Source organism: Myotis daubentonii, chromosome X (genome assembly GCF_963259705.1).
Source record: "Myotis daubentonii chromosome X, mMyoDau2.1, whole genome shotgun sequence".
Taxonomy (NCBI): Eukaryota; Metazoa; Chordata; class Mammalia; order Chiroptera; family Vespertilionidae; genus Myotis; species Myotis daubentonii.
In genome coordinates, this window is record NC_081861.1 from 2,677,261 (window position 1) to 2,821,439 (window position 144,179).

The 144,179-nt window shown below is 40.3% G+C and overlaps 2 protein-coding genes and 1 pseudogene across 2 annotated transcripts; 1 reads left to right on the plus strand and 2 right to left on the minus strand.

The window, feature by feature from the left end:
• Window positions 1-1,141: 1,141 nt before the first annotated feature.
• EFHC2 (EF-hand domain containing 2) lies at window positions 1,142-104,838 on the minus strand. The gene is made up of 12 exons (XM_059679823.1): window positions 104,720-104,838; window positions 85,980-86,131; window positions 53,483-53,633; window positions 40,667-40,890; window positions 36,740-36,991; window positions 34,448-34,561; window positions 33,710-33,848; window positions 29,602-29,773; window positions 15,750-15,892; window positions 12,976-13,172; window positions 9,539-9,669; window positions 1,142-1,178 (listed from the first exon to the last, which is right to left on the minus strand). The coding sequence occupies exons 1-12, from the start codon at window positions 104,763-104,765 to the stop codon at window positions 1,142-1,144; spliced, it is 1,758 nt and encodes a 585-aa protein (XP_059535806.1). The 5' UTR covers window positions 104,766-104,838.
• LOC132224127 (putative deoxyribonuclease TATDN2) lies at window positions 56,819-63,870 on the plus strand. The gene is made up of 4 exons (XM_059679228.1): window positions 56,819-56,830; window positions 61,305-61,462; window positions 61,789-61,940; window positions 62,018-63,870. Exons 1-4 carry the CDS (start codon window positions 56,819-56,821, stop codon window positions 63,868-63,870), a joined length of 2,175 nt encoding a protein of 724 aa, XP_059535211.1.
• LOC132224510 (SNW domain-containing protein 1-like) lies at window positions 68,174-76,472 on the minus strand (annotated as a pseudogene).
• Window positions 104,839-144,179: the final 39,341 nt, after the last annotated feature.

Below are 144,179 nucleotides of genomic sequence, written 5' to 3' on the forward strand. Positions count from 1 at the left end.
TATCTTTAAATTTTTTTATGCTATCTTTTGCTATAGAGAAATGCAAAATTTTCCTGTAGTCAATACAGTCAACTTTTTCTTCATGGTTTTTGGAAACTGTGCCCTACCACAACATAAAAATGTATTCAGTGTTTTCCAATCAATTGTCACTAAAACCTTTATTAATAATTCATTCTTTCTCCACTGATGAAAAGTTCTCTATATATCTTTCAATAAAGTCCATGAAATGGGTCTTTTATGGGCTTTATACTCTAGTCCACTGATACTTTGGTTTATTTCGCTATTAGTGCATTTTGATATTTTCAAATATCTATAAGCTATATTAAATTCTAGTACCTAAACTTCAATATTCTTCTTTTTCAACATTTCTCAAACTCTTTTTTTTTTCTTGAGGAACCGAAAGGGGACATATGTAATACTTTCAACAATAAAGATTTAAAAATATAATAACCAGCAAAAAACAAAAACTCAATGAGCCAATTTCTCTTCCCCTAAACCCACAAAACCAAATAAAATCTAACAGCAATAACAAAAACTCACACTGTAACTCTGATTGGAACTGCTTCAAATCTACAATAATTTGGGCAGATTAAAATTTTTGCAATAGCGTCTTCCCATTCAGAGATATGTATAATAAAGGTTTGAAATTGTATTCATTTTAGTCTTACACATTTCTTGTCCAATTTATTCCCAGGTATTTCATGATTTTTTATTGCTGCAGTGAATAGTATCCCCCATTACATAACGTTTCCTGACTGCTTACTATTGTTCTTTAGGTCGTTTTCTTGCATTTAGCTACTTTCCTAAATACTTTTTTTTAAATATATTTTATTGATTTTTTACGGAGAGGAAGGGAGAGAGACAGAGAGCTAGAAACATCGATGAGAGAGAAACATAGAACAGCTGCCTCCTGCACATCTCCCACTGGGGATGTGCCCGCAACCCAGGCACATGCCCCTGACCGGCATCGAACCTGGGACCCCTCAGTCCGCAGGCTGACACTCTATCCACTGAGCCAAATCGGCCTCAGCTACTTTTAATAGTTCTAATCATTTTTAAATGAAGTCTTTTGGATTTTTAGATACACAATCATATTCTGGTTCTAATTTAAAAAGCAGTCTTCAGTTCTATTTTGGGCTCTTTAATCAGTGATTCCTAAATGCCTATTTCCACTATACCTACGGGTAAGAAAATAATGGGATTTTACGGCTGGAAGGAACCTTATAATGATCTAATCCAAGGGTTACCTAGTTGAGTGCCTACTAGAGTCTGCAGGTAAAATAACTGGAGAAGGTATAAGACAATGAGGAATTGTAGAGACTGGGAAACATGCAGAGAACAGGCTCTGTCTGAGCTGGGCAGCTGCCACTCACCCCCAACCGGGTGCTGCCACGGGGAAATGTAGGCTCAGATTCTACTTTTCAAGAGGTGCCAGATATATAGGTTTTTACATTTAAACTCCTAATTTTAAAAACACCAAACAAAAGCCAAACAAAATACAACTGTCAGCTTTCAATCCAGGAACTTGAATCGAATCCAAAACTTTCATTTAGGCAATTTATATTCAGAAAGGTGTACCAGAGATTGCCAAAGGAACAGAGTGTAGGAGAGGACTTTGTATTTTAACTGCTTGGTGGATCAGACCAGTATCTGCAAATTGCTAAACTAGGTAAATATTTTATTTTATTTGGTTACAAACAAGGATTTTAGTCCTTAATGTCAACATTTTATATTCCCTGTTTGTCTCATCTTGGCTTAGATTTGCTATAGTGGCAAACAAAAAGGATACCTTTTTAAAAAATTTTTGTTTTATTGCTTAAAGTATTACAGAGTATTATATATGTCTCCTTTTTTTCCCCCCTTGACCTTCCCCCGGCCTCCCCTACCCCCCAGTGTCTTGTGTCCATTGGTTATGCTCGTATGCATGCATACAAGTCCTTTGGTTGATCTCTTACCCCCCTCCTGCCCCCCAACCCTCCCCGACTTTCCCGCTGTAGTTTGACAGTCTGTTCAATGCTGATCTGCCTCTGTGTCTATTTTTGTTCATCAGTTTATAATGGTCTTTATTATCCATAAATGAGTGAGATCATGTGGTATTTTTCTTTCATTGACTGGCTTTTAAATCATCCTTCTATATTTGGGGAAATTCTCACATCATGTTCCCCATTACTCCAACATGGAAGTCAGAGCTCAATTTCCCAGTCTTCTGTGCAGTTGAAAACATGCAGGTGACTCGGGCTCCACCAATGAGAAGTTTACATACATGAGACTTTAGCTTGGAATGGATTAACAGGCAAAACCAGCTAGGTATGGGCCATGTTTGGTGTCAGAATGTTCCAGCTTTCTGGAGTGGCAAAGGACTCAAGGTTGCCAAAAGCAGTGGTAGTAATGGCTGCAGTAAAACTGAGCCCTTGGCAGCAGTGCAAATGTAGCAATGAGTCGTGGGTGGTGCAATGCTAACAGAGGCCATTTTCTCATCAGACAAGTTCTACAGCCCAGTCTGGGCACTGTTCCTAGAATTTAGCCTCAAGCTTATTTCTCCAGCCCTTCCAAAGATACTATGAACTACCTAGGATCCTTTTAATAAATTTTTTTTCTGCTTAACTAGCCAGAGAGGATCCTGCTTTTTAAAACTAAGCTCTCACCAGTACAAACACCATCAGGAGAGACAGAATCAAATCTAAGATCTCGGTCTTTTTTATTCCCAGGCCAGCATTCTTTTTATGATATCATACTATTTATATTTAATGCTTTTAGGAAGGTTCAAAATGCTGGGGTTTTTTAAAAATGTATGCTGAAGCTCCCATCTCAAAGATATGCTATGAACTCTGTCAAAATGTCTATTTGCTTCTTGATGAGAGTAGATGTTTGAGTGCTTTTGGAATTTTTTTTATCTTTGTTTCTGCTTTTATTCATATAGATTAATAGACTTGTGGCTTCCTTAAAAGATTTTAGATATCTTACAATAAAAACACCAATAATAATGTACACAGAGTTGTTCAAATAAAGATAGAGCAAAGCCACATAAAAGAAGAGATAATTGTCCTAGATAAATCGGGATGAGATCATTACAATGTTCTAAGCAGTAAATTTACAATATTCTTCCTTGAAGCAAAGGACAGTAATAGGGTGGATTACAGTAATGTTTCCCAACCTTGGTCCACCAACAATGATGTTTATTTTCCACCTTCATGGCCTCCAAGTTTTTAAGGAGTTTCTTCCAACCTCACTTATTAAAGAATGTTTTCAATGACCTCATCATGGGTAAATACATAACTAATTGAAATACCAAAAACAGAACATAGATTCCTACTACTATTTTCAATGACACCAAATTGCAACTATTGATAAAGGGGTTTAATTTCTAGTGTCCACTATGCATTACAGTGTGCTAAAATAAGAACTTTGCAGACAGTATCAAATTTATTCATCATAACAGCTGTATGTCATCAGTATTATTACCCTCATTTTACAGGTGAAAACATTGTTGAGCAAGTTACTCAAGGCCAACAAGCTGACAAATGAAGAGCTGAGATTTGGATTCAGGTCTGCAAATCCAAAATCAGATGAATGTATGTCATGCTACCTCCCTCAGCATAAATTTTAGTTTTACAAGAGAGAAAATTTTCTCGAGGCTCTAAATCTTAGGAATTTATTACATAAATATTCAAAGGAAAACTCCTGACCCTGCCATTGATAATGGGGTTTGAGGAAGAACTGCATGATAACTCACTACATTCACTGAAGCCTGAAACACAATACTGAAGGTATCTGGGGAAAACACAAGACCAGGGTGAACTGGGCATGGACCCTGCCCTCTGAGAGCTCTACCCAGGTGGGGAAAGAGGTGAGCACCAGCAAACCAAAACACACACAAGCTACATGGGGTGGCTGTCATCTCCGATGGATAAATCAAGGCTCAGGGAGGTGGCCAGAGGGAGGGACTGGCCACATCGTCCCTGGCATGGGGCCCTCCCTGCTGCTGCTACTGTCTGTGGTTCAAAATCCAGGGCCCATAATGGGAAGCCTTGCCCTGTCAATGTTCCCAATTGCCCAGCCCTGGCAAGCCTAGTCCCTGCCTGGCCCCCTGCTGAAATCTGCCCATCAGGTAACCAAGGCTCTGAGGAAGATTCTGCACTTTTGGATAACAATCAGCAGCTCTAATATATGCTAATCTCAAAGACAGATCCAGAGACAGAGAAGCATCGATCAGACTGATCAGACCGTCAAACCTCAGAGGGAAGGTAGGGGAGGGTGGGGGTAAGGGGGAGAGATCAACCAAAGGACTTATATGCAAGCATATAGGCCTAACCAATGGACACAGACAAAAGGGGGGTGAGGGTATGAGTGGTGGGGGGGGGGGGTTATGTGGGGATAAGGACACATATGTAATAACTTAACCAATAAAGAAATTTTTAAAAAATGGTCTCAGATAAATAGGTACAGCCTAGCAGTGATGGCGAACCTATGACACACGTGTCAGAGGTGACACGAAAACTCATTTTTTTGGTTGATTTTTTTTTGTTAAATGGAAATTAAATATATAAAATAAATATCAAAAATATAAGTCTTTGTTTTACTATGGTTGCAAATATCAAAAAATTTCTATATGTGACACGGCACCAGAGTTAAGTTAGGGTTTTTCAAAATGCTGACACGCTGAGCTCAAAAGGTTCGCCATCACTGGCCTAGAGGCAGAACTAGTGACCTCCACAAAGCAGAAGAGAAACATTCCCTCCCCAAACTGCCTTCTTTTCCCTAGTCCCTGCATTCCCTCAAGTCAGTTTTGAGGCAAATATCTCAGGAAGGCCCATTCATTAATCCAATAATCCATTACCAACCCTGGCATCTTAGGCAGAGGAACTTTATGAGCTCCCACTCTCAAGATTTTCTTTAAGACAACATGAAAATCTCTGAGGAGAAAAGTGCCCAGGGCTTGAACCTCTGCCCAGAGCAGCAGGTCCCATCTCTGAGTCTCCAGGTGTATACTGAGAGTACCAGGCATGTCAGCAGGGGAGACTCACAGCCACAGAGATGGGGCCCAGAGGCCTATACCACAATCCTGCCTCTGTCTGCCTATGCTACTACTTTAATGCAAGGATTTGTAAAGGGAACATTTTACACGTGTATTTATGAATTTACACATTAAGAGTTTCAGATTGGCAATGCCTACAAGGGGTCTTAGACAAAAGAGTGAGGTGCAAGTAGGTAGTGAGTTGCCCATGTCACTTGGCTTGTGAGGCTGAGACCAAGCTCTCCCTGACTCCCCTACAGTCAGAGACAGATTGCCCTTCCCCAGTGCAAAGTAATCAATTATTTACTTGTTTGCTGCAAACTGTAGCCTGAATGCTCCTTGAGAAATAGGACCATTCATTAAATTATTCAACAAACATCTATTGTATTTGGCAGGAGCCAATTGTGGAGGCAGAGAAGTAAACAAATAACTCAGCAGAAGTAAACAAATAACTCAGCAGGGGCTACCAATGGATAGTAGATGAGAAGCACTTAGCATGATGTTTGGCCCAACGTCAATATTCACTGAATGGTGACTTCTACAAAAACACTCTTCTAGTGAGATGGAAATAAGGAGGAAGGTATAGGCAAAGGTCCACTTATGACCAAATTCACATGAAATACTGAAAGGGTTGGATTTGCCCTAAAGACAACAAGGCGCTGATGGGGGGTGTAGAGCAGAGGAACAACATGATGAGATTTTAGGAAGGTCACTCTAGCAAAACTTTGGAATATGAGAGTTAAGAAAAGAAAATCAGTTACAAAGCTCTCAAGAAAGTCTAAGTCAGTGGTTGGCAAACTCATTAGCCAACAGAGCCAAATATCAACAGCACAATAGTTGAAATGTCTTTTGAGAGTCAAATTTTTTAAACTTAAACTATACAGGTAGGTACATTGTTATTAACTTGATTAGGGTGCTCCTAAGGCTTAGGAAGAGCCACACTCAAGGGGCCAAAGAGCCGCATGTGGCGCGCGAGCCGCAGTTTGCCGACCATGGGAAGTGAACAGTGATGAAAAGCTGAACCGAATCAATGAGGTTGGGGATGGAGAGAAGTAGTTTAAGAAGTGCAACTTACAGAGGTAAACCCTGGCCCAGGTCCTGGGGAGAAGTATGGTGGCCTCTACCAAGATAGGGTCCCCAGCTGCAACTTTATGGGAGAAGAAAATGAGGGAAAAGTTATGTTTGGATACCTAAGGGACATCCAAGTGAGAGATATCCTAGAGGTATTTGTATTTCCAGGTCTCTAGCTTAGGTGAAAGGTCCAAGCTTGAGGAATTAATATAGAGAACTAGGCCTTCAGCTGACAGACAGAGCAATGAGGGCTGGATAAAATGTAGCCATTTAACAAATATTTATTAACACCCTACTATCAGCCAGGCATTATGAAAAGTGATAAGGCTAAAGCAGAAAACATTTTACATTATGGTGAGAAGAGCCATAATATTTATACACTAGAGGCCCGATGCATGAAATTCGTGCAAGAGTAGGCCTTCCTTTCCCTGGCTGCTGGCACCAGCTTCCCTCTGACACCCAGGACCCAGGCTTCCCTCTGGCTGCAGGCAGGCACCTGGGACCCAGGCTTCCCTCGCAGGCCCAGCTTTGTCTGGAAGGACATCTGGTCTAATTAGCATATTATGCTTTTATTATTATAGATAGATAGATAGATAGATAGATAGATAAACATATAAAAAAACTATTAGCTGGTAAAAGTGCCAAGCACAGAATTATAGGGTGTGGTGCGATAGCAACTCCCTAACTAGATCCTTTGCCTTTGCTCAGAGAAGAGTATGAAGAGCAAAAGAGAAGCCTGAAGACCATGCACTAGGGACCCACCGTTGTAGGCCAACCAATAAGGCACAGTGCCCAACAAGGAGCATGTCATATGGAGATGTCTTGGTCTACTCTCATCTGGAAATAATTCCACCACCTCCAAACTCAAACCCCTAAGAATAATTCTAGAAGTTTGTTATTCCATTCAGGAACTATGATATGTACTGAACCCAGTGCTAGGTGCTGGGAACAGGGCAGTGAACTGGGCTATCAAGGTCTCTGTGCCTCAGAAAGTTCATATTATAATCAGATAAGATGAACACAAGCATGCATACACCAAGTACAGATATCCAAGTAAAGTAACTGCAAGTTGCTGTAAGAAAAATATAAACAAAGGGCTAAGCATAAGTGAGTGATCTATGTTAGGTAGAATAGTCAGAAAGAAAGTCCATCTGAGAGAGTGACATTTAAGCTGAGTCCTAGAGTTTGTCATGAGGAGAATGTTGGTGTAGACATTGCAAGCAGAGGGAGCTAATGTGAGCATAGGCTTATTCAGCGGTTCTCAACCTGTGGGTCGCGACCCCTTTGGCAGTCGAACGACCCTATCACAGGGGTCGCCTAAGAACATCCTGCATATCAGATATTTACATGACGATTCATCACAGTAGCAACATGACAGTGATGAAGTAGCAACGAAAATAATTTTATGGTTGGGTCACAACATGAGGAGCTGTATTTAAAGGGCCAGAAGGTTGAGAACCACTGGCTTAGTACCTGGAAAGACCTTGATGTGTTTGAGAAAGTGAGTGACAGCCAACAAGGCCAGAGGACAGTGCTGGAGGAAAAGAAGCGATGACACCAAAAATGAAAACAAGAGAATCATATCACTCAAGACCCTGCCAGCTGCAATAAATGTCTGGATCTTATTATAGAGACAATGACAAGCCACTGAAGGGTTTTTCAAGCCAGGCACAACCTGATTGAATTTTCATCTTAAGGAATTTCTGGCCAGGAGAGGGCCTGAAGATCATGAGCTGGTTCTTTCTGAGCATACATACCTTGAAGCTATCCTCTAACCACAGTGTGGTGATCCTTTATTCCACCCTCAATTAGGGTCAGGCCTCCCATCTGTGGAGCAACTTTTCCTCCTTGCATCTCCTGCCGGGCCTAAGTGCTACCCCCAAAGCCCCATAAACTCACTAAAGTATTTCCAATAGACTTTGCTGGAGTGTTGGGAGAATGGACACTTTCGTAAAAGGATACAAAATAATAAAAGAAAACCATTCCCTCCTTTCTGATGGAAACTTTTCTCCTACACTGCTTGCCATTAGTCCATGGCCTGAGCAATTGTCTTTGTTCTTTATTCTGTCTCCGTTTATTTTGCAAAAGGCCATGAACATGTGTACTACTATGAACAGTAACAAAGAACTATAAATTCTTATTGATCCCAGAAGGTTGGGAATGCTAAACAATAAAAATATGTCCTCCGACTGCTTCTCTCAAAAGAACATTTTAGAAAAACAAAAGAGCTTTGTTCAAAGAACAAATGAGCTTTAGGGACACTTGGGGCCTCATGGTGGGCTCCGGTCACCCGCTTTTGATGCAAGAGGTGACTTCAGGCACAAAATTGGAAAGGCCTCCCTGCCACCCTCTCCTGGGCTCGCTTCCTCATTTCTCAGTTCACATCTTGACTGCATCAAGCCCAGTTTCCTATAGAGCTTTCAGCCACAATTGTTTTCAGGAGCCAGAATTCTCAGCCTAAAGAGAAAGTCCCCTTTGTCCTCTACCCATGATTTAATTTACATTCTCCTGAACGCTCCATTCACTTTGTTTTCAGACGAAGGGAAGTCTCACAATTGTACTAGACCCTGAATTTGAATTTCCCTGTGTTTCCACTGTTTGGAAATTTGCCTCGGTCAGCCACTGAACAGTCCCTTTAGCATTCAGCTTTACCTTAGAGCAGTGGTCGGCAAACTGCTGCTTGCGAGCTGCTTGCGGCTCTTTGGCCCCTTGAGTGTGGCTCTTCCTAAGCCTTAGGAGTACACTAATTAAGTTAATAACAATGTACCTACCTATATAATTTAAGTTTAAAAAATTTGGCTCTCAAAAATTTCAATTGTACTGTTGATATTTGGCTCTGTTGACTAATGAGTTTGCCGACCACTGCCTTAGAGAAATCTTTACTATTCATGATGTCTTCTAATAGTTCTATAATGACTGTCATATATTTCCCCTCAATTTCTATATTCTTTATTTCTTTCAAAATACACAGATGTGTGTGAACATACATACACACAGTGATCTGCATACGTGTAACTTTTTCTCTGGTAACCAGTGAAGGGTCCACTATCTTTTTCAACTGGATCACATTCCTAGGGAGATGGCCCTCCTTTGTTGCTCAGGTGGTGGAGCGTGCATTTAACTCCATTTATTTTGCCTTTCTCCCTGGGATGCACCCTTCCTGGCATTCCTCTGATCCTTCGACATCCTGAGTCACAAGACAATGTGACCAAATGACTTTCTATATTTTGTCTCTCTGTTCTCATCTATAAACTTCTTCAATATGTAAATGCATTAGAATTTACTAGAAATGAGCAAAACTTGATCACAAATAATATAAATGCAAAGAATTGTCAATTTCTAATAAAAGCGCATGCAGTGTTAATTAGGGAACACTAGGGAAGAAATTTTTCTTTCTGTTCTTTGAACAATCTTGAAGGAAACACAGATTATTGCTAGCAGAATATGGCTTACCTGAATGTATTATAATCCACCATCTTTGTGAAGTGACAATCAATAGCCCTAAATACCTGCTTGATCTCTCTGGATTTCGATTTTTCAGCTTTCAGCTTTTGTAGGGCACATTCAAGGTTGCTATAAGGAAACTGGAAGGGAGAAAAGAAAGGATAGATATTTAAATATGCCTGGGACATAGGCAGCCCAATCTTTCTGATGGCGAGAAAAAAGACGTCACACTGTGAACCTGAAGTTAGCTGGACATGTCTTTCCATAGAGATCAACACAGAGAAGACATGACTATATTTTTACCTCTTCAGTGAAGGCTTTAGGACTAAGAGTGACATTAGCCTAAGCCCAGATCTCAGAGAAATGAGCTGAAGGTATGGCAAGCCAGGGGAATCAGAAAACCAACAGCTACTTCCATCTCAGCCTCCTCCCTTTAGCCCTTAGACATTGGCCTAGTATGTTGGGAGACCCAAATGGAGAGAATAGGGATTCAAAATTGGATAAGAGGACCCCCATTTTCTCCAGATCTTCAGAGTGAGCCCTGAAGCTGCTGGCCAGCACACAATGCACTTAGCAGAACAAGGCTGGGTGTTAAAGGTCCACACACACTGAAATCCCCTTTCAGTCATTCTCCAGGTGTCCCCCAGTTTCTGCCTCCTACTCTGTGATTCAGTTTTGACTCTGTAAGAATACTCCTTAGTCAATGCAGTAAAGCATAAGGTTGTAAATTAATTACAGCTCAAAGCTAAAAAAAATCAGAAGACTAAATATACAAGTAATGTGGATGATAATTTAGTATAAAGTCCTCTCTCTTCCACCAGAGGTTTGGCACCTATTGCAGCCCCCCATTCCCTCCTTGCTTTACATTTCCTTTCATCTATTGCCATGATAGGATCTATGAGCTCTTTTGAAAAGACTCCTCAGACTGATATTAAAGAGTATATTAATCTTTCTCTGTTTAGAATGTCCTTGTTAAGGGCAGTTTTAAAATGAAGTTTTCACTTGGGATGCTGATACCAGATGTCCAACCCTGCTTTTATCTTTTTGAAAGGAGAAAAGCCCTTTATATCTTAAAATAATATATATATTCATTATTTCTTATATATATATGCATTTTTACCAACTGTAATTAAAAATAAATTTCAAAAACATATATATATACACATATATATTCATGATATATATATACAGTTGGCCCTTGAACAACACGGGTTTGAATTGCATGGGTCTACTCTACCTGGATTTTTAAAGATAAATGCTGTAAATGTATTTTCTCGTCCTTATGATTTTCTCAATACCATTTTCTTTTCTCTAGATTACTTATTATAATAAAATACTATATAATACATATAACATACAATATATGTTTAAGGACTGTTTATGTTATTGATTGGTAAAGCTTCCAGTCAATATTAGGCTATTAGTTGTGTGTATTGTTAACTGTGTGTGGGAGGATCAGAGCCCCTAACCCCTGTGTGGTTCAAGGGTCAACTGTATTTTATAGAAAGGTGTAGGCTTACCCTGTGTTTGAATATCGAACCCTAATTTATAGTAGATATTGTAAATTATACATTGATTGAGCTCGCTATGGGCCAGAAAGTGTTAAGCACTTCACACACGTTACCGCATCTAACCTTCATAGGAAGTCTATAAAAGAGACCCTGACCTTAGCCTGTTTGGCTCAATGGATAGAGCATCAGCCCATGGACTGAAGGGTCCCAGGTTCCATTCCAGTCAAGGACACATACCTCGGTTGCAGGCTTGATACCTGACTCTGGTCGGGGCCCAGTGCAAGAGGTAACCAATCTATGTGTCTCTTTCACCCTGATGTTTCTCTCTCTACCCCTCTCCCCCTCCTTCCACTCTCTCTAAAAATCGATGGAAAAATATCCTCAGGTGAGGATTAACAACAACAACCAAAACAGAGAGAGAGAGAGAGAGAGAGAGAGAGAGAGAGAGAGAGAGAGAGAGAGACATTTTGCTACTCCCATTTCAAAGATGAGGAAATTGAAGCTCATGAAAGTTACATGTCTAAAGCCCCTCAACTATTAAGTGTAGAGTCAGGTTTCCAGGACAAGCCTACTGGTCTCAAAAACTCTAACTGCCCTATTACTGAGCCTCTCACATGAATTCGGTGCTTTTGAAGAGATACTGGTTCGCAGTTTAACAATAACCTGAATTCTTAACACTGCAAATGGAAAGATGGTGTGAGAGCCCCGGAGCATGTTACCTGGGCTTACCTTGAGACTGGATAGAGAAGAGCACTGTTAGGTCATAGCCCTCAGCTGCTGTACCTTCAAGATTGGTGCAGTGCTCCTACCGAGGCCACACTCTTCCCAGGCTGTTCCCACCAATGACTGAGCAGGCGGGGGCACCAGAGCTGGGCCATCCTGCCTGACACGAGACTGGATTCCCATTTGCCTGGCCAAGGAGTTCTCAGAGAATTACTAAATTTGAGACTCTTCCTGACCCATCCTCCTTCCTTCCTTCCTTCTCCTTTCTCGGGATTCAGACCTCTGAAGGCTCTCCCTGCCTACTCTTGTTTCCTCTACCTTTATCCTTTATACAAATTTCTTCCAGTATATCTCTTACACGTCTAAATCTGCCTTGGCATCTGCTTCTCAGAGGACCCAAACTGATATGCATGATATGATATACACTGAGAAACTGGTCTTAGCAACCTGCCCCTGAGCATTTTATATACAAGTGAAACAAAATGGGCAGACTTTTCAAATAAATTGTTTCTAGATAGATTTTTCAACATTAGTTAATGATTCTTAAATATATGTTTGTTTTGCATACCAAACTAGTGCACACTTAAAATTAAGATTTTGTCAACCTGTTATTTTTACTGAAGCGCACTGCCTAATAGTATTTTTAATAACAGTATCCATCTGCCATCTTATCTCAAATGAAAAAACTCTTTGAGCTCACTGTTGCCAATTTGTTCTTGAACTCTAATTTAGGCCTCAGGTGGCTCCTGTTTTGGGAAGTTGCAGCCCCAGCAACTATTGGATTCCCCAGGGGATTCTGTTTGTTCAGGTCTGAGCCTTCCCTCTAGGCCGGTGCCAATTAACTGGGACAGCACAGTGTGTGGCACCAGATTTTCTTCCTTTCCTATAGTTGCCGGATTTCTTTCTGAAAACATTGTTGGCGTCAGCAGAAAACTCAGGAAACTTGATTCAACCCTGGGCCTGCCTCCTGCCTGTGCCTGGCATTTGTGATGCTGGGCAGCAAAGGACCCAGCATGTAAACAGAGTAGACCGGGACCTGGCCTCTGTGACAGGACCTGTGGCCAAGTCACGCTGATCCATTATTCATGCCCACATGTGTGAATGCACAATATCAAACGGGTGGCAAGATGGAGAAGAAAAGGCCTAGAGAAAGAAAAACACAGATTGCAGAGTGCTGACAGACAAGTCAAGAATTATACAAAGTAAATTCACCTTATCTGAATTCTCCTCCATGAATTTTAAGGTGTACTCATCAGCATTGAGCAACGTAAACAGGTAGCCATTCATGTTTATTGTGGCTCCGATATACAGCTCCTCGGGCTGGATATATTCTGATAGTTCACTTTTAAAAAATTCTTGTCCAGGCCTCTTAACGCGTATTCTTTTCAAGAACAATCCACCAGTATATCCTACAGAAAAGGAGAAAAGTTAGAGTAGGCTTTATTCATGAAAGAACCATACAACATGCCTTTAGAGTTTCTTCGTGCCCAAACACAGACCATACAACTTAGCTGTGAACTCATAGTGCCTATTATTCTCAGACTGAGGGGAAGAATGGGAAAGTGGGTGAAAAAATGAGGCTCCCTAGGCAAGTGTATAAAGAAACAAGTGGCATGGCATTCCAGCCCTTTCTTTCCTCTCTTTCCTTCCCAATCCAAACATTTAAATAAACACTTACCAGTAGCAAGTTCCTGCTATAGGCCAGCAGCATACTGAGAATGGGGACATTGGAAAGATACTCATTTTTAGTGCATGTTTGAATAATACCAGGTAGAAAATTCCTTTCTTGAGCTTATTTCCATTCATTTGACCCAGATGATGTCTTATACCTATTCTGACATACAGATTAACTTTTTTTCTTGGGCCAAATATCTTTGCTTCTTTTAGCAATGTCTCCTATTTCTTGCTTTCCAGAATTCTCCCCATTTCATCTGCTCCCTTCTGCCATGATTTGATTTTTGACTTCTTGAATAGCAGTGAACAGTTAGTTGAACATGAAACTCCAGTATCTTCTGATAGTGAACTGAAATCTCTGGACCTATGAATAAAATCTGAGAACAGATGAGCTTTTGGGGTCACCTTTACCATATTCCTCCTACCATATTCAGAAACCATAGGTGGTGGAAAGACCAGGCTTTGGAGCCAAACAGAGCTGGAGTCCGTCCTGGCTTTGTCACTTGCTTGATGATCTCTGAACTTCTCTGAATTCTCATTCATAAAATGGGAATAACATTTCTGAGGGCACCTCTCAGATCGCCTACTATGGGGAACATCACTGATGGAGAGCCCCAGTTGCTATTTCCAAACTCTATCCCTATATTTGTGCTGAGTTCTTGCTTCCAACAGGCAGCCGTCAACAAATGACTAAGCAAGGCAAAGATACAAGGCAGGCGCATTTCTCTAAGAGAGAGGTGCCTCCAACTAGTGACTTTGACTGTAAGACTCTCAGTCAGCCTTACTGAATAAGACTTTCTTAGAATTACACTGCAATCTAAGATCTCTCCCTTTCTTCCTTCCCTGTGTCCTTCTCAAGAGACAGACATGCACTGCAGTGCGATGGCTCACCCAGCCTCTTCTGGCTCCTTCCACATTTCCCTCATCAGCATTTCCCCTAATAAATCTCCTGCACATTTAATCCACCTTGGGGTTTGCCTCTTAGAGGATAATAGTGGATACTCAATCATGGCTGCTATTATTACTAGTAAGCTTACAGTTGACAATCAGCACCCTTTCTGTTTTACGTATGCTGCAATTTGCTTGACCATATCTTCCCCATTTTAAATGTATAAAGTTTGTTTTTTGACCTTTAAGAACATGATTAATATTCACCCGTATTTGATTTCGTATTTTAAGATTTTATCCATTATTCAAATCACTGTGGAGCCTGACTTAATTATACAAATTATTCGTTATCCATTGGTGTGCTGAGTGGCTCAAACCAGCTCATAAGGGCTGACTTTTCAACTACCAGAGATTTTGCAAGCCAGTTGTTAAACTGGTGATTTCTTGACATTGAAATTGGCCACAGTTGGGGTATTTATACCAGGGAAACTGGAAAATGATACAAATTAGATCCTTTAACATTTTTTCAGAGTGCCTATTAACTAGTGCACCACTGATCATTCTACCCAAACATGTGTCTTCAGCACAGATAAAAGTTTTAAACATGTTAGGAAAAAGAACAGAGCCATGCAGCTCCATGATTTGGTCAGCCAAAATCAATGGCTCCCCTCATTAATGGCCACAGTATAAGCACAATGTGTAGAGGCATTCCATGGTCCTGAGCGCTAGAACCTTGGCGACAGCCTCACCAGACAGAAAAGCCAAAAGAAGATGGACTCTGAAGATTATACTGTATTTGTTAATCTGGGACTCTTGTCTTATAATTAAGCAAAAATTCTGTAAGCAGTGCTATCAAGAATACAGATTTCCTTTTTTCTTGCTGGCTGTCAGTGAAATTGGTGGCAGCCAGTTCATGATTTTAAAGCCCTTGGATTCCACAGAGGGGTCTCCGAAGCCACAGAAGAAGTGTGGGTAGTGTCCCAAGTCCCCCAGACCAGTGGTCGGCAAACCGTGGCTTGCAAGCCACATGCGGCTCTTTGGCCCCTTGAATGTGGCTCTTCCACAAAATACCACGTGCGGGCGTGCACGTACAGTGCGATTGAAACTTCGTGGCCCATGTGCAGAAGTCGGTATTTTGTGGAAGAGCCACACTCAAGGGGCCAAAGAGCTGCATGTGGCTCTCGTGCCGCAGTTTGCCGACCACTACCCCAGACCCAAGCCAACCAAAACTGTTCCTCTTTTACCATTTTATATGTCTGGGTTACCATCTCTAGATCTTTGTAAAATAAACATTATTGGTCCAAAAAAGTGAAAATTGCCATCTTAGATCATCTAGTATATAAAATCAGATCACATTCCCTAATTTTCAAAGTGAAGAGACAGTTAGTTGTTCTAAGGAAATTGCTATGAAAGGTGTCTCTTACCTGAATTCTTCTCTATGGGTTCAAACACTGACATTGTGTTATTGCCAAGAAAATATGAAATAACAAACAGCCTATCCACATTGGCCCTTTTGTCCTTAGTCATTTTTGCAAAGAACCGGAGTGTATTGCTTTCATTGCCAAAGCTAAATGGAAGAGAAATGAAGGTTATAGCATTGTACAAGTAATCTTGCATACATTATGTATATAAAATAAAACCTGCTGCCCTAGCTGGTTTGGCTCAATGGATAGAGTGTCGACCCATGGACTGAAGGGCCCCGGGTTCAATTCTGGTTAAGGGTGTGTACCTCAGCTGCAGACTATATCCCCAGCCCTGATTAGAGCACGTGTGGGAGGCAACCAATCAATGCATTTCTCTCATATCAATGTTTCTCTCTGTCTCTCCCCCTCCCTTCCATTCTCTCTAAAAATCAATGGAAAAGTATCTTCAGGTGAAGATTAACAACAAATAATAATAATAAAATAAAACCTTTAAAAGGTGTACTATAAATTTTTTCATTGAGTTATAATTGACATATAACATTATATTCATTTCAGATGTATAACATAATAATTTGATATTAGTATATACTGCACAATGATCACCATAGTAAATCTAGTTAACATCTATGACCATGCATAGTTATATGTTTTTGTCTTGTTATGAGAACTTTTAAGATCTACTCTCTTAGCAACTTTCTAAAATGTAATGCAGTATTAACTACTCGAGGCCTGGTGCACAAAATTCGTGATGGGTGCGGTCCCAAGGTGTGGCTAGCAATCAAAGCATGAGTGTCTGGCGTGGAAGGGCAGGTCCCAGCTGACCTCTGGGCCCTGAGCAGCACCTGGGCCTCCAGACCCAGGTGTGCCCCCCTCCGCCTGAGTCACGGCGCCCGAGTCCCCACACAGAGATGCAGTGAGCATGACCGGACATGGCAGGCTGGGGCACAGTGTGGGCCTCTGGGCAGCCCAGCGGTGCCACATGGAAGTGGGTGGCCCAGCACCTGGGTGCCCGGCACCTGAGCATGAGGGCTTTCCCAGTGTGCGAGCCCAGGCATCCCATGGCAGGGTAGCAGGGTGAGTGAGAGCAAGCTCAGCAGACACCCTGCATTCTCATCGCACCTCCATCCCCGTCTCCCCCGCCCACAGGTAGCCAGCAAGAGGTCATAGCCCCCCACTCGGGTGCTGTGGGTGGTTGGTTGCCACCACACACCCCCAGTTCCCCATCCCAGCCCGGGCTGCCCCAATTGGGCAATCAGGGCCTGCTGGCCACTGGTCACTATCTGTGGAGCGATTGGTTGGGGCCAGTCCCCCCACCCCCCCAACCCACCCCAGCCTGGCTCCCTCAGCACTTGGTAGCTGGGTGGCAGCACTGCCCCCTGCCACCGCTGCTGGTCATCATCTGCAGGGCAATTGGTGGGGTAATTGGGCCCCCACTCACACCCGCCTTGGCCTGGCACTGCCCGCTCACCTGCTCCACCATCCCACCATGGTCCTGCTCTCATCTGGGCCCATTGGGGCCGGCAGCACCTCCACTGCCGCCTGCTGCCAGCACCACATCGCCAACACCCACGATATTCCGCGCTGCCCCCTATGGTCAGCGCATGTCATAGTGTGCTTTCGAACTCCTGGTCAAACTTCCAATCAAAGGGTCAATTTGCATATTAGGCTTTTATTATATAGGATAGTCAGCATGCTATACATTAGATCTCCATGACTTATTTAGTTTGTAACTGGGAGTTTGCACCTTTTGACTCCTTCACCCTATGGTTTTAAGATAGTAGGATAACTTCTCTGAAGTTGAAAAAGTTCATCTTCTTACTAAGGTTCTAAATTTATATGCAGAGGAATTTCTCCATTTATTAAAATATGACTTATTCTTTAGATGTCCAGGGTAACACATTGGGAAAACATACCCAAAACAAATGCCATAAACACATTACTCAAACAAGCTGCATTAAACAGTTGTTCCCTACTCACGCAGCTAGTCAGAAATTACAACAATCATGTCAGCAAGAAGAACAGCACGCAGCCCTCATTGCTTGAGCATGAGCATGGGAGCAGGGGTGCTCCATGGCGTCCTGGAGCCACATCCTCATTTCATTTCCCACTTTCTCATGCCCATTTCTTTTCTTTCTTCTAGCCTCACACCCTCTCCTCCCTGAGTCATTCCCCCATTTCCTCAGCACCTCCCCAAATCCCTTTCAGAGAAAAATTACCTTTTCCCTTTCAAATGCTATATTAAATATTATTTCACTTATCACCCATATTGTAAGTAGCCATTACAAATCTGTTTTGGGGCTGCATCTTATGAACCATTGTCTAATATAACGATTTTACATTGTTTGTATAAAGTTGCTATACGACCCATATAGATTGGAATTTGCACTTAGAATTCTATGCATGAATAGAATAATCTAGTAGACTGACGATGGAATCAAAGTCTAGAATCAAAGTTCCCGAAGCTAATTGCCTTGTCATTGAGGAAATTAATTTATGATCTTTCAGCAGAAGCATGTCTATGGATATCAGCTAGTGAAATGTGGAATATGTAACAAATCCTAAACCCTTGGGGAGGTCTTTGATAATCAATATCATAACCCAAGGAAGCATAGAGTAAAATAAACCAGGTACTTCGTCACTTCCATGTCACAACTCTAAGCAGGGAGGTTTCATGTTTTCCTATGTTGAAACTCATTCTTTCCTTGTGGTCACAGTGATTTACAAAAGAGAAAGAAGAGAAAAAAAAGAAAAAAATCCTAATTCGCAGAGCAGAAAGTGCCCTTTATCAGATTATCCAAGGAAGCAGGAGTGCAAAAGCATGGCTTCAAGATTTCCAGTTTGAGGCCTCATGTGAGATGGAAAGTAGCAGTTTGGAAGGCTAGTCCCAGGGCAGCCCAGATCTCCATTGCTGTTTTCTTGGTCCCTAGTGTCCCAGGCTTCAGATAGACCTCATCTAGTACATAATTGGATTTATAAGTAACAAACAGATTTGGTAACCCTCTCTTATGCTATATGGTTATGAAGAGCACAAGTTTGGGATAATAACCATCCTGATGGGAAGTCCATCTGTCTCTTCTATCCATCATTAAGAATTGGAAGGTTGAATATTGATTTTATTGAATCACTTATGCATCATTCCTTCTCTTACTGGACAAATATTTATTGAGTCCCTAATATGTAGTCCCCACTGTTTGAACTCTGAGGGAAGCAGTAAAGCCAGTCTCTGCTCTCAAGGGGCTCTTGTTCTAAGGGGAGAGCACAATTACATTATCAAGCAATTGCCACACACTGCAATAGTACAGGTTCTGTGGCAAAAACAAAAACAAAAAAACACAAATCAGGTAAACTATAGAAGTCACAGTTCTTCTGGATTCAAAACCTACTTCAATTAAAAATTAGCTGTGTGACCCTGGGCAAATTATATAGCCTCTCTGAGCCTCCGTTTCCTCATGTAAAGCATGGGTACCTTATGAGGCTGTTCTGAGGATTAAATAAGATCAAGTATTGTAAAGTAAGTTAGCACATCATAACTACAAATGGCTTTTGCTTTTTATTAGTAGTGATATTATTATTATTATTATTATTATTATTATTATTATTATTGGTGTGATCAGCAAAGCATTGTGGACAAACTGAGAACAAAGTAACTAATTCAACCTGGGGTAGTAAGAAACACATTGTTCTGGTTATTCCAAGTCAGGCTAGACAATCAGAGGCCAGCCACCATAGTGAATTTTTACCTAGACAATCCCATCAAAAACATCATATCCTTTAATTCAAAACTATTTCCTCCAATGACTCAAACCAAATCACCATTAACCTCATACAACAATTAATACCCAGTAATTTTTTACTAGCAATACATATAATCAATATATGTTATGTACAATTGTATGTCACAATTCAGTTTATTTATTTGCGTTAAGAAACTGGTCTTTGTATGCTTTGTGAGATCATCTTCCTTAGGTTCTCATAGTTTTAAACCTTGGATTATTCAAACTCATGTATAAGTCTCCAGCCGAATGTGCCAGTTACTATGGAAACAAGGTCAGTGTGTAGGAGGAGCTTGAGGGCAGTGTATTCCTGGCACAGATGGGTAGTGGACAGAAAGAAACAAAATTAGAGACATTTGTGCTTGTACCACCATCCTCTAGCCACAACAACATGACAAGAACACGGAATGCTGTCTATAGTCAATGTTCTGTGGGCAAGTTGACATGGTGTAGACAGGAGAGACTAAGGCAACTACCCACAAAGAACTGTTTTTCCCTGGATTCCAAAGAAACACCCTGGATCATGTTTCATCTTGTTTACTTATAAGAAAATGTCCCTCTTTTATAATAGGGACATTCTTTCTTCCTGCCTCCTTCGGGTAGCTGCCCTTAAAAAACAGCAGTTAGTGAAAAGTATCCATCAAAAACCCTGCCCTGCAATCTCACTATAAACACTGCTGTCTATAAGGTAGGCTGATGGTGTCCCTCTCATGTCATCAAAATCAGAATTCTCAAACCATGGTACCCATCAGAACCCCTGGAGGGCTGGTTAAACACAATACCAGTCCCACCCCAGGGTTTCTGCCTCAGTAGGTTTTGGGTATGGCACAAGAACTAACATTTCTAACAAGTATGGGTGCCATTTTTTGAGTAGCATAGATTCTAATACTGAAAACAAAACTCTAAAGTCCTCAAAAATAAAAGATTATTTCCTGAAAGGCAAAGGATATCGTAGGCAGCCTTTTAGACATGCTACATAGCTCTTAATAATATATTTCCACCATTTTTACAGTTATAGCAAAACTATTGTTCTCTCTACTTCAAAATGTTCTACAGATCCTGGGAAGATGGCGGCGATATAGGCAGATGCGTCCCAGGTCGTGTCCTGGAGCAAATGGAGTGAGCAGCTGAAACTAATAACACCCACCCCGAATTGGCGAAATTGCTCAGCTGGTGAGATGGTTTGCAGCCAGGAAGAGCAGAACTCCCCTGGAAAGATAAAAAAAAGAAAACAGGGATTTGGGCAGGAAAGTTTGCCAGACCTCTGAGCCCAGAGAGTCGGAGGGAGACCGAGTGGCAGACAGCCACGTCCCTTGGGACAGGCACAGCCCCTGACGGTGGAAAGGAGAACCGTGGGATTCCTGGTGCTGCCAGGGGAATTGAGAGCTGGGTTCTGTGATCACGGAGGACTGAGCCTAAAGGGGACAGCCTGAAGAGCTGACCAGACCATGCAGTCCCGGTAAGAGAAGAAGCTTACAGAAACCAAGCCTTCCCCGTTTCCGCGGCCGGCGTTTGTTTGTTTGTTTTCACTGAATCCTGTTCATGGGACATTTCGGATAAAGACACTCACCTGTGCTGAAGAGAGGGAGAGTGTGCGGAGGTGTGGAATCTGGGGAGAGACTGAGGAGAGAGGGGGCGCCGGGAGAGGTGGCAGTGAATTGAGTGCTGAGACACCCCTGAGCCCAGGACTGGGACAGCCATTCTCTCCGGAGAGTGAGACTCCTCCCCCCAGCCCCCAGGCAAGGAGCACAGCCACACCCAGATTCCACCCTGAACGAGATCAAGGATTAAAATAACCTGATCAGTCCCTGGGAGTTAACAGGGTCTGGCCTATAGAGGGATTTTCAATCCCAGCAACAACACAGGGCCGGTAACTATTACACAGCCAGCTCTGGGCAGTGAACTTCCACTGGACAGAGAGGCCCTATAGCCTCAGAGGCCAACCCCAGAACACTGCTACCCAGAGGCTGACCCACAAACTGACTCTTTGCTAAACACAAAATAAGGTAGTCTGGGAAACAAATACGGCATGCTTTAAAATAAGGACTGTGGTTTACAACACAGAGGAACAGTGTATCGCAGGGAAACTCAACACTCTGCTGAATACCTGGAAGGTCTAAGGCGAGCCACACTGAAGAATAGAAGAACCGAAGGACCTTCACTACTGCAATTTTTTTTTCTTTTTTCACCTTTTAACTAAGAAACCAATTTTATTTTCTCTTTTTTTTTCTTCTTTTTTCTTTTTTTTTCTTCTTTTTCCATCTTCTTTTTCCTGATTTTACCCTTTTAATTACTACCTTCTTATTTTTAACCAGTATTATTACTGCTACCATTTTACCATTTTTTAAAGTGCCATTTTATTTTCTCTTTATTTTATTTTGGGATTAGTGTTCTCCATTCTATTTTCATCCTTATATTATTGGTTGTTTCTAGTTTGCATTCATCTCCAGGGAGCTGTTGCTGGAATTTGTTGGGATTAGTGGCAGTTCTATAGGAGTATTCTCCTCATATAAAAAGTCTCTTCCCCTCTTCCACTTCATTCTCTCTTTTTGCTCTTTTTTTTTCTTTTCTTTTCTTTTCTCACTTTTATTTTCCCCCCTCCTTTTTCCCAATTTCACGTTTGCACTCCTTTTTTTGGTCCCTAATTTTCTTTTCTTTTTTCTCTTTTATCTTTTTCTCTTCCTTCTTCCTTATTCCCTAATTCTCTTAATTCGGGTGGTCACCTTTATTTGGGGTTATTAATATCGTGAATATATTTGTGTATAGTGCCTGGTACGTGGTGCCTTGTTGTGTTGTATTTTGTGCTTTTAAATCAACGCAGCAGATCCAAGCAACAGCAACCTCCTGAGCACCACACCCTCTGCTGAGGAACAGCAGCTGTACGTGAAACCTCGCCCCACCAGCCAGAAGAGCCACCACAGCTGTGAACAGCACCCACCAGAGGAGCTGCTGCCAACTGAAGAGCAGCTGCTACCGCAACCGCACGAAGAGCAACCACAGACCAAGGAGTCACTGCCACCAAGGGAGCAACCACTGAACGACTCAATGTCTAGATATGTCAGTGAGATCAAACATGGGTAGACAAAGAAAACCCCAAAGGAAAGAGAAGGAGGACTCTCCAGAAAAGCAGCTAAATAATACAAAGGCATGCAACATGGCAGAAAAAGAATTCAGAATAAGGGTCCTAGAGTGCATAAACCGGATGGAGGAAAAAATCGACAACCTCTGCAAGAAGCAAGAAGAAACAGATGAAAAAATCGATAACATATGGAAGAAGCTAGAAGAAACAGATGAAAAAATCAACAACTTAAGTAAGACCCAAGATGAAATGAAGAGTGATATAGCTGCAATGAAGAACACCATTGAAAGTATCAACAGTAGACTAGGAGAAGCGGAGGATCGAATTAGTGAATTAGAAGACAAGGAAGCAAAACACACCCAAAATGTACTGCAATTGGAGAAAAAAATTAAAAGACAGGAGGAGAGCCTAAGGGAGCTTTGGGACAACATGAAACGAAACAACATACGAATAATAGGGGTACCAGAACAACAGAAAGATGAACAAGGATTAGAAAACCTATTAGAAGAAATAATATCAGAAAACTTCCCTGAGGTGGGGAAGAAAAAAGTCACACAAGCCCAGAGAGTCCCAAACAAGGTGAACCCGAAAAGACCCACACCAAGACACATCATAATTACCATGGCAAATGTTCAGGACAAAGAGAGAATCTTACAGGCTGCAAGAGAGAGACAGAAAGTTACATACAAGGGATCTCCCATTAGACTGTCAAATGATTTCTCAACAGAAACACATCAGGCCAGAAAAGAATGGACAGAAATTTACAAAGTGATGCAAAGCAAAGGACTGAATCCAAGAATACTCTATCCAGCAAGGCTATCATTCAAACTTGAAGGGGAAATAAGAAGCTTCACAGACCAAAAAAAAAGGCTAAGGGAGTTTATCACCACCAAGCCAGCAATGCAAGGAATGCTAAAGGGACTGGTATAAAAATAAGAAATAAAAAGCTCAGAAAGAAAACAGCCACACAAAAAAAGAAATGGCTACAAACAAATACCTTTCAATAATAACTTTAAACGTAAATGGACTAAATGCTCCAACCAAAAGACATCGAGTGGCTGAATGGCTAAAAAAACATGACCCATACATATGCCGCCTACAAGAAACCCACCTCATTAGAAGGGACTCACAGAGACTGAAAGTGAAAGGATGGAAAAATATCTTTCAGGCAAATGGAAAGGAAAAGAAAGCTGGGGTAGCAATACTTATATCGGACAAAATAGACCTCAAAGTGAAGGGCATAACAAGAGATAAGGAAGGCCACTTCATAATACTAAAGGGATCAATACAACAAGAAGATATAACCCTGGTAAACATATATGCACCCAATGCAGGAGCACCCAAATTCATAAAAAAAACTCCTGGAAGATATCAAAGGAGAGATCGACAACAATACAATCATAGTAGGGGACTTTAATACACCACTGACAGCACTGGATAAGTCCTCTAGACAAACAATCAGCAAAGATACAGCAATCCTAAATGACTCACTAGATCAGATGGACTTAATAGACATCTTCAGAACACTTCACCCCAATGCCACGGAATATACATTCTACTCAAGTGCTCATAACACATACTCAAAAATAGACCATATATTGGGTCACAAGCAAAGTATCCCCAAATTCAAGAAGATTGAAATCATAAAAAGCATCTTCGCAGACCACGATGGCATAATATTAGAAATAAACTACAATAAAAACAACCCAAAATACTCAAACACCTGGAAGCTGATTGGGTTACCAATGAGATCAAAGAAGAAATTAAAAACATCCCGGAAACTAATGACAATGAAAACACAACAATCCAAAACCTATGGGACACAATGAAAGCAGTCCTGAGAGGGAAGTTTATAGCTCTACAGGCCTATCTCAAAAAAAAACAAGAAAAAATGGTAGTAAATCATCTAACTCTACAACTCAAAGAATTAGAAAGAGAGCAACAGGAAAACCCCAGAGTGAGCAGAAGGAAGGAGATAATAAAGATTAGAGCAGAAATAAATGACATAGAGACCAAAAAAACAATACAGAAAATCAATGAAACCAAGAGCTGGTTCTTTGAAAGGATAAACAAGATTGACAAACCTCTAGCCAGACTCACCAAGAAGCAAAGAGAGAGGACCCAAATAAACAAAATCAGAAACGATAGAGGCAAAATAACAACAGACCCCACAGAAATACAAACAGCTTAAAATATGGGTTCCACTAGACTTAAGGCTACTAGATTATTAAAAAATACTATGCACAGCTCTACTCCAACAAACTAGACAACCTGGAGGAAATGGACAAATTCCTAGAAAAATACAACATTCCAAAACTCAATCAGGAAGAATCCAAAAATCTCAAGAGGCCAATAACTATGGAAGAAATTGAAGCAGTCATCAAAAAGCTTCCATCAAACAAAAGCCCAGGACCAGACGGCTTCACAGGGGAGTTTTACCAAACATTCAAGGAAGAACTAAAACCTATCCTCCTCAGACTACTACAAAAAATTCAAGAGGAAGGAACACTTCCAAGCTCATTCTATGAAGCCAGCATCACCCTAATACCAAAACCAGGTAAAGACAACACAATGAAAGAGAATTACAGGCCAATATCCCTCATGAACATAGATGCCAAAATCCTCAACAAAATCTTAGCAAATCGGATCCAGCAGTACATCAGAAAGATCATACACCATGACCAAGTAGGATTTATCCCAGGGATGCAAGGATGGTACAATACCTGCAAATCAATAAACATGATACATCACATAAACAAATTGAAAGAAAAAAAACCACATGGTCATATCAATTGATGCAGAAAAAGCATTTGACAAAATTCAACACCCATTTTTGATAAAAACTCTCAGTAAGGCGGGAGTAGAAGGATCATACCTCAACATAATAAAATCCATATATGACAGGCCCACAGCCAGCATCATACTCAATGGACAAAAACTAACACCATTTCCCCTAAGAACAGGAACAAGACAGGGATGCCCCCTCTCACCACTCTTGTTCAACATAGTACTGGAAGTGTTAGCCATTGCAATTCGGCAAGAAGAAGGAATAAAAGGCATCCAAACTGGAAAAGAGGAAGTAAAACTGTCCTTATTTGCAGACGACATGATATTATACATACAAAACCCTAGAGACTCCATCAAAAAGCTACTAGACTTAATACATGAATTTGGCAATGTAGCAGGATACAAAATTAACCCCAAGAAATCTGAGTCATTTCTATACACCAATAGTGAACTTTCAGAAAGAGAGATTATAAAAACAATCCCGTTTACCATCACACCAAAAAAATTAAGCTACCTAGGAATAAACTTAACTAAAGAGGTAAAAGACCTCTACTCAGAAAACTACAGGACATTGAAAAAAGATATAGATGGAAGAACATACCGTGTTCATGGATTGGTAGAATCAACATCATTAAAATGTCCATACTACCCAAAGCAATCCATAAATTCAACGCACTTCCCATTAAAATACCAACGGCATAATTCAGAGATCTAGAACGAACTCTCCAAAAATTCATCTGGAATAAAAAAAAGACCCCGAATAGCTGCAGCAATCCTGAAAAAGAACAAAGTAGGTGGGATCTCAATACCAAATATCAAGTTGTATTACAAAGCCACTGTTCTCAAAACTGCCTGGTACTGGCACAAGAATAGGCATATAGATCAATGGAATAGAATAGAGAGCCCAGAAATCGGCCCAAACCAATATGCTCAATTAATATTTGACAAAGGAGGCAAGAACATACAATGGAGCCAAGATAGTCTCTTCAATAAATGGTGTTGGGAAAATTGGACAGATATATGCAAGAAAATGAAACTAGACCACCAACTTACACCATACACAAAAATAAACTCAAAATGGATAAAGGACTTAAATGTACGACAGGAAACCATAAAAATTCTAGAAGAATCCAAAGGCAACAAAATCTCAGACATATGCCGAAGCAATTTCTTCACTGATACAGCTCCTGGGGTACTTGTAACTAAAGAAAAAAATGAACAAATGGGACTACATCAAAATAAAAAGCTTCTGCACAGCAAAAGAAACCATCAACAAAACAACGAGAAAACCCAGTGTGTGGGAAAACATATTTGCCAATGTCATATCTGATAAGGGCCTAATCTCCAAAATTTATAGGGAACTCATACAACTTAACAAAAGGAAGATAAACAATCCAATCAAAAAATGGGCAAAGGACCTAAATAGACGCCTTTCAAAAGAGGACATTCAGAAAGCCAAGAGACATATGAAAACATGCTCAAAGTCACTAATCATCCGAGAGATGCAAATCAAAACAGCAATGAGGTACCATCTCACACCGGTCAGACTGGCTACCATCAACAAATCAACAAACGACAAGTGCTGGAGAGGATGTGGAGAAAAAGGAACACTTGTGCACTGCTGGTGGGAATGCAGACTGGTGCAGCCACTATGGAAGACAGTATGGAGTTTCCTCAAAAAACTGAAAATGGAACTCCCATTTGACCCTGTGATCCCACTTCTAGGAATATATCCCAAGAAACCAGAAACACCAATCAGAAAGGATATATGCACCCCTATGTTCATAGCAGCACAATTCACCATAGCTAGAATCTGGAAACAGCCTAAGTGCCCATCAGTAGATGAATGGATCAGAAAACTGGTACATCTACACGATGGAATACTATGCTGCTGTAAAAAAGAAGGAACTCTTACCATTTGCAACATCATGGATGGGACTGGAGAGCATTATGCTAAGTGAAATAAGCCAGTCAATGAAGGAAAAATACCACATGATCTCACTCATTCATGGATAATAGAGACCATTATAAACTTTTGAACAATAATAGATACAGAGGCAGAGCTGCCTCAAACAGATTGTCAAACTACAGCGGGAAGGCCGGGGAGGGTTGGGGGGCAGGAGGTAGGGGGGTAAGAGATCAACCAAAGGACTTGTATGCATGCATATAAGCATGACCAATGGACATAAGACACTGGGGGATAGAGGGGGATAGGGGACTGTCTAGGGCGGGGGGAAAAAATGGACACATATGTAATACCCTTTGTAATACTTTAAGCAATAAATAAACAAAAACAAAAAATAATGTTCTATAACAGCATCTGACTCCATAAATGTTATCAAATTCAGGGTGCTGTCTCTTCCTTTTCCTTCTCCTGGTCTAATTACATGTTCCCTTCATCATTTTTTCTCCACAGGTTCTCCTGACCCTTTATTTCTCTTAAACAGGACTTCAATGTTTAGCCTACATCCTTTTCAAATATCTGCAACATTTTCCTACCACTTTCCTCCCAGCTTCTTTCTCCAGGTCCTGCTGTCCCTGAGAAAGCAAAAGGTAGCTAAGGGAAGTACCTACCTTCTATATGTATGACTCAGGGGCAGATTTTTCCTCATATATATTAGGAGAACTTTAAAAAATCCATCTTTTGAAATTATAGCCAGCCATGTGAACAATCTATGGTTACTGAACTCAACTAAACCTCTCAAACTAAAGCCACATTAATTGCAAAGGAAACAGACTCATAGATACGGAAGCATTTTGATGGTTGCCAGATGGGAGGGAGGAGGAGGGATGAAAAGAGGAAGAGATTAAGAAGTACAAATTGCCAGTTATAAAAATAGTCAGGGGGTATAAAGCACAGGATAGGGACTATAAGTCAAGAATATTGTAATAATTATGTATGATGTCAGATGGGTACTAGACTTATCAGGTAATCACTTTGTAAATTATATAAATGTATAATCACTATGCTGTATACCTGAAACTAATATAATATTACATGTCAACTGTAACTGAAAAAGAACAACCACATTAATTTCCAAATAACATTCTCAAAAACACATAAATCATGGAAGCTTCTATGCCAGGGGTAGGCAAACTACAGCTTATGAGCCAAGTACAACCTGCCACCTGTTTTTATATAGCCTGTGAGCTAAGAATGGTTTTTACATTTTTAAATGGTTGAAAAAATCAAAAGAGTAATATTTGAATAGGTAAAAATTATATGAGATTCAAATGTCAGTGTCCATACACAAAGTTTTATTGGAAGATAGTCACACATTTGTTCATGGACTCTGTGGCTGCTTTCACCTACAACTGCAGAGTTAAGTGGTTATGACAGAGGCCATATGGCCAGCAAAGCCAAAAATATTTACTATCTGACCCTTTAAGAAAAACTTTGCTGACCTCTACTCTACACCATTTCCTAGGGACCATTATGAGGAAATATATACAGAAAGATAGATAGAGATAGAGATAGAGAAATAGAGATAGAGATAGAGATAAAGATAGAGATAAGAGATAGAGATAGAGAGATATTGAGATATAATTAAGGCAGGTTGGCCATTCCTCTCACTATATGATTTCAGGTGCTTCCAGGTGACACTTATTAAAATAACCACTCATGCCGAAACCGGTTTGGCTCAGTGTATAGAGCGTCAGCCTGCGGACTGAAAGGTCCCAGGTTCGATTCCGGTCAAGGGCATGTGCCTGGATTGCAGGCACATCCCCAGGAGGGGGTGTGCAGGAGGCAGCTGATTGATGTTTCTCTCTCATCGATGTTTCTGACTCTCTATCCTTCTCCCTCCTCTCTGTAAAAAATCAATAATATATATTTTTTTAAAAAAAGTTGTGAGAGTAAATCGTAAAAGTTTTCATCACAAGGAAAAAAACTAGAATTGTGTAAAGTGTTGAATGTTAACTCATTTCATTATGATAATCATTTTTCAGTAAATACATATAGCAAATCATTATATTATACAATGTTATATGTCAAATTATATCTCAGTAAAACCAGGAAAAATATAATAACCATTCAAGTAAGAAGTTGTTAATACTTGCATGTTAATCGACTTCATTAAAAAGCTATAACTTGTCCCTGGACTTGACATTAGATGAGCTGAGTAACATCTGTATCATCTTGGAGACTATAGTATATATTTTGAACACATTTGGGAAAAAGATCAAACCAAAATATCACGGTTCCGTCAGGTACCTGTCTTTTTCTATGCCCTTCTTAAAGGCCTCCACATTAGGACGAATTACGGGCACGAGGTTTATGCAGGAGCGGAGAGAATCCTCTTCAGAACCAAAACCGGTGTAAGGTGGAAATTTCCTTTCTATTTTTGGAGGAGATGGAGGCTTGCATGGAATTGAGTTAAAGTTCTCTAGAACAAAGCAAAGGCAAATGAAACATCAATATTATTTTTGCTCTGATTACGGCTGTTTTGAAAGGTTTGTTATGTTTTCAAGATGAACATGAAGATCTTTGTAGACTATTTTAAACTCTTTCAAACAAAACACAGCAAAATCCTGTGAGGGTAGGTTTCAATCATGTTTACAAAAACCACAGAACTCACTCAATAATCGTCATTGGTTCAAAAGAAAAAAAAGAAACTATGTCAAATAAGTAAACATTTCTCTTTTGTTATCACATCCCGTTTCTGAATATTTTTGTTCATCCTGATTTTTCCAGTGATATGAAAATTCAGACTTAGAAATTTATTCCACCCATTCCATATTTTAAGCTGCAGTTTAGCTCTCTCATATCTTTAGTCAACACTCACTAATCGAATTCCTTTCCAAACAGGTTGACTCCTGACTATTCTGCCTTTACCTTTCCCATCCACTGTCCCCTCCTGCTGTATGAACTTTTTAAACCTTCTCCCTTTTCCTCAACTCAACTCCAGGCCACTGCCCTTCACTATCTAGTTAAACAAAAACTAAACTTTTTGTTACCAACCACTGCTCCAGGTTGCTCTTGCTACTGCCCACAAAAGGACTACAATTGTATTAAAAAGTGTCATTTGTAATTGAAAGAAATTCATGTAAGCAATGATTTCCTTTTCCATTGTCAAAGTTCTAATAGCTGGAAGAATCCAGATTTAGTGCACACCTCTGTAATTGAAAATGTGTATCAATTTGTCATCCAGGGCAAACTAACTCTTTAAAGGACATGTCTTACACTGATTAAAAGGTTAAGGGTTTGAGGTTATTTCTCATTCTAATTTGAAAAGTTTACATTTCCTTAGACTTCCTCACAGCCTTTGTGTGAACTCCTCTCAAGCATACTCCCCCATATTAATCTGAGAAATCTAACCAAAAGAGGACACATATTGAATAGCAAAGTAACTAAGAATGCATTCTATACTTTCCTGTATAATTGCAGATTTCATAACACAGTGTTGTTTTCTCAACTACATAATTTTTGCAACAGATTTAAGTAACAAAAGAACCAATTTAGTGTTCCTCTGCACCCACAGTGCCATCTAGTGTGTAAAAGTTGAGAACTGTTCCACTCCTTCATGCCTGACTGTTCTAACACCACATACATCTTTTTGGATATTCCAACTCAAAATATCATTTCTCTGGGTAATTGCTTACAATGTTTTGTCCTTGCACCTGAATAAGTTTCCTATCTTTGGTTTTCCATTATCCTGCATTTTTCAGGTATTAAAAACATTTGGTGAACAAATGAAAAAGTATACATTTTTGTACAAAGCATCTTCCCAATTATCTTCTTAAACTGACACTCTGATGGATCTTTGAGACACATCTGTTTTTCAAGTAGTCTCATTCCTCTAGTTCCAAGTGACTTGTAAAAATATGTATATTGAATGTCTATTGACAAATAACTAGATTCCAATAAATTTACAGAGATGTGATATATTTTTCAAAGGAATCTTAATGTTCATTCACAGTGATTTACTATTTGCCATCTCAGTTGGAAACAACACGAGGAAAAGCCTTCAATTACCTCAAAGTAGTTTTGTATGTTCTAGTGACACAGATACAGGCCCAGGTTTAAGGAGGCCTAAAGCTTAAATAATTTGGAGAAGCTCTTTAAGACAAAGAATGACAAATTATTAAGACAAAATTAGGCCCAGGGTTTTTGACTGGAGCCCCTGCAAAGGAAGAAGCCTAAAACTTCATATGCATGGACTTTAGTAACATCAAGGAAAATCTACCTCTACTTGTACGCAATGCCTAGGTCAAATGATTTTGATGGGTTGTTCATTTTGAAGTCAAATGATTATCAAATCCCACAGCTTCCTAGCTCTAGCTAAAAAATGCTTGGAAACCATCTAACCCTCAATCCTCTTCCCTTCATAAGGAGAGGAAAAGAGGTAAAAAACTGTTAACTCGCCCTAACTGGTTTGGCTCAGTGGATAGAGCGTCAGCCTGTGGATTGAAAGGTCCCAGGTTCGATTCCAGTCAAGGGCATGTACCTTGTTGCGGGCACATCCCCAGTAGGGAGTGTGCAGGAGGCAGCTGATCAATGTTTCTCTCTCATGGATGTTTTTAACTCTATCCCTCTCCCCTCCTGTCTGTAAAATTCAATAAAATATATTTTAAAAAACTGTTAACTCCATTGAGGCCATATGGTGAGACTAGAATTTCATCCCTGTCACCGTATCTTGGGATGGCTAATTTGCTCAAATGATCATTAAACTCTCATCTAGGATGTCCTGCTGTTTCTAGCACCAGGAGTTCAGAGATGGCTAGAAGTGACTCCACATCAAAGTTGCTTTAAGTTTTTTGCTCATCCTTAATGTCAGCAAGACCTATTCAGTGTTGATGGGCAATGGGAATGAATGGTCTTGTTACTAGTTGGGGTATCCCAGCCGCTAAGGATTAATAATAAGAAAGTCTTCTTATAGACACAAAAAAAAAACAAGGAAAGAATTCTAAGCACAGTTTACATTCAAATCCCTGTCCCTTCAGTGAAAGAAACACTTGCTGGAGCCTCTGGAGCCTTTTCCAACCTTCATGCTACAGGAAAGTCCGACAGGTCTCCATCTGCCAGTCCGTGTTCATCCACATGAAATAATGAGGGAGTAATATGTTATAGCCCACAGGCAAGTCCGGGCCAGTGGGATGACCAAGCTGCCTTGGGGGGGAGGGGGGCTAGAGGGGTCACACTAGACTATTTTGTGGAAGAATTCTATGGAATCACCTTCTCCTTAGAAACCTTAAATGCATGAAAAATCTTATCTTTTTAATAATCAGATTGGGTTTTGTATGGGGGTACAGAGATCTCTTGGATTTCTATCAAGCCCTCTGCTTCTATGTAAATAGAAAGCTTACTCAAGTACCTTTCTTGAGACTGTGGCCAACTCTTTCTCTTAGTCTGTTTGCCATTTTTTTCCCCCAAGTATGTTGTGGGATCATTAGTTAAGAGAAAGTGCTAAGCACCAAGGTTTCACAATGCATTTGAAATCTCTCCCTGGCTTCCTCTTCAGGAGGCCCCTATCTCTGTTGTTGGCACTTGTCAGGAACTTCCTGTGGCACTATAGAGTGGAGACACCAGGTATTCCACTGATCACAATTACGGACAAGGAGGAAATGTAACTACAATTATTGATGGGACTTTGTCCTGGTTTGGGCATCAAGAACACCAAAATATACTGTATAGAATTTAGAACCAGATTAATTATAAACAAAATTAAATTGTCAAAGGTAACTAAGTCACATTAAGTATATTCATTTAACCTTACCAAAAAGTCAGGAAAAGCAAATGTAAAGATTATAAGAGATTATTTATTCATTGCCCACCTACCCCGCATCACGGATATAATTTCTAGTCATTAGTTACATTAAGCACACTGTTGTTACTCAAGAAATGTTGTGTAATAATAGTGTCTTCTAAATGGGAGATTTTAACATATGTTATGAGAAATATAAAAAGTCAGCGTGCCGAAACCGGTTTGGCTCAGTGGATAGAGCGTCAGCCTGCGGACTGAGAGGTCCCGGGTTCGATTCCGGTCAAGGGCATGTGCCTGGGTTGCGGGCACATCCCCGGTGGGGGATGTGCAGGAGGCAGCTGATCGATGTTTCTCTCTCATCGATGTTTCTAACTCTATCTCTCTCCCTTCTTCTCTGTGAAAAATCAATAAAATATATTTTTTAAAAAAAGCGTGACTATAAAATGCATCACAATTTGCATTTGCATAATTTTCTGTTCAAATGCATAATGCTCATATTATATTAGCCTTAAAGGCATAAACTACTTTTTATATGAGTTTATATACTGAAATCTTAGCTAGAGAACAAAGGCTCTAAGTTTTCAATATTATTTTCTAGTTGACAGATGTATCACTTACCAATTCCATATTTAGCCTTATAATAAGTCTTCGTAAATTCATCACAGTCACAAAGGAGCACTTTTCTTCCCCACACATTGATGGTGGCTCCTATTTTCAGGTCAGTATCTTTGTAAAACTCTTGTTCTAATTTTGCCACCTAATGAAAACAAAGGAACACAACACTGGCAGCACAAACCCTCCAAAAATCTAACCCTTCCCAAAAGAAAAAAAAAATTGAAAAACTCAATTATATCATTTACAGCCAAATTTTTAAAATCAAACCAAAAGACTAGTCGAGACTAACTTTAAAAAAAAATTATTTTAGCCAAAACCGGTTTGGCTCAGTGGATAGAGCGTCGGCCTGTGGACTGAAAGGTCCCAGGTTCGATTCCGGTCAAGGGCATGTACCTGGGTTGCGGGCACATCCCCAGTAGGAGATGTGCAGGAGGCAGCTGATCGATGTTTCTCTCTCATCGATGTTTCTAACTCTCTATCTCTCTCCCTTCCTCTCTGTAAAAAATCAATAAAATATATTTAAAAAATTATTTTAGCAATGCAGTGCTACCCAACAGCAATGCAAAGCATATATTTACATATGCACTTAAGCATGTTTATTATTGAAAAACAGCAATGCAATGTATACTTATTAATTTCACTCACAATCAAGCTCACCAGAGAAGAATATGTAACTCCCCCCACATTTCAGGTTCCAGGGACGTCACGTTGGAAACAGTAATAAAACATAAGGTTCCTCACCTTGAATTTATCCAACAGGTAGCCATGCACTCGGCTTACTTTATAGCCATGATACACATTGAGAACTATTTTATCTGTTACGTCTCCTGGTTGATGGGCTCCAGGTGGGCCATACTGGAAGACAAAAACCAAAGCAAGCTGTGGTAGATGGTCTCTAAATACAAAAAGGGGCTCAAGTGGGAAATATGCATTACATGGTTCTTCGCTGCCATCCGCACGAAGACAAGACATTGGGGACAAACTTTATCTACCTGTCCCTGTGCTTCCTCACCCCCTGCAGGCTGGACTATCCTCCGCCCATCCACCAAAGCCCTGAGAAGCCTCCTATTTCCCCATCACCTCTCCCATCCAACTGGCCTGTCCCTAATTCAATGCTCCATAGCGCCTACCGCAGGATGAAACCACTTTTTGTGTTTCTCTAGTTGCCTCATCTTTTCCCTTCACTGAACTACAAACCATGCCTTGCCTTCTTTTCTTTACTCTGCTTAGCACCCTGCCGGATCCTGAACCCAAGAGGCATTTGCTGGCTGAGACAGTGTGGTGAGAGAGCAAGAGCAACAGAGAGTGGTCGGCTTCGAACAGAAACCATGGCCTGGAGAGAGCCAGAACACTCCTCAGTTCTACATGCACTGGAGGTGGTCCAAGCAGTTGAATAAATCGCAGGAAATACCTTTATTAACTTACAGATTCACAGTGATCAGTTTATCATATACAGATGAGAAATCTGAATCATCTCTGATACATATGACATAATATGTAAGTGCAAATGTGTGAATGTATTATGTATGGGGTATAAGTAAGCCACATAACATAGGAAAACAGTACATTTGGACACAAACTCTCTCTTCACCGCTTACTAGCTACAGGACTTGGGGCCAGGTTTTTATCTTCAGTTTCATGTAACTACAACAATAGTACTTATTTCTTGCTTTCTCAAAAGATGTTGAAAGTGCCAGGGGAACTCCTACCACTACTATATCTTTCCCCCATGAGAATGTATGCTCCATGAAGCAGGACTTAATCCATTTTCTTTCTCACTGTAACCCCAGAGCTGACATACAGTTGACAATAAATATGTGTTAAATGAATGAATGAAGCAATTGATGTCCAGACACACTGCAAATGTCAGATATGTCATTATTATTTTATAGTCAGCCTATATTTCAAAGCCATTCTAAAAACAGGCTTCCCAGGTATCTCGTGGCCACCTGCTGTCCATACTCCAGAGCTCCCTCTGAGACAAATCCTGCCACTACCACCACCACCACCCCTCCCAGCAATACTGCAGGGCTTCTGGCTATGGGCTCAAAGAATCTGAAAGAGCCTCCTGTTTAGACCACATAACCAGTGATTGTTTGCATCAGAAATGGGTGTTACAATAAACTCTTCAGTAGCATTAAGAATTAAGTTAAAAAAATATTTTATGCAAATAAGAAATACAATGTAATATAGAGCTATGAAAAAAGCCTGTATGTTTTTGTGTCCTCATAGGTGTTTAGAGGTCCTTAGTGTTTTTTACTATGTTACCTCATTCTATCTTTACAGTTATCTCAGGATGGAGGCCTCGTTAACTATATTTTAGAGATAAGGTAATACACTCAAAGAGCTTAAGTGACTTGCCCAAGATCACACAGTCATAAATGTAGAACCATAATTCTAACCCAGGTCTTCTATATTTATGTCATTTCTGGCTGTACCCAAGTTATGTTAGCTCTCAACTAGCCATACATATGTGTAGAAATAAGTCTGATAACTTTTTAATAGCAAATAAAATGCAAAGCTGTCATTACTGCTAGCCATTGGCTAGTTGGTGATTGGTGGTTACTCTCAGAAGTCACTCCAGTGTGTGTGTGTGTGTGTGTGTGTGTGTGTGTGTGTGTGTGTGTGTACACATTCACAACATACACCAATACCATGGGACCTCCTCAGTAGGATACAGAAGCCAAAGATCAATGTCCCATTCAAGGCCATAAGCCATTTTTTGACTAGAGAGTCATTTGCCTTCATAAGACTGTGAACTCAATATTGAATAGGTAATTTCTCAGGCATTTGACATTTTCCCTTGATTTGCCTTATACCCAGAATATTCCAACTCCAATCTGTCATATCCTCTGCATTACTTTCCAAGATGTATATTAATATAGGGCACAAAAAAATGAAAGTTTTCTAAACTCTTGCAATAATGTATGGTAACTGTCATCACATAGTCATAACACATGACATTCCAGTGACTGACTAGAGTCTCTCAGCCCACAAGCAAACTCGGAAAGTGGTTCTGTGTCCACCGCTCACCTTGGGCAGCTTTCCCCTCACGAGGAAAAATGCCATAGGATCCCGGCCTGAGTTATGGGGCAGAAATTCTTTGATTTCAATAGTACCATCAGTCAAGAAGTAATGCAAGATGAGTTGTCTATAGTCCCCAAAAACTGAGCCGGAGTCATCCCACATGCAGTAGAAGCGCAAAACCTTCCCATCATAGTTAAGGAAGTTTTTCAGGGTGTCGGAGTAATCATAGTGACGTAAAGGCTGCACGTAGTCTAGTATCTGAAAATAAAAAAAAGTTTCATAATAGTTGTGATTTGGGCATAAGCACCTCTGAGATACAAGCAATCAAAGAACATAAAGATATATTTTCCATAGACTAGTCTATAATTTATTTTTTTATTTCAACTAATATTGATGTATAACCAATTATATATATATATGTACATATATATATGAGTATTATATATATTATAACCAGTACATATAACCAGTTTCAACATTAAAAATATAATCAAGTATTAGGAAGCTTTCATATTAAACATTATTTTAATGCACTAAAATTTATTCCTATCATATTTTTAAAAACTCATTTTTCTCAGACTTCAAATATTTAAGAAATGACAAAACTGCCCTAACCGATTTGGCTCAGTGGCTAGAGCGTCGGACTGCGGACTCAAGGGTCCCAGGTTTGATTCCGGTCAAGGGCATGTACCTTGGTTGCGGACACATACCCAGTAGGGAGTGTGCAGGAGGCAGCTGAATAGATGTTTCTCTCTCATCGATGTTTCTAACTCTCTATCCCTCTCCCTTCCATTCTGTAAAACATTAATAAAATATATTTTTTTAAAAAAGAAATGACAAAACTAATACATAGTGACAGAAATTAGAACAGCAATTGCCCCTTGGTAGTGGATTGACTGGAAATGGGAACTAGGGAACTTTCAGGGGTGAAAGAAATATTTTACATCTTGATTTTCATGTTAGTTACTAAGTTGTACACATTTTTTGAAACTTGTTGATCTGCATGCTTAACATCTATACATCTATGTTAATTATATCTCAATTTAAAATTATCTTTTTAATGAAAATTCATATCTCTATATTCTCTTACTCGTCCAAAGGTTTTTGTGAAGGTAAAAGGGAAGAAATATATTCATGGTTTTATTTTGCTCAAAAGCTTTAGATATTGAGGATCTTAAAGTACCATGGAAACAGAAGCAGAACAAATGGAAAACTTCCCAATCGGCACAGAACCACTGCCTGGGTTCTGTCCCCCAACCCAGGAACCACTAGCTCTGCAGTCCCCCAACCCAGGAACCACTAGCTCTGCAGTCTTCTTGGTGTAACTCTTTTCCATTTGTACGTTCCCAGCCCAGTCTTGGAGCAAAACTGCTCCGCTCTATCTAATGTAGCCAAATAGAATTGGAAGTGTTCAATGGCAAGGGAGATGTAGTTTCACATCAACTTACATAATCTGCTGTGTCAATTCTCAAACTGTTGAACCTGTCCAGGGCAGTCTACATGCAGATTTATCCCAAGAAATGGAGGCAGACATAATGGCCTTTCAGAGGCTCTCTAGTATTATCCCTGATAATTAAATGAAATTATGGGACCTCTACCTTCATTGATTGGAAAAATGTTTTTTCAGCATTATTAGCCCTCTAAGACATGTATTATTGATTATATGATATTGGGGCTCTTTTCAGTTTAGGTTAAATTATTTTGTTTTGTTTTTAATTCTCACCCGAGGATACTTTTCCACTGACTTTTAGAGAGAGTGGAAGAAAGAGGGAAAGACAGAGAAAAATATTGATGTGAGAAAAACACATTGATTGGCTGCCTCCTGTACGTGCCCTGACCAGGGCCTGAGCCTGGGAGGAGCCTGCAACCTAGGTAAGTGCCCTTGACCGGAATCGAACTCAGGACTCTTCGGGCCACAGGCCAATGCTCTATCCACTGAGCAAAACCAGCTAGGACAAGTTAAATTGTTTAAATTTAACTTTATGTTTCAATGCAGCAAACACTGGAGAAGTAAAAGCATTACAGTCAATATAAAAGGCTCTTATTAAACTCCTAATTTTCCACAGATTTCTGTATCTATTAAAGAACTTTCTCCCCGAGGGAATAAATGCTAAAATGATTCCCCCAATCTGAAAGGAAATTACTTAAAAAATTTCTAGGATGCGCTTGGTATTTATTCTCGATTCCTGGCACAAAAGAATTTTTTCTTTATAAACCTATGAAATTGCACAGTGCTCTATGCATTTCATATAATGCATCATCATTCACAATCATTATCATATAATCACTACCAACTGTTAACTGTTAGTGAATGAATGCAGCCATATGTAAAGGGTGATAATTCATATGGATCCATTTCTTTTAGGTTCTTACTGTTGGTTCTAACAACATATTTATCTAGAGTCTTTCATCTAGGACATTTAGAAAAAATAAAAATGAACCAAAACCACAAATCTCCTTGCATGCCAATATACACGGGTATAATGCCACAAAGATTTCACCTTGGATACTCCAGGATCAACAATATATATTTTTCAGGAGGGTGGTATGCCTACAACATTAAAGAATAATTCTGCTGGGGCTAGAAGGCAAGAACAGAGGAATGATTCTGCATGCAGCTTTTAACAAGAGATCAAAGCAGAATCAAAAGAGAATTTTATTCTAACTTTGATATTATCTTTCTTCAAGGAAATGCATTACAATTTTTGAAAACAATAAAAATGAGATTAATCTATAGAGGTAGAATAGTGGTTAACCCTGGGGAAGAGAACGACTGATTAGAAAAAGGCATGAGGGTACTTTCAGGGGAAGGGGGGGAAAATGTTCTATATCTTAATTTGGGTATAGATTACATGGGTGTATGTAGTTTTTAAGACTCATCCAACTATATACTTAATTTCTGTGAATTTTATTGTGTATAACCATAGTTCAATAAAAAGAAAAAAGGAATCCCTAGCTGGTTTGGCTCAGTGGATAGATCATCAGCCTTCAGACTGAAGGGTCCCAGGTTTGATTCCGGTCAAGGGCACATGCCAGGTTGTGGGCTCGATCCCCAGAGGGGTGTGCAGGAGGCAGCTGATCAATGATTCTCTCTCATCATTGATGTTTCTGTCTCTCTCTTCCTCTCCCTTCGTCCCTGAAATCAAATATATATATGAATAAATGGCAATCATGAAAATCGAGTAAGAAGCAAAAAATTTGAGTTCAAATCCTAGAAAGAACATTGGCTAGGTATGTGACCTTCTACATGACACTTGCCCTTTTGGGTGTTCAGATTGTTTTATAAAGCATAACATTTGGACCATGGGGTCATTAAAAAAAAAAAACTTTAGAAAGAAAACAATGATACAACCAACACTTATTCTTTCCTCCCTACACTAACTGGGGTCATACTTTTCTTTCCTAATGGGAGTACATCAGAATCATGGCCCTTCTCACTCCTCCAGAACATCTCTGTGTCTGATACCACCACAAGGGGAGCTGGGAGCCCCAAGGAAGAAGGAAAAAAGTAAAAGTAAAAGATGTGCCCAAGGCTTGATTCAGTAAATCAGTAGAAAAGCAGCAAAAATTTTTCCCAGAGTCAGGGGACTAAAATGGGAAACGACAAGCCAGGTAAGTGTGGATTCACTGCGAGTGACAACAAAACCAATTGCGGGCTCTTAGAAAATGTCCCATGTGCGTGGCTCACTGAAGACTCCTACTGCCTAAAAGGGAGTCTCCATGGAGAGAAGGGTGGCCAGGGCCAGTGAGTGAGACTTTCTAGCACTGAGGCTGACAGCCAGCATTCCCTCCAGCCCAAAGGACAAGAGGACAACGCCAGCAACTCTTGCCCCAAAAGTTCTTTCACATCTGCCTCAGAAGTACCATTACCCTCTATTGACTGAAGGGATTCTCATTCTGAAGAAAAGGACTCACAATGTATCCACTTCTTACCTCTCTCCGCATCTTTGTGTACGGATCATCTGGACACTTTCCCGGGGGGTTTAATCTGACTCCTATTTTCTTCAAGAAGTTTTTTGTGAATGGATTACAGTCATAAATCTTGAAAGTCCGGGCATAAAAGACAACATCTATGTTGATATTGAAATCAAATACAGTATAAAACTTTTCAACATTAGGAGGTGGGAGAGGAATCCGGTGACGCCGGATAAAAGTCCCTGTGGTGTGAAATAAAATACAATTGTTTCATCATACAGCTAACAAACAAGGAAGAGGTCACAGCACATATCAGTAACAGCCCCAAATGCTTTCCTACAACACTGATCTGGGCAAAGGGCTGTTTCTTGGAGGCAGCATTAGTATGTTCAAACTCTGAGGAAGCCAGAAGAAGCTGAGACTTCTGAGGTCCAGAGTTATTTAACCAGTCTTACCTATTATTAGAATTGCCTAAGTGGTACTAGGGAAGTTCTTTAATAAACCATGAAGACTAGGGTAGGAGGGAAGAAGCAGGCATTAAAAGTGAACTAATACACCAGACACTGCCACCATGTCTTTTCCCAGAACAAGCATGGTCACTTTCACCCAATGTGAGCACACTAAAAAAGGCACTGAGTCGCCATGGCAACAGCTTGCGATGATGCCTTTTTCTTCCCAGTTTCTGGGTGTCCCTTCAGGTCTTGTGTTCTAAGCTGTGAGAAAGGGAGGGTGTGGGAGGTTTCTGATATGACACTGTGGAGGAAGGAAGAGACAACAACTTTGACGGTGTGGGCACCGACCACCTTAAAATGGCAGTTACTGGAAGAAATCCACTTGAACTGAGTTGGAGGGTGCTGCATGGGCCTCCCATGCTGGGTGTAGGGTTCACGTCCTCACCAACTGAGGGCCTGCATCTGTGTGTACCCTGCCATTCAGTGCTGAAGTCACTGAAGTTGATGTGACATCAGCAGTGTAATTAATGACAGATTTCTTAACTCTAAGATTGCTATACAAATTATCTAATACCTCTTATGGTTGTTGCCAGGATTGAGTAAAATGCATGTAAACCACTTAGCATTAGTTTATAATAAGCATTCAGTGAAAGTTAGCTGCTGCTATTGCTATTGTTCTGTTCACTTATTCACTATAGTATCTTAAACACTTAGCACAATGCTTTGAACACAATAGGCATTCAAAAGTATGTGTTGATATACTCTGGTTTCTTTTCAGACCATATAAATCTTCCACCTTTTACAAAACTATGTGTTGAATAATTCTGTCATCATTTCAAAAACCAAAGCAATAAGACCCCAAAGCAGATTGCTTACACAAAATGCATACTCTTGGCTCAAAAATATAAGCTAATAAGCTGCATTATAGTAGGTGACAACACTATGATTAACAGCTCCTGTAGCATAAATGACTTTATGCTGCTTTGAAGCTTTGTAGAATCTTCTTTCCTCTACCACCCTCTTTTCTCTTCTTCTTTCTCTATAGCAGTGGTTGGCAAACTGCGGCTCGCGAGCCACGTGCGGCTCTTTGGCCCCTCGAGTGTGGCTCTTCCACAAAATACCACGTGCAGGCGCGCACGTACAGTGTGATTGAAACTTCATGGCCCATGCGCAGAAGTCGGTATTTTGTGGAAGAGCCACACTCAAGGGGACAAAGAGCCACATGTGGCTTGGGAGACACAGTTTGCCGACCACTGCTCTATAGCCTCTATCCACCTCCACCCAACGATACTGACAAAATGGGCATTATCATAAGCTCCATAGTTTTAGACAGTGCTCTGGGACAAAGGTTCTGATCTCATCCCATATTTTACTTCCAACCCTATAATGCCCATTCACTTCTTCTCTTGAGAATATGGACCCCAAACACTCAAAATGGTGGTTTGCCACTGGATTCCCTTCCTAGATTAGGGCACCAACACCACCACATCATACCAGGAAACTTACCCAAACACTGCTGAAACCTGTTGTCAAGAACTGTTTACAGTTTGCAATTTTATCCTACTTGCAAGCTAATGAGTTAGCCTGCCAAACATTCATAAATGTGGGCAGAAGACACAAGATGCTTTAGTTATAAACAAAGAGCAGTTTATTAACAGCAACACTAGTAGTAAAAACATCAGCACTTTTTGCACCAGTTTCCTGAGCTTCAATTCCCACAAGTGATATCAGGTCCTGGTAACTCCTGAACCCACAGTGGGTTACAGGAGAGGAACCCTGAGCTGAGGGATCCCAAATCTATACTTATAATAGGGTAATATGCAAATTGGTTGGGATGCTGTCATGTAATGACCCAACAGCAGGAGGGCGGGGCAGCGAGCTACATGTGGTGGAGAGTACGAGCGGCCAGCTGAGGCAAGCGGCAGTGAGCTACTCGGATTCGTGCACAGGGTCACTAGTCTTTTATAATGGGAAACAATCATTCCTGCCTTTTGTCTCAGAGGGAGACATTACTTTGATTAGAATGGACAGTAAGCATGTCTGTGCTTCATTATGGAATGAAACACCACCTCTATTTCCCAAGGCTATGAGCAAATCTGTAACTTACTCCAGAGGGAGATACTATCTTTGTCTTCCAAAGCTGTTTGCTATATAAACATCCTTGAACAGAGAGTAGTTGGTGCCTCTGCTTGCAAGATCTACAGGATTGCAAGATACCCATGAAGAATTATCTTTCAACATCGCTAACTTAGGCTTGACCATCTACTTTAAGAGCAAAGAGGCCTGACTGGTATGGCTCAGCAGTTGAGCGTTGACCCAGGAAGCAAGAGGTCACCAGTACAATTCCTGTTATGGCAAGGGCACATGCCAGGATTTTAGGCTCGATTCCCAGTTGCGGGGGGGCAGGGGGACATGCAGGAAGCAGCTGATTGATGATATTTCTCTGTCATTGATGTTTCTATCTCTTTATCCCTCTCCCTTCCTCTCTCTCTAATAAATCAATAAAAACATATTTTTACAAAAAGAGTAAAGCAAAAAGACAAGCATAGCAAACTGAGGCTCCAATGGCTCAAGAAAAATTGGCTTGTGTGGTTTCAGTACAACAATGTCAAGCAATCTTCTTCATTTGATATAGCACTGAGAATGGCACCTTTACCCAATTCTAGAAATACTCATTAATTATTCATTACAATTTGTTAGGGAGCAATTAATGAATATCTTTATGTGCCAGGTACTGTGTTAAGCTCTCTTTCATTATTCTACTAATCATCTTTTCACTCTGTTGAAAGAAAATTTACTGAAATCATTTTCATCTTCTTTTCTTTGTAGCAATTTTTAATTACTTGGTACATTAAATTAAAATAGTAAAACTATAAAATTAGAACTGGCCTTCAATATTTTTAAATGTACTACATAAAAGATTAAATAATTTCACTGCAAAAAAATTACATTTCAATTAGCCTTTAATTCATGCCACTGAAAACAGTATGCGAATTAATCATTCAAGATTAGACATTTAAAACAAATTGCATACTTACACATCTATGAAAGCATGGACATTTCAGGTATTTTCAGGAACCATTAGATACCTCTTTGAAAATACATTGTGACAGTTTTTAAAAATACGTAAGATTTATTCAGTAGCCAGGAGCTTCTTCAGAAATTCCATCTATCTTGCATTTGTACTTCATTATAAAAATTCAAATAAGCAATTTCTGTTCAGTAAGATTTTTAAATAGGAATCCTATATTTTCCTAGGTGGGAAGAACTGGCCCACCTACTGAGCTTTCAAATAATCATCATCATCATCATCATAATTATCATAGCCCTAAAATATGCTTTCACATACATTTTCTCATTTAATTGTCAATAATCCCATGAGGCAGATAATGCATGAAATATAAATATTCAGCTTATGGATAAGACAACCAAAGCTGAACTGGCTAAGTGACGTGCCTAAGGTCACGCCCTAACAAATGGCATAAAAAGATCTTCAACCTGGGTTTTCAAGCTCAAAGTAAATACCATTACTTTCCACAGTTTGCACTGAACTATATCTCACTGTACTGAAGCCACAAATTAATTAAGTGAAGGAAGGCCGGAGTTTTAGAGGCAAAACAGGATAGAAATCGGGAGAACTGGCAGCAACCATGAAAAGGAAAGAGAGATGATAAAACTGTTCTTCCCTTAGGAGTCTGCAAAACCCAGGCCCTCACACTCTTTCTTATCTTAGCTCCCATATACTTCTTTCACTAGATGGTTTTCAGAAGTTTTTCGTGGTAACGGAAACAGATCTGACCATCCAAGGGTTGGAAAGAGAAGGCAGGTCTAACACTAAATAAGAAAACTTTAATAACAAGAAATCCCAAGTCACAATTCCATGTTAATCAGAAACTAATATGGGCCATTTGAAATGTATAGATGCACATGAGAGCCTTCAATAATATATTCAAGGGTTCTCTCAACTGGGTCCTTTGGGAATTTAAATTTCTATTTATTGGTAATGTGTGTGTTTATAGTCTTTCACGATAAATGAGAGAAACCCCATCAGCAGGAATTTGTTCTGGAATATCAAAGAAATGGGCAGGATGCCATGTCTTTGGCACACACTGGAAAACATTCAAGATCATCAGGGTATAAAATAAAAATAATGCTACAAAATGGAAAAACAACAACAGATGTACTATATTTGCCCTTTAAATCTTTAGATGTTTACCTTCTACACTGTCCCAAGTTGGACAGATGTCCAGGCATCAGATATCTGCTTTTAAGCTCTTCCTTATCTTGATATTTTACAACCCTCTTCCAATTTTTAAAGGCTCTGCTATCTGATTACACTCTGCAAGCTTTAACTTTCTAACATCTCCCTGTGGTTTAGATCAAAATGATGATAGATCCCTTTATGTTTAATGTGTTTTCATTTCACGCAGTTGGGATTTGCTTTAGATCTTTGCTCATACCACTAAATTTAGTTTTTAGGAATTTACCTCCCAGAATTAAGTATGTTGAGTTCATTTTAGTAACATTGTAGACCTAGGATACATCCAACGAAAACAAGAGCTGGTTCTTTGAAAAGATAAACAAAATTCACAAACCTTTAACCAGACTCATCAAGAAAAAAAAAGAGACAGGACCTCAATAAATGAAATTAAAAATGAAAGAGAAATAACAACTGACACCACATAGATACAATGGATTGTAAGAAAATACTATGATAAACTATATGCCAACAAAATGGACAACCTGAGTGAAATGAGTAAATTTCTAGAAAAATACAATCTTCCAAAACAATCAGGAAGAATCAGAAAATCTTAAAAGACCAATTACAACTAAAGAAATTGAAGCAGTAATAAAAAAAATAATAATAATAATACTCCCAGCAAACCAAAGTCCTGGACCCAACAGCTTCACAAGCAAATTTTACCAAGCATTCAAAGAAGCTAATAACTATCCTTCTCAAACTATTCCAACATATTTAAGAGGAGGGAACACTCCCAAGCTCATTTTATGAGGCTAGCATTATCCTAATTCCAACCCCAGGTAAAGATAATACAAAGAAAGAAAATTATAGGCCAATATCCCTGATGAATATAGATGCTAAAATCTTCAAGAAAATATTAGCAAACTGGATCCAGCAATACACTGAAAAGATCATACACCAGTGATGGTGAACCTGTGACACGCGTGTCAGAGGTGACACGTGAACTCATTTTTTTGGTTGATTTTTCTTGGTTAAATGGCATTTCAATATATAAAATAAATATCAAAAATATAAATCTTTGTTTTACTATGGCTGCAAATATCAAAAAATTTCTATACGTGACACGGCACCAGAGTTAAGTTAGGGTTTTTCAAAATGCTGACATGCCGAGCTCAAAAGGTTCGCCAGCACTGTCATACACCATGATGAAGTGGGATTCATTCCGGAGAGGCAAGATTGGTACAATATCCGCACATCAATAAACATGATACATGATACATCACATAAACAAAAAGAAGGGTAAAAACTACATGATCATATCAATAGATGCAGAAAAGGCACTTGATAAAATCCATACCCATTTATGATAAAAGTGCTAATTGAACTGGGAATACAGGGATCATACCTAAGCATAATAAAGGCCTATATGATGTTACATATCATGATAACATCATACTCAGTAGACAAAAACTAAAAGCATTTCCCTTAAGAACAGGAACAAGACAGGGATGTCCGCTTTTACCTCTCTTATTCAACACTAGAGGCCCAATGCACAAAATCTGTGCAAGGGGCTCAGCCCCTGCCACCACCGTGGTCACCTCTGCCTCAGCCCCTGCCACTGAGGCTTTGTCCAGAAGATCGTCCAGAAGGACACTTTTATTATTATAGATAGTACTGCACATCCTAGATCAGTGTTCTTAACCAGGGATACACTAAGAACCAAGTTCTAGACCCCAGGCCTACAGAATCAGAAATTCTGGTGGTAGGTCAGAAGATTCTAATTATCTCTCTCAACTGAAAACTGGTATAGACATTATCAGAATATCCATGGCACATTTCTAATCATTATCATTTACTTAGCATAGATTAGTTTGGACTTGGTAGTATTTAACAAAGGATTTTTCTGTTAGACAATTGGAGGTAAAACTATTGGGGTTAACCTCTGACATTCATGGCTTAGTATAAATTATTTCAACTACATTGCAACAAAATCTACAAATACAACACATCTAACCAAAAAGAGAATAATGTCATGGCAAGAAATGAAAGCAAGCCTTGAAGTGTAAAGTGATTTGACTTATAATACACATATATCTCTCTGACAGCCAGGATTCTGGAACATTAAAAATATGTTCTGATTAGAAGCTGCATATAACTGAATGCCCATTATGGCCCCTTGCTAAGGGATACTTCTTTGTTTTTGGCTTATTCTAAACTCCCCCCTCCCTAAAAACTTTACATGATAGGAGAGGCAACTAAAAGGGAGGCTAAATCCAGGTGCACTAATTTCTAAACAGTCTGCTCTACAAAAAAATAAACAAACAAACAAGTGCATCTGACCTCCTAGTTCATTTGGAAAATATTGAAACCCTATGAAAGTGACAGGAACACCATCCGTGCCCAGCACCTAAGTGTGACGCCTAGCCCCTTCCCAGGGCCCACAGGCACATGAAAAGCAGTCCCAGACCACTGAAGACACAACTGAAAGAAATACTACCTACCCCATCCCAGGTTTGAGCCACTGATTCATTAAGCTTGTGTTCTTTTCCCGTTTTTTTTTTTTTAAATTTAGAAAAGCCTAAAGAAGGAATTTAAATTATTTTGCAGGGTATCCTCTGTTCAAACAGACTTTCCTTCACAAAAATCATCATACTGAATTTCAAGAGAGACTGGTTTCTCACTAAACAAAGCTTGCTTATTCGTGTTTTCTTTCCACCGACCTGCTAGAGCCCATCAGGTACCTTCCCTCTGCTGACAAATTCGGTCTTGTTACATATCATGATTACCATGTGTCCTATACAAACCCCTTGAGCTGTGTCTTCACTCAGGGAAATGACCTGCTCAGAATGAGCCAATCAGAAATTCTGGCATTTTCACAGGATCCTTTAGAATTGTCTTTTACTCAAGGTTTTTTTTTTTCTGGGTGTTTATGAATAACATGCCCTATTACTTACCTAAAAATTATTTTCAAATAAATCATTATGACTATCTTCAATTTGCCTTTGGAGTCTGCCTATGTGACATTTCAAATCAAGAGGGTGAAAAATTGAAAACTCCTAATAAAGGCCTTTCCAAGGTCCTCAGAGAAGATCTTGCAATTCATTTCTTTTCTTGGATAGTTTAATAAAACCAAGACTCACTGGACAGGTGCCAGTGAGCCACAGGAATGTGAGTTTTCACTTAAAAATAATAATAAAATTCAATGCAAGTCACTAATGCAGGTTCAGGATGTCCTAGACTTCCTGTCCATCACTTGTGTAAATTTGGTGTCATGCAGGGAAGGTAATCAAAAATAAGGAAGGCTTATGTAGAGAATATCAGAGTAAAGCGTTTAAGTGTAAACTTACAAGAAAATATTTTTTTATTAAAACAATACATCACTTACCTAATATACACACTTACGTAAAATACATGCTCATGGAAATTAAAAGTTATAAATGTTCTTTCTTTTCTGAAATAATTCTTCAAGCATTTTCTAATACATTATTGTAAATCTTTAAAAACTGCCTTATACATGTTAAAAAATGACTCTAAAGAGTCAGAGACCTCTTGTCCATTTACAAAATAAAATGTCACACTTTCAACGTTACAAAGTTGTGAAAACCTTTTTTTTAAATATCAAGGCCGCTTTCGCTGGTTTGGCTCAGTGGACAGAGTGTCGGTCTGCGGACCAAAGGGTCCTACATTTGATTCTGGTTAAGGGTACATACCTCGGTTGCAGGCTCCTCCCAGGCCCAGGCCCTGGTCAGGATGTGTGGAAGAGGCAACCCATCAATGTGTTTCTCTCACATTGATATTTCTCTCTGTCTTTCCCTTTCTCTTCCACTCTCTATGGAAATCAATGGGAAAATATCCTCGGGTGTGCAGGAGGCAGCTGATCAATGATTCTCATCATTGATGTTTCTGTCTCTCTCTCCCTCTCCCTTCCTCTCTGAAATATATATATCAAGGCATTTCCATATTTCCTAAAAGATTTACCATTAAATCATAAGTTATTCAAATGAAAAGACCAGGAAGTAGAGAGTATATCGGTTAAAACACAATGAATAATGAGGACAGCTCATATTGCCTCCTCAAACCAATTCTCCCTCCTCCCTCCACTAGTAAAATCAAGCACAGACACCAAATCAAATCTTCTTCCTCTTTCCACCACCTCAACAGCAGCTCTATTCCAACATGGTGGAATAAGCCTAATTGTATTCATAATCTGGACACCCCTAGTTCCCAGTCCACATCTCTAGTCTTGACGTTTTCCCTGAAAATAAATGTCAAGGTTCCACCTGCCCGGCAGGCATCACCATACAGATGTCCCAACACACCTTCAAAGTCCTCATGACCTAAACAAACATACCTCAGCTCCAAACCCAATGCTGCTCCTTGCTCCATGTGCCTGGGCTTTGTTAATGCATCAGTCACACAGTGAGCTCTGAGGCAATCATTTAAGACTCAGATGGAGCAAATTATCTCTCTAAGCCTGTTTCCTTTCCTGTAAAAGCCGACAATGACCTACTTTAGATGGTTGTTAGGGGATTAAATAACATAATGATAAAGTAGATACTTTATCATTAGATATTCCCCTTCCTCATACTGTGTATTTAAGCACTTCTCAAGGCCTATCAACTCTGCCAACCAAGTGTCTCTAAAATCTTTCCCCTATTTTCTATTTCCTCCATCAAAGTTCTGGTCTGACCACTCAGCATTTCTAACCTAAACAATTGCAAAACTCTTGGACTAGTCACCTGTTCCCTTCTCTCTCTAAACCTGCTTGCCTATAAGCTTCACAAGATAGGAATATAACAGGTCTTATTCCTTTTCCATTTCCCCCAAATAAGCACATTGCCTGGCAGAAAATAGGTTGGCAATGCTGACTGGCTCCCAATTCATCATCCAGACACAATGAAGCCATGCTCTAAGAAAAAGTTCAATTACACAGCTGGTGTGGCTCAGTGGTTGAGCATTGGCCTATGAACCAGAAGGTCACGGTTCAATTCCCAGTCAGGGCACATGCCCTGTATGGGGGGAAGCACAAGAGGCAGTTGAGCAATGATTCTCTCTCATCATTGATGTTTCTATCTCTCTTTCCCTCTCCCTTCTCTGAAATCAACAAAAATACATTTTTTAAAAATTAAAACCTCAATCCCTTCAGCATTGAAGGAAGTCTTTTGCATACTGACTCATCACCAACTTATTCTCAAGGTCCCCAAATTCCTCTATTTCTCCTCCTAGAATCCAATATAGTATATAAATATGGCGGCACTAAGCCAAATAAGTAGCAAACAAAAAGTTTATTCGGCATAGGCAGAAAATCATAAAATCTGTTAATAACAATAAGTAAATAGTAAGTAGAGCAGTGATGGTGAACCTTTTGAGCTCGGCATGTCAGCATTTTGAAAAACCCTAACTTAACTCTGGTGCCGTGTCACATATAGAAATTTTTTGATATTTGCAACCATAGTAAAACAAAGATTTATATTTTTGATATTTATTTTATATATTTAAATGCCATTTAACAAAGAAAAATCAACCCAAAAAATGAGTTCGTGTGTCACAGGTTCGCCATCACTGAAGTAGAGCATGTATATTTTAAACATAGAAAGAAAGGTATGGAAGAACCAAGAGATAACTAATTTTCAGTATATATTAAGTATACATGAGGCACCTGGGTTCTAAATATTCATCATGCACTAATCTACAAGATATAGTAAATATTCATGAGTACTCAATATTCATGAGGCTTTAATTTGGCCACTCATCCACTGGTGACACACATTCTGGCCCCATGTGTCCTTTGCCCAAGAAACACAAAGTCTCTACTATTCAGCAGGTGTATTGGTGAGCTGCAGCTATGGCCAGGCCCACTGTCCTTGCATCTCTCTGATACAGTATGTGCCATTACCCCAACGTCCCTTCTGTATTTGGTTCTTCTTGAACTTCCACTCTGGTCTCCCAACCACACTAATTTGCAGGAAGGGCTGATGCAACAGAAGGAGACACATAGGACCATTGCTTACCCCCAGATTCAGTCAAGGTGGTCATTCCACACACTTTTACCCTGTCCTAAGTGTGTGAACCTACCTCATCTCTTTCCCCTTGCTTCTTGCGATGTATTTGAAAGCATTTTAATGCATCATGTGATTGATGCATTTTAATCTGGCCCAAGAGGCTTCTGTTCTGTGGTCTCTGGAAAGCCCATATGCATGCTTCTTGGAGGCCACCATTGCACCAAGGTAATATCCCACACTATACTCTGGCTGCTTTGTAGGAGGAGCAGAAATGGAATCAGAGAGATCTATTAGGCACCTATTCCATTATTCTAATCAAGAAATAAGATTATCCAGGGTTATAATGGTAGCAAAGGGGACAGAGAAACATGAACAGATTCAAGAAATGTTTTGCTATGAGAATAAAGAACAAAGATGGTGGAGTAAACAACAGGAAAAGTAAATGAAGCAGAGACCATAGTCAGAGACGGCAATTTCAGAGCCTAAGCTATTAGAGATGGCGATGCTCAGAAAGACAAAGAGATAATAATAGACCCAAGAATCACAGTTTGTCAGAGATCAAAGGGGCCCTGGAAGGTCATCGACACCAAACACCAAACAAACATGTGACTCCCTTCCTACACCTCTACTAACTGTCAGTGAAAAATAACCCCTAACTTGCTCCCAGGACCATCCATCTAGACCCGTGGTTGGCAAACTGCGGCTCGCGAGCCACATGCGGCTCTTTGGCCCCTTGAGTGTGGCTCTTCATAGGCCTTAGGAGTACCCTAATTAAGTTAATAACAATGCACCTACCTACATAGTTTAAGTTTAAAAAATTTGGCTCTCAAAAGAAATTTCAATCGTTGTACTGTTGATATTTGGCTCTGTTGACTAATGAGTTTGCCGACCACTGATCTATACCAATGACCAAAACAAATATGTGACTCCCTTCTCCTCCACCCAACCCTGACTCTGCTCATCCAGAACCATCCAATACAACTTCTGGCAGGTCTCTTTCAGAAAATTATTCCTCTTACTGAACTGGATTCTGACCTATTAGGTCCTGTACTTGAGGATACAGAAAATTAGGTCACCCCTCTTCCACATGATATCCCTTTAGATTTCTGAAGACATTTATCAGGCACACCTAAGTATTCCCTTTACAGATTTTCCATTTCCATAATTTGCCTTACATATGACAATTTTCAGTTCTTGTACCATCACGGTTGCTATACACTGAAGGCATAAAGCACTCAGCATTGTCCCGCATGATTGACTAATAGCATAAACAGAAGAAATCAGTCACTTCCCTTGATCTCTGCCATGCTTCTAATAATGCCACCCAGAATTAGTTTCTCAGGTGGCCACATCACAGAGTTAATGCTTGTCTGGTAGAAGTAGAGTATGCATAAAGATGACTGCCTTACATGGGGTGAAAGAACAATAACCCTCTGTCGAAGTATCATCAAAGTCTGTAGTGAACGGGTATGAGGATGAAAGGGTGGTTGAAGCAAATGGCGATAAATTCAAGAAAAGAGTGAAGACCGATCTGGAAGTGGCAGTAGAAAACCATCTTCTCTCTTCCCTTGAGAGTGTTGTGAAGGAAGTAATATGATCATAGCAAAAAGACCAAAATATCTGAAGAAAAAAAGTCAGACATGGGAGAGTTTGCTCATACTAGAACATCACCTGAAAGGATACAAGTATGTCACAGAAGAGTGAGAGAAATGGCCAATGTTGAGGTAGGGGGCAAGAAATCTGATAAGTCACTACTAGTAAATACAAGCTAATAGCATGTGTATATTCACCGTGGCCAACAAGTTAGACACATGAAAAGTAGCATGGGGTCTTTTTTTTTTTTTTTTTTTTTTTGTTAATCCTCACCCAAGGACATTTTTCCATTGATTTTTAGAGAGAGTGGAAGGGAGAGGGAGAAGACAGAAACAAAGAAACATTGATGTGAGAGAGATACATCAATTGGTTGCTTCCTGCACTCACCCTGACCAGGACTGGAGAGCAAGCCTGCAACCAAGGTACTTGCCCTGGAGGGGAATTGAACCGGGGATCCTTTAACACTCTATCCACTGAGCCAAACCAGCTAGGGCAGCATGAGGTCTTTTTAAAAAGCTAGAGAAAGATAGTATATAAAAGCAGAAGTTACAAAATAAAGAACTATAACACTGCTTTAAATAGATACCTTGAGGCAGTCCGCTATTTTCTACAAATGGTTCAATTACTTCAATTGTGTCATCTTCAGGGTAGAAGTAGATTTTATACCGTCTTATTCTATAGGCTTCTTGCCTTTTATCATCCATTTCAGCTTCTTCATATGCATCAAAAGCTAATACCTGTTAGAATCATAAATTAGAAACTAAGAAATAAAAAAACAGCAAATTTAAAATCAATAAAGCTACTTACTGTCCATATCCTTTTTGTTACTGTAAAGAAAAAAAGTTGAGGCTATTTTGCAAAAAGATATTCTACACATGAGCTATGATAATGAATATATAATCCAGATTTCAGTATATAAAGATTATTTTATATTTTCATCACCATCTGGTTTGAATGAGGAAATGATATTAAAGAAATAAGTCCATCATTCATCTCTACCATAAATTGAACTGTCTGTCTTTGTAATTTCACAGTGGGATTCTATATGTATGTGTTATAGACAAAATAATATTCTTTCTCACAAGATGAATATGTTTTGTCATTTTTTCCCATTAAAAATAACATAAAACTACCTTGGATCTAGGGTAAAATTACCCTGACTTCTGGTCCTACTGATTTCTTGCCTTGAGATCAATGAAAACAGGCATATCTGAAATTCTAGTGTACCAGAGACCCCCGCCTTACACTTCTTCAGGAACCTCAAAGAACCCAGCTCAATGCCAGAACCCAGCTCAATGCCAGACCCTGTCTCATCTCACATTCAGTTATGTGTTTGGGTGGATGGGACACTCAGCTAGGAAAGGTAGATTATAAAGTAGTTAGTACAAATCAGAGATAATAAAAAATACCCTTGAATATCCTTAACCACTGAAAATTGTGCCTCATTCAGTAATACAACACAGCCCAATTTTCTCCCATGTTGAATGAAGCAAAGGCCTCTTCTTGAAGAGCAGTTGAAATAGCTTCCTTAGGCTTAGGTGCCATGTTGTATGAGGGGAGGGGAGGATCTTTAATGATTGGAATAATTGTCAACATGGTGAGATGCTCACATGCTGAGAAAAACATGGTAATTGAGGATAACGAAGAGAACAGTAGATTTAGGCTACCATTTACTCTTTACCTGGGGCACAGGCTACTTGAAAGCTCCATTTTAATATTCCCTTTGCTCCCATTTTTGACCAATTTTTATCATTAAAGTTGCAAAATTTAAATATGCATATGGTGTAACATCAGGGTAATTCAACATGGACAATATAATAGATATGAGTGCGTCTGTTTGGGTGGTCAGTTATCCTAATTAGGAAGATATGCTTTGGGAGTGTTCAGCAAATTTCTATCAGAAGCCTACACTTTAGAAGGAGCTGATAAAATGTGTCAGTAGTTTATCTCTGATCAACACAGGAAGCTTGGTTAATTACCATAATGGATTATAGAAGTGAGTTTTAGTTAGTGAAATAATTATATTCAAAATGAAAAAAAAAAATAAGTTACCAATATTGACTAGGCACTGTCTTTACCAGTTCAGGTTCTAAAAATCTAGTAAGCCCAGAGATCTATATCCTTCAAATGGCACCTTTGGCTTTATTCCAAAATGGCCCCATGTTCAGCTGCTTTCTTGGGGAATTCATCTGGCATGATCCCATTTAGAAGTTAGCTAAACTCACGACTAGAATATTATCATATTTATGCTGAGTGAATATTTCTGGTAAGATGCTATTGGATGGATACAGGGTTTCCTTCTGGGGTGATTAAAATGTCTTGGAACTATGTCCTACCCAGTTTTGCTCAGTGGTAGAGCATTGGCCTGTGGACTGAAGGGTCCCAGGTTCGATTCCAGGTCAGTGCACATGCCCAGGTTGCCAGCTCGATCCCCAGGAGGAGACATGCAGGAGGCAGCCAATCAATGATTCTCTCTCATCATTGATGTTTCTATCTTTCCTTCTCCCTTCCTCTCTGAAATCAATAAAAATATATTTTTAAAAAATAAAATATCTTGAAACTAGAAAGATGTGATAGTTGTACAACACTGTGGATATACTAGATGCCACTGAATTGTACACTTTAAAAGACTTGCCAAACCAGTTTGGCTCAGTGTATAGAGCGTCGGCCTGCGGACTGAAGGGTCCCAGGTTCGATTCCGGTCAAGGGCATGTACCTGGGTTGCGGGCACATCCCCAGTAGGAGGTGTGCAGGAGGCAGCTGGTCGATGTTTCTCTCTCATTGATGTTTCTAGCTCTCTATCCCTCTCCCTTCTTCTCTGTAAAAAATCAATAAAATATATTAAAAAATAAAAATAAAAGACTAATGATTTACTTATGTTATATAAATTTTACCTCAATTTTGGGGCAAGTGGGCAGGGGTTTGCTATAAGGAGTCAATGGGAGAGAAAAGGGAACATATGTAGTACTTTCAAATATAAAAATTTTAAATAAATAAATAAAAATTAAAAATTATATTGGACACCAAGCTGTGTTGAACATGTTAAAATGGTAAATTTTATGTTGCAGGAATTATATCTCAGTAAGAAAAAGTAAGGGGTGATAAGATGTTGCTGGAACACCTAAAAGGACAACAGAGCTGGGGTTTTATTAAGTTTTCAGTAAAGGTAGTAAGGGAGAACAGAAAATGTGCTTCCTCCCCCGCCCCTCCCCGCCCCCCCAAATGTGCCACTTCGGCAAGTGGGTTATTTCAAGCTGAAGACAATAGGGGCCCAACAGACTCAGGAAGAACTTGTACTTCCCACTTAACTACCTAAAAGAATTTAGATAAGGGCCCTGTGCCAGGAAGAGAGCTATTATCAGAGAAAACTTTTTAAATCAGAAAGATTTATCTGCATGGCATGGCAAACATTTGTTTACCAAACATTTGCTCTGCCCAACTTCCTGTGAATTGTTCTACTCTCCTTTGAAGCCCAGAGCCGTAACCTCTTCTCCTTAGTTCAAGGTGGATGTAAGCCTCAATTTCCTGACTACCAGGAAGTCTCATATTTTTATGGGGCTACCATATATACAAAATTTGTTTTCCTCCTGTTAGTCTGTCTTAAGTCAGTTTAACTACTAGACTAGCCAAAGAACCTAGAAAGGAAGAAGGGAAAAGTTTTCCATCCCTATAGTAGTATTCAATCTGAAACTTATCTTTTGGTAATTGGGTCGGAAAGTGTAGAGAAAATATTCATAGCTCTCACCTACTTTTATGTATTGAATATACATTTATTAACGACCTGAAATGTAGTTATCCTATATAATAAAAGGCTAATATGCAAATAGACCGAACTGTGGAACAACTGAAAAACTGGTCGCTATGATGTGCACTGACCACCAGAGGGCACACGCAGAACATAGCCGGCATCAGCTGCATCGGGATGGTGGAGCAGGTGAGCAGGGGCGCCAGACCAAGGCAGGGTGCCAGTCGTTATCATCGGGGCGAGCCTCTGGTGGTTACTGAAAATTCTTTGTTCCTGTGCACCGCAGTACCGCCTGGCACCCACACCTGCTGCCAGCACTGGCCCCACTCACACCCGCTGCTGGCACGCAGCGCCAGCTCCAATCTGTCAGCACTGTCAGTGAGTGCGAGCAGCGACTGCCTGCCTGATCGCTCCTCAGGGCTTCTCCACCTCCCCCTGCTCCTGAGGGGCAATCGGGGCCAGCAGCCACCTCTCGCACCCGCTGCCAGCGCTGGATCTGCTTGCACCTGTTTGCACCCGCTGACGGCGCTGGCCCCAATCGCTCTGCAACATCAGCAGGTGCGAGCGGCACCGTCAGTGTGTGGGAGTGGCAGCGGCAGACAGGGGACCGGGGCCGTGGCAGGGTAGGGCAGGGGCAAGGAGGATGGGCCGAGACCCACCCCTGTGCCCACCACAGCCTCGCAGCCCACAGTCCCTTTCAAGGTGCACAAATTCATGCACTGGGCCCCTAGTGAATATATATTTATGAAGGATATACTGATATATATTTATTATATATATTTATGAATGACCAAACTGATATATATTGATGAATGACCAAACTGGCATAGAGCAATTGACAACACTGTCATGTATGTAATCACTAAGTATTCAGCAATCTAATGCTGAATTAAAAGTGAGTAAAGGATGCCAAATGGAAATAAAGAGGAAAAAAATTCATCATTTTAGACCGGGCTTCAATATTTCTAGAAGAGGGATAAACTGATAGTTCATGCTCTGGTCCCTTGAGAATACAGGGCTGCAGAACTCCACCATGAAAGTGAAGGGGAACACACTCTGTCACCTCAAAATATGCCTACTTGGCATGAGGATTATTTTGGCTGGTTATTTTTAAGAAACTGCAGACACAGGGGAAGCTCTGAAAACTGAGTAAAAGTTACCCTTTTGTAAGAAACATTTACATGTATAAGGAAAATCTCCATGTGCAAGGATGTTCCCACTGTACCAGTTAGAGAATGACTCAAAGTCTTTAGAAACTTTTAGCAATGCAGAGGCAAGGACTTAAATCTGCCTAACAACCTTACCCTTGTTGACTGTGCCTTTCCAGATAACCTGCTATCACTGGCCTTCCCCTTCCCACCACACCTTATGTTCTTAGCTAGAGATGATATTGAAGGTGTTGGTTTGCACCATTACTGGGAGTTGTGTGGTTTTCCTGGGGTCTCTGCCATGTATACAGGTGGCGGCCATTGCTGACAGAGGCCTCGGGTGCACTCTGCATTTCAGGAAAAGACACAGACTGAGATTTCAACCTCCTGTACTATTTATTTCCTTGCATGCTTACACCCTCTGAGTCAACCACTGCAAGGATGTTCCTGGTTCTATCTTTTCACCAATGAACTGACACCTGCCCCAACCTGCATAAAACGGACGGAATTGGGAACTTGGGCAGAACCTTTCTCTCTGAAAGGCAGCAACACTCTCTATAAAAGGTGGCCTCCCTTTTGTCTCAGTGGAACACAAATTAGGTTGCTACCTGAATCTGTGTCTCCCAGGCTACAGCTCTTTTTGTTCCAATAAGTGCTTTCTTTTATTTGTTACACTATAAAATTAATTCTGGTTTACATAATTATTGTGCTGAGAATAAATTGAAAAATACAAGTATTGATTCTAATAAAAAAATTTAAATATATTCTTATTGATTTCAGAGAGAAAGGGAGAGGGGGGGGAGAGAGAGAGAGAGAGAGAGAGAGAGAGAGAGAGAGAGAGAGAGAGAACCACCCACGATGAGAGAGAATCATTGATCCGCTGCCTCCTCCACATCCCACACTGGGGATCAAGCCCACAACTACTAAGCCACGCAGGCTGGGCTAAAATGTTTTAAACGTACCAACCTACAAAATACAGGCAAATCTATAAATCTTGGGTAAATTATTTTATTTAGATTATTACATAAGAGAACTTAGAGTTAAAGATAGTTAACTTAGCTCAGCCAGCATGGCGCAGTGGTTGAGCATTGACCTATGAACCAGGAGTTCACTGTTCAAATCCCGGTCAGGCACATGCCAGGGTTGTGGGCTCAATCCCCAGTGATTCTTTCTCATCATTGATGTTTCTATCCCTCTCTGCATCTCCCTTCCTCTCTGAAATTTATATATATATATATATATATATATATATATATATATATATATATATATATATGATAGTTAACTTTGTTAAATGTGCTAACAGCAATTCTCGGCCTTGACTTCACATTAGGAACTTAAAAATAAAAACTAAAGCAGAGCCAAGCCTAAATATATTATATCAGAATCTTGGGGTGGGTGAGAGTGGCATTAGTATTTTTTAAAGTTCCCCAAGTAATTCTGAAATTCAGTCAGAGTTTTGAACCAGTGAGCAATGAACAGAACAAAAATTTTTGAAAGTGCAAAAATGTGTCATAAGGAAAACAAGCAGAAAGCAAAAAGGATAAAAGCACAAATAGATGAATTTGAAAGAAGAAAAACAACTGCAACAAATAAATCCAAGTTTTTTAAATAAATGAAATAGATCAGATTCTAACAAAGATGATCAAGAAAGAATATAAACAATGAAATAATGAAATAGTACATGACATATAGACGCAACAAAATAAATAAATTATCTTATGATAAATTATACAAGCCTTTATGAAAGATAAATTTAAAGCCACAATTAAAGAGATGATATTTCTGTAAGAATTGTGAACTATCAAAACACATGAATAAACTAATAACCAAATAAAATGTGAAAAAAATTACCCAAATAGTTGCCCCAACAAAGGCTCCAACCAATATGATTCACTAATGGATTCTTTCAAACTTTCAAGAAAAAGAAAATTTCCACAACATTATGTAACTCCCCCAGGATACCAAAAATGATAAGATAGCATGAAGGTGAACTGCAGTGCCTGATAGTCTTACCATTAAAAAGGGGGGGGGGGAGAGACTGTGGAGCAAGCCAAGGTTGAGAACTACTGCTTCAGAGCAATTTCACTAAGTATGATTTATAGAGCAAAGATTCTAACTAAAATATAAGCAAACAGAATTCAAGTCCATCACAGTTATAAGCCACCCACACACAAAAAGCATTTTCCTCACAGATTTAAAAATGTGTACAAATTAATAAAATAAGGGCAAATATAGTAGTGTGTCAATAAATAAAAGTATTCACTGTAAGAAATTATCAGGTAAGGCAAATTAAAAGAACAGTGAGTCACTGGTTTTGTTTGTTTCTCCTATTAAGTGTACCTGGTAGGATTACTGGATGGGATGTTAAATTATTACAATTCTTCTGGCGCCATGTGGTGCTCTGAGGAGACATTTTAAAATTCCTATACTTCTCAGGAACTTTATTTCTGGGTATAAAGCCCAAAGAAGAAAAGAAAAATATGGAAAAACATTTGCAAAGATGTTCTTTGCAGCATTTACTTTTGTTAGAGAGAAAAAACTAGAGTGAGGGAACTTAAAGGGTTAACCAAAATGAAGTGTCTGGTGAATTATGGCATATCTACGTACTCTTGGATTATGAGTAAAGCACTAGAATGATTTTTTTAAACTATGCAGAAATAGAATCCCCCCCCCCAAAAAAAGAAAGAAAACTATGCAGCAATACAAAAAATATTTAGGTTATGTAGAAATGTTGATTGAGTGGGAAAAAAACGGGATTGAAAGTGGTAGCATACTACAAAGACTATGGTTTTGAAAGCACGTATATTTAAAATGTTTTTAAAACTGTAACTATGGTTTTTGAAAAGAATATGGGGGGAAAGGAAACGAAAGGCAAACAATGGCAGCTCCAGGGTTAGACTGACCTGAGGGAAGTCGGAAGGGTTCCTTGCAAACCTCTCCCTGCCATACTCTCCCCTCCCCCACCCCACTCCTGCACTGACTTCCTTCACTTCCGCCCCGACTCCCCCCATTTTTCCCCACCCCGGCCACCGTCCCCTTGGTTGAGGGGAGTGCTTCCGGCCACCACCACCACCCTCCCTTGGTTGATGGGAGTGCTTCCGGCCACCGCCACTCCCCCCCTCGGTTGACTCGAGTGCTTCCGGCCACCGCCACCATCCCCCCTCGGTTGACTCGAGTGCTTCCGGCCACCGCCACTCCCACCCTTGGTTGATGGGAGTGCTTCCGGCCACCGCCACCCTCCCCCTTGGTTGACGGGAGTGCTTCCTGTGGAAAGGACTGGTGGGTGGGACTAGCTGCACTCTACTCCCTCACCCCTCCCTTCGGGAACTAGATTCGGCAGTGTTGTCCTTCACAACATTGATGGCGTGAACCTCTAAGCCCAGTTCAAGAGTGCCCTGTGTGTGGTCTATAAGGCACCTTGCAGTCTTTTCAAGGGCTTCAACATTTCAGAAAGGCCTTCTATTTCAAACCACATGGAGCTTTAGACCCACCCCTCCCTTCCCCACCCCCAGCTCATCCCCACCCCCATCCCCAACCGGAAGTGCCTTAATGTCCCGGAAGTGCTTGGAAGTGCTATGACATACCGGAAGAAGAAAGTTCTTAGTCATCGCGGAGGCGCATGGAGGGCACGGAGGCGCATCGAGGGCTTGGACGCCATACTGAGCCTTCGGTAAATCCGCCTTGAGACTTCTCCTGAGCACTAAATCACAAATTCAGTGCGAGGCCTTTGACATTTCTAGAACACTGAGAACTGTGATGGGCAGGTGAAAGAAAGCGGACCGCCGTTGCCTCAGACGGGTGCAAAGTCAAGTACCACAGGAACGGCACAGAGGTAGGGTCCCCAAGCAAACGCAAATGACTCTGGGAGCCCAGCGACGTGGCCCCCTCCAGCTGGCCACCTCATAGCTCTGCCTCACAGTCAGGAGAGGCTAGCAGCCCTGAGTGTCTGAAAGCCCAAAGGAGGACCTTGTGACCTTCAAGCCGAGGTTTTTCCAGGGGCTTATCCTGCCAGGAAAATTCCTCCTATTCCTCAGGCCCAGACGTGGGGGGAGCGGCCTCCAAAGACTGCCTAATTCAGAGCACTTTGGGTTCCTTCTGTCTGGAACCCCCTCTGTGCCCCCCACCCACCCACCCCTTACGCTCTATCCGCTACGGGCTCTGCCCTGCCGGTGCCTTTCTAGGAGCGCTATCCGCTACGGGCTCTGCCCTGCCGGCGCCTTTCTAGGAAAAATGGCTTCTCAAGACGATGCCTACAGCTTTAAAGCTAATTCCAAATGCAGTTCCTCTAAGTCTGTGAACTCTGAATTAGCAGCCAAAGCTGAGAGTCAAAATGGCGACAGTGAGCAACCAAACAAGGCTTGGAGAAAGCACGGTAGACGGCAATACCATGGCTCTTTGCTGACCTATGGGTTAGCTATTCAGAGCACCTTGGTAAAATCAGTACCAAAAGGAAAGGAAGAGGCTGCCACTAGTACCAAACCGAGCACTAGAGAGCATCCCAATCCTGGTGAAAGACCAGCTAGTGCTGTCACCTCTGTTCTTCAGAAAAAGAAAATGTCAGGGCCAGAGGTCAAGGAAAAGATGGCGATCAATGCCAGCAGCTCTCATGACAGCAAAATGTTTCTATATCCTCAGGAGAAGTCCAGTGAGAAGCCACTTGGTGACTCCAGAGTAGTCACTTTTGAAAAAGGCTCTACAGCCTTAAAATTTATGGGCAAAAGTGACTCCCATTCAGAAATCCAAACGCAGAATGAAAGGGGTGTAGTGATTAAGCACCCCTCTTCAGAAAGAGGCTGCTCTAATGGGAATGGCATTTCTATAGTCCAATTCTCTCAGGAGGGGCAAGGCTCACTGAGTCTCTCAAAAATTTCAGAGCCTTCATCCTTCCCCACTGACGATGCCATGTCCCAGTCTCCTTGGTACAGTGGTCCTTTACATAACTATGCCAGCTACTGGCCCAGCAGTCCAGAGCCTTCTCACTATCCCTCCCTGGGCAGCAGCAGCAATAATACATCCCGGGCTGGGCAGAGCAGCTGGAGCTTCTTAGGAAATCCTGCCTCCAGCCCTACAGTGTGCTTCCCAAACTGGTCCAGCAACCTGATGGAAGCAGGGGAAGATTACCCCCATGATTCTTACTCATTTCATTACTCCAGAAGTTCAGAAGCCATGGTGAGGGAGAAAGGAATATTCCAAGAGCAGGCACTATGTTCTGGGGAAAGATACGTATCTAGTTCCCTGGCAAGAAGTTACTGGGAGCAGAGCCTAATGGACGGTTTCATTGATACCCATTGTCACTTGGATATGCTGTATTCCAAGTTGTCTTTCAAAGGGACCTTTGCCAAGTTCCGAAAAATATATAGCCATTCCTTCCCTAAGGGATTCCAGGGCTGCATCTCTAATTTCTGTGATCCTCGCACCATCAAGGATGGCCCATGGGAGATGCTGTTGAATGAGGATCTGGTTTGGGGAGCCTTTGGCTGTCACCCCCATTTTGCACGTTACTACAATGATTATCTAGAGAGAAATATTTTGCAAAGCTTACGGCATCCCAAGGCTGTAGCTTTTGGGGAAATGGGCTTGGACTACTCTTACAAGTGCACAACACCTATCCCGCAGCAGCACAGGGTCTTCGAGAGGCAGCTGCAGCTGGCTGTGTCTCTCAGAAAGCCTCTGGTGATCCACTGCCGAGATGCTGACCACGATCTGCTGACCATCATGAAAAAGTGCGTGCCTCGGGACTACAAGGTCCATAGGCACTGCTTCACTAGCAGCTACTCAGTCATCGAGCCCCTGTTGGAATACTTCCCCAACATGTCTGTGGGCTTCACAGCAGTCCTGACTTACCCTTCTGCCTGGCAAGCCCGGGATGCTCTGAAAAGGATCCCCTTGCACAGAATTGTCGTGGAAACAGATGCACCCTACTTCCTTCCTCGTGGGGTTCCCAAAGGCCTTTGCCACTGCTCCCATCCAGGCATGGCCCTGCGTACAATTCAAGAGATGGCCAAAATCAAAGAGGAGCCACTCTACTACACCTTAGCCACCTTGCGGCAGAATACCGCTCGCCTCTACAGTCTGTAAGCAAAGAGGGCGCCGTCAGGAGTCTTCTGAAAAGGAGACCAACGAACTGACAACCTAGACTTGACTTGAACTCTGCCTGTAGCCCAGCTCAAGGATGTGTTCAGCAAGCCCACCGGCACAGAAAACAACAGGACATGATGGCTGCCTCAAAACCTCTTCTGAAGACTTCTGCTTCTGGCTGGTAGGATGCAGTACAATGGGACGGGAGGAGGGTTAAGAGGATCCCCCCTTGATTTTATCAAGGTTTTTGCTCCCAGCCAGATTGTGCCAGCAGAATCATTAAGGAAGAAGGACTTCTACTGGGTCTGAGTTCGCTAAGCCAAATTTCTGTTCTCTGCAGCCAGGGTTTTTGAGCAGTTGGTGAATAAAATCACCTTCTTACTTGTCTTTACAACATAAAAAAAGAAAGTGAGGAATGTCGAAGTTTGAAAGTGAGCTGGGTGATTTGTTCTGTTTATTCTGTAAATTTAGTTTTATAGGAGTTCTATAATCCATATGGTTTGTTGTTAAATTCATAAGTTCAGTGACTGTTCAACTTTCAATTTCTTATTTCTAAAGATAAACCAGCACTAGCATTTCATCTAAAAGGAAATTGATTTAGATGAAAATTGGTCAGTTAATAGTCATAATGTGCCAAGGGGAGCTGTGGAGGAGCTTGGAATGATGGAGGCCAAACTGGTTTTGAATCTGAACCGAATTCCCAAAAGTTGTATTAATTCCAAGTCTCTGCTAATAACCAGTATATAATAGCAACTGTTCACTCAAATTGCTCTGATTCTTAATGAGGCCCAAATATATATCATTTGGTTCTCAGCTCAAAAGCCTCCTCCACCGAGAAGCCCTCCCTGATTACCAATCTATAGTGTTCCTCTCACCTGAGAGGAAAAAAAAAATCCTTGGCTTATGGTTTTGATTTAATTACAGCACTTAACACTGAGATTGTCTTGTTAGTTTATTCATGTGTTCATTTGTTATTTTCCCCACTAGGTTGTAAGTTTATAAGCTTGTCAGTCTTGCACACACTGTACATATATACCTGATGTAAGAATAGTGCCTGGAACAGAGCAGGCAGTGAGCAAAGATTTCTTGAATTAACATGTGAATGACAGACTTCATTAACACTTGGGAGTTAATGACAATATTTGGATGAGGGGGCCGATATTACGAAGAGTAAACCATCATATTTCTAGCACCCTTCTTTAATTCAAAAGGCAAGGTGATGATTAAAGGCCACCTATATTCTCACTACATAAGATCCATGGAGGACTAAATGTCATTTATCTGGTCCTAACAAAGTGACATTACCAAGTGGGCATTTAAAAAATGGATGTGAATACATGGCTGCATGCATAAGAACACATTCAACAATATAAGGAGTATGTATACATAAGGTATTTTTCATTTCCAAAACTAAGACATTTTGGTATGGAGAAAGCACTTTGTACAGCACTTGGTGTGTCCACTCTCCCATTCGGGAGGTATCGGAGAGCATGAAGGCAGCCGGTGATTTAGAAATTCAATTTGCTGTTAGTGGTCCCTGGGCCATCAGTCAGCCTGGAGTCACAAGGCATCTCAGGCCCATTAACAGGCTCTCTGAACCTTGGCAGTCCTTTCGCTGCCGGTCAATATTTTGCTTGACTTGAATTTCAGAAAGGCAGCTGTTTCTACCTTTAAAGCTAAAAAGGAAGAAACTGCCCACTTTGTCTTGAGAGATGGGAGATGGAGGATTCTGTTGTTTCTTTTTTTTTTTCAGTTGGTGTTTATTCATATCTGACTTTAAAATTAGTACTTGTTTATTATAGATTTTTGAGACTACTAAAGAGCACAAAGTGGAAGAAAAAACCAGTCCATGCTCCTCCTACTTAGAGACAATCACTTTAACAACAGGAGTAGCACTTTGGTGGTTTCTCTGATATGATTGACTAATTCCAGCATTGTTTTTGAGTCAATTTTGCTAGTTAATACTCACTATAATATTCACTTCGCATCATAATTAGCATAGGTTGTACATCTTAGTGTATCTAAATTTGTGATTTAAATGGACTGCTTTGTGTATTTTTGTTTGCTTTCCTGAGCAAACAAGCTAGGAGTCTAATTCTGTTTGTTTTAAAGAATCAAGTCTTAGACTTCTTGTTCAAATCTATTCCTTTTACTGTTTTATACTATTTTGCCTTTAAGTTTGAGATTTTTTTCCCTTCAATTCCCAGATGTCTGGGTTTTTTGTGCTTTTTCTAATGGCTTAAATCAAATGCTTACTTTAATTTTCATTGGGAGAGAGAGGGAAAGAATAAAGCATTTAATGCCATAAATTTGCCTGTAACTGTAACTCTGCTGTAGCTATAGAAATTGTTATTGTAATGAAGTTTACTTTCCCACTGTAAAAATAATGCATATGCTTTACAAAGATATGAAAATAGGCACAGAAAGAAGTGCAGGATATTTCTACAACCCAGAACCCACTGTTTTGTTAATATCTTTCCCATTGTGATTGTGGTTAGATTTGGAAAAGTACCAAATTATCTGTACTTTTTAAAAATGCATATGCTTCACGCCCATACTTACTAAAGATTAACATCCTACAAAATCCCACCACCAATTTACATACAATGTTCATATTCTGGTGTAACTTTACTTATAGTCATTTTTAAAAATATAGTTAAAAGTACAAAGTGTATCTGTTTATTAAGTAGAGTTAAAGGAACATTCCCAAATCCTAGACAAAGATACTATAAAGATAAACTTTTCTCTTGTTACTTTTCACTTTTAAAAGATTTGTCAATTCAAGTATTAATTCTAAAAGTCAATATATGTCAAAACTTACCTAAATACTTCTCCTTTTTATATCCCTATCTTGCATTTGGAATTGATTGTATTAGTATTAGTCTTTAACCATTTATAGTGTTTACATTCTGTTTTGAACTTTAAATAAAATTTATTTGAAAGTTACTTATAAGTTTTCTTCTTTTATTCACCACTAATCCTTTTATTTCATGACTTCCCATGGCTGAACTGTTTAATTTGCTTTATAATTGGCTGGAGTACATCTTTAAACAACTTTCTCAGAAAAAAATATGTAGATGGCATGTTTGTGAGAAATTATGTATCTGAAAATATATTCCTGTTGCTGAGTCTAGAATTTCCGGGTCACAAACATTTTCCCCTAAAAGTAATAGATATGGCTTCATTTGTGCTTCATTGTCTTCTGGCATTTAATATTGCAAAGAATCTGATGTCAACTTCTCATTCTTTGGGGTTACACTACTTTTTGTGTCAGAATGCTTGATAATTTCTTTGCCAGGATAAGTCTAATTATTGGTCTTTTCTTTTGTTATTTTCTCTAGTACATACTAAGCATTCCATCTGCAGGTCTATGTGTTTTTATAGTTGAGAAAGTTAGGGTTTTTTTATTATTTTCTTGTGGTACGTTTACTTGACTCCATTGCTTTTAATCTAGTTTCTAATTCTTTAGGTTAGAATTCTATCCTCTGTCCAACCTTTCAGTATCTCATTGCTCTTATATCTGACCTTTTCCACTGCATTTTGGGAGAATATCTAGTTTGCCTTTTAACCTAAAGCCTCATTCGGTAATATTTTATTATTTTATTTTATTTTATTGTTAATCTTCACCCAAGGATATTATATATATATATACTCTTAATTTCATCTGTGTGGCAACATGTTCTATATATTTTATATATATATATATATAGAAGGGATGGAGAGAGACATAGAGAAAGAAACATCGATGTGAGAGAAACACATCCATTAGTTGCCTCCTGTATGTGTCCTGACGGGCTGGTATCTAGTCTGTAACAGAGGTATGTGCCCTTGACCCGAATCAAACTCATGACCCTTCAGTCTGCAGCCAAAGCTCTAACCACTGAGAAAAACTGGCTAAATGTCTGCCTAAATGTTTTTATTTGAAACAAGCAAGCACTTATTTTCTCCATTCAAAATTAAAACAGAGCACAACAGCGACAAACATCATTTGGCAGGACAGTTGCCATATGTGAACATCCTTCTACTCATTGTGCTTGGGGTAAGTTTACACACAAGCAACCATTCTTACACAAATGCTTAACCTCAAAGTGCTAACATCAAACAAAAGGAAGTGGTTTTAATTTCATCTGTGGGACAACATGTTCTATAAATTCCAAAAGGTGAGAGAAGCACAAACACAACCCACTTAAAAAAAAAAAACCAACTTAATAGTTCAGAGTAGAATTTTCCATCCCCCCCTCTCTCCCATAATAAAAAGTCATGCTGGGGTTTGAAACCCAGATTTGGTTTTTAGCTGGTCCATTTAGAAAGTGTTCCCCCATATGAATTGCATCATTAGGGTTATGGATAATAATCCATTCGCTTTGAAGAGAGGTGTATCTACTCCCCCTCTTCTTGCCTCATGCTCATATTTCTTGGGGCAGCTGCTAAGGATCTTTTAAAGCCACAGTGTTGTTTGGCTTCTTCCAAAAACTTGTCCAACCCAAAAGGATCTTCCTCAAACTGAACTGTCCCTTTTCGACCTCTTTGACTAAGACCCAAACCAGAAAACTTATTGGGAACAAATCTGTTGGTTTTATTCTGGCTTCTAGGTCAACACCACATGTGTCCTTATCCAGATTTTTACTGGGCCTGCAACTATTCTGAGGCATATATTTACCACCTCCCCAGACTTGACCATAAACATTGTAAATTTTGTCTTCTCCATTTGTAAAATCACTGCCCATACCCTTGGATTAGTTGAACAGCCTTTGGTCATACTGAACTTCATTGGAAGTCCGAGGACTGGACACACCAGGAGCAATGAGATAACCTCACTGATACCTTGATTTTTATTTCTCTGCAGTATCGACTTCTTATCAGGAGCTGCCCTGGAAAGATTCCAGTCATGCTGTCTCTCTTTTTGCCTATTGTGCCAGATTTCATCCCTCTCACATGCCTCCCTATCCTCTTTTTCCACATGGGTTTTATCCCTGCTCTTCTCTCCCTGGCTTTCTGGGCCATTTCTCTTCATGTTTCTTTTCTTTTCTTTTCTTTTCTTTTCTTTTCTTTTCTTTTCTTTTCTTTTCTTTTCTTTTTTCTTTTCTTTTCTACTTGAGCATGCATTTCCCCAGTTTCACAAGCCTTACTATCGAAATGTAGATGGCCTCAGGTAGTTTGGCAAAATTTTTATTTGTATGAACTGTGTGCAGTCCTCTTCCATCAGCCGCCGGATGTTTGCCTAATGGAATTGTATAGCCCTTTGCATTTTTCCAATTTGAACTAGAAGGAGAAATCTTCCACTCTTATTCCTTCACAGTCATCTTTCAGGTAACAGTGGTCAGCAAACTGTGGCTCGTGAGCCACATGCAGCTCTTTGGCCCAAAGACTGTGGCTCTTCCATAAAATACCACGTGCGGGTATGCACATACAGTGCAATTGAAACTTTGTGGCCCATGCACAGAAGTCGGTATTTTGTCGAAGAGCCACACTCAAGGGGCCAAAGAGCCGCGTGTGGCTCGTGAGCCACAGTTTGCCAACCACTGGGGTAGGAGAATGCATGACAGGTGCTGGAGGAGAAGGTGGTCCCCGGGGAATTTTCTTATTACTCTTGAACGTTGGCGGGGCCATTGGAGCTCTCTGCATTTCCACCATCCGAATAACCCTCTGTCTTGCTCCAGAGTTGAAAGGCACTCCGTGTTGAAATGGTGTTTATCGGTTAAACTGAGCAGGAGCCAGTTTATCAGCTGCTCAAACAGGCATGGACACAGCAACCTTCTGTGACACAGACTTCTCTAAGCCCACCCTTGTCTTTTCTGTTATCTCTTTAGCAGCTTCTTTACAGGTCAGGATCATCTGCATTCATGACTTCCTTGTGAACCAGGTCAGTGTACTCGCTGTAAATGATCTTGTCTTTTGGCTGTCCTTGTCAAGCAATTGCATCATTATTTTTTCTTTTAAAATACATTTTTATTGTTAATAGTATTATAGATACCTCCCTTCCCCCCCCACCCCCTTCCTTCCAGCCCCTACCCACTCCCCTCAGGTCTTGATTATCCTATTGCCCGTGTCCACGGGCTTATTTGCATCATACTTAATTTTTCCTTCAGCAGCCATCTGAATAGCCAGTTCATTTGACTTTTACTTTTCTTTCAGCATGTATGCAATGGATATTGGGCCACACGATCTCTAGAAAAGCACCTCCATCTCCAAAATCCTTTCATAACCAAGGTCTCCAGCTTTTCCAGTGCCTGTATGAGGGAGGTTTTCTTCAGGAGACCCGTGGGTCTGTAATGATCTCTGGGATCTTTCGTTTTCTTCAGCCTCAAGCTGGTCCTGAGATAGCTGAGTAGGTGCAGGAAAAAGCTGGTGAGTGCCATCCTCTTCCACTTGCTTCCAGCACAAGCGACCTCAGCAGTCTTCTGAATGTATTCTCTTGTTCTGTTTTCTCCCGCCAGCCTTCACGTCAGAGTCTGCTTTAACTGCTTACTTTGTTTTGTTACTTCCTTACACTCAATAGAAAACACAAAGCAAATTTATCAAACATATTCATTTTCCTGTAGGAAACATACTCTTGAAATATTTTTTCTTCCTCTGCCTCTTAAATACTATTTTAGGTTATTGAACAAAGAGCAGTCGATTCAAGCTGGTATTTCCCCCAAAATAGGGCAGGTAATTTCTCTTCCCTTCCTTCACCATCTATTGTGCTTGATAGAAATTCACAGACAGCATGTCAAGAGAAGTAGGGAGGAAGCTGAGGCCGTGGATAGTCCCCTGCAGGAAAAACTTCAAAATTTTCCATAGAAATTGACCTGACCGCCACTCCAGGAACAGAACGCATGTAGCCAGTCCTTCATATGCATGCTTGACACCTCAGAGAAAGGCCTTAACGCAGGGCCTGCTTTTCCCTCAGTAGGACTTATCCCAGTAACACTTTTAATCCATCAATAGCTGTGAAACTAATCCAAGCGGAAGCCCCTACAGGTTATCCTAACCCCCAACTCAATTCTTGTCACCTTATTAAAAAAATGAAATTGAAAATTGGTTTTGGTATATTTCTCCAATACGATTCCATCTGCACTCTATCTGGTGGAAATTCTTCAATGTTTGCAGCATGAAAACAGCACCCCTGGCCTCCAACACTAACTAATATGGTTTTTTCATATTTTAAATTTTTGCAGTCATTTTAATTGGGATTGTGAAGGTGGAGAGGCTCATCTAAATATCAATGCTTTAAGTTATAATCTCATTCTAAATTCTCCTTTTTTTCTCTCACTTCTTTTTTTTCTTTGATAAATTTGTGTTCCTATGGATACTGTCTTTAAATAGGCATATCTTATTTTAAGAAAATTCAGTTTTTACAAATCTGAATCTCATTTAGCTTACTGAACATAAGAAATGGTCAGTAAGGTAAGTTGAATAAATGAATGACAAAAAATACAAATTATAGAAAGATGACTTCCAAATAGTTTTTTGCTTTACAAACTATTATCATCCTTAATCTATAATTCATGCTCAAATTTTCATGACTAACCCTCAGGTTCAGGATGAAATGCACTTATATGGACAGTATAAGCATTGAATGAATTTATTTTTACTTGTCTACTTCTTAAGATTTGATTTTATAATGCATAAAAGGGGAAAAGATGTAGCTAAAATGCTAGAATAGTCTTCTTTTAGTTTTATCACTAATTAACCATATAACTGGTACAAAACACTTAAACTCTTTGTCTACTGGTTAACCTTTCAGCCAAAATTAGAAAATCAGTACTTGCTAACCACAGGACAGGACAGTACCATTTAAAGGATTAAGAAAATTATATATACATATATAACAGAGCTTTGGAGAGAAAATGAACGTATAACACTACTGAATAACATATAAATCAGTATAGGATACAAAGCTGGAAGCTTAAAAATATTGTCAAAACTACAATATAGTCTTTTTACATCCTTATAGAATCTATTGAGCAATGCCATTGAAAAAACAGTTGATATTACTGAGAGAAGAAATTCAGACCCACTGCTTAAATCAGACTTCCTGGAAAATTAATTAGGACTAGAAAAGGGAAGTTATTCTACCCAAGAGAAATCACATTGCCAATCATAGAGTTTCATAAACTGAATAGAGAAAACTGAATATTCAAACATTAAAGATACAACAGATAAAACGCCTATAATATAAAATATAAAGGAAAATATTTGGTAATATATGTGAAATTTACCAAATATTTATACATTAGGAGGGTGCTGCAGGAGGACCATGTTTCCAAGGTATACCCCAACCACTGTACACATAGTTCAACACTATATTTGGGGAAACACCCAACACTATGGGCAAAGGGAAGGGAAAAACCTTGGTAATCCTATACAATAAAGAGCTAATATGCAAATGGTCATCACACCCTCGCGTGGGGGCGGGGGGGACCTGAGGCCAGGCTGGGGGATCTGAGGTCGGGCCAAGGACCTAAGGCCATGCCCCCCACCCTGGCACCAGGGCCGGGGGCCCAAGGCCAGGCCAGGGACCTGAGGCCACATCCCCCACCTGGCGCCGGGCCAGGGGACCTGAGGCTGCGCCCCCGACCCAGCGCTGGGCCGGGGGACCTAAGGCTGTCCCCCCCTCCCTGCGGGGCTTGATGGGGGTAGGGCCAGCCGGGTCTGGGTCTCATGCAATTTTGAGTTGCATGCAGGTGGACAGGGACTTGACTCTGGGTTCCGCGGTGCGCCCCAGACTCTGACAGGAGGGAGATTTTCATATACATTTTACTAATTTCCTTTCATCTCTGACACTTCTATTATAGAGAAAGAGCAAATAGCAATATTAAAATATTTCCTCTAATTAATTCCCTTTTAATATGCACAAATTTTGTGCACCAGGCCACGAGTAATAACAATAATGATAATGATGATGGTTATACTCTTCAAACAGTTGAAGTCAGCAATTGCCAGGCCTGAACCAGAGGAAGAAAAAGTAGAGAAAGTAAAGATAATGAAGATGAAGAGACAGACAAGCCCAGTAAAAGAGAAAAAATAAAAAGAGAAGAGAACAAAAGAATGTAAGGGAAGCCCTAGCAGATTTGGCTCAATAGATAGAGCATCGGCCTGTGGACTGAAGGGTCCCGGGTTCAATTCCAGTCAAAGCACATACTTCAGTTGCAGGCCTGGCCCTGGTCAGGGGCATGCCGGAGGCAACCAATTTAAGTGTCTCTCTCACACCAGTATTTCTCTCTGTCTCTCCCTCTCCCCTCCATTCTCTCTAAAAATCAATGGAAAAAAATATCCTCAGATGAGGATTTAAAACAAAAAAAAGAATGGAAGGGGAATGGGGGAATGGAATAAGGAGGGTGAGAGATCGAGGAGGAAAGGGTGGAAAACTTTGAAAAAAGAATGGCGATAAGCATGTCTGCCTCCCTTTGAATACTGTCGCATTCATGCCCGCCCTGCCGCCCCCCATTTCTGATGTCCTGGAATAAACAAGCATGCTCCCTCCATTACTTATACCTCTGATGAATGGTTTGTGATGATGACATGTGTCCCTAGAGAATCCTATTACACACTAAACAGCACAATGAATTTCATAGTCAAAACAGGTATTCAAGTGGAAGGTCATAATTAAAATAAGTAGAAGAATATGGACAATTCTAACATCTTTAAAAGTTTAAAAATCTCTGAAGGGGTTTAGGAGAGTAATTTATTTGAAAAAATAAAACCAGCATGTTTAAAAATAAAGGGATATGAATCAGAGGATGAAAAATAATTATACAAATACCCAGAAATCCGCTATGGTGTATTATTACCGGACTTGGCTGCACTTTGCATATATACATACATGTTATAAAAGCTGTGCCTCAAATCTTAAATCCAAAATAGTGAGCTAGATGCAAGAGAATATAGACTGTAAGATTTCATTTATATGAAGTTCAAAACAGGCAAACTAATCTATGATGATCAAAGTCACAGCAATGGCAGAGGGCTGAAGGAAAGGGGGCATGAGGGAACTTTCTGGATGGTAGAGGTATATTCTATATGGTGTCTGGGGTGGTGATGGACACGTTTGTTAGAACTCATGAAACCGTATGCTTAAAATGGGCACATTCATCATGCATAAATTACACCTCAGTAAAGTTGATTTGAAAAATTAAAATAAGGCTTACCACAATAAAGTTGATTAAAATAAAGACTCAAATAATAAAATCCTAAAGGAATACAATTATTCTGTAACCTGACTGTGGTGGTTGTCACACAAGTCTATACATACAATAAAATTTCATAGAACTATAGCCTTGGCCAGATGGCTCAGTTGGTTGGAGCATCATCCTGTATATTAAAAGATTATGGGTTTCATTCCAAGTCAGGGTACATACCTAAGTTGCAGGTTCAGTTCCCAGTCAGGGAGCATATGAGAGGCAACCGATACGTGTATTTCTCTCACATCAGTCTCTCTCTCTCTCTCTCTCTCTCTCTCTCTCTCTCTCTCTCTCTCTCTCTCCTCTCTTTCTAAAATCAATAAACATATCCTTAGTTGATGATAAAAAAAATTCATAGAACTATAAACTAAGGAGAAAATTAGTACATCTAAACATTGGTGAAATTCAAATAATGTCTGCAAGTTTAGTATTATACCAATATAGATTTCCTGGCTTTGATAATGCACTATGGTTATATACTATGTTATCATTGGGGAAAGCTGGAAAAAGAGTACATAGGAACTCTGACCCACCATCAAAGGAGTAAGATTACTATAGAGCAGAATCCTGCAAATACAAAATTGAGGAAGGCAAATAATTTTTTAATGTTTCCAATAAACTTGCATCTGATCTGAATTTAGAAGGGGAAAGTACATAAATAAACATTACTCTATAGATTAAAAATTCAAAACATAATATAAATCATCTAACCTATAAGTCACAAATCAAATAGCAACGATTAGTTCCAACTTGTGAACTAAAATGTTGCAAATAACAAATATTTTATGCTCAAAAACTAGTCAGGGTGCACAAAGGACAACCATGTGAAGAGGCAGCAAGAGGACAGCCATCTGCAAGCCAAGGAGAGAGGCCTTACGAGAAACCAACCTGCCAGCACCTTGATCTTAGACTCCCAACCTCCAGAACTGTAAGCAAATAAATTTCTGTGGTTTAAGGCACCCAGTCTATGGCGGCAGTCCTAGTAAACTAATATATTAAACTACAATTAATATAGCATAAGATTTACCTCTTGTAAGTATACAGTTCAACTGTTCAAAATTTATACAGTCACAATCCAATTTAGGCCATTTCCATCACCTCCTAAAATTTCCCTCTCCCGCTGCCAGCCCTAGGCAACTACGGATCTGCTTTTTCTGATGTATTTGCCTTTTCTAGGATTTCAGATAGATGGAATCATACAATACAAAGTCTTCTTTATCTGCTTTCTTTCACTTGATATGTTTTTGAGGCCTGCCCATATTGTAATATATACCATAGTTGCTTTTCATTGCTGAATAATTTCCATTACGTGGCTATAACACATTTTGTTGATCCATTCATCAGTTGATGGACAGTGGGTTGTTCCCTGTTTGGGACTATTATGAATAATGATGCCATGAAGTTTTATGTGAATATATATTTTAATTTCTCTTAGAAAGATATGTAGGAGTGGAACTACTGAGTCATGTTGTAAACATTACATTTTTAACTATTTAAAAAACTGCCAAAATATCAGTATCATTTTACATTCCTATCAGGAATGTATGAAAGTTCCAGTTTTTCCACATTCTTGCCAACACAGTATTTGACAGTCTTTTAAAATTATATACATCCTAATGGGTATATAGTGGTATCTACTCAAGTTTAAGCTCAAAAAGACAATTTTAACTTTGGGCTAATGTTTGGCCTGAGGGCAAGGTCTTAAAATTTTGTCTAATTACTGAACTCCAGGTTTTTTTGTTTTTTTTTTTTCTTTTAATGTTTTTATTGATTCTTAGAGAGAGAGGAAGGGAGAGGGACAGATAGAAACATTGATGAGAGAGAAACATCATTGATCATCTACCTCCTGCACTGGGATTGAGCCCACAATATGGGCATGTGCCCTGACCTGGAATCAAACCAGGAATCAACCACTGAGCCACAGGGACCAGGCTTAGGTTTTCTTTTGTAGAGAAAAATTTCAAAGGACTGGAATACACCAAAAATATTACTAAATGTTTCCAGTGGGAAACTAGGCATTGGGCAGCATACTGAACTCCAGGTTTTAAAGAGAGGGAAGAACTCTATCTTCTTTAATAATCTGATTATCCTATATAATAAAAGACCAGCCACATTAAGCAGAACGACCAGAGACCAGAACCACCAAGGACCCTCACCAGGCTGGCTCCGACCCCAAGCAAGCAGTTAGGGGTGATCAGGCAGGCAGACAGAGTGATTAGGGGTGATCAGGCAGACAGACCAGTGGTTAGGGGTGATCAGGCAGTCAGGCAAGTGGTTAGGGGCAATAAGGTAGGCAGGCCAGCGGTTAGAGGCACCGGGTAGGCAGACAGCCCTGCACCAGGCTGGCCCTGCCCCCAAGCAAGTGGTTAGGGGTGATCAGGTAGGCAGACCAGTGGTTAGGGGTGATCAGGTAGGTAGGACAGTGGTTAGGGACATCAGATAGGCAGACAGACCCTCACTGGGCTGGCCCCACCCCCAAGCAAGTAGTTAGAGGTGATCAGGTAGGTAGAGTGGTTAGCAGTGATCAGGCAGGCAGAGTGGTTAAGGGTGATCAGGTAGGGAGACCAGCGGTTAGGGGAGATCAGGTACTCAGGCCAGCGGTTAGGGGAGATCAGGAAGGCAGATGGCCCCTTGTTGGGCTGGCTCCGCCCCCAAGCAAGCGGTTAGGGGTAATCAGGCAGGCAGGCAGAGTGGTTAGGGGTGATCAGGCATGCAGACCAGCGATTAGGGGTGATCAGGTAGGCAGGCGAGGGTTAGGGGCAATCAGGTAGGCAGACGGCCCCTCACCAGGCTTGCTGCGTCCCCAAGCAAGCAGTTAGGGGTGATCAGGCAGGCAGGCAGAGTGGTTAGGGGTGATTAGGTAGGCAGATGGCCCCTTACTGGGCTGGCCCTGCCCCCAAGCAAGTAGTTAGAGGTGATCAGGGAGGCAGAGTGATTAGGGGAGATCAGGTAGGCAGACGGCCCCTCGCCAAACTGGCTCTGCCTCCAAGCAAGTGATTAGGGGCAATCAGGCAGGCAGGCAGAGTGGTTAGGGGTGATCAGGCAGGCAGACCAGAGGTTAGGGGTGATCAGGTAAGCAGGAAAGTGGTTAGGGGCGATCAGGTAGGCAGTTGGCCCTTCACTGAGCTGGCTTCGCCCCCAAGGAAGCAGTTAGAGGCGATTAGGCAGGCAGGCAGAGTGATTATGGGTGATTAGGCAGGCAGAGTGGTTAGGGGTGATCAGGTAGTCAGGCCAGCGGTTAGGGGAGATCAGGTAGGCAGACGGCCCCTCGCCAGGCTGGCTCCGCCCCCAAGCAAGCAGTTAGGGGCAATCAGGCAGGCAGGCAGAGTGGTTAGGGGCAATCAGGCAGGCAGGCAGAGTGGTTAGGGGCAATCAGGCAGGCAGGCAGAGTGGTTAGGGGTGACAGGCAGGCAGACCAGCGGTTAGGGGTGATCAGGTAGGCAGGCGAGCAGTTAGGGGCAATTAGGTAGGCAGATGGCCCCTCACTGGGCTGGCTCCGGCCCCAAGCAAGCAGTTAGGGGCGATCAGGCGGGCAGGCAGAGTGGTTAGGGGTAATCAGGCAGGCAGACCAGCGGTTAAGGGTGATCAGGTAGGCAGGCACATGGTTAGGGGTGATCAGGTAGGCAGGCCAGCAGTTAGGGGCAATCAGGTAGGCAGATGGCCTCTTGCAGGGTTGACCCCACCCCCCAGCAAAGAAAGAGGGAGGCCCAAGCCACCGGCAGCGACTCTGTGGCAGCTGTGTGGCCAGACAGCGATCACCGCCAGAGAGAGGCCCAGGCCAGCCAAGCCATTGCACCCCACACCTGTCGCCTGCAGAGGGAGGCCACTGGTGACAGGGGAGGTGGGGCAGCGCTGCACAGGTGGTAAGCAGTGGCAGTGGTGGAGGTGGGGCCAGCTGCCTGCAGAAGGGGGAAGGAAAGCCCCGATAGGCCCTGATCTCAGGCCAGGCCTACGGACCCTACCCGAGAGATCCCAGATTGTGAGAGGGTGCAGGCCGGGCTGAGGGACTCCCCTGAATACATGAATTTTTGTGCACCGGGTCTCTTGTATTTTATAACATTCCTAATTGGCTTCAGGCAAAACTTCAGGAATCCATACTCATGTATTTTTCTTTGCTAATCATATGTAATTCTAATGTACTTGATTGCTCCTTGATCCCCCTGTAGAAAAATTTAAAATTTTGGCTGGTTTGGGGTGAGAAAGAGAAGAGTAGCCCCTGACATTCAGGAGCCCACTTGGCACTATCAGCTGGCCTTGGTGTTGCTACATGTTGGGCTGGCAGCTACAGAAAAGCTCTGGTATTCTCCTGTTGCATATGAATACTTTCAGAGAACGCCAACCTCCGACAAGGCCAGTCTGTGACCACGATGGATCAAAACAAAAACAAGGCCACTCCGTAACCACATCTGAACACAGACTGAACATGAACACTGTCTAAGCCATAAAATGTCAAACATCCCCCTCTCCTAGCTCAGAGGAGTGACAGCTGCTTCTTTCCCAACTATAGCTGTAGTTTTACTCTAGTCCAGTGGTCAGCAACCAGTGGTCCATGAGGTCCGAAAGGTTGGCGACTGCTGCTCTAGTCTATATATATATATAAGCCTAAGTGACTGTTACGACTGGAATGACCAGAACGACCAGTCGGCCAGTCGGTATGACATGCACTGACCACCAGGGGGCAGATGCTCAATGCAGGAACTGTACGCTGGTGGTCAGTGCGCTCCCACAGTCAACCTCCTGCGGCCCATTCCCTTGGCCTGCCAGCCAAACTCCCATGGTCCTTCCCCATTGCCAGCCGCCCCCTGCAATAGGCCCCGATTGGGGGGCCAGCAGGCCAACCTCCTGGGGTTCCTCCCCCCACCCAGCTGGCCCCGATAGGCCTCAATCACCAGCCAGGTCGAGGGACCCCACTGTGCATGAATTCATGCACCAGGCCTCTAGTATATATATAAAAGCCATGACCAACGGAACAAAAGCAGCGGAACAACCAAAACAACTGGTGGCTATGACATGCACTGTGGTAGCAAATCAGCCTGATCCAGTCCCCGATCGCCCCCCCCCCCCAGCCAGCCCAGCCCCTGATCGGTCCCCCAACCCCAATCGGGAGTGGGGCCCACTAGCCAACTGCCCACAGCCCCTCCCCCCAGCTGGCCAACCACCCTCGGCCCTCCTCCCAGCTGGCCCTGCCCCCAATCAGCCCCCAACATTCCAATTGGGGGCGGGGCCAGCCAGCCAACCACACATAACCCCTACCCACCCCCCGCCAGCCCAGCCCAATGGGTTCCCATTGGGGCGGGCAGGCCAGACCTCACCCATGCACGAATTTGTGCACCAGGCCTCTAGTCTATATTATAAGTGAGTTTTATTGATACACAATCAGAGAAGTACCCCTGTTTCTTAATAGCAACCAATCCAGAGCAAGGCCCCCCTTCCTTAAGCCCTCCCCAAAATTACATGACACAAGCCCCAATCCTATAGGTAAACCTTTTCTAATACCTGCTCACTTAGACATCCTGTGGTTACTAAGGGTGTGTGTTTTCCCTCATTGCAATGAGTAATAAACCAACTTATTCAATTAAAAAAAAATCAAGGTGACCTAAGAGATCAAATTATACTTTAAATTTTATCTTTATATTGTTCAAAGCATAGAGATTCATACAGTACTACATAAATAATCAGCTCACCATAAGCCCAATACCAATGAATACAAAGTTATTAAAAGTCTATTTCTGTGGTCAGTAGGTTTGATTATAATTATGTTCATAATAGATGGAAAAATAAAATATCATTCTTAAATGCATTCATATCCCATAGGGTCAACCTTTATCCTGCCACTTTACTATAATAGAGTCATTTGCAAAATAGCAAACAAATTAGGCTAAATAGGACCGATTGAAAAATGAAAAGAAATGAGAGCATAATTGTAGAGTCGATGTAAATGCTACTTAACATGTAGATAAAAGTCACATAAAAACATCGTCATTTGAAAATTTCTAACTAGTCTGACTTTTTACAACAGCATCTAATGATAGATCATATACAATAGCAAGAACGGCATATCATAAACTATGAAATGCCAAATTTAAATTAATAATGAAGCAATACGTGCCTGGTGTGATTAGAAAGAGCCCCAGGCCAGAAGATCCAGGGTCTGGGCTCAGTTCTAGGATGAAATGAATTTGCTTTTAGTCATAGGCATAGGCTGCTAGTGGTAAAATGTCGTTCGTAATCAGCTAGCCAAACTTCACATTACAGTCAAGAAAAATGCGGCTCAGAGAGATAAAGTGACTAAGCCACAATTACCGTTAGTTAGCTATGGGAAAATAAAGAAAACCTCCTTTAAAATCATCAGAGTTGGGAAGCCCTGAAGCAGTGTTTCTCAACCTTCCCAATGCTGCGACCCTTTAATACAGTTCCTCATGTTGTGACCCAACCATAAAATTATTTTCGTTGCTACTTCATAACTGTAATGTTGCTACTATTATGAATTGTCATGTAAATATCTGATATGCAGGATGTATGTTCATTGATACAAATTGAACATAATTAAAGCATAGTGAATCATCACAAAAACAATATGGAATGATATATGTGTTTTCCGATGGTCTTAGGCGACCCCTGTGAAAGGGTCATTCCACCCCCAAAGGGGTCGCGACCCACAGGTTGAGAACCACTCCCCTGGTGGGAGACCTCTCACACATGGTCACACACTGCCTTCTGCAGACTCCAGCCTGACGAAGCATACTTTGTACTCCCCAACAGGAAGAGGCTTACTTTATTACTCCAGCAGGAAAAAGGAAGATTTTTCTCCTTGCCCAGCAACAACCCAGCCAATGAGAAATGCCACAATTCAGCCAAGAAGAAGCCATCTCCCCCCTGAAGTCTCACTCTCCTCCAGTGGACTTTTGCTTATAACCTCCCCTCCCAACTCCCTTCTCTGTCTCTATAAGGCAACACTCCCCTCCTTTGATCTCTGGACTTGCCTATGGTTTCCCATAGTTTGCACGTCCCAAATTGCAATTGCTCTGCCATTTCTGAACAAACTCATTTTTACTGGTAAACTAACTGGCTAATGTATTTTTAAGGTTAACATTACCTGACAGCTCCAGGGCCTTCAGCACACAACCTCAGGACCCTGGCACCTGGCCCACTTTTTGTAAACAATTCCTCATTTATAGAATAAGAACAAATCCAGATTTGCTCCTTCCTTGTGGAGGTGCTGGGATGATGACTGCAACTAATTGGTGTGAGTGAATAGGTGCTTATTTATATTTAAATGAAATTAATAAAATAATTAGTCTTTGGAAGGTGGGTGTGTTATCAGGCAAACTTATGTTTGGGTGTTTGCATAATTCTGCCAATGCCAGGAGTTTTAATCAAGTAAAACTGTGTTTCTCAGGGACAGACCCAAAGACTGAGAAACAGCGATCAGGCTATCAATCCCCAGAAGGAAAGTAGGGGAGGGCGGGGGTAAGGGGAAGAGAGCAACCAAAGGACTTGTATACATGTATATAAGCCAAACCAATGGACATGGACAACAGGGGGATGGGAGCATGAGTGTGCGGGGTGGGGGGGGGGAGAGATTGGGGGTTAATGGGGGGGATGAGGACACATTTGTAATACCTTAACTAATAATAAAAGAAAAAGAATATTAAAGTCTAAAAAAAAAAACTGTGTTTCTCAATTGGCATTTTAGGTAGAACATTCTCTCCAGTTCCAGTTGCCCTTCCCACATTGCAGGATGTAAAATCCTAGTTGGCCCCCAGCAACCTAATAGCAGCAGCACCTCCCACTTAGGGCTGGCCCTAGAGCAAGGTGATTTAAAACATCAAAATTAATGCAAAAATATCCATTATGCCAAATGTTAAATAAAGATGGAATCAGTATTACTTATTTTTTTTCCTTTTGCCTCAGGCTCTAATATAGCTAAGCATAGCACTGATCCTGTCTTTAAAATGTTGGCATTTTTCCCAGCGGCATGGCTCAATGGTTGAGCATCGACCTATGAACCACAGTTTGATTCCCAGTCAGGGCACATGCATGGGTTGCAAGCTTGATCCCCAGTGTGGGGCGTGCAGGAGGCAGCTGATCCATGATTCTCTCTCATCACTGATGTTTCTAGCTTCCTCTCCCTCTCCCTTCCTCTCTGAAATCAATAAAAGCATATTGAAGTTGGCATTTTGTTCATGAATTTTTTGCATTAATTTTGATTTTTATATTTCATTAAAATATTATCTGGCTTGAGTACTGAGTTTTGGGGTGCCCTTTAAATTTTATACCCAAGGCAAGTGCCTCATTCACCTCACCTAGTCCAGTGCTGCTCCTAGTCATTGTAACAACCCAGAACACCTTCCCACATTTCTAAAGGCCTCCTTGGGCTGAGAATCTCTGAAATAGGGATTGATTTTTTTCTCATATAACAAGAAGTCCAGGGAGAGACAGCCTGGGCCTGGAAATAGTGGCTCCATGATAGCAGCACTCACAAGGTGGCTGCTGTGCCCTGAGGAATTATGTCCTAGTTCCAGACAGAAAAACAAAGGTAGGGCAAAGGGCGGGAAAAATTGTCAGCTGAGCCTGACTCTTTTAATTAAAAAAAAAATTTGCAGGAGCAACACCCAATAAACCTTAACTCATATATCACTGGCCAGAAGTGAGTCACGTGGCGGGCTAGCTGCAAGTAGCCTGGGGCAGTGAACACTTGTAAGTGGTCACATCTCCAGCCTGAATAAAACTGGTGTTCTCTCCTTGAGATGAGGAGGGGTCGGAGAATAAAAGATAAACAGCTAGAAATGTCTGCCATAGGGGCCGTATAGGATAATAATGGCTCCTTTGGGTGACTGCAAATAGTGTCTTCTCTGCTTGTAATTTGATGGTCAGCCTGAACACAGCATTTTGGTGGTCACTTTTAGAATTATGGATAAAAACTGGGATGTTGTCTGAGGCTAGGCTCCACAGAAGCACAGCTGGAAACAGATTTAGGTGCACGTGATTTATTATGGACATACTCATAGGAAAAACCTGGAAGGGAGTGAGGGGGAGCAGCCAAGCAAGGATGCATTCTCATGTGAAGTTTGGCTTTGGCTGGATGCACAGGGACTATGAGCCTGCCATCATATATAATAAAAGGCTAATATGCAAATAGACCAAACGGGAACAACCAGTCATTATGACGTGCACTGACCAACAGGGGGCAGATGCCCAATACAGAAGCTGCCCCTGGTGGTCAGTGTGCTCTCACAGGGGGAGCACTGCTCAGCCAGAAGCCAGGCTCAGAGCTGGTGAGCACAGCGGCAGTGGCAGGAGCCCCTCCCGCCTCTGCAGCAGCGCTACGGATGTCCAACTGACAGCTTAGGCGGGGAGCGAGCCTAAGCTGTCAGTCGGACATTCCCTGAGGGCTCCTGAACTGCAAGAGGGTGCAGGCTGGACTGAGGAACCCTCCCCCCCCAAGTGCACAAATTTTGTGCACTGGGCCTCTAATATCAGAACAAAGAGGTGCCACCTTGAAGAAGCAAGCTCTTTACCCTTGACAAATCAGTCAACCATTTCCTGCCCCCTCTTGTGGTAAAGGGGCCAGTGTAACCTCCCAGGCTTCCCTGGGTGATGCAATGCCCATTGGCCAAGAGCAACACTCCATAAGGGAGTTACAAATGTAAACCGTGTGCCAAAGCACTTACTTCAGTTGGGGAAGGCAGATGCCCTACCCTTAATGTGGATCTGGATGGGTGCCAAGAGCATCTACTACAAATATTAATTTTCATACACTTTCCAAGGAACTGCCTTTATTTCTACTTTGTAATGTTTGAGAATGTAACCCTGGATATATTGCTATGATTAAAAACTATTGCAAAAACTGGCAACAAGTTGAAAATGTCTCATTTTTAAGAAAAATGATTAACAGGTGTTGATTTGTTTTGTTGAACCACGAATCTAGAAAGTGCTTTATAATTTGCTAAGGGTATTAACCAGGACCCAGTCTGTAGTTCACAATCTCATCATAGCATGTAAATATTTCATAGTCTTAGTGTCTCATTTAAAACTCAATGAATATTTAATTGAAGTTGACCAATAAAATAACTGAAAGAATTATGTTGCATTTAGTTAGGCTTGAAATGAGCAAGCTCTTCATTTTCTCAAGTACTTAGAAGCTAAAATTATTCCAACTTCATGAAATATTCTACATAATTTTATAAGTAACTAAAGGGCTGCAAAATAATTGAAAGGCACATATTACATATTGAGAAAAACATAAAATAAAAGGAATTTTCAACTTTAAATTCAAGAGAATAGATAAATATTTTGTGACCTACAACAGTACTTATTCAGTAGTGGATTAGTTTCAACTATTGTAAATAATCCTCTTTTTGACACAAGAAGTAAAAGTAGAATCTTTTCTTTGGCCCTTGCAAATTAAATATTCTAGAATGATGGGGTGCAAACCACCTATAAGGCTGATATTAACAGAAAATCATAAATGATCCACCCAAGTACATTAGCCCAGAAATTGTTTCTGAACTCTGGGTCCAGCACTGAGCCAGGTACTGAAAATAATTTTTTAAGAGAGAGAAGTATTGGTTCATGTTCAAAGTAGAGATGGTTTCCCAAGAAAGCAGCTTCCCTACAGTCTGATAGATTGCCATTAAGTGTCAGAACTGACCTTTAAAAATATGTGCTCAAAGTGATGAGCCCTAATCTGATGGCATAGGATATGTCACTTCTACCAAATCTGAAAACATTTTCAATGGAATCAAAGTATTGCCAACCAACCCATGTTACAAACCGCCTGGTAAACAGCATACTAAAGTTTGAATTCTTTATCTAGTCCTGAATTATGTTTTAATTACAGGACCTAAATAATCTAATAACAGGCTCTGATTTGGAGAACAGAACATGGGGCAGTGAACAGGGTTGTCAATAAATAAAGCAATGAGAAATGACTGGTCACCTTGGGGTTTTTTCTTTTTGATCTTAGTCCCTTTTTAAGATATTCAAATGGATTACCTTTGTCAACTGTCAATATGCCAGTATATATAAATATACACATTAAGAAGTTCAGACTCTTCTCTAATAATAGTACCTCTTTCTGTCTCATCTACACCTCTTGCCATGGCACCCTTTGGTTCTCAGGGATGGGGGATCATAATTAGTATGGAGAAAAGAAGAGAAGGCATCTTTCTGTTGCTATCTAAAGGGACATTAAAAATCAAACAAAATTATTTAGTTAATGGCAACTCACTAAGCAAAAGTGATAGCCTAACCAGACTCTTAGAATCTATAGAAGAAAATCTTAGAGAGGAGATGAGAGGAATGTTGATAAAATACCATATGATTTCACTTATTTGTGGAATCTAAAATATATATATATATATATATATATATATATATATATATATATATATGAACAAATAAAACAGAAACAGACTCATAGACACAGAGAACAGACTGATGGTTGCCAGAGAGGAGGGGGTTGAAGGACTGGGTGAAAAAAAGTAAAGGAATTGAGAAGTACAGATTGGTAGTTACAAAACAGTTGTTGGGATGTAAAGTACAGCGTAGGGAATAGTCAGTGATACTGTAGTAACTATATGGGGCCAGGTGGGGACTGGAAATATCAGGAGGAACACTCTGGAAAGTATATGATTATCTAACCACTATGCCGAAAACCTGAAACCAATACAAAATAATACTGAATATAAACTTTAATTGAAAACAATAAATTAATTTTAAAAAAGAAAGGTTGATAAGCATTAGCCAAGAAAGGTGAACATTTGGTGTCCTGCACCATTGGTTTGTTTCTTTGTTTAGGGTACTTTGTTCTTGAGTGTGTCTTTTGAGAACAACTAGCCTTAACATTGACGTTGAAGATTCTGATTTTCTCAAGTCTACTTAATATTTAGTACATGTCACATTTTAAGACTGCACTTCTCCCCATGGTATGTGACTTACGTGTTTATCAAAAGCTACCCAGGCTGGTAGTGTGCCTCCCTCTCCTGAATGATATGCACTGTGATTAGGCTTCTTCTTTGGCCCGTAAGGCAGCATCTCACGTCTTCCATGCTGAACTTCAGACACCAACACTCTTTTGTACTTGTCCTCTCCTACCTGTGAACACAAGAGACAACGTAAAATGACCAAGCTTATTCACTAAGATTTTTCTTATTTATCTGAAAGGGCAAACATTTTCTGTCATTTATTTTTCCCATTACAAAATGCGTATTAGAGTGACAAATAATTATGATCAATCTTTCCCCAGAAAGTTGTGTCACATTTTAAATTCAATTCATTGTAACAAATTCAAAACTTTGAAAAGCAATAAGAATAAACCCAATGCTCCATGCTATTTAAAACATTTAGAAATAACTATTACCACAAGTGAACATTTAGAACATTAGTCTGCTAATTGGCATATTTGCAAAGAGTGAAAACGGGGCGGGGGAGGGAACCTCCTCTACTTCAGAGTAAAAATATAAGTTATCCCATAGAAGTCTAACATTATTTTCACCAAAACAGAGAATAAAGACTTTTGCTCATTAAAATAAATGTAACAGGATATTCCTCAGAGCTGACGTTCTCCACCTAATAGTAGAACCTTGCCCTCCCTCTTCCTCATTCCTCTCCCATCTTTTCTGGGGATCTGGCGAGAGAAGTAAAAGCCTGGAGTATGCTACCAAGAACTAAGAAAGATGTGGGCCAACATCAGCTCACATACACCGCTAGTAGGAAAGTAAAGCAGAAGAATCCCTCTGACAATTCCTAGCAAAGTGAAAGGTGTATATGCTTTATCGGCTAGCAAGTCCACCTCGAAATATATTTTGCATTGTGCACAAGGAACTATATATTGGATTTGTTATTGCAGTGTTTTATGAGTGAAAAATAGGAATCAGTCTAAATGTCCATCAGTAGCAGAAAGGATACCTCAATGATCTCTTTATAAAATGGAATATTAATATGAACAAATCTCAAAAAAATTCAAGCAAAAAATAGGTATTAAAAGGGAACATAAAACCTGATAATTCCACACATATAAAGCCTGAAAATATTCAAAAATACAGTATTATTATATATAACATAGACATAAAAATGATAGAAAATTCAACATAATATAATATCCATGACAATACAATATCTGATACAATAAATAGCATATATCATATCAAAATGAACACTGACATACCCCATAGCCCTGCATAAAAATATAACATTTTAGATACAACTGAAGCCCTCTATCAGAGCTTATGCCCTTGCCTCTATCTTCAGAGGTAATCACTATCCTGAATTTGCTGCTTGAACTTGAACACTTTGCCAGGACTCTATACAGCCAGGGCAATTGTCTCTTGCAAAGCATGATGCACTAGCAGGGAAGTCAGTGGAAATTCAAAAACACTTTGTCTCTTTGCTTGTGTTTTCTTGTTTCAAGGCAACCTACTGAATGAGAGAAAATATTTGCAAATCATATATCTGATAAGGGGCTAATCTAAAATGCATAAAGAACCCATATAGCTTAACAGCAAAAATAAACCCAAGTTAAAAATAGATCTGAGAAGACATTTTTCCAAAAAAAAAAAAGACATACAAATGGCCAACAAATATATGAGAAGATGCTCAACATCACTAATTATCAGGGAAATGCAAATTAAAACCACAATGAGATATCACTTCACACCAGTTGCAATGGTGATTATCAAAAAATAACAAGTATTGGCAAAGACGTGGAAAAGGGAAACCCGCATACACTGTTGGTAGGAATATAAATTGGTGCAGCCCCTATGGCATGCAGTATGAAGGTTCCTCAAAAAAAAAAAAACAACTAAAAATAGAACTACCATGTGATCCAGCAATTCTACCCCTGGTTATTTACCTGAAAATGAAAACATTAATTTGAAAAATATATACATCCCCATGTTCAAATCGCAGCATTATTTACAATAGCCAAGACACTGAAACAACCTTAGTGTCCACCACTGGATGAAGAGATAAAGCAAACGTGATATCTATAATAGAACATGGGTGGACCTTGAGTACATTATGCTAAGTGAAATATGTCAGACAAAGACAAATATCATATGATCTCATTTATATTTGGAATCTGAAAAAACAATAGCTCACAGATACACAGAAAAGATCAGTGGTTACAAGAGGTGAAAGGTTTGGGGGGGGTGAAATGAGCAAAGGGGGCTCAAAGGTACAAACTGTCCCATTATAAAATAAATAAGTCATGGGATGTAACGTTCAGCATAGTGACTATAGTGAACAATACTGTATTGTAAGTATACAAGTGCTAAGAGAGTAAATCTTAAAAGTTCTCATCACAAGAAAAAGAATTCTGTAACTATGTATGATGACAGATGTTAACTAGACATTGTGGTGGTCATTTTGCAATATATACAAACATCGAATCATTACATTGTATACCTACAACTAACATAATGTTATATATCCATTAGACCTCACTAAACAATATTTAAAAGGAAAGACCTCATTTCCTCTTGTAGTGAAGGCAGCCTAGAAGAATGGGAAAGGGCCTGAGCAGCCCTGCCCAGAGGAGTCCTGTCACAACAGCTGCTCTGAGCACATAAACAGCCCAGCTCAGGCTGCAGGAGGAAAGCTAGAGGCAATGGTCAGGATGGTGAGCTGCAGGCTAGTTCTGTGCCTTAGAGAATCCATTGACATCACCTCAACCAGCCTCCCCACTCCCTGTCACACTCACAACCACACACACACTCAGGTTGCCACAAATTGGTCCCAAATCACCATAGCAAATCAAAAGATGATTTGGTTAAAATGAATGCTGGAATACATAATTGTATAGCAATATTTATTCCCTCTTTTAAAGCAAGTATTTTGGGAGTAATCACAAACTCACCTCAGTTCAAACTAGTAAATATTACTTAAGCATCTATTATATTCCTAGATTTGTTCCAGATGTACTAGTTAAAATAAACAAGACTCGCCGAAACCGGTTTGGCTCAGTGGATAGAGCGTCGGCTTGTGGACTGAAGGGTCCCGGGTTCGATTCCGGTCAAGGGCATGTACCTGGGTTGCGGGCACATCCCCAGTAGGAGATGTGCAGGAGGCAGCTGATTGGTGTTTCTCTCTCATCGATGTTTCTAACTATCTCTTTCCCTTCCTCTCTGTAAAAAATCAATAAAATATATTTTTAAAAAATAAATAAATAAACAAGACTCACAACCCTTGCCCTAAAGAAGAAACCTACAATCTTACTTATAAGGTAAGATTTAGATATATAAAAGAATTTCAATACTTTAAAAAAAAAAAGTATGACTACCATTTTTGGCCACTTACCATGAGCTAGAGTAGACTCTTTACTAAGGGCTTTATATACATTATCTAACTTCACCATCACAAAACTAGTTTATAGGTGTTATTACTGACATGTTACCAATGAGGAAACCAAGGCAGAGAGAGGTAGACTAGCATGCCCACAATTGCATGGTAATTAGTGAAGCCTGCATATGAACTGAAATTCCGTTTCTGCACTATCAGAATATTAACTTAAAATTTCAATTCAAAATTCTATACTTTGAAAACTTATTGCTTGAGGATTTGTTTAGTATAATGTAAAATTCCGTAAGGCCTCTGTTTCAAATGTTTGCCCTTCCTGACACACACACACACAAGCTTGAGATCTGGCCATTATAATCTCTTAGGATCACATGTCAACCTGCCCTTTGCCCTAGTGACTGTGAAGTGGTGGTCAGTCTCACTCCAAAGATAATTGGCAAATGTCTTAGCAAATGATAATGTCAGAAACATAGCACCCCCAGATCCAGGGCCCCCTGTTATCTCAACCCCTGGGGTCCCCTCCCATTCTGACACTGCTCCTGGAAAAGCAGCGGCCAAATCCAGATCCCCTTGATGTTTCACATCAGATTAATAGCTGATACAACCACTACCTCTGTGTTGCTAAAGACTGGAAGAGTGCCCTAGCCAGTTTGGCTCAGTGGATAGAGCGTCAACCTGCAGACTGAAGGGTCCCAGGTTCGATTCCTGTCAAGGGCACATGCCTGGGTTGTGGGCTCGATCCCCAGTGTGGGGCGTGCAGGAGGCAACCAATCCATGATTCTCTCATCATGGATGTTTCTCTCTCCTCTCTCTCTCTCTCTCTCTCTCTCTCTCTCTCCCTTCCTCTCTGAAATCAATAAAATATATTTTTAAATCTTGATTAATGAGTAATCAATAAGTTGTCAGGGCCACTACAGAAAACCATAAAGCTAACCCAAACTGAGAAGCAGTCTGTAGTCATCAGCATGAGTTGTTTATCCACCTATTACCTCTCTTTCCAAGCTCCGGCATCAGAGTCTCTTTGTTTCTTTCTAGGCTGTCCTCCAAAACTCAGATGCTTAACCACCACAGAACAAAAGCAGGAAGAGTGAGGTGCTTCCTAAGACCAGGACAGCTCCTTAGAGCCACCATGAGCTAGAGATCTATCTTTCCACACAGGAATATCATTCCTGTAGCCATCATAGCTAACATGTGTGGCACTGTTCTAAGTACTTTAGATGCATTCAATGCTTTTCATTCTCAGAGCAGATACCTGAGTATGCTTTAGCATTATCCCTGTTTTATACATGGGAGGCTCAGGCACGAAGAGTATAAGCAATATTCCCAAGCTCACTCAACTAGTTTAAGTGATGAATCCAGAATGTAAAGTCAATGCCTGAGCCTTAAGCATTAGGCCTCACATTCATTATTACCTCTTAGAGAAGAGTAGTAGACCTTCCCTTGTTTAAGTCATCCGAGTTTAATGAATACTTTTGCCTCTGACAAATATAATAATAAAAATAACCACCATCATGACCTGGTGTACCCAGACTCAATCCCTTAAAAGCCTTTTACAGCCACCAGCAGTTATTGAAAATTCGGGGACTGAAGAGAGCTAGTAATAATTTATATTTCAATGTACGTTAACAATATATTTCTAACTACTTTTTGTAGGCAATGGAAAATATAATGTAGAATTACCTAAAACTTATCATTCTTAGATACTCCTACCTGATCAGGTTTGGGACTAGTTTGCTTCTGTTCTAATGAATAGTTTATTATTTCTCCTTCTAGATCATATTGATTTTAGAAATTCATTTTTTCTTTTTATCTTTTGTGCACTCTTATAGAGAAAAAAAGAAGTCACTCCGCGAATACTGTGAACCTCCCAGAGAAAATAACAACAAAATTGCTTCAAGTATAGCGAAATCTTAGAACTCAGGACCATAAGAGCATGAAAGCTACCATTACTTATTAATAAAGCTAAATCACTTAAAAAGAAACCCCAAATGTAAAAATAAAAAGCCATGTCAAAGAAAACTTCAAACATTTTTAAGCTAATTTTCTTCTCTTTTCCAAACCTAACTTGGAAAAGTGTTGGGCTCATGATTCTTAGCCATCAACTCAATATAACAATAAGTTTCATTTTATATATTTAACTAGAGGCCTGATGCATGGAAATTCATGCAAGAGCAAGCCTTCCTATCCCTGGCTGCCGGCTTCCCTCTGGCACCCGGGACCCGGGCTTCCTTCCTCCTGGGCGCCCACAGGCACCCAGGACCCGGGCTGGCTTCCCTCCAGCCTCGGCTTCATCAGGTAGGATGTCTGGTCTAATTAGCATATTACCCTTTTATTATTTTAGATAATGTACTTAAATCAGTAGAGTGGAAAATAAAATTTAAATCAACAAGGTCCAGAGAGATATGTAGCCCCTTCCTCAGAAAACTCTGATTTTTTTCTCTAAATAATTCAATTCAAAGCACCAGTCAATAAAAAGAATGCTAAAGACTTCCTCAAGAGTCAATTAAAATCACTGGCTCATTGTAGCTGATTAGTACATCCATTCCCAGATTCCTTCTCCATTGTCAGTCGCCATTTATAACTCAGAAAATGCGAAATACTCCACTTGTTTCCTCAGCCTCCTTTTCAGAAGTCTGTTCTGGGGTTCTGGAAAGGCTTTTGTCCCCTCAAGCCAAGGGACAAATGCAGGTGACGCTGCCCCTAGCTCTCCTCTTCTTGCCTTGAGATGCATACATGATGCCCAGAGCTACAGTAGCTACCGTGGGATCATGGGCATGATGCTGGCTCAGACCAAGTTGAGACTTTAAATGTATGCCAGCAACCACCCACCTCCAGACTTCCTGCTTGGGAAGAAAAAAAGAAATCCTTGCTCGCTTAAGCTTCTATTAGTCAGGTATACCATTACTTGCAGTAAAGAAACTGTGTACATACATGGAGTACTACTCAGCAATAAAAATGAATGAAAAATTGATACGCACAACTACCTGGATAAATCTCCAGGGAATTATGCCAAATGAAAAAATAATAATCCCAAGAGGTACACAGTTTATGATTCTATTTATATAACATTTCAAAATAATAATATTTTAGACATGGAAAATAGATTAGTCGTTGCCAGAAGTGAGGGATGTTGTGGCAGGGTAATGGGGGTAGGGGTGATGAGAAGATAGATATGGTTATATAAGGGTAGCAGGAAGAATCTTTGTGATAATGGAAACATTCTATATCTTCACTGTTGTGATGGCTGCCATAACCTACACATGTGGTGAAATGTACAGGCTAGACTAAGTATACACACACTGTTGGTGACTGTAAAAGGCATTCTACAGTACTAATATCTGTCCTGCTTTTAAAGGATTGAGTCTAGTACAAGTAAAACTGGGGAAATCTGAATAAGACTGGTGGATTATATTAGTTAATATCCTAGTTATGTTATTATACGACAGTTTTGCAAAATGTTACCAATGGGAAACTGGATAAAGGATACACATGCTCTCTCTGTATGATCTCTTGCTACCTGTGAATTTACAATGATCTCAATAAAAATTTTAAGCACCAATAAAGGGAAAGAGAGAGTCCACTTTCCTTGGTAACTAAGGAGAGGTTCCACTCAGGTAACTTTCATAAAGTATTAAGTATGAACATGAACAGATAAGCAATAAATGACTAGTCACACCAAAAATGAGATGGAAATAGTCCTATAAATTGTCAAACATCTGTTTCAATTACCAAGCTCATGTGAAGAAGAAAACACAGTCTAAATCAACCCTCAAGCCATGTGAATTGACCTTATCCTCCCCCACACTCTGGCAATTGCGACCATTCCCTACATACAAACGATGTATGTAGCCTTTAACTGGCCAAGCTGCTTACTTTGTCACAGTTGAGTTGCCAGGTCGAATTCCGGTATTCTAAGGCCTGACTAATGAGGAAGTAAAAATGCTCACCGCTCCCTTCCCTTTGCTTTGGAGAGTTTTACACACACACACACACACACACACACACACACACACACACACACAGCTGGTTCTGCCCTTTCTACAACTGTAGGAACATGATAAACCCAGGAAATGGCCCAAGAAATCCCTTTGCATTTGCACTAGTGCGTATCTGTAATCCTGTTGTTGGGAGACTGGTCTACTAAAAGGTCCTCTGATGAAAGCTCAGAGAAAAATATGACGCCTCTGGAAGAAAAGCCAAACTGTATGCCAACAAGGAAGAGAGCCATGTCTCTGTGCAGGCACAATAGGCCCCAGAGAGGGTTTGAGCTGCACTGTGCATGGTACAGCTTCGTGCTGTCCAGGCCACTTCATATAAGGCACGCATCCTGAGAGGCTTAAGACCTATTAAGCCACTAAAGCAAATGACTTTCTTCCCCTTTTATATTCACTCTTGCTAAAATAAGAAATATGTCTTTTGTTCCACCGCAGTGGTGGAAAACACAAACAAGAAGCTAGTCCTAGAGATGACTCTCCCAAGCTGTGGTGATCCCCTCTAGTTTTTAGGCATGGCTGCTGCAGGTAGGCAAGCACAACTGACAGGCACCCAAAGAGCAATCAATCTGTTTCTCACTCAGCTAAAGAATGCCACAATCACACAAAAAAGAACATAAAACACAACACAGGCAATAAAGCAGTAAATGAGTGGCCTGGACAAAAGGAGTGTTCAGGGTTATATAGACAAAGAGAAGGCTCTTGCTGACATGATCAGGGAAAGCTTTAATGAGGAGAGGGGATTAGAGCCAAGTTTCCAGGGAAGGCTAAGATCTATATGGAAAGAGGAAGCGCATGCTGTCAGGGAAGTGGGTAAGTAAACCAATAATTGAGTGGGAAAGTACAAAATATATTCAAAGGACAGACAGTGAGCATACTGGTTTAACTGGGTTATTAGGCTTGTTTTCCATTATGATGTACTCATGCGTCACTTATATAATTATAAAACACAAACAAAAAGTTTTTAAGAAAGGGACGCTAAGGCTGAAAAGAGCATCTAGACCAGGGGTGGGCAAACTTTTTGACTCGAGGGCCACAATGGGTTCTTAAACTGGACCGGAGGGCCGGAACAAAAGCATGGATGGAATGTTTGGGTGAACTAATATAAATTCAAAGTAATCATCATTACATAAAAGGGTACGGTCTTTTTTTGTTGTTTTATTCATTTCAAACGGGCCAGATCCGGCCCATGGGCCGTAGTTTGCCCACGGCTGATCTAGACTCACATACTGAGTCTGTGGCTGCTGTGGCAAAGTTTGCTGGCTCCCAATAACCATTATTTACACTCTTTACTCTTTCCCAGATGCAAAAATACATAGCGAAAAACCAAGTTCCCAACGCCCCTTGTAGCAAAGGACAGCCATGTGACTCAATTTTAGACAATACGGTGGAAGGCAGAAGCTAACTGGGGTGCTGGGAAACACTCTGTTTTCTAATGAGAGCCTTTCTCTCTCCCTCTCCTTCCTGCTTATCTTGAACATGGTTATGGGAAGTTGAGAAATGTGGAACTGGGACAACCATCTTGCAACCATGAGGACAGAAGTCTAACAAAGAAAAAAGCGTGTTCTGAAGATGGCAGAATGAAGAGATAAAAAGAGTCTGAATCCTTTATGACATTCATCAGCCACTGCTTAAACCTGACACTGCCACCCTCTAGAGTTCTTGTTATATGAAACCATTAATTTGGCTTAAGCCACTGTTAGTCAGGTATTCTGTTACTTACAGCCAAAAGTATCCTAAGTGGCACAGCTATGAAGTTCAGGACAGAATACAAAAGTGAGCAAAGTTGGGTGTTTGATTCCCTGAACAGGCAAAGTGACCCTGATTTCTGAACCCATGGAATATTATCTCGTTTCCAAACTATAATGGCAGCTTTAAGAAATGGCCTGGTCGCCCTGTTTTGGCTCAGTGGATAGAGCATCAGCCTGCAGACTGAAGGGCCCTGGGTTCAATTCCAGTCAAGGGCACATGCCTGGGTTGCGGGCTCGATCCTCAGTAGAGGGCATGCAGGAGGCAGCCAATCCATGATTCTCTCTCATCATGGATGTTTCTATCTCTCTCTCCCTCTCCCTTCCTCTCTGACATCAATAAAAATACATATATTTAAAAAAAAGAAGTGGCCTGGTCTGAAATAATGTGATTTTCAGGGACATTACAATAATAATGGGAACAAGTAACAGAATACTTTAAATCAATACCATTTTGTGAACTGGCACCATAAATACCTATTGTTTGTCTGCCCAGCAATTTCCTACCAACTCCTATCTTTAGCTATTTATTTATTAACTAGAGGCCTGGTGCATGAATTCATGCACCAGTGAGGTCCCTCAGCCTGGCCTGCACCCTCTCGCAATCCGGGACCCCTCAGGGATACAGTAGTGTGTGAAGCAGCAGGCAGCTGGGGAGGAGCCTGAGCCTGGGCTGGGCGCCTCGCCGCTCCCGCTCATCCTGGCCCTGCTGCACCTGTCACTTGGTAGCACTGCCGGCGGAGACGGGAGAGGCTCACGCTGCTGCAGCTGCACTCACCAGTCATGAGCCCAGCATCTGGCACTTGTCTTCCCCTGGTGGTCATTGTGCGTCGAACGATTGAATGGTTGCTGAGGGCTTTACATATATATATATATATATAGACAGTTTTATTGAGGTATAACCTATCTATACTAATAAAAGAGTAATATGCTAATTAGACCAAACATCTTCTGGACATCCTTCTGGACAAAGTCACGGTGGTGGGGGCCAAGGCAGAGGCAGTTAGGGGCAATCAGGCTGGCAGGGGAGCAGTTAGGGGGCAGCCAGGCCAGCAGAGGGGCAGTTAGGGGGTGGCCAGGCAGGCAGGGGGCAGTTAGGGGCCAGCTAGGTGGCAGGGAGGCAGTGAGGGGGCAACTAGGCTGGCAAGCAGAGGCAGTTAGGGGTGATGAGGCAGGCAGGCAGGCGAGCGATTAGGAGCCAGCAGTCCCAGATTGTGAGAGGGATGTTCGACTGCTGATTTAGGCCCGATCCCTACAGGGTGAAGGGCCGCTCCCCCCACCCCACCACCGTTCATGAATTTCGTGCACCAGGCCTCTAGTATATAATAAAGTTTACCCATCTAAAATATATAGTTCAATGGAGTTTACTATAATTGCCAAGTTATGTAATCATTACCATAATCTAATTTTAGGACAGTTCCATCATTCCAAAAAGGTACCCCATACCATTAGCAGTCACTTCCCATTTTTTCCCTTACCCCTAACAGGTCTAGGGAACCATTAATATACTTTTTGTCTCTATAGATTTGTCTATTCCACACATTTCACATAAATTAGATCATACAATCTATAGTCTTTGCATATTGTTTGTAGCATGTTTTTGAGGTTCATCTATGTTGTAAATGTATCAGTATTTCATTCCTTAATATGGCCAAATAATATTCCATTGTATGAATATAACACATTTTATTGATGGGCATTGGGTTGTTTCCATCTTTTGGTTATTATAAAAAATACTGCCATGAGCATTTATATATTTTCATATTGTAAGCAGCATTAATTAAAATGAATTCATAACCTTTATTTAAATTAAATCAACTGAGCCGACTTTTTGAAAACGTAAATCCTATCTTGGATTAAAACAGTTATTTAACAGAAATGTATTATGCTGCCTTAAGAATTTTATACATGGTTGGGGAGTGTGCAGGGGGCAACCAATCGATGTGTCTCTCACACATCGAAGTTTCTATCTCTCCTCCTTCCTTGCACTCTCTCTAAAGATCAATGGAAAGGTGTCCTCGGGTGAGAATTAACAAAACATAAAAATTAAAAAAGAAAAGAAAGGTAACCTAAGCTTAACTACTTACTTGTTTCTCAAGAAAAGCCAGCTAGGCTGGCCTGAGTGGCTCAGTTATTTGAGAGTCATCCTGTGCACCAAAAGGTTGACAGTTTGATTCCTGGGTGAGGGCACATGCCTGGGTTGCAGGTTTGAGCCCTGGTTGGGGCATGTACAGAAGGCAACCCAATCAATGATTCTCCCTACCGCCTCCTCCTCCCCCTCCCCTTCTCTTCTCTCTAAAAATCAATAAAAAATATACTTTTTTAAAAAAGAAAAGGTGGCTACAAATCATTTTTAGTTTTAAATAGGGGAAAAACCTACTCTTCCTCATATGCTACACTATATCTCATACCTAATAGCACCCTCTATAGTAGAAACTATTCGAGGATTCTTGGGTCTATTCCAATAAGGGGAAATGGGGGAAATATTAAGTAGGAAATTTTACCATAAGAAAAAAAAACACACCTTGAAGTTCCCTCTACTACACTGCCACTTGCATTAGAGTTGATATCCATTGTGGCAAAGGGAAACCACACAAAGTAGGTGAATGAGTTGGTCAAAATCAACAAATCCACAGAAAACTATTACTCTTTACTCAAAAGAGATATTATATCTATAACTCATGGATTGGCTGTAGAAATCACTTTTACACAGGAGTTCCCTGAGACCTGAAAATCATTTCAAATTTTCCTTTGGGGTAAAAAGATTGAAATTCAGGGTGGTGAAAATGTCTTGGAAGTAGTTAGAGCTGATAGTTGCAAAACACTGTGACTACTAAATGTCACTGAATTGCACACTTTTAAATGGTTAATAGGATCTGTTGAGGCTTCTTAAAGAATGACAGCCACATTTGGTTTTTAAGGAAGTTGAAGATCTGAATTTAAAACAGAGGCAAGAATTGGTAAGATGGCTCTTGTGAGCAATGGTTTTCAAATTCTGACTACAACCACAATAACAAAGAGATTTTGGTGCAACCCAGTTCACATGCTCACATGTGAAAGAAACCAAAGTTCATGAAACAGTACGTACCCTTCACAAGAATAATACATTCTGATTTTTTTATTCTATTCTAATCTCAAAGTTTGTCATGATTCATGAAATTGTTTTCACAAAGTAAGTGACAAACTCTAATGGCCTAAGCCAGTGGTCAGCAAACCGGGGCTCGGGAGTCACATATGGCTCTTTGGCCCCTTGGCCCCTTGAGTGTGGCTCTTCCACAAAATACCACGTGCGGGCGCGCACGTACAGTGCGATTGAAACTTCGTGGCCCATGCGCAGAAGTCAGTATTTTGTGGAAGAGCCACACTCAAGGGGCCAAAGAGCCGCCTGTGCCTCACGAGCCGCAGTTTGCCGACCACTGGTCTAGGCTGTCAGGTTAAGGTGTTTGGACCTGATGCAGTTATTTTAAGGCAATGGAACTGACCTCTAAGAACATAACCAACAATCTGTAGGCAGAATTCTAGATTGGGAAAACCCTCCAATTTGTGAATAAAGTGATTTTTTTTATTATATTTGTCATTGAGCTACATTTAAATTGACATATCTAACATCACATAATGAAGTCAATAATGTGTACTATGTATTTTACTCATAGTGCTTTTCTCTTTCAGTTGTTTATCATTTAAATTGCTGGTAAATTTCCCAGAGAACAATTTTCCCTATATATTAATATGTAGGCTTATATTAGTCTAGATAAAAATAAATTTCAAGGTATTGCCTGCACGTTTTTGTAAGAGAGACAGAGATTCTGAATTTGTTTTATTTTACTGTTGTAAATTCAAATAATTTTTTGTCTTAAGGAAACAGTTGCTTCACTGTAAATTCAATGATGGGCTATTTACAACAACCCTCCAAAGGTGGTGGCAAGGTCGCTTCATAAAAAGCAGAAAGTGTTCTCATTACTCATTGGAGGCTTTCAGGATCAGCAATACAACCATCTGTACAAAATACTAGAGAAAGGATTGTCAGCTTTGACTAGAAATGTCCCTTTTAACTTTAATATCCTATCATTTTTGACAATATGCCTGAGATTCTCTTAGCTGGATAGAAATCCAGCATTAAACTGTTGGAAAAAGATACGGAGTCTGGAATTTAGTTGTGATCTTTCCCAAAGATTTTCAATTAATTCACACCAAATGTAATGTCATCAGTGGTACACATGCTTATATTTTAGAAAGCACAATACTTCTTTATTTTAGAGAGAGAAGTATAGGTTGTGCATCAGCTGGCTGTGGACAGAAACCAGCAGCTAATTAAGGGGCAAAACAAGCTCTTTTTTAATTTCTGAGAAAAAGCAGTAAAAGTTAGCTTGTGTTATAATTTGAAACCCAAACAGCCAGTAATTATACTATCTCCGGGAGGCCAACGTTTTTCACTTGATAATTTAATTCAGCCAACAAGGCTCTATAATTGAGGCAGGGGAGGGAGAGGAGTGATAAAAAGGCCAGACTTGGCTTTAATGACTTTATGACCAGTCTATGCCAGAGAACATTCAATCTTTTAACCAAGTACAAGTTTTTAAAGTAATATTAATTTCATAGCAACACATATCACATTTAGTCCCAAGACAAGTACAATAATTGTTTAAATGCAGCCACCTGACTTGGGCACAGACTAGGATACTCAATACATAAATACTGATTTGTTGAATGACCACCCAAGGTATCTAATAAGTATACTGTCATTCCCTAATTCATCCTCTCCCTCCCTCTCCTTCTCCCTCTCTCCTTGTCTCGCGTGCACATGACTATTGATCTGAGGCATAAAGTAAATAAATAATTTTTAAATACACTCACAAGTCTAGAAGCAGACCCAAACATATTTAGATATTTAATTTATGACAAACCAAGCTCCGCAGAGAAGTAGAGAAAGAGTTGGCCTTTCAAAAATGTATTGAAGACAAGACAAAAGACCCAAAATGGAGTTGCTCATGCTAAGCCCCATGTTGCCAAACTGAAATTTAATTATAGTTTTGGCTCTCCCAAAAATAGAATCTTGAACCAGCCAATCATGAATTTCCTGATCAGCATTCAAGTAATCTGCCTGATAAACCCATGCCATCCCCTATAAGGAAAGTAATCTTGCAATAGCCAAACTGCTGTTTACCTACTACAACTTCCTGGTTCCTGCTCCCTCTGCCTACACAAATATATTGCCTTGTATGTATAGCTCTTCAGAGCTTTCTATCTGCTAGACAGGATACTGCCCCACTCTTGGATCATTGATCCAAAGCCAACAAGATCTTCAAAATGTACTCAGTTAAATTTTGTTCTTTAACAAATGGTTCTGTGTCAACTGAATATCCATATAGGAAAAAATGCAACCTGACCCCTACCTCTTTTCATACACACTCACACACATGTATTCTAGAGTATAGAGCTAAATGTGAAAGGCAAAAAATAAGATTTCCAAAAATAACACAGGAAAATATCATCATGACCTTGGTGTAAGGAACTATTTCTTAAATATGAAACAAAAAGCACTAAACTAAAGGAAAAATTATTCATTAAAAACACCATCAAGATGGACCTAGAGAGTATTATGCTAAGTGAAATAAGTCAGTCAGAGAAAGATAAATACCATATGATTTTACTTATATGTGGAATCTAAAAAACAGAATAAACAAAGAAAATAGAAACAGAGTTATAGACCCAGAGGACAGACTGATGGTTGCCAGAGAGGAGGGAGGCAGAGGGACTGGGTGAAAAACGTGAAGACATTGAGAAGTACAGATTGGTAGTTACAAAACAATTATGGGGACATAAAGTACAGCATAGAGAATACAGTTAACAATCTATACATATAAAAGCCTAAGCGACTGAATGACTGAACGACCAAGAGACCGGTCGACTGCTTGACCAGTTGCTATGATGCACACTGACCACCGGGGGAAGACACTCAATGCAGGAGCTGCCCCCTGGTGGTCAGTGTGCTCCCATAGCCAACTGCCCATGGTCCCTCCCCGCCCCGCCCCCCCCACCCCCCCGGCCAACCAGTCCCAATTGGGACTGGGCAAGACACCTTGATCAGCCCCGATCGCTGGCCAGGACAAAGGACTCCAACTGTGCATGAATTTGTGCACCAGGCCTCTAGTATTGTAATAACTATGTATGGTATCAGGTGAGTACTGGAAGTATCAGGTGGGACACTGTAATGTACATGATTGTCTAACCACTATGCTGTGCAGCTGAAACTAATACATAATAATATTGAATGGAAACTGTAATTGAAACATAAAATTAAAAAATAAATAAATAGCCCTACCCAGTTTGGCTCAATGGATAGAGCGTCAGCCTGCAGACTAGGGGTCCCAGGTTCAATTCCAGCCAAGGACACATACCTATGTTGCGGGCTTGATCCCCAGTAGGGGGCATGCAGGAGGCAGCTGATCAATGATTCTCTCTCATCATTGAAGTTTCTATCTCTCTCTCCCTCTTCCTTCCTCTCTGAAATCAACAAAGAAATATATTTTTAAAAATAAATAAACAAGTACTCTTATAAACAACAACAAAAACACTATCAAGAGAAAGAAAAGACCAAGCACAGACTAGAAGATATTTGCAACACAATATAGCTGACAAATGAGCCATATCCAAAATCTATATAGAATCCCTAAAATCACTAAGAAAAAGGCAGGCAACACAGTAGAAAATTAGATGCAAGACAGATACTACACAAAAGAGAATGTACAAATGACCGATAAATGTACAAATCCAGATTAAAACTACAGAGTTGCACTATACCCACTGATTACAATACCTAAAATTTAAAAAACTAACAATATCAAGTGTTAGAAAGAATATGGAGCAATCGTAATATATAAACACCCAGGGTCCGTAACGACCGACCAAAGGTTTGACCAAACACTGGAAGTCAGTCCTGCAGTCAGTGCTGGGTTGACGTGGTGACCCAGCACTGACTGCCGCAGGTGCAGGCGCAGTGACCCAGCACTGACTGTCAAATGGGCAGTGGATCAGGCCCGGAGAGAGAGGCAGGGTCTGATCTGCAGCCTCCATGGCAGCTGTAGATCAGTCCTTGCCTCTTTCTTTCTCTCCAAGCTTTGCCAGCAGTCCCACCTGTTTCTCTCCTGGCCTCCGAAGGGGCTGCTGATCAGCCCCGCCTCTCTGATCAGGCCCAGAGATAGGCCCAGAGATGCTGACTGACATAGAAACCAACCAATCAGAACCAAATCTGGGTGAACTGTGAGGAGCCAATGGCTGCCTAGAAGGTGGAGCTTTTGATGCTGACTGGCATAGAAACCGACCAACCAGAACCAAATTGGCTGGCAGGGGAGGGCAGTTGGGGGTGATTGGTGGCAGGGGAGCAGTTAGGCGTCAATCAGGGTGGCAGGGGAGCAGTTAGGGGGCAATCAGTCAGGCAGGCAGGCAAGCGGTTAGGAGCCAGCAGTCCCAGACTATGAGAGGGATGTCCAACTGTCGGTTTTGGCCTGATCCAGCAGTCGGACATCCCATGAGGGGTCCCAGATTGGAGAGGGTGCAGGCCGGGCTGAGGAACACCCCCCTGGGCACGAATTTCATGCACCGGACCTCTAGTAGGGACATAAAATGGTGTTGGGAATTTAAATTGGTATAATTACTTCAATAGTGTCTACAACAGCCAAACATAGGAATACCATATGATCTAGCAATTGTGCCATGAGACATAAATAAAAATAGTCACAAAAAACTATTGTTAATAACCCCAAACAAACCAAATCTCTGTCAAGTTTAAATGTGTATATAAATGATGTCATAGTAATGCAACAGAATACTATAGAGCAACAAAAATATACAAATTACACCTACAGACAACCATATGACCAAATCTCACAAACATAATGTTGAGCTTTAAAAAAGTCAGTCATAAAAGAATAAACACTGGACATTTCCATTGACACAACATTCAAAAACAAACAAAACCTAACTATAGTGATAGCAGCCAAGATAGTGGTTACCTATGCAGAGCAGAGAAGGTTGAGAAATGCTGGGGTTGTCACATAAAATACAAGATGCTCAGTTAGATTTGAATTTCAGATGAACAACAAATAATCTTTTAGCATAAGTAGGTCCCATGCAGTATTGGGGATATGTGTTTTTATTTGCTGAATCTGGCAACTCGAGTCAAGGGGGAAGCTTTTCAAGTGGTAATATTTTTATTTCTTGCTATTCATTCTATGATCCTTTTGTGCATTTTTCTGTATTGTACTTCACAATAAAAAAAAAGTTTAAAGGGAAAAGTACACTCAGTACAGCCTAACAGATTTTAAAATATCTCATCCAACCACTGTTTTTCCTTCCCACTCAATCACTGCATTTGAGAACTGTGGTACTTGCGCAAAAGTAGGCATCGGTAATCTGAAGTATTGCTGGGCCCAAAGCTGTGGGCTCTGCTTTCCATTTTTATTACCATTCCTTTACACAGCACGCTTGTTTACTTCTGGAATCTTTTTATGCACTGCCTCTCAGGGGTCTTTCTTATTTGTTGCCAACCTAATCTTACCAAAGGGCAATGCTAGGCGGGAAGGCCAGCCTCTCCCCCATCAGCCAAGAAATAAACAAACCAGAGTTCAAAAAGGAAGCTGGATTGGTCAGCCCCCCTGTAGGAGTTGGAATGCAGTGGGTGGAAGTTACAAAGAAACCTTGCACATGAGGGCCCACAACTTTGTTCAGAATCCATAAAAATCCCATGCTTCCATCCACCACCTGCTTTCTAAACTTACCAGAGGTTTGCACAAATACCTTTAACGGCCCCAACTAGTTCCCTCCCATCTGTCTGTTACTTACCTTCTTCCTACAGACACAGTGGGAAAGCCAAGAGTAGTTAGCTAATGTGAACAAAAGCCTGAATTAGTTTCTGCTGTTGTTTAAATAAGATGGTACAAATTGGCAAAAGTCCTTTCCTGCTCAGGGGTTTTTATGTGGTTGTGTTTTGTTGTTTTGCTTTATACCTTTGTCTTGTTTTGAAATGAACCCCTCCCAATTCTAAACAAAGAAAAAACTCTCCCAAGTCTGGGTGCCTCTCTCTATAAAGGAACCCTTAACCTATCTGCCCCTACCAGCCTTGTTACTATTTTTGTTATTATTCTTCAACTTAATAATAGAAACTGTATCTATCTCTTTCACACAGGGCTGTGGGAACAAGTTGCCTGAAAGAAATCCAGTTTCACCACTGAGACTGTGTAACTCTGGCCCGTGCCTCAGTTTCTTCAACTGTAAAATGGGAACAAACATAGTATTAATACAAAGAGATGTTGGGAACATCAAATGTGTAAGGCGATTAAAGCACAGCGCCTCTCATATCTTAAATGCCCATAGGTCATTGTTATCATCACTACCATCTACGACCCTCAAGGTTCCTCCCACCTCCAAGGACTCTACTTATGGATCTAATTTAGCAAAAGCATCCAGGTGCAGTTGGAGACGCAGGGGAAGGGGAAGCAGAAAGTAAGGATTCCGCCAGCCTACAAAGTTTGGTCCAAGTTGAGCCCAATCCACAGAAGGGGAAAGAGTGGCGGGAGGTCTGCCCTAGGGTTCAGGGATGTGGCCAAGTCTAGGACCCAGACTCCAGCCGGGGTGCCCTCCCTACTCACATAGCGCTCGAAGCCGTAGCCCGGGAGCACCGGCAGGGACATGGCTCTGAGTATCTGAGGGTCAAGGGTCCGAGAGGAAAGGGGCCAGCAGGTAGCAGCCGCCCTGCGGCCGCTTTGTTTGACACCCCACTCCCCACCGCCGCATTACCTAGAGACGGGAGGTGACGTCATGGAAGAGGGTGGGGCTGCCGCGGGTCGGGGGTTCTGGGCGGGGCCCGGGGAGGGGCGGGGCTGGGGCGGGGCTAGGAGGAAAGGTCCACGCGCCTCCTCCCCCGCGCTCCCCCCCTCCCCCCAGCCGGGTGCGGGCCTCCGAGGCTTTGCTCTCCCTAAGCCTCCTGCACACACAAAGACTTGCAAGCACTCCGTCCCCCGCCCTCCGCTTTCTGCTTTAACCCCTTGATGGAGCTCAAAGCTTTCCATGGCCTGCAGCTCCTCGGAATCTGGTCCCAACATGCTTTGCCATGTGGTTATGACATTTAGTTCAAATGCACAGAAAAGTGCAGCAAATCATAGGACACGTATGACACCTGTGCGCTCACAGAAATGTAACACCAGTAAACGTTACATCTGCATCCGGTTTTATTTTGTAATTAAAACTTTCCAGATGAATTCAAAGCCACACAGACCTCATTGGTCCCTCTTTCCCCCCTCCCCCCCGCCCCCCAGGAAAGCCCATCCTTAGTCCTTTCTCTGTCCATTTTATATTTGAACTAAACATGTGTAAGGTCTTCCTTCCTGAGCCAATGAGGCTGACCAGGGGCGGGGGGAGGGGGTGGCAAAAACGCTGCCCCTGAGCCCCCATCATACACCCAAGATGCACAGGCCAGCAGCTCCCTCAATTCCTCTCCCCACACCTAGAGCTAAGCCCTCCCTGAGTCCTACCGGTTGGGTAGGCTGGTATCTCTCAGTCACCACCTCCTGTGTCAGTTGAGGCTCCATTATTTCCTCCCTGGTTTTCTTTTCTTTTCAAACTGATCTTGCCTCCAGAGCCATCGCCTGTCATTCATGATGCACCTGTTACTCCTCTGCTTAGAGTTCTTTATTGTACATGAATGTGTCATTTTACTCTACTCAAGTAGATCATTCTTCCCCATTATGATTTGTACTTTGTGAATTCAAAATGTCTATAGAACAAAATTATTCTCCTACATGTTCTTACAAATATTTTTAAATATTTTTGTTACTTTTTAAATTGAAATCATTTCAAACCAACAGAAAAGTTACAAGAATAGTAAAAAGAACTGTTTACACTTCAGATTCCCCAATTTTTTTATTTTCCTACATTTGTTTCATCATTGCCTCTCTCTACATATTTTTTCTATTTTAGAGTAAATAGACCTCATGCCCCTTTACCCCCTAAATATTTCAGTGTATACTTATAATAACAAGGATATTCTCTTACATAAATGAAATACAATAACCAAAATTAGAAAATCAGTATTAATGAAATGCTATTTTCTAATCTAAAATACTCAAATTTTGTCGATTATCCCCAAAATGTTCTTTTTTTAGCAAAAAAAATTAATTAAAAAATTGGAATCTGGTCCAAGCAGCTTTGTTTATGGCTTTTCAGCAGGAACACCACAAGAGGAATGCTGTGTCCCTCTCAGTCATCAAAGGAGCAGCTACAAAATGTGTATTTTAACCATCAATGGTAAAAACTTTAACCACTCAGTTAAGGTGGTGGTGTATGCCAAGTTTGTCCACTATAAAGTTATTATTGTTTCCAATTAACGAGAGTTAGGAGATATTTTGAGACTATGTAAATACCAAAGTTCTTATTAAACTACTACATAAATTGAGAATCATTTATTACCATGATGGCTGCCAAATGGTGATTTCTGAACTCTAATCCTTCTACATGTATTAGTTGGCATTCTTCTACAAGGAAGAAATTTTTCTTTCTCTCTATTTATTTTTTGATTCATTCATTTATTCAGAATGGTCTACAGATTTGTATTTTTTCAGTGGATTATGATATTATTATTAATTTTCCTGCTAAAATTATCCCACATTTGGTCAGTGGAAGTCTTTCTAAGGTGACTCCTCTCTCCTCTCATTTTTCAAGCATTTCCATGTGCTCTGTCACTACAAGATATTTGAGATACCTATAAATATAGGTAGATGTAGATATGCATATGTAGATAGAGAGATCTTTCTGTTTTTTCTATAGATAGATATAGATATATGTAGAAACAGGCATATTAAAACCCATGAGTTTATACAATAGACTACATGCCCCAGTTGCCCTTTCCATATCTGTATATTGCCCTTCGCAAACAGTGAGAACCCTGAATCCAATTACTGTCAAAATATTTACTTGTTTGCTCACACTAAAAGACCTCAAAAACAGTTTCAGAATAACTAACTCATGTCATTGTGACAAACAAACCTACTAGCTAGGGTTCAGTATTTGTTTTCAGGTTTTTTTTCTTTAGTCTTAATGTATTTAATCAAAATAGTGTGTTCCCGAATGACTAAGGTCTGTTTCCCACTCCTCCCCTCCTCCCTGTTTAGAATGCTTAAGCTGCTTATGTCATTCATTTGAAAAACAATCTGTTCCCAATTGTATGTCACATTAACTTTTTTGCTCCATCCTTGTCTACTTCTTTTTGTCTTTCTTATGTTGTAGGTGTGTTTATCCCTTTTGAAAATATTTTCATTGAGAGAGGAAGAAGGGGAGGGGAGAGAGAGAGAGAGAGAGAGAGAGAGAGAGAGAGAGAGAGAGAGAGAGAGACATCAATGTGAGAGAGAATTATCAATGGGCTGCCTCCTGCACACCCACTACTAGGGATCAAGGCCACAACCCAGGCAAGTGCCCTGACTGAAATCAAACCTGGGACCTTTTGGTGCATGGGACAATGCTCAACCAACTGAGCCACGCCAGCCAGGGCTCTCCCTTTTTTTGTTTGATTAATTTTACTAGTGATTTATATGTTTTGTTACTTTTTTCAAAGAACCAAAAGTTTACTTGTTACTGAGCCTACTGTTTTCTATACCTAATGTCCATTATTTTTCTGCTTTTACCTTTATTGTTTTCTTTCTTGTGCTTTCTTTTGGCTCATTTCTTTTTCTTTCTCTCGCTTTTTAAGTTGATATAATTCATTCATTTTCACTCTTTTCTTTTTATTGATGTGTTTTTATTAAATTTATTGGGGTGACATTGTTAATAGGATCATATAGGGTTCAGGTATAGGTATCTGTGATACAAGATCTATATATTGCACTGTGTGCCCACAACCCAAAGTCAAATCCAAATCTTCTTCCATCACCATATATTAAGCCCTCTTCACTCCCCACTCCCCCACCCCTTTCCCTGTGGCAACCACAACAAGACCAGTACAGGCACTATGGAAAGCAATCTGGTGATTCCTCAAAAAAATTAAGAATATAGTTAACATATGACGCAGAAACCCTTCTCCTGGGTATATACCCAACAAACTCAAAAACATGTATTTGCAAAGATATGCACCCCTATGTTCATTGCAGCACTATTCAAGATGGCCAAGATATGGAGACAACCAAAGTGCCCTGCAATAGCGGACTGGATAAATAAGATGTGGTACCAATACACGATGGAATACTACTCGGCCATAAGAAAGGGTGAAATAGTGCCATTTGCAACAACATGGATGGACCTTGAGAACATTATGCTAAGTGAAAAGAAGTCAGTCATGATGTGTTTAAGGCTATGAATTTTCCTCTGATCTGTACTTTAAATGTATCCAATAGTCTCTGATATATAGTGTTTTCATTATTTGCATGTGTATGTTTTTTGGGGGGTGAGGGGGGTAAATATTCTGTAATTTTGACTCATATTTTCCCCTTTCACCCAAGAGTTGTTTAATAGAATATTTTTAAATTTCTAATTGGAAGAGCTCTTTGGAGTTTTTTAATTCTGGTTTTATTGCACTGTGATAGAAAGTATTATTATACTAGAGGCTCGGTGCATGAAATTCGTGCACAGATGAGGTCCCTAGGCCTGGCCGGCAATTGAAGTGCAAGCGTCTGGCATGGAAGGGCAGGTCCCAGCTGACCTCTGGACCCTAGGCAGCACCTGGGCCCCCAGGCCCCCACGTGCCCCCTTCCACCTGAGTCATGGAGCCCGACTCCCCACATGGAGATGTGGTGAGCACAGCGGGATGCCACAGGCCAGGGCACAGCATGGGCCTCTGAGCCACCTAGCAGTGCCACACAGAAGCCGGGCAGGTAGTGTGCTCTTTCCAGGTCAGCCTCGCAGACCAGCTCCTGCATGAACCCATGGGGAGCCCAACCGGTCCCTGCAGTCCCAGCAGCTGCAGCCTGGCTCACCTGGAAGAGGCCATAAGGGTGTGGGGCAGACTCTGAGCATGGAGGCTTCCCTGGCATGCAAGCCCTGGCGTCCCAGGGGAGGGCAGCAGGGGGAGTGAGAGCAAGCTCTGCGGACACCCCGCATTCTCACCCCACCTCTGCCGCATCACCCCTGCCGCAAGGTAGCCAGTGAGAGGTCACAGCGCTTTGCCAATGCCTGCCATGTTCTGGGCCGCCACCTGGTGGTCAGCACACATCATAGCAAGTGGTCAAACTCCCAGTATCCCAGTCAAATTCTCAGTCGAACAACCGCCCAAGGGGACAATCTGCATATTAGACTCTTATTATATAAAATTTCCACCAGAGGCCCGGTGCACAGATTCATGCACCAGTGGAGTCCCTTGGCCTGGCCTGCACCCTCTCACAATCTGGGACCCCTCGGGGGATGTTGGAGAGTGGATTTTGGCCCAATCCCTTCAGGCCAGGCCAAGGGACCCCACCGGTGCATGAATCCGTGCACTGGGTCTCTAGTATGCATATAAGATCTTTGGTTATTGTCTTCCCACCCTCCCCCCTTCCCTCTGAGATTCATCAGTCTGTTCCATGTTTCCATGCCTGTGCATTGAGCGTCTGCCCCCTGGTGGTCAGTGCACATCATAGCTATCAGTCAAATGGTCAAACGGTCACTTAGGCTTTCATATACATAGATTGTTCCAATAGAACTTATTGGTGCATTAGAGGCCCAGTGCACAAAATTTGTGCACTGGTAGGGCTCCTAGTGGCTGGCAACGGCTGGCAGCAGTTGGCCAGGTACTCCTTCCCTTCCTCCAGCCACCTGCTACTGGCCAGGGCCTCCTTCCCTTCCCCGGCCGGCCCCACCCCCTGGTCAAATTCCCAGAAGAACTCCAGGTCGAGGGGACAATTTGCATACTATGCTTTTATTATATAGGATTCTTTGTAAACTAATATTTTATAAGTTTTTGTCACTATTCCATGTTCAGTTGAGAAAGAAGGTGTATTCTTTATTATTAGGTTTTAAGTTTAGCATAGATCAATGAGATCTACTCTATTGATTATGTTGTTTACTTCTTCCATATCCTTATTTATATTTCTGCCACTTAATCTGTTTTGCACTGGAAATGGAGTGTTAAAGTCTCCTATTATCAGTCTGTTTCTATCTGTATCTCCTTGCATCTGTAGTCTCTGCTTTTTTAAAGACAGTTATTTGGTGCACGGATTTTCATAATTATTATACCTACATTGTGAAATTGGCATTTAGCATTATAAAGTAATGTTTTTTTGTCATGTTTAATTATTTTTGGCCTGAATTCTACTTTGTCTGATATAAAGAATCACAGCCCCCACTTATCATTTCCATTTGTACATGCCTCTATTTTTTACCTGTCTGCATCCTTTTGATTTAGATATATCTCCTGTATACCACATATAGTTGGGTCTTACTTTGTGAGCCATATTGAAAATATTTTCCTCATAGTATATGAGTTAAGCCCATTCACATTTATTGATGACAGATATTTTTGTTCATGATGTGTATTCTTTGCTATTATAATTTATAAATTTCTTTTTCTATCTAGGAAAGCTTGCGTTTTTGTTCTAGTGTTTATTTTTGTAATTATAACATCTTAAAAGAATTGAAAATTTTCAATTTTACCAAGTAATATTACATTTTAAAAAGTTATTATAGCCAGTACATTGAAATTTTAATTTCAAAAAGTGAACTTTCCCTTCCAGAAGTTTTATTTGTTCTTTTAAATCTGTATGCTCTTTCTTTTAAATAGGATCCTCTCTTTACTTTTAATTTCTCTTGCTTATTTTAGCTCTTTAATCATTTTTAAACATACTTAGGTTAGAATCCTTAACCAATAGTTCTACTCTTTTATGTTCACAGGGTGCCACTTATCCGCTTTCCTGTGCTCTGACTCCCTTCATGGTGAGTTGTTCCCTCGTGTATTTATGTTTCTGGTGATCTCGCCTATGTGGCAAGTTGTAGAGTTTGGGCCTCCCGCCCTCTGATGTCTAGCCCAGTGTCCTCTCTAAGATGCTATATCACACACTGACTACTGTCCAGTCACAGCAACACTCTACACACACAAGGGCTCTGCCTTCCACAGTGAGGATAATTTCCAAACAGAAAAAACAATTCTAATAAGAATGACTTTCTTTTAAAAAAAAAAAATGACAGAACAGAATATTTTAAATTAGAGCTGTCTGAAAAAATCTAGGAGCCAAGGCTGCCATAACACACCCATTTATTACCCTGCCTGTTCGCACATGCTACCTCTTTTGGGCGCACTGATACTTCCACCTTTGTATTTCCGTAGGTACTCCCCACATACTGTCTATTCTCCCATACACACATGGAGTTTTATATTACGGTATTGATTTAATGGGTTCTCTTTTTTTAAATCCTCGCTGAGGATATGTTTTCCATTGATTTTAGAGAGAGGAAGGGAGAAAGAGAGGAGAGAAGGAGAGATGGGAGGGAGGGAGGGAGGGAAGGAGAGAGAGAGAGAGAGAGAGAGAGAGAGAGAGAGAGAGAGAGAGAGAAAGAAGAAGAAGAAGAAGAAGAAGAAGAAGAAGAAGAAGAAGAAGAAGAAGAAGAAGAAGAAGAAGAGAAGAGAAGAGAAGAGAAGAGAAGAGAAGAGAAGAGAAGAGAAGAGAAGAGAAGAGAAGAGAAGAGAAGAGAAGAGAAGAGAAGAGAAGAGAAGAGAAGAGAAGAGATGTTGATTGATTGCCTGCTGTATGGGCCCCAACCAGGATGGAAACCAAAACCTGAGCATATGCTTTGACTGAAAACTGAACCCACCACCCTTTGGCGCATCAGAGGATCTCCAACCAACTAAACAACTGAGCTACACCAGCTAGGGCTGATTCAATAGTTTTTTATTTAACAAATATTTATTGAGCATCTACTCTGATGTAGCAGGACCTCTTTCAAACAGGGATAAGCCAGTGATTAGGACAGACTGAACACTTCTAAACAACCCAGGTATGAGATTCTCAGTCTTTTGTAACTTGCAATTTATCTTCTTGCTTTGTTTACTTTCCATGACACTTATCTTCCCATTTCACCTCCCCTGACACATCCACCACAAAGGAACATCTGAAATGGCATGTATCTCTTTTTCAGATAAATTGAAAGTAAACTAGACGCCCCCTGAAATAACTGGAGACACTTTGGGGCATGTCAGGACCAACACTAGGAAGCACTGTTATTTATGTTCAAAGAATCTGTTACACATACCCATGGATGAAAAAATCACAGGGGAGGTCGGCTGACCTACCACTTCTGAACAAGCTCAAACTGGCCTATGAGCAAGGAAATATTTGCCCAGCTGGAAATTTTCGTTTGAGCCATGAGGGCACCCAGCAATCTAGAGCCTTCCGACAAGATGTAAGAGACCTTGGCCGCAGGAGGGAGTGCCCTTGACCGTAATTCTGTGGGAATTTCCTTTACTCCTCCATTGAAGCCTTGCCTCTCAAGTCTCCCTTGTCCTGAGGTCCTCATAAATATCACTGCCCCATTCCTCTAAGCTCCTGAAAGCTGACGCTCTTTGTTATTTTGTGCTTACTTGGGTTGCATCCACATTTCAAGTCCTCATTCTAAGCATTTAAAAGAAGAATTAGCACCAATCCTTCACAAACACTTTCAAAAAATAGAAGAGAAGGGAACACTTCCAAACTCATTCTATTAGGCCAGTATTATCCTGACACCAAAACCAGACAAAGGCATCACACAAAAAAAGAAAAGTTATGAATGTCCTTGATGAATAGAAACATAGAAATCCTCAACAAAATACTAGCAAACCAAATCCAGCAATATGTAAAAAGGATTATTCACCATGATCAAGTGGAATTTATTTTAAGAATACAAAGTTGGTTTGGCATCTAAAAATCAATCAATGTAATATGCCATATTAATAGAATAAGAGACAAAAATCATGTGATTATCTCAATAGACACAGAAAAAGCATTTGAAAAAATCCAGCATCTTGTTTTAATTTAAAAAATCCAACAACCTAGGAATAGACGGGAACTTCTTTAACCTAATAAAAGCCATACATGAACAACCACAGCTAACATCACACTTGATGGTGAAATATTGAATGCTTTCTCCCTAAGATCAGGAAAAGCCACTTTTGGAGGTTTTAGCCAAGGCAATAAGACAATAAATAAATAGCAGCCACATTGAAAATGAAATGTAAAATTATCTATTCACAGAAGATGTGACCTTGTGTATAGAAAATTCTAAAGAATACACACACACACATACATACACACACACACACACACACCTATTAGAAATAACAAACAAGTTTAACAAGGTTACAAGACATGATCAATAAACAGAAATCAATTTTATTTGCAGACATTAACAGTGGACAATTTGAAAATGAAATTAAGAGAACAATTTTATTTACAATAGCATAAAAAAGAATAAAATACTTAGAGATAGGTTTAACAAAAGAAGTGGAAGACTTGTACACTGAAAACTACAAAATGTCAGTGAAAGACACTAAAGAAGATCTAAATAAATATATTCATTTCGTAGATTAGAATATTTAATATAGTTAATATTGCAGTACTCTTCAAATTGATCTAAATTCAATGCAATTACTATCATAATTCTAAATGCATGTTTTGCAGAAATGGTAAAGCTGATCTGAAAATTCATATAGAAATGCCAGGACTCAGAATAGTCTAACCAGTGGTTCTCAACCTTCCTCATGCTGCAACCCTTTAATACAGTTCCTCATGTTGTGGTGACCCCCACCCATAAAATTATTTTCGTTGCTACTTCATAACTGTAATTTTGCTACTGTTATGAATTGTAATGTAAATATCTGATATGCAGGATGTATTTTCAGGGGTTTCAACCCACAGGTTGAGAACTAAAACATCTTGAAAAATGAGAACAAAATTGGAGGCCTCATACTTCTCAGTTTCAAAACTTACCACAAAGCTACAATAATCAAAGCAGTGTGGTACTCATATGAGGATACACATACAGATCAATGGAAGAAAATTTCCAAGTCCAGAAATAAACTCTTAAATGTATAGTCAATTGATTTTTGACTATAGCTTATACTCAAAAAGATGAGCAATAACAAGTGTTGGTAAAGATGTGGAGAATTTGGAACATTGCTGATGGAAATGTAAAATGTTGCATCTGTTTTGGAAAACCATTTGGCAGTTTCTCAAAGAGTTAAACACAGAATTACCATATGACCCAGAAATTTCATCCATAGGTATATAGTTAAGAGACTTGAAAACATGTCTACAAAAAAACATGTACATGAATGTTCATAGTAACATTATTCACAATAGTCAAAAAGTGGAAATAGCCCAAATGTTCATTCATTGATGAATAGATAAACAAACTATGTGTATGCATACAATGGAGCATTATTTGGCTATAAAATGGAATGAATGAACTGATATATGTTGCATCAGTTGAGGAACCTTAAAAACATTATACAAAGTGAAAACGGCAACACACAAAAAGCTACATATTGTATGATTTCCTCATATGAAATATCCATAATAGGCAAACCTATAGAGAAAGTCAGTAGATTAGTGGTTGGTTGCTAGGGGTTGGGAGCAGGCAGAATGGGGGGTGACTGCTAATCAGTTTCTTTTTAGGGGAGATATGTTTTGGGATAAATAGTGGTCAATGTACAACTTTTGAATATATTAAAAGCCATCAAATTGTATACTTTAAAAGGTGTACCTTTGGTAAGTGAGTTTTATCTCCAAAAAGCTATTTGCAAACATTTTTAATTAACAAAAATTAAATAAAATTAACAAGTCATTTTCTCAGTTGCACTGGTTACATTTCAAGAGCTCAATAGCCATATATGGCTAGTAGCTACCACATTGGATAAAATTTTTGGATAGTGCTGGCGTAGATCTCACTACTAGATCTCAGAGATTTAAGAAATTTATCGAGCATGTGCAATGTAAGGGCCTTATTTGAATTCTTATTTGAACACACTGTAAAACAAAGTTGAGAAAATGGAGAAATTTTGAATAGTGAGTGAGTATTTGATTATATTAAGGAATTACTGTTAAATTGTTTTAGATATGACAATAACATTGTGACTACATTTTCTAAAAAGTACTTATCTTTTAGAAGTAAATACTAAAATACTTATGGATAAAATTATATAGTGCCTGGGATTTGCTTCAAAATAATCCAGGGTCAGGGAAAATAGACATAACAAAATTGGCCATCAGTCGATAATCGCTGAATTTTCAACAATGGGTATCTGAGAACTCATTATGCTCTTCTAGCTTTGAAATTGTGTGAAGTTTTTATAATAAACAGTCATAAACCAAACAGGCAGCCTCCACTTATTTGCATCTAACTGAGTGCTACCACATGGAAATATAGTATTGTCCTATTTTCTAATTTTTAGGAGAATTGGCAATCCAGATTCTAATGTAAAATCTTTGGTGTTTCCTGGTTCATTTGTTTACTCATCAGGCACAAATAACACTCACACGTGGAGCTTGGATTCAGCACACAGCTCCCACTTTACAACGTCTAATTTTGAATAATCGATGGAATTCATGGATTCTAAGGTCATACATCATAAAAATGATTTATCTTGAGCAGAAAGTTAACACTGTATATTTTATTTTTTAAAGCGAAGGCCTCGCCGGGATCACTAGTGAATAACAATACACCTTTGCTCATGCTGTTCCCTTTGCCTTTCCTGCCCCTGTCTTCCTGGTCAGTTACTACTTGTCCTCTCTGTCAGACCCTGGTTCTCTTTTCTAAGAGTACTCTTCTGTTCCCATAGTCCCCTGCACAGACCACCAGCATACATATTTTTGTCCATGTAATGTGTTTTTCTCTCCAACTGAGAGGAAACCTCCTTAAGGAAACAGACCCCATCTTACTCGGTATTGCATCTCAGCACAGAGTAGAAGCTCAGTAGACATTGTTTGAACTGAATATGAAACACAAAAAGTAAAATTTCTTTAAATCAAGTAATGACATACTGATTTATAAAAAAAAATGAGAAATGCTCTTTATTTTAAAAACTGACAGGGAATACATTAAAGTACAAAGAAGACAGTTGCAAATCCCCCAGAGTCCCACCACATGGAAACTGATGCAATGATGGAGACATATAACATGGAGACTATAACAATCCAGATAGCCTGAAATCATTTCATAACAATACAGTTGGACTACACATTCTATGTCTAGTAAAACAAATGAAATTTAATAATACTTGAACTTGAGAAAAAAACTGAAGTGAGTCTGCAAGAATATTCTAAACCATCCATGAACATTTCTGCACCACAAGCAATATTAGTGAGCTTTGAAAAGTGATTCAGGCTCCCAGGCAGATGATGTGAATTTGGCAGAGAAGTTAACAACTTCAATTACTGTGTAACTTTGGGAATGGTTAGAGAGGTCCCAAGAGGAAAGAAAAGTTTTATTCAGAAACGAAATGTACTTGAATTAAGCAATGGGGAGTTCAAAAACAATTATTATTAAGAGCTTCACTGTTTTTTTAACTTTGCAAAATTGGTTTTCATTACTTTTGCTCTTGGTTCAATAAAAGGCTTTTAAATTGGCTCCTTTTAGAATTTAATAAGCTCCTTAAAAGTGATGCAAATATTCCTTAAATCCTGAAATGAGCTTTCCACTGCATTCAAATGTGCCCATCTAAAAAGTTTGATTCAAATCAATGGAATTTAAGAGATGCACCTAATTGAAGGATTGCTTAGTGGGTACCTTACATAATGCAATGTAGGAGAGCGATGGCGCCTGTTTTTCAGATACTAACAATCTGGCAGAAATGTGTTCATTTCTTCTGTAATATTTTACACAGAAGGTGACAATGTGCCCAGCAGTGTGAAATACATAATGGTTGTAATATGTCCACCACACCAAGGGTAAATGGAGAGTTAAAAGGTCACTTTGGACAAATACAGTACAGAGTTCAATTATGTCATCAGTGAAGGCTCCATCATTATAATAGCATCAATACCAGATATAGGATAATCATTTGGGAATTAGTTCGGGGGCAGTGTTACCAAGATGTTTTTCAGTTACCTGGACTCACAACTTTAGAGCAAAGGGTAGTTTTTGTTATAAGTAAACTGATTTTGAGAACTCTTTGAGGAATTCACACAATTGCAATTCTTAGTTCTTCCAGCCACAGCACTCTACTGCTATTGAGTTCCACACCCTGAACCAAAGGTTCTTACTTTGTGATACTTTCTAGAAAGAGTGATGGAGTAGTTAAGAATCTGGACTCTGGAGCCAGGCTGTCCATCCTAGCCTCTCCCCTTATGAGCTATGTGATTTGGATTACTTACTTAACCTCTTTGTGCCTCAGTTTCCTCATCTTTAAAATGGGGATAATGCTACTACCTGTATAATAATTTGAGGATTAAATTAAATAGCAAATGCTTGGTAGTTGTTAGGTATCTTGTTTTCCAAGGGAAGAAATAGAAAGAAAAGAAGGCCATGGACAGAATATGAGTGAAGGAGCACATTTATGGGGTGTAAGGGAAAAGGAAAGCGAGACATGAAAGTACAGAAAGGTGCCCTAGAAAGCAAAGAAAGTCTCATGAAGCAAGAAGGCAACAGATTCACACGCTGCAGAGTTTTCGGAGAAAGGGCCACTGTACTTGGTAAGTAGGAGCTCCTTGCTGATTTTTAAGAGCTAGCACCACTGGCCAATATTGCTTTCTTGTTATCTGGTTTGTTTTGTTTTTTCAAGGAGAAAAAAACACCCTTTTTTATTTGGGAAATTTTAAATGTATACAAAAGTAGAGAGAACAGGGTGATGAATCGCCATTTACCCACCACTCAGCTCCAACAGTTGTCAACGTTTTGCCATTAAGTTTCTTTTAAATAGACAGTATTTTAGAAAATGAAGGTTAGTGTTTTGTTTTTATTTAACATAAGTTGGGATCATATACATTGTTTTGTAATCCATTAGAACTCAAAATATATTGGACAAGTTTTCATGTCAACACATGACCTCATTCTTTGTAACATCTGTGTAGTGTTTTACATTGAAGTACTACAACCGTTAGCTCTTTGCCACTTCTTCTGTGATAATATTTGATCAGTTTCTAAAAAGATGAGATACTGTCTGGCTCCACACTAGTTCTAGCAAGAGCTAGAACAGTGATTCTCAGCTTCATATTTTCAAAATTCCAGGACTTGTACTTTTTATAGTAATACTAAAAACTCAGTGATAATGATGATTAATAATAATAATAATCAAACCCTGGCCAGTGTGGCTCAGTTGGTTGGAGCATCATCCTGTACACCACTTAGCCTGGAGCAGTTTAGAAGCTGCACTGAAGAAGCAACATCTTAACTGAATCTTGAAGGCTGAGCAAGGATTTGTCAGGTAGAAAAGGAAATCTCACTTTTTGAAAAAGTGAGTCAGGTATCTTGATATCAAAACAGAATGTCCCCAAAGGGCTGCACATACCTACAGACTTTTTCATTGTTACAATATTTAGATACTTTAAGTTTAAACAGAACCAGTTGGCTAATTTGGAGATATTTCAACTTCTAACTATATAGTTGACCCTTGAACAAGGTAAGGTTTAGGGGCACCAACCCCCACACAGTTGAAAATTTGAGTATAATCTTTGACATCCCAAAATTACTGATAGCCTACTACTGACTGGAAGCCTTGCAGATAACATAAACAGCCATTAACAAATACTTTGTGCTATATGTGTTATATACTTCATTTTTACAATAAAGTAAGCTAGAGAAAAGAAAATGTTAAGGAAATCATAAGGAAGAGAAAATATATTTACAGTATTTATTGAAAAAAATCCACATGTAAGTGGGCCACGCACTTCAAACCCATGCTGTTTAAGGATCAACTGTATTTTGTTTTTTAGAACTATGTATGTAGCAATGAGATTGGTTTTATTATTTTTTATTGAATTTATTGGGGTGACATTGGTTAATAAAATTATATGGGTTTCAGGTGTACAGTTCTATGATACATCATTTGTTTATTGTATTGTGTGTTCACCACCCCAAGTCAAGTCCCCTCCCATCACCATTTATCCCCTCTTTATCCTCTTCTACCTCCCCCCACACCTCTTCCCTCTGGTAATCACCATACTGTTGTCTGTGTCTATGAGGGGTTTTTTTTGTTTTGTTATGGTTTGTTTTCATTTGCTTAATCCCTTCACCTTTTGGATTGGATATTTGCAGCATTACAAAGAGGCAGATATGCTGGGAGAGGATCTGAGTCTATTAAGTAAAATAATTTTCAAGTAAAGTCATAGAAGCATCCACATTTGTTGTTTGAGGGTGTGGCGGGGTCCCCAAGACCACCCCAGGTTCAATGATTTACTGAGAGAGCTCACAGGACTCAGCATATAATTATACTCATGGTTAAGATTTATCACAGTGAAAGGACACAGGACACAATCAGCTAAGGCAGTGGTTCTCAACCGTCTGGCCCTTTAAATACAGTTCCTCATGTTGTGACCCAACCATAAAATTATTTCCGTTGCTACTTCATCACTGTCATGTTGCTACTGTGATGAATCGTCATGTAAATATCTGATAGGCAGGATGGTCTTAGGCGACCCCTGTGAAAGGGTCGTTCCACCGCCAAAGGGGTCGCAACCCACAGGTTGAGAACCGCTGAGCTAAGGGGAAAGGCATGCAGGGTGAAGTCCTCTCTCAGTAGAATCATAAGTGAGTGTGACAACACATGTAAAATGTTGCCAACTATGGAAGCTTAGAGATTCAGCACCGGGATTTCCAGTGGGAGCCGGTCACGTAGGCACCCCTTGCCTGACATGCACTCAAATTCCAGACTCCCAGAAGGAAGGCAGGTGTTTAGCATAAACTTAATGCTTGTACGAACAGTTCATGCACAGTGAGCCACACTTTTCAGTTCTGGAAATGGTAGAATGCTCCTGAAATCTACGTTCCCAGACTTCAGCCAAGGGCCAAATTTGTAAGCAGGCCTTTCTATGGATAACCAGTTAGGCGTTCTGTGTTAACTCTTTTCTGAACTCAGAATAATATTTTTCCCATGAGTGCTTTTTACTTTCTTCATAAGTTGTTATCATTCCAGTTTCTTAATATCTAAAGCAAAGACCTATTAATAGCATTGTATCAACATATATTTGGGTTTTGAGGGTGTGTGTGTGTGTGTGTGTTTAAATAGTTTATTGTACCTGAAACAGCCTAAATGTTTTGAGTTGCAAATGTTTGGAATCTTTCCCTTATGGTTAATACATTATGAAGTCCTTATATAGATGAGTAATTACAAGAATGTGTTGTGGCCTATTATAAATGTCCTATTTTTAAATCATTCCTTGGCCATTAAAATTTGCTTCACCTGCTCTTAACATCAGTTTTCTATATGCAGGTACTCAGGGAGAGAACAAAAAAAATACACCTTTGAGCAATATTTCTTCTTCAATCACATTTTTTTCTTTAAGGTCCACAACTCATCTGTTGTATATGGAACAATTACTACATGTTTAGTACTGTGTTTGTTTATCAGTCAGAATTTTACTTCTCTTTTTTTTTAATGTGTATATAACATAATCCTATATAAAGCAAAGTCAAATCTTCCTAAGCAGGGACATATTTGGAATCAGTGATAATCACATGTTATTTAAATAAGACTCTCAATTCCTGAGAATTATTCTATATTGTCTGATGCCTAAATTTTACAAATCAATGACCCTCAATTTTTACTCCTAGGAGATTATCTATACTAATAAAAGAGTAATATGCTAATTAGACCAGGAAACCTTCTGGACAAAGCCATGGTGGCAGGGCCAAGGCAGAGGTGGTTAGGGGCGATCAGGCCAGGAGGGGAGGGCAGTTGGGGGTGAGCAGGCTGGTAAGGGGTGCCAGTGGGGGTGAGAAGGCCGGCAGGGTGACAGTTGGGGGTGAGCAGGCAGGCAGGTGAGTGGTTAGGAGCCAGCGGTCCCAGATTGCAAGAGGGATGAACGACTGCTGGTTTGGGCCTGATCCCACAGGCAGTTGGACATCCCCTGAGGGGTTCCAGATTGGAGAGGATGCAGGCTGGGTTGGGGGACACACCCCCCCTTCATGAATTTCGTGCACCAGGCCACTAGTTTCAAATAATGGCCCTCCTGCATACAATCTTCTTCAATTCATTATTTCCCAAAAACTGATTTCAATGGATTCTGTATCTATTTTTTATTTATTCATGGAATAAACATTTGTGTAATGTATATCACATGACTTCTAGGTGTTAGGATACAAATAATAAAGAAAACAAGGTCACTGTCCTCAGGGAATTAAAAGTCTAATAGCAAAGTCAAACAGGTTAAAAAATGCAAATATCTATAAAACAGGAGGTATGCAGGGCATGGAGTAAATAGAGGTGATTATAGTTCAAGGGGGTCAGAACAGGTTTTAGATACACAAATTTAGTCTTGAAAGATAAGTAGGAATTCATCAGAGAACTCCTAATATTCTGCATATGCAATGACCCAAAGAACAAAGTCATGGCTTAGTCAAGGAATTGCCAGTAGCTTAGTGAAACTAGCTTGCTAACGGGTGGGGCATGTGGCAAAAGATAGAATTGAAAAGATGGTCAGCCGCCAAATCATGAAGGGACTTGAAAATTATGCTTACAAATGTTGAAATTTAAGCAAGAACGAGATATGATGAGGTTTATGTTAGAAAAAAATCTCTTGGGGCAAACTGAAGGGTGTTGAAACAGAAAGCATTGAGTCCAATTAGGAAGATGTTGGCTAATCCCAATGGGGGATTAGGAGGGTCTGATCTAAGGATAGAATTACTTATTCCTAATTCAAGTCCATAATGTAAGCTGTATTCAAAACAGAGAGACTATGATGGACTTGGAAAACATTTTAAAAATGCTCTCTCTCAGGATCATCGTCAGTAACACACACACATTGTCTAGCAGAGAGTGGCCAGGTCACATGATAGGTTCTTGAGGACAGTTTCCTTTCTCCTTCCCCTATCTTGAACTTTTATTTAACTCCCTTTGCTCCCGTGTCACATGCTGCTCCTGGTGTGGGTGTGAGTGTGGGTGTGGGTATAACTGAAGAGGCTGCAAGAGGCTGCAGTGAAGAGGAGACTTGTTTGAGCATTTATTTTCTTAATTATTTTTTCATTGGAAAAAAATATGCTAATAAATGTGAATTGTAAAGAAAGGTCAAGTGCCAAAGTCCATTTTTAAAAATTGAAAATTCCACCCTATTCTATTCCCATCTTTATAAGTAATCAGTGTTAAGAATTTGTGTATCTCTTTCCAGAAATTTTTAGACACTTAAACATGTATAAAAATGATTTTATTGTTTTTGTTTGTTTTAGTTTTACAAAAATATCACATTACACATATTGTTGTGGAACTTGCTTTTCCACTCAAATATATTCCTTGCAGATCACTCCATGCTAGTACATAAAGACCTACCTTGATCATTCTAACCAAGGCATAGAATTCCATACTATGGCTAGACCAGACATTTAACCAGTCCCCCACTGATGCACTTTAAGGTATTGTTGTTGTTGTTATTATTATTATTATTATTACTATTACAAAGTGCTATAATTCCCCATCCTTGTGCATTTATCTCTGAGTGTGTGTACAAGTGTTTCTGCATAATAGATCCTAAGAAGTGGAGTCAGCAGTGTGTATTTCAAACTTTCATAAATGGCATTAGGTCTTTCCCCAGTGATTCCCCGTTGGGTGAGAGAGAGAGCTGCCTCTCGAGGTTGCCTGGGATACTTGTCAAAACCACCTGCGCCCATTCCCGCTGGACCATCCTGACATGACCACCTCCATCAGACCCTACGAGGCAGGAAGAGGGGGGGGAGTGATGTGTGTAGCTCCCTGGTGATTTTGTTCCATGCCTTCCTCTCTGGAGAACCATTGCTTTGGCTCTTCTAATTAGAAGGCTGATGCTCTGAGTTAATTCACTTCCCACTGGAGAGAGTTGTGTTGGCCACAACCCCTGTGAGGAAAAAACAAACAAACATTCCTTTAATATGTATAGACCCTGTATTCTTCAAAAAACAACTATTTTTCCCCAGAGTCAACATCATTTATTGTGAACATCTCCTGGTTCAAAAGATAAGTCAATGGTGGCTCACAGAACAGGAAGAACCCAGGAAGTTTTCTATTTCATCTCCAGCCTGCAGCCAAACCATATTTAACCATCTAAGGCCTATGTACCTCACTGGCTTCACGCTCCCCTGGGGCCCCATATTTCTGGCAACTTTCCTAAAAACTCATCAATAAGAAAGTTAATTTTTTGGAAAAAAGTAAATAGATAAAACAGTATGGTTGTTCTCAACAATATAGAAACCTGGAATTAGATATAAAAAGCAAAAAGACTCTGTAAACCCTTTAACAACTTTCAAGCAAAAAAAAAAAAAAAAAAAAAAAAAAAAAAAGCAATGAATCTTTCGGTAACTTCCCTGAAAAACAAACTTTAACCTAAAATGCCAATGCACTTTACTAGAATCCAAAGGCCTAAGACTTAAAAGAAAGAACTAAACTTTAAAAACTGGGATTAAGCCAAAACCGGTTTGGCTCAGTGGATAGAGCGTCGGCCTGCGGACTGAAAGGTCCCAGGTTCGATTCCGGTCAAGGGCATGTACCTGGGTTGCGGGCATATCCCCAGTAGGAGATGTGCAGGAGGCAGATGATCGATGTTTCTCTCTCATCGATGTTTCTAACTCTCTATCTCTCTCCCTTCCTCTCTGTAAAAAATCAATAAAATATATTTTTAAAAAACTGGGATTAATTTTCTAAGAAGAGAGAAAAATGGAAGGTGGGGGATATTTTTCAAGTAATTTTGAAGCACAGGAAAGAGAATAGTATGGAGGATGATCAATAGTTGTTCTCTGTTTTCATCATGAATAAGTGCCTCAGACATAGATTTGAATTACAGATGGAGACTTAGCACATTTCCTTTTTTTTCCAACTATAGTAACAGTCAATATTATATTAGTTTCAAGTTGGACACTATATAACTTAAAAAGTGATGTCCCTGATAAGTTTAATGCCCCCTAACACCATACATAGTTATTATAATACGAGAGGCCCAATACATGAAATTTGTGGGGGTGGGAGGGTCCCTCAGCCCAGCCTGTGCCCTCTCGCAATCCAGGACCCCTCGTTCCTAATTGCCTGCCTGCTTGGCTCGCCACTCTTCAGCACCTGCCATGGAGGTGGGAGAGGCTCCCACCACACCTCCCCAGCCCTGAGCCTGGCTTCTGGCTGAGCATCTGCCCCCTGGTGGTCAGTGCACATCATAGTGACCAGTCATTCTGGTTGTTCCACCTTAACAGTCACTGGGCTTTTATTATATAGATTATTGGCTATATTCCCTATGCTGCACTTTACACCCCCATGACTATTTTGTAACTAACAATTTGTATTTCTTACTCCCTCCCCCTTTTTGCCCAGACCCCCTTAACACCCCTCCTATCTGGCAACCTTCAATTTGTACTTTGTATCTGTGATTTTTTTCTGTTTTGTTTATTTTGTTCTTTAGATTCCACATATAAGGGAAATCATAAGTCTTTCTCTGACTTATTTCACGTAGGACAGTAGCCTCTAAGAGTTCCATCCATGTTGTCCCAAATGACAAGATTTCATTCCTTTTATGCCAAGTAATATTCCATTGTATATATGTATACACCACTTCTACTTTTTTAAAAAATGTATCTTTATTGTTGAAAGTATTATAGATGTTCCCTTTTTTCCCCGTTGACTCCTTCCACGCCCCCTCCCTAGGCCTTCACCACACGGTTTTATGTCCAGGTGTTATACATGTATGTATATAAGGTATATAAGTTCTTAGTCAGACAGCTAAGTTTATTTTCCTCATTATTCAAGCAGGCTAAAGCGGGCTAGAAAGCAAAGTTATTTTTTTAGAATAAGAGGCCGTCTAAAGAATAGCAGAGAATTCCAAACAGTAGTTTTACAAAATAGGGGTTAGCCTTCACACTTTGGCTAACCTCTTCTCGCCCCCCTCCACCCCTTCCTTCTGAAATTCGTCAGTCTGTTGCATGCTTCAATGTGTCTGGACCTATTTGTGTTAATTAGTTTATTTTGTTCATTAGATTCCACATGAGTGAGACCATGTGATACTTGTCTTTCTCTGCCTGGCTTATTTCACTTAGCATAATGCTCTCCAGGTCCATCCATGCTGTTGAAAATGGTAAGAGTTCTTTCTTTTTATAGCTGCATAGTATTCCATGGTGTAAATTTACCACAGCTTTTTTATCTACTCATCTACTGATGGGCACTTGGACTGCTTCCAAGTCTTGGCTATTTAAGTAATGCTCTGTTGATTAAACCTCAGTTTTTAAAATGTACCAGCTTCCTTGTCCCCCAGGTAAGATAATTCATTTTTCCAAGTTCCCCCACAGGACTGAGCCCCAGTTGCCCACAGTGGTAACTTGCTCAATAATGGACCATTTATTGGCTGCCTTCCCTCCCCTGTCTCCTTCCCCTCTTCTGTGCCACTGGGATCCCCTCCTGAGTGAACCACCTGTTCCTCAATCCTTGTCTCAGAGTTGCTTCTGGGGAAACCTAACTGAAAACACAAACATTGAGGCCAAGTGTGGGGAGGAAAGCAACCAATATCCCCCCTGTGGCTTTAGCATCAGATAAGGCTGGATTCTAATCCCAAAGTCTGTACCTTAATTCTATAACCCTGGCCAGGTTATATGCTATCTCGGAGTCCAAGTTTAGTCGCTTGTAATGTCCTTCTTTATACCGCTGTTGTGAGTATTAAACAAGATAATAGGTATAAAGGACCTGGAATATAAGATGAACTTGAAAGTGAATACGATTCTTATTACTGTGAGCCTCCCCTAGACCATGAAATGGAAAAAGAAACTGTACTTTCTCTATAAAAGTGGCTTCCCAAAGAGAACTCTTTCACATTCATATGCACAGATCCAATTTCACCACAACACCACACATGGAAATGCCTCAGACTCCAGCCTGATTGCTGCGAGGAACAGGCTTTAACATTTATGAGATGAAGATTCACCGAGTTCTTTAAAGGCTCAAGTCTGCCCAAACTCATCACCTGAAACTAAGCAGATGGTCCTCAGCCACATACATCTCTTGAGAGTTTTCAACATAAGCCGCCATTTACATCAGGGAAGCAGTAAAGCCCATGAAATAGAAGGAGTAACCTTTGGGAATTTGGGGAAGCAGGCAGAATATTTCACTTCCCCGAGGGACCCCAGCACACACTGTGATCTCATCTGGTCCCAGGCCTGTACTTTGGGATCTGCAGCCACTGTGGGACCAGTTATCTATATTACTGCTCTGATGTGTTTTAATGATGGAGTTACCACCATCTCTCTGAAGGGCTAAATAATCATGATTTCTTGAATTTGCCAGCACTTTTACTACTCCAAACGGGCCAATACATAGTATCTTATTTTGTACTCCAATAGTTCTCATATCAAAAAAGTGTTCCTCTTTTTTGATCAGAATGTTTGTAAACCACACTGTATTTCTCATGGTTATGATCCTTGGGGATTTATAGACCAAATAAATCCCTCCTTTGGGTTAACACCTTCCAGTGGCTGTAGACTAGACCCAACCATAGCCCAGTCCCCTCCCTCCTTTCATACTTTTATCTATCAAATTCACGTCAAACCCATTAAAAGGCGGGGTAAGGATAAAAGTGCCATAAAACACCATCAAATTCCAGCAGCAATACCTTCACATATACCTTATATATTTCCTCATCCTTCTAATTACTTTTGGGCCTTTTCCCTGGATTCAAGAGAAAATAAATATTCTAGGTCAAAATGTCAGCAGCATCATAGTAAACGAGAAATTTTCAACTCTCAGGCCTGCAGAATCCCTTTAAGACAAAAACAATTCAGCCATCTTGGACCTTCTTTCCTTTCTTTGCTTTCCTCCATCTCTGGTTGAAGGCATTTAAATCCTTCTGCAACATGTCCACAAAATCAAATAACACAGCTAATCTGACAGGCCTGACAGTTGAGGATACTTCCCTGTAACAGTGTACACACACACACACACACACACACACACACACACACACACACACCGCATCTTTCTGTTGCTCACCAGCTCCTTTCTCACTTATAATCCAGTCTTCACATTATCATGCCATAGCCAATCTCCCACTAGGCTGTGTCCTAGATTCAGCTTCTGCCTCAATTAAGAAAACATAGGAGACAAAGCAGCACTTATTTTTAAATTAAAAAGCCTCCTGGCTTCCTCCCCTACAGGCTGTTTTGAACATTCTTCTGCTCTGGCAGGCAAAGGAAAGAGTGTTGCCTGTAGAAAACATTCATGTAACACAGAGCTTCAGGAGCATGTAAGGGGCCTACATCTGCATGGAGGGGGCTCAAAAGTTTATCTTCATCCCAGAGTCCTCAAAAAAATTATTAGAAGCAGAAGTTTCATGGTTCTAATTTTTTTTAACTTTTTCTGATTTTATAGGCTTTTTTCTCATTTCTGTTATTTGTTTGTTTCTTCTTATCCTTGCCCATTTTAATTCTTCTCTTTTTAATTAATTTCCCCTCGGATTACCTTTCTCAAAGGACCTTTTGTTTCATTTTTATCACTCCTCCATCCCTAGTCTTTCGATTGTATCCCCTGCTTCTCTTTATCTTCTCTTTAAAAAGAAAATAATCACTGACCCATCTATCATTTATTACCATTTCTCACCTCCACTAAAATTACTTTGAAATAATGTTTAGGTTAGTATATTTCATAATAGACCCAAATTGGGAAAACCCAAATGTTTATTAACTGGTAAATAGATAAACAAACTGTTATATATCCATGCAATGGAATATTACTAACAATTTTAAAGAATGAACTACTGATAAACACAACATCATGGGTGAATCTGAAAATAATTGTTGAGCAAAAAAAAAAAAAAAAAAAAACCCAGACATACCGGAGTATCCTGTATAATTCCATTTATATGAATTTTAAGAATAGGCAAAATGAATCTGTGGTGATAGAAATCAAAACACTGGTTATGGAGAAATAAGATATTGAATGGAAAGAGGCACAAGGGCACTTTTAATGGTGATGGAAATAGTCTTTATCTTGATTAGCATGTGTTTGTATTTGTCAAAACCCATCAAACTACGCTTTAGATCTGTGCATTTCACAGTCTGTAAATTATATCTCCATTTTAAACTAAATGTTTTAAAGAATAAAAAGCAGATAATTATTAACTGTGCTACTTACATCACATGGCTCATGACATGACTACTTTAAATAATTTCTGAATATTAATAACATTGGGAAATGCTTAAATGTGAAAAAGGAAAGACACAAAACTATATATAAGAATAGCCCTGTTTTTCATAGGAAACGTTTTCCATATGCATAGAATAAGATGAAGAAGTTTTAAAAAATTTTAAAGGCTCACCCTAGCTGGTTTGGCTCAGTGGATAGAGCATTGGCCTGCGACTGAAGGGTCCCAGGTTCGATTCTGGTCAAGGGCACCTTCCCAGGCTTCAGGCTCAATCCCCAGAAGGGGGTGTGCAGGAGGTAGCCGATCCATGATTCTCTCTCATCATTGATGTTTCTATCTCTCTCTCTACCCCTCCCTTCCTCTCTGAAATCAATAAAAATATATTTTTAAAAAATTTTAAGGCAATAGACTCTTCTTTCCACATAAGAGATTTTGCCTTCCCTGATGTCTGGTCCTGATTGTTACATAAAGCAGGACTGTAAATAAAAGATAAACATTCTTTCAGAAAACCACAAGCTGTACCTATTTGTCTGGTAGGGTCATCATTTTCTGAACCGGGTTGCACAGAAAATGAATGAACCCTGGGAGCCTGTTCTGTTTTCCTCCCAAAGTCCCTCTCTTTGATTCAGCTCACCTCTCATTTGGTTTCGGTTTCTTTGTCCAAGTTCCCAGAGCCCCGTAAGCCTGCTCTTCAGTGGGCCAAGAACCACCATTTCTTTGCCTCTTCAACCAGATGGGATCAATCATGATATCCAAGCTGTAGGCAGAGCGTTATCTATCCGAGTCATTAATCTAATTAATTTCAGAAAAAGTTACGTGACTGTGAGAGTGCTGAGACCTGATAGAATGCAACTGATAAGCCCACATTATTTTTAATAAGCACTGATGGGGATGGAAAGGCTTTTTTTTACTCAAGATCAACTTCAGCTGAAGAAGGTGCAAAACAAGTAGGAAATGCAAAAGGGATTATTTTGGTGATTCTTAGACTTTTTTCCTGAGATGACATCAAAAAGATGATCACTCTTGAAAAAGAGAGTAAGAGAATAGGTAGCAGGTAAAAAGAACCAAAGCTTATGGGATCTTCATAGATACCAATCAAAGGAAAAGTAATTTTTAAAAAGTAAAAACTTGGGACTGACTACATTCTCTCAGTCTGTCCTCATTTCCTTCATGCACTGATGAATGGAACTTTAAATATATTTCTTTATTGATTTCAGAGAGGAAGGGAGAAGGAGAGAGAGATAGAAACATCAATGATGAGAGAGAATCATTGATTGGCTGCCTCCTGCACGCCCCCCACTGGGGAACAAGCCCGCAACCCAGGCATGTGCCCTTGGCCGGAATCGAACCTGGGACCCTTCAGTCCGCAGGCTGATGCTCTATCCACTGAGCCAAGCCGACTAGGGCCGATGAATGGAACTTTAGGAGAGACTCAATCCTAATTTTTATGGAGATCTAGGAAAACTTCTGCTTCACTGACTCTTTCAATTCCGCTTTTGAGAAAGGCTGGTGTTGTTCCAGGGGTGGAGGGTGGGGGGAGAAATGACTAGGCAGAGCACAGACGATTTTTAGGGCAGTGATACTATCCTGTATAATATTATAATGGTGAATACTTTCGATATGATTGTCCAAATCCATAGATTGTACAACACAAAGAATGAACTCTAACGTAAACCATAGGTTGTGGGTGATAATGTTGCATCAATGTAAGTTCATCAATTGTAAGAAACATATCACTCTGGTGGAGGATATTGCTAATGGAGACGGCTGTGCATATGTGGGGGCAGTATATGGGAAATCTCTATCCCCTCCTCTCTGTTTTGCTGTGAACCTAAAACTGCTGCAGAAAAATGAAGTCTTTAATTAAAGATTTTTCAAAAGAAAAATAGCAATAATAAAAAGTTTTTTCAGTGTGGTGTGAGGATGAACAGTTATTTGCCTACAGAGTATCCATTTCCCTCTTCCCCTTTCCTAACAGAAATCAGTTTTGTTCAAGCATCCTTCTTACTTCCACACAGCCCAGCCGACTCAAGAGAAGCTGATCCATTCCTCAGGCCCAGGAATAGGTCTTAATTAGTCTCAGGTAATCGGGTAATCCTATCATTCTCGCCAGCAATTGGTTAAAAAAAACCCAGGCTTATGGGCATTCATTGCACAGCATTCCCTAGGCAACTGCTTCATGACCTTAGCCCAGCCAATCACACTGTAGGAAAGGACTTTTAGTCTATGGTTGAAGGAGATGCTTTCTTGCTCTCCCACTGAAAATGAGCAAGGAGCACATTGTCCCAGCGGCTGCGGATACTGGCGGCTACCTTGCAATCGAGAAGGAAGTCAGACTGAGGACAAAAGAAATACATGAAGGAAAGCAAAGCCAAGAAAATTGAAAGACAGCAGAGCCCTGTAAATGGTGCCTGGAGTTTATATTACCTTTGGGCATGGTAATGGATTTTCTTACTTTTAAGGGAGTTTGAGCCTTAGTTCTGTCACCTGACACAGGAAATAATCTGACTGGTACAGGGTTTCCCTATTTGGTTTTTATGTTATCTTTTGCTCACTATATATCCATAATTATTTTTGCTATACTCTTTGGCAAACCAAGTATTTTCAAATTAGCACAATTAATTGTGTTAGTGATATAATAATAAGACTTCAGTAAGACTAACCAAAAACCTAAACTAAGGATTTGATAACATCTGCCCAACTAGTCAGTCATGTATTTATTCATCCAACAAGAAGTTATTGAGAGCCTAATATGCATCAAGCATTAAAGAATGTGAAGTCCACTGCACCCTGAGTCTGTCCCTTTAAATTATATTTGAGTACATAGAAAGTAGGGCAATTTGTGGTTATGCATATATTCATTACAAACTACTGCACAAATATTTGGCTCATAACTACGAGTTAAATGGTATGACATTTCCATGAGGAAAATTAATTACTTGAACATGTGTTATATAAAATATGTCAAATCATTTATTTGAATGTTGTAGATTGCATATCAGTTTTTAACCAAAGGAAATACATGAGAAATAAACATGAAATACACATTCTATACATCATACATGGCATGTTATGCCTAAGGGCCTCTTGCAAGTGAACAATTTTTTTCTCCATCAGGAGAATGGTGTCCAATAGATCATAAGATCACAGACCCAAAGAAGGGAATCATGTTGTGATGAGTTCTTCATGCATTTAGAGGTTGCACCTATTGCACCTGTTTCATGCAGATAGCTATGTGTAAAGAATGGGTGGATTAATCATTTCAGATAATAAATTGTCATCTAAAATAGTTTGGAATTCTATCTGCTTAGGAGTAAAAAGTAAAGATTTATGGTGTACTATGCTTTTTATGGTTTCAACAATTTTAAGGGAGAAGGATCTACATAAAGATCTACAAGTTAGAGATTTACAGATCTATAAATGCCAGTGGAGATAAACATATAATAAGGAATAAATGATGGTACAAGATAACTAAATGGGGAAAAATAAACTAGTATGGTAAAATACATACCCAAACAAACAAAAGCCTGTGTTACTTGTTGAGAGTCAAGCAACAGTTCATAAATGAAAATCAAATTCCCCAGAGAAGCATACGGGTTTCATTCTGTATGCCAACCTAATCCAGAATAGACAAAGCCAGTCCTGAAGGTTGGAGCCTAGGGCCACAGAACCTTGTGCTCTGTTAAGGAATGTTTTACTTCCTTTGGTTACTTATAGGAGTAGAGAGATAGGGAATATAGTCAATAATACTGTATTAACACTCTATGGTGCCAGATGGTACTAGACCTATTGGGGGATCATTTCATAAATTATATAAATGTCTTATCACTATGTTATACACCTGAAACTACTGTAATATTGAATGTCAACTGTAATTGACAAACTATTTTTTTAAATTAATGCTTTTGCTTTAATTTTGTTATGAGAATGGAAAAACAAGCAGTAGATCTGGAGAAAATATTTGTAACACACATCTTACAATGGACCTGTATCAAGAATATATAAAGAACTCTCAAAATTCAATGGTAAAAGAGAAAACAATTTAATTAGAAAATGGGAAAATACATGAAGTGCCAGTTCACTGAAGAGAATATACAGATGGCAAATACGCACATGGCATATTCAGCATCACTAGCCATTAGAGAAACACTGCTATTAGAAGAGCTTTAAAAATGCTAGCGAGGACATGGAGAAGCTAGATCTCTCAAACATTGCTGGTGAGAATGTAAAATGTTACAGCAATTCTGGGAAATAATTTAGCAGTTTCTTTTTAAAAATAATCACATATTTACTATATTATCCAGCAAAAGTACTCCTGGGCTTTTATCCCAAGGAAATGGAATCTTACATCCACACAAAAATATAGAGATAAATATTCATAGCAGCTTTATTTGTAATAGTTAAAAACAGGAAACAATTAAAATGTCCTTCAATAGATGAATTGTTAAACAAGCTGTGGACTTCCCTCTCAGTAATAAAAAAAAGAACAAACGACTTATACAAACTATCCATGAAACAATTTGAATGGATATCAAGGGGTTATGCCATATCTCAAAGGTTACAAAGTGTATGGGTCTATTTACATATAATATCAAAATCAGGAAACTTTCATTGGTACAAATCAATACATGTGATAAAATGGCATAAAACTATGCACATACTTTGTAACCATTGATAGAAACTGGGTAAAAGGTAGAGAGAACCTCACTACCAAGATCTCCTGCCCACTAGTTTTTTTATAGTAAGTATATTTATAACTCAAACAAAATGGCAAACTGACAAGAAGAGTTTGTTACAGCATAGCCCCGGCCAAGTGGCTCAGCTGGCCTGAACGTCGACCCATACACCAAAAGGTTGTGGGTTCAATTTTCTGTAGGGCACATACCTAGGTTGCAGGTTCAATCCCTAGTTGGGGTGCATACAGAAGGCAACTGATCAATGTTTCTCTCACACAGCAATGTTTCTCTCTCTCTCTCTTTCTCACCAATTAAAAACAAACAAACGTATCCTTGGGTTAGGATTTAAAAACAAACCAAAAAAAACAAACAAATAAGAAACTACAGCACAATCTCACTCACCAACACAGATTAAAAAAAAACAAACCCAAAACAAAAATGTATGCAAACTGAATCCAGCAATGAATAGAACAGATACTAAGCTATGCTTATCCCAGGAAGGCACAGTTGGTTAATAATAGAAAATCCATTATTTTTATTCACTGATTAAGAGAGAAAAAAACTAAAGTATTGTCTTAAAATAAATACAGTAAAAGCATTCAATGTAATTCCATATCTACTTAGAATAAAATTGCCTAATAACCTAGGAGTAGCAGATAAATTATTTACCAAACACCTACAACCCATCAATTTAATACCTAACTCTGAAGCATGAAAACTTCACCTTTGAAATCAGATCAGGAACAAGACAAGGATTATTACCACATCTATTCAACATCAAACTAGAGGTCCTATCTGGTTACATAAAATGAGAAAGAGAATTTATAACCTTTACAACTTATAAGGATTTAAAAGAGAGAAAAGGTGTCACTATTTAAAAAGCATTTGATTGCTAACACAGAAAACCCAAGGCAATAATTGGACAACTGATTGGAGTTAATAAAATAATTGAGAATGGTTTATTAAAATGGTAAGATTTAAAATTCATTTCATTTATATACAACAACAACAGATGGAAAACATAATGTTTCAAAATAGACCACATATAAGAGCAAAAATGTTGCCTGGGAATAAATCTAATAAGGATATGCATGACATTTATAGAGAAAGTAATAAAGCTTTACTGAAAGTTAAAACAACTGTACCTCCCCAAACTAACAGAAATATGGAGGTTTATTCTCCATACAGAAGACCTCTGGGCTGCAGACAATAGGCACACTTGAAAGCAGAAGTACCTTGCACAAACCAAGCATCTGACCCAATCTTTAAATGCTAAATACTGAGATCCAACCCAGCTGCACCCCCAAGTCAGTTCTCCTGTTGGATTTCAAAACTCTGGCAGCCAAAACTTTACCCTCCTGGGAAAATTAGATGATCTCCTCTAGGCAATTCAGCCAGTCCACAAAGAAAGACCTAAAGACACTGACATTAGAGATTTCCCCCAAATGACTCACTCTGGTCATTCAACAGTAAAGCTCAAAGTCAACAGGTTCCACACATGTGGTCAGGCTTTCAATCAACTTTGTAATCCTAACACTTCATCATGATCAGACAAGGTATAACAAACATCATAGGAAAATCTCTAATACTAGAGGCCCAATGCATGAAATTCGTGCTAAAGTAGGCCTTCCTTCTCCTGGCTGCCACCACTGGCTTCCCTCTGGCACCCGGGCCCTGGGCTTCCCTCCAGCCCAGGCTTTGTCCAGAAGGATGTCCAGAATGATGTCCAGTCTAATTAGCATATTACCCTTTTATTATTATAGATGGAAGATAGAGTCCAAAGTAAACAAACTAGTAAACAAAAAAAATAAATGAAAGCAATCTGAAGGAAACATAATCTATGCAAGGAAAAGAAAAAGTTTAAGATAATTATCACTAATATATTAAAATAAATAAACATAAATAAGAACAAAATCCTATTATTAAAATGTAGAACAAAAAAAAGCTCTTGGGAAGTAAAAACATGGTAAGAAGGTAGCAGAAGTGAAAAACTAACAGTAAAGTTGAAAAACAAAAGAAAAGGAATCATGGTGAGAAAACAAGTGTAAAAGAATGAAAGGACCAGACCCAAGAGGTACACCACCTGGGAAATGTGAGTTACAGGAAAAAAAAATATTAAAAGCAGAGGTGAGAAAATCACCACTAAAAGAATTAAAGTCTCTCCAAACACAGGGACATGAATTGTCATCAAGTTAATTTCAGAACAGTGGAAACAAACAGCAGCTTCTAGAACAGAAAAAAAGTTTTCATCAAAGGATCAGATATCAGAATGGCTTTATTCTTCTTGACAACAGCAATGGAAGCAAAAAAACACTGGAGCAATGCCTTAAAAATTCTTAAGGAAAATTATTTCCAACCTAGAATTCTATACTTGACTAAAGTACCATTTTAGAGTAAGTAAATAAACATATTTGAAGATATGCAAGATCTCAAAATGCTCATTCTTCAAGCACAGTTTCCCAAGAAGCTACTAAATGAAGTGTTCATCAAAATAAGAGGAGTTGCCCTAGCTGGTTTGGCTCAGTGGATGGAGCTTCAGCTTGTGGACCAAAGGGTCCCAGGTTCGATTCCCGTCAAGGGCACATGCCCAGGGTTGCAGGCTCAATCCCCAGTAGGGGGCGTGCAGGAGACAGCCGGTCAATGATTCTCTCTCATCATTGATGTTTCTATCTCTCCCTCTCTCTTCCTCTCTGAAATCAATAAAAATATATTTAAAAAATATAAGAGGAGTAAATCAAGACAAAGGAAGCTATGAGACATAGGAAACAGGATAAAAGGTGATATTGAAGAAACTAGAGGCCTGGTGCATGGAATTCATGCACTCGGGTGGGGGGTGGTGTTCCTTCAACCCTGCCTGTGCTTTCTCAGAGTCCGGAAGCCATCCTTAGTGCTGCCATGGAGGCGGGAGAGGCTCCTGCCTCCGCCGCTGCACTTGCCAGTCGTGAGCCTGGCTCATGACTTCTGGCTGAGCAGTGCTCCCCTTGTGGGAGCGCACTGAACACCAGGAGGCAGCTCCTGCACTGAGCGTCAGTATGTGTCAGTATGTGTCATAGCGACCAGTCATTCCGCCATCGGGCCAAAACTGGCTCTCCAACATCCCCCAAAAAGTCCCAGATTGCAAGAGGACACAGGCCAGGCCGAGGGACCCCACCAGTGCATGATTGGGACCAGGGAGGGACGCGGGAGGTACGCAGGAGGCTGGCCAGCCGGGGAGGGACCACGGGGGGAGGGGGGTCTCCAGGGCATTTCTGGCCCTTCTAGTTCAGTCCCGATCAGCCGGACCCCAGCAGCAAGCTAACCTACCAGTTGGAGTGTCTGCCCCCTGGTGGCCAATGCACATCATAGCGAGCGGTTGAGCAGCCTTAGCATATCATTAGCATATTATGCTTTGATTGGCTGAACGGCCAACTGAATTCGACACTTAGCATATTAGGCTTTTATTTATTTTTTTTTAAAAAAATATGTTTTATTGATTTTTTACAGAGAGGAAGCGAGAGGGATAGAGAGTTAGAAACATCAGTGAGAGAGAAACATCGATCAGCTGCCTCCTGCACAGCTGCCTCCCAATGGGGATGTGCCCGCAACCAAGGTACACGCCCTTGACCAGAATTGAACCTGGGACCCTTCAGTCTGCAAGCCGATGCTCTATCCACTGGGCCAAGCCAGTCAGGGCCATTCCTGATTTTTTAAAAACCTCTAGGAGAAACCATTTCAGATCAGAATCAATTCATCCATCTATCCTTTCTTCATTCTCTTTCTCCCTCCCTCTTTAAAAGGAAAAAAAGAAAAGCTAATATTTAAATCAGTTTCATTGTTCTTTATATTAAAAGCAAACCTCTTATTGTGAAAAAGCCCTTTCTCTTTTGCTTTGTCATTCGTTCTTCCAACAACATTTGAATGCTTAGGACATGTTTGCCTGGGGTTACAGAGTTCAAGGAGTTTTTTATGGAACCTGTGAGGTCTATGGGCTGGTTTCTGAAACATCATCAGTACATTAGAATAAAAATTTGATCACACAATGTATTGATAAGGGAATAGGTACAGAAATAGGTACTAATACTGCTGGTGGGGTAAAAAGTCCCATAACCTCCATGAAGAGAGAGCTACTCAGCAATATTCTTTGTCTCAGCAGTTCCATCTCTAGAAATTTATCCTACAGATACTCTATAGGCTTTTATTATATAGGATATCCTGAGCCCTAGCCCGTTTGGCTCAGTGGATAGAGCGTTGGCCTGTGGACCAAAGGGTCCCTGGTTCGATTCCAGTCAAAGGCCCCAGCCCTGGATGGGGCTTGTGTAGGAGGCAACCAATCTATGTGTTTCTCTCACACTATTTCTTTCTGTCTTTCCTTCTCTCTTCCACTCTCTAAAAATCAATGGAAAAATATCCTCAGGTGAGATTATATATATATATATATATATATATATATATATATATATATATATCCTGAGATTATAGCTGTGCATCAGACATGTGTAACCAGTCCAAATTGGAGCAGGTGACTAATTGCTAGGCATGTTGAGGGATGCCATTACCAAAATGCCCACTACCTTTGTATCATCTTTTTAACCTGAGAGCAACAAATGCAAGTAAGCTGGACCAAGACTTTTCTATGTAGTTGGTTTGTCTTGACCACAGCTGATGAACTGTGACTCTTCCCTCCATGCTCTATTGCCTCAATTGCCTGAGGACGCTCATTTCATCCACAAGAATGTTCTGCTTTGACCTTCTCCTAGGAGCAAGGGCTGCTGTCTTGCAGAAGATACAGAAATTTTTTGATGTGGTCATTTTCTCATACTGTGTTCTGTTCAAGGACCACTCCCTGAGTTAGTATAATGGTTACATATATAAGACCACCCAGACAAGGAAAAGCAGAACCATTTCTGTATTTAGAATCTTTCATTGTAATTGTGACAGCAACACTTGAAGAGCCTATTTTACTCTTTTAATTCCTAAATTTCCATGCTGCATTTTCAAGAATCTCTCAGAAGCATAGATGACATAAATAATGCAATGTTCATCACACATTCTCTCTTTTCAGAAAATTGACATGGTGTTCTAAAGAGACAATTTTTGAGAAAACCAGGTGCACACGTGTAACAATCATTTAAGTCATTTATTATGACAGTAAATAAGAAATTGAGTAAGCTGTATTCCAGCAAAGAAAACTTTTCTAAGAAAGAGACAAGGACTCTAAAAGACATTGTGTCAGAATGACATCTACACACGGCTCAGTTCTTTACAAAAGCCGTGGCTCTGTTTTCTGAAGACCAGTCCATGGATGTAGTGGCACATATTGTGAGTTATAGGCAGAGAATTTTTCCAAGATTGACTCAAACCTATAGGCAAAGGCAGGAGGATGCTTCTAAAATTTTAAAGCAGTCTGGAGTCAACAATCCTTGAAGCAGACAGCTATTGTGGTCTGTCTTTCACTTTTCCCCCCTTCTAGAAACAGTTCTCTACATTTAAAGTAAACTGTTCCTTCTCCCACTCCACCCAAGCGCTCCCACTGGGGCAATCAGTCATCTTATGACCAAGTAACCCCTATGACCTCATAGTCCTCATTTCCCTTTTAATTGGAGCTTGGAAAACTGGAGCAGTCACTCTAAGACAGCAAACCTATTGCTCAACCTGGTCCAAGCCCTCATTGTATTTCACCAGGACTATTACAATAGGCAACTCATCTCCCTACTTCCATCCTTGCCTCTCTACGGTTCATTCTCAACACAGAAGCGAGAGCCTAATGCAAGTCAGATAACATTGCTCCTCCTCACAAAACCCTCTAGTGCAGCGGTTCTCAACCTTCCTCATGCCGCGACCCTTTAATACAGTTCCTTATGTTGTGGTGACCCCCAACCATAAAATTATTTTCATTGCTACTTCATAACTGTAATGTAGCTACTGTGATGAATCATCATGTAAATATCTGATATGCAGGATGTATTTTCATTGTTACAAATTGAACATAATTAAAGCCTAGTGATTCATCACAAAAACAATATGTAATTATATATGTGTTTTCCGATGGTCCCACAGGGTCATTCGACCCCCAAAGGGGTCGCGACCCACAGGTTGAGAACCGCTGCTCTAGTGGTTGCTCATCCCATATTGTAAATCAAAGTCTATTACGACCCACGAAGTTTCACATAAACTGCCCACATCCCCTTACCTCCCTGGCCTAGGACCTGGGGTGCATTTCCTGTCAAGTTTCCCAGGAAATAGACATTGAGTTGGAGTTTAACATTCAGAAAATATAGAGTACTCTTGGGGTCAGCCCCTGGGGGTGGGGGGAAGTGAAAGAAGTAGGATCAAGCAAAAGAAGGTGTTGGGCTGTGATACAGTCACAAATAAAGGCCTTAGCCAATCTCAGTTGTTGTTCTGAAGCTGGGATGACTCTTCAGAGTTATCTTGCACAAGGGGGAGAAGTCTTTAGAGCGCCCTCTTTGAACCAGTCAGTGGCTATAGGCTGTCTCTGAGAAGGAATGTGAATCTTGGGTGAGGTCGTTCTCTTCGTTTGAGAAAAATCCCCAGAGAAGGAATTGTATGAAAGCCATCATCCGCCAACACTCCCAGCAGCTGGGCCAGTGAGTACTCATCCCTAAATGGGACATTCTAGGTGGCCCACCAAGAGGTTCACTACAGGATAAGTGGCCTGGGCTTGGAAAACTGGAGCAGGCCCAAGCAAACTGACTTGGTAAAACACAAGAGTGCAGGACTAAGGAAAGAATGAAAGTTGAAAGTTGAAAGGGGGTGGATATTGAGGGCCAGACTTTGTGTTTGGTAAAGAAGGAAAAGGGGTCACAGAGTTTTGCATAAGGCAAAGTCATAGCTAGAAACTGCACCTACTGTAATGCATGGGTCTTCTGAAAGTGAGAGAAGAACCAATGGACTCTTCCACAGTTAATTAAGGTGGAAGGTAAAAAGGAGATGAGTAGGTGGCAATGGTGGTGGAAAGGAGAGGACGGAGGTAGCAGAAGCATTGAAGACATAAATATTGTGTGCTAACCACTTTTTTAAAAAAATGTATCTTTATTGTTGAAAATATTACAGATGTCCCCTTTTTTCCCCCATTGATTCTCTCCACCTGCTTCCCCCACCCTTCCTCGGGCCTTCACCACACTATTGTCTGTGTTCATTGGTTATGCATAGAAATTCTTTGGTTAATCTCTCCTCACCCACTACCCACCCCCACCTTCCATCTCAGATTTGTCAGCCTGTTCCCCATGTTTCTAAGTCTCTGGATCTATTTTGTTCCTCTACTTCTTTTGTTTATTATATTCCACATATGTGTGGGATCATGTGATACTTGTCTTTCTCTGACTGGCTTATTTCGCTTCCTTCTCAAGTGCATTCAATACTATCATTCTTTATTCTTGGAGTATTTTACTCCCTTGGCTTCTATGATGCCACATTTTCTTTGGCCACGCCTTCTTGGTCATTTTTCCTGGCTCCTTTCTTTCTTTCTTTCTTCCTTTCTTTCTTTCTTTCTTTCTTTCTTTCTTTCTTTCTTTCTTTCTTTCTTTCTTTCTTTCTTTCTTTCTTCTTAGACTGAGCCCAAAATGAGTGGCTGCACATAAAATTTTGTGGGTTGGCCTTTTAAGAGGGTGCCTGCATTTCCAGCCATCTCTCCCTGGCAGACAGAAACCCCACTGCTTTTCGCAACCAGATGTTATGTGGGCACCTTTCTCAGTTCTGGTGCTCTGGGCTGTGGAGCCCAGATTGAGGTTTAGAGCCCAGAGTTCTTGGTGGGAAGTCCCCCCAGCTGAGATATCCCTCCAGAACTTCAGCTGTTGCCTGTGAGAGCTTGGCCAGCAGTCTGGTGCCTCCGCACTTCCTACCAGTCTGGATGCAGTCTCCACTTTCCATCCTTGGTCATCAGGGGTTCTCTCTAGCTACTCTTAAGTTGGTTATTCAAGATGTTTTTTCTGTTTTAGTTGTAATTCCAGTTTGGTCCTAGGAGAATGTCAGTGTAGCTTCCACTTACTCTGCCATCATCTTCCCTCCTCCATGCTAAGCACTTTCTACAAAAGGCCTTTAAGACTGAAAAAGAAACCATGCCTTACCATGGTTCAACCATTCCCTGGAACATTATCCAGCTTGCTTTTCCATGTCAATTCCATGTGAAGAAGAATTTTTGTTGTTTTCCCAGCAATCTAGATCAAAGCCTGTCAAATAGCAAGTGTCTATATCAGTCAGTTTTTGCTATAATCATGCTGAGTTACAGAAATCCCAAAATCTCAATAGCTTATTGCAACAAATGTTCATCTATTGCTCGCTGTTCTGCAGTCAGCTGTAGCAACTTGGTTCCAGGCTGTAGGTTGGGTAGAGATCTGTTCCCTGTATCTTCCCATGCCAGGGACTAGATTGAAGAACATGGGGGACATATTCTTATAGCGGAGGGCAGGAGTTCATGAAGGCTAACAGAACTTGCAATGCCTCTCAAAACTTCTGCTAGGATCTGGCACATTGCCACTTAGCCCACTCACATTCCATGAGCCTAAACAAGTCATAAGAGCAACTTCTGCATAAGTGGGGCAGGGAAATATGCTTCTCCCCTGAGGAGTTGAGGAATGGGGAGTGAATATTTGCTGAACAACAAAAAATACTCAATAGTAATGCTCAATAGATACTTGTTGAATTATTGTATTAATAAATCTACATGTACTGGTATGGAAAGAACCCCTAGCACATCCCACTAAGTGAAAAAGGCAAGTTGCAAAGCAATACATATACTATGATCTAATTTATAAATACACATACCAAAAAGAAAACCATACACTAATATATGCACATATATTTTCATCAATGTCTACAGAAGGGGCTGGAAGTAGATACACTAAACACTTAACAGTGTAACTTCTAGGAAGGGGAGTGAGATTGAGTGGGGATAAAAAGGGACATTTGCCTTTACATCATTTGAAACATTTTTACAACAAGAAAGTATTTATGCTTAATTTGTATGATTTTTTTAAAAGTGTATAAAAGAATAAAAATAATAAGGCAATGTCCACTGTGAAGCTCCTCACACAATCTGGATTAGAAAAATGTCAAGTGAGCAATTGTGAGGAAGTTAATGTCATAGTAAGAATGACAAATTAATAACTAAATGTGCCCTAACTCTTATAATTGTTCAGTTACTGCTCTGACATTTAAAAAATATTACAACCTTTATGGTAAGTGCCTTTATCTGGCTTATGAAATTACTTTGACAATATCTTGCACTTACATTGTGTAAAAGGGAACATTTACTTAACCCATGCCAAGTACATAGTAGATATTCAGCATTTGTCGCACTTAATAAGCAAAAATCCTGGCAAGTCTATGACTAGTTTAAGATTTGCAATTCATATAGAAATATCAAGCCTTCTTAATGAAGAGAAATAGCCTCTAAATGGCATTCTTTATTTTGAAGATGTTGTAATAAGCCATAGTGTAAAATGAATTAGACATTCAACTTTCTACCCCTTTCTCTAGAACCTCATGCCTTACCAGAGTAGCCATGGACATAAACATTCTAAAAGACTGAATCATTTTATCAAGTAACATCTTAGATCATCTTATCAGGGCTATGATGGCCACTTTTCATGGCTAACATTTTGGCAACCACACCAATGGTCACAAAGTTTGATGGCTGAGGTCTTGGAAATAAAGTAAGCAAGTTAATCAGCACCCAAACCCTCACTGACAGTGTATATTCTGAATCAATTAGGTGTTATTTTTCTTTGCCTTTACTGCTTTCATTCCTAATTCCTTTCTTCTTTTATTTTCATGCTCCACTTTAAAGAGGAGATGCTCACCTACTTAATTCTATGCCAAAGTCTCTCCTTAATACAAGATAAGGCCACTCAACTGACTCAGTCTTATTATTTGCTGTGATTACTTTCCTTCCCAACCTTCTCCTAACTTGCCTTTATTGTAGTTTTTAATGCTGTTTTCTTTTGGTCCATTTAAAGTGCCTGTTCTACTTTTAAAAGGAAAGGCAGAAAATAAACATTTTCATTAGAAAAGCCATGCTTTGCAGATTGCCAACCACCCACTTCCCTTGTCTTTCAATACTCTGCTCACTCTCTGGCATGATGAAATTCATAGGGCTTTCTTTATGGTGAGTATCTGTACTCGTTTCCTAGGGCTACCATAACAAATGACCACAAACTGGGTGAGTTGCAACAATGGAAATGTATTCTCTCTTGGTTTTAGAGGCCAGAGTTTAAAATCAAGGTGTCAGAAAGGCCATGCTCCATCTGAAGATTCTATGGAAGATTTCTTCCTTGCCTCTTCCAGCTTCTGGTTGTTGCCAGCAACCCTTATCAATTCTTGGCTTGTAGATGCATCTCTCCAATCTCTGTCTTCATTATCACATCACTTTCCCCTTCATTTTTCTGTTTCTCCTCTTCTAATAAGGGTGAATTCTTTGGATTTAAGGCCCACTCTGTTAATCCAGGATGATCTCACCTCAAGATCCTTAATTATATCTGCAAAGACCCTTTTTCCAAATGAGGTCATAGTCACAGGTAGTGGGGGCTAGGACTCAGCCACTATTCCACCCACTATGTCATCCAACTGAAAGAGGTATTACTTTTAATTTAATAACCCTTAAATCTTATTGTTTTTCCCTTCTTGATTGCCTGTGATTTTTGAGCATATATTTCCTATGTGATGGAATAAAAGAGGACATTTTAAATGTGTAATTATTGCCTAGCTGGTGTAGCTCAGTGGTTGAGTGTCGACCTATGAACCAGGAGGTCACGGATCAATTCTCAGTCAGAGCATATGCCCGGATTGTGGGCTCCATCTCCAGTAGGGGGCATGCAGGAGGCAGCCAATCAATGATTTTCTCTCATCATTGATGTTTCTATCTCTCTCTCCCTCCCTCTTCCTCTCTGATATCAATAAAATATATATTTTTTAAATTAAATAAATGTGTCATTATTAAATATCCCCTGGTTTGCAGTATTTGAACATCCCTTAGGACTTTGCAAAGTTCCTTCCCATTTATGTCCTTACATGCTCCCCCTGGCACTGTGTGACAGGTCAGATAAATATTATCACTTTAGAGATGCAGAATCTGAGGCTCAAAGACTCATCCAGAATCCCCTGTCACAGAATATACCCATCTTGTGTATTAATCTTGATAGAAGTGAGAAACTCCACTAGCATTTAATCTTTAGGACTCAATGCAATAGCAACTACCACGTATTTGGAAACCATTTATTTG

What these genes read in the sequence shown, in the direction of transcription:
- LOC132224127 (XM_059679228.1), top strand. An exon ending in GACGCCATACTGAGCCTTCG is followed by an intron (nt 61,463 to 61,788) that starts GTAAATCCGCCT and finishes AGGTTTTTCCAG; the next exon opens with GGGCTTATCCTGCCAGGAAA. An exon ending in CCACCCCTTACGCTCTATCC is followed by an intron (nt 61,941 to 62,017) that starts GCTACGGGCTCT and finishes GCGCCTTTCTAG; the next exon opens with GAAAAATGGCTTCTCAAGAC.
- EFHC2 (XM_059679823.1), bottom strand. Translation starts at nt 104,765, where the DNA reads ATGTCCCTGCCGGTGCTCCCGGGCTACGGCTTCGAGCGCTATGTGA. An exon ending in ACCTGTTGGATAAATTCAAG is followed by an intron (nt 33,849 to 34,447) that starts GTGAGGAACCTT and finishes TGTTTTCATTAG; the next exon opens with GTGGCAAAATTAGAACAAGA. An exon ending in TAAGGCTAAATATGGAATTG is followed by an intron (nt 29,774 to 33,709) that starts GTAAGTGATACA and finishes GCTTTGTTCTAG; the next exon opens with AGAACTTTAACTCAATTCCA.